The 124336-nt window shown below is 38.2% G+C and overlaps 4 protein-coding genes across 8 annotated transcripts; 3 read left to right on the top strand and 1 right to left on the bottom strand.

Annotated features, from left to right (window-relative positions):
• The first annotated feature begins 24484 nt into the window (after positions 1-24484).
• On the top strand, positions 24485-28695 carry sfrp2 (secreted frizzled-related protein 2). Its single transcript, XM_038306139.1, has 3 exons — positions 24485-25109; positions 25303-25383; positions 27509-28695. Exons 1-3 carry the CDS (start codon positions 24608-24610, stop codon positions 27811-27813), a joined length of 888 nt encoding a protein of 295 aa, XP_038162067.1. The 5' UTR covers positions 24485-24607; the 3' UTR covers positions 27814-28695.
• A 4580-nt stretch (positions 28696-33275) lies between these two features.
• tnip2 (TNFAIP3 interacting protein 2) lies at positions 33276-40033 on the top strand. Its single transcript, XM_038306128.1, has 6 exons — positions 33276-33971; positions 36422-36727; positions 36820-36909; positions 37014-37277; positions 37384-37500; positions 38987-40033. The coding sequence occupies exons 1-6, from the start codon at positions 33600-33602 to the stop codon at positions 39278-39280; spliced, it is 1443 nt and encodes a 480-aa protein (XP_038162056.1). The 5' UTR covers positions 33276-33599; the 3' UTR covers positions 39281-40033.
• Positions 40034-49835: 9802 nt separating this feature from the next.
• Positions 49836-77663, bottom strand: fam193a (family with sequence similarity 193 member A). 2 transcript variants are annotated; one of them, XM_038306133.1, is made up of 23 exons: positions 77248-77663; positions 75879-75953; positions 71284-71526; positions 67391-67566; positions 67132-67299; positions 66706-66955; positions 66490-66614; positions 66209-66356; positions 66050-66124; positions 65873-65947; positions 65670-65782; positions 62874-63116; positions 61988-62144; positions 61681-61836; positions 60993-61271; positions 60455-60680; positions 59998-60348; positions 57832-58114; positions 57549-57735; positions 56894-57133; positions 55239-56109; positions 53524-53605; positions 49836-50823 (listed from the first exon to the last, which is right to left on the bottom strand). In XM_038306133.1, exons 1-23 carry the CDS (start codon positions 77467-77469, stop codon positions 50730-50732), a joined length of 4839 nt encoding a protein of 1612 aa, XP_038162061.1. In that variant the 5' UTR covers positions 77470-77663; the 3' UTR covers positions 49836-50729. The 2 variants fall into 2 exon arrangements, with proteins under 2 accessions (XP_038162061.1, XP_038162062.1); XM_038306134.1 differs by having other exon boundaries at positions 60046-60348.
• A 1532-nt stretch (positions 77664-79195) lies between these two features.
• On the top strand, positions 79196-96378 carry arfip1 (ADP-ribosylation factor interacting protein 1 (arfaptin 1)). Of its 4 annotated transcripts, none has more exons than XM_038306138.1 (10): positions 79196-79448; positions 81551-81616; positions 87614-87712; positions 87921-88029; positions 88570-88671; positions 89983-90095; positions 90408-90629; positions 91713-91870; positions 91999-92173; positions 94625-96378. In XM_038306138.1, exons 3-10 carry the CDS (start codon positions 87623-87625, stop codon positions 94778-94780), a joined length of 1125 nt encoding a protein of 374 aa, XP_038162066.1. In that variant the 5' UTR covers positions 79196-79448; positions 81551-81616; positions 87614-87622; the 3' UTR covers positions 94781-96378. The 4 variants fall into 4 exon arrangements, with proteins under 4 accessions (XP_038162066.1, XP_038162063.1, XP_038162065.1 ...); XM_038306135.1 differs by having other exon boundaries at positions 81551-81885; XM_038306137.1 differs by lacking the exon at positions 81551-81616.
• Positions 96379-124336: the final 27958 nt, after the last annotated feature.

Genomic DNA, 124336 nt, shown 5'->3' with positions numbered 1-124336 from the left:
TGGAATACTGCATTTACACCCGTGGTTTTGGCTCATTTTCAATAAAGAAACTGCCTGCTTTGTAATTATTGTAGAAGTAAACCCAACTGTAGGCTAAACAGCTAAACTAGTTTGTTACATCTACCTATATTCATGTTCTTGGGCCAGTGAACCAGTGGGCTGGTCTGTATGTCAATTTTGGGCCGTGACAAAAGTACAGGCCAGAACCAAATAAGGCAGCATCCCCGAATTTGATGTCAATTCGGGGCTTTGTTTGGATTCCCCCGTTTTATCGTGGAAGTTTAGAATTGTGAGATTTGCAGAAAAAGGAGGTGTCGGTGGGGTTTAAACTTCTCTGTATGTCCATTACACCCACTGAACTATCGTTATTCATCTATGACAATGTAAACTCGGTTTTGCATTCTGACCTCTTTAAGTTGCATCAGCATCCACACTGCAAGAGAGGAAGTATTAAACAGATAAATAACTCTAAACTACCCAAAAGTGTATTTTAACCGGTTTTGAACAGGTTGCAGAATGGCATCTGAATTTATTTTTAAGGGGAAAATGTAGCACAGCTCAGTATTGCAGCACAACACTTCATTACACTTTGTCAATTATGCAGCATGCATTTTAAAAAGTGTCTATCTTTCTATCTATCTTTCTATTTAACTTTATGGAGTCTAAACTCAGAGCCTTCAATGTTGAAAAGTGTAGAGTATAATTCAATATAAGTAGAGCAGTTTGATGTTGTTTTTATTGCACTCTTTCCAAGTACAACTTGTAGATGTGTTTCAAGTTTATGGCAGGAGATTATAAATTCCATCTGTTGCTGCAGTGAGTGAATGTTCTGAAGCTGTCTTTTATGAAAGATGGTGAAGATTATAGGCTAAATTGAGATGGGGAAAAATAAAAACAATATGCAGAAAGAAACTGGGCACTTCAAAGGATATTTTCTCAATGTTTCACACACATTAATCTTTCTGAGGTAAAAAAAAACAATGTTTATTTTAATTTCACAGGCATGAGTTTGTCATTGTGCAACTGATTAAATTTCTATCCAAAAAATATTTCTATTTTGCTATGAAATGTCTTGACGGAAACGTCTAGAATATAAAAACTTGCATAACTTTGCTTTTTTTTGTTGTCATCTTTGAAATGCGAGTAGAAAATGTTTTTCCAAAATGAGCCTTGGAAAATATTTAGTCATAATGCAGTGTTACGAGGGCTGATATACTTCTCCAGCCCCCTAAGCGAAAATCTAATTTTATTCTTTTGCAATCTGTCAGTGTGCTGGTCTTTATTTACTGGAACACATTTTGAACCAATCAAACTGTCATTACAAAGACTGAGCAGAGATTTTTTTTATATTGATTCACCAGACTTTTTTCATACGACACAGATAAGAAATAACAGTTTGTCTTCAGTTACTTGCCTTAATTGCCAAAGTCATTAAGTTGTAACACATGCAGTTTGACATTTCACTGTGTCATTAATTCATACACTTTTTTTTAAACTTGTGTTTTTATTAAAGCATTTAAATAACTCACCAAAATACTATTGTTAGGGTGGGACTGGAAGAGAACTTTATTCCTTTATTTTATAGGACCAGGCTGTAAATCGTTACTCCACAGTGGCTTGGGATGATGCCAAAATTCAAAATATGTTGACTTAAGAGGTCAGTTGTCAGAGTTTCTTCGGAAAAGATACCTAAGCCCCTTTTACACAACCCCTTTTGAAACCGTGCCCAGATCGGTCTGAGCACAGTAACCGAGATAACTGTTGAGTGTAAATGGCATGCAAACTGAACGGGACTGCACCAGACATATTCGAACCGCGCTAACATGCTACTAGTTCATCAATAGGGCTCAGCGCAGTTCAGTTCAAGCCGGTTCTCAGATAACAAAGAGCGCATGAGCAGACCGCGTCTTATAGTCAGCCTCCATAATCATGACATTTTAGATATTCATATAAATACTAGATTCCCTTCCATGCCACATGATTTCCTGTGATGATTCTGCTTAGCAGTGTGATGAACCACAACATCTGTCATTTTTTTTCTATGTCTGTACAGTATGCCCTGACTAGACTATCGTTTGTCGTATCCACTTCCCAAAAGCCGACTCTGTCAAATAAATTCACCAAAGGCTGCCTTCTTTGCCTGACTCTCCGCAAATAAAGAAATATCATTATTATAACCAAACTGCCTGTATGTTACGGGCACCGCCATGTTGATTTGCTTGTTTTAGAGAGCAGTAGTACCATAGATCCTCACTAGGAGGCGAGGAACCGTGCTAGTTTGATATGTACCGGTAAATGGTCTTAAGGAACCAAGCTCGGCACGGTTAACTGGTCCAAACTCGGCACGGATCAGTTTCAGAGGGATATTGTAAATGGGGCATAATTTAATAACAGCTGAATTCTGAAATTTCAGTTTAAGAAAAAAAGTACACTGTGTGCCTTTTTAAGTAAAAAATCCTGATTAAAAGTTATTAGTCATTCTTCCCAAATATACAACTTTAACCTTAAATGAACAGAAGTCAATATGTTAACATGTGGTGATGTTAAGGTTTATAGTTTTATATTACTATTTTTAAAGACTCTGTGGTGTAGATATTTAGGTTTTTGACTTCAAAGCAAGGGACATAGGTTTGAACCCCAGGTACTTAATGAGAGTCATCTACCCTTAAAATCTTCATTAACCTACTATCCTTTTAATGCCACATACACAAGTTCACTAGCAGAAAACTTGAGCCTAGCACAGGTCATCTGTGTAAAAGGGTACAGGCATGGCTCTGTCCTGTATGGTGTTGAATTTTGGGACCCAGCAGTCTGCACAGTAGCAGAGATGGCAAAAGTACGGTACTCACTTTCCCTACTTGAGTAAAAGTACAGATACTTGTGTTAAAAAATACTCTGGTAAAAGTGGAAGTACTGATTAAACTTCTTTACTCAAGTAAAAGTAACAAAGTACAGGCTTGTAAATTTACTTAAAGTATAAAAGTAAAAGTAGAAACCACTTATTTCATGCCGCTGCCTACATTTTAAATGGATGTCTGCCAATAGGACTAGATCTCTGTTGTGTTCATTTTCAATCATCTCGTCGTCCATACTACTATGCTAACGCCACCGCCACCAAGCTGCAATGATTTGTCGCAAATGAATACCGCCGAATCTGTCGATTCATCTTGTAGTGGTGCGTCAAATGCAACGTAGATTCCCATCCAATTAGATTGAATTTGGTATTGATGACGTGAAAAATAATAACTGTAACTCCATTGAAATGATTCAAAACTAAAGTAACGAGACAACTTTTTTAAAATGTAAGGAGTAGAAAGTACAGATATTTGTGTAAAAATGTAAGGAGTAGAAATAAAAAGTCGCCATAAAAATAAGTAGTAAAGTAAAGTAAAAATATCAGAAAAATCTACTTGAGTACAGTAACGAAGTATTTGTACTTCGTTACTTCCCATCTCTGCACAGTAGTAAGGTGGTACCGCTGCAGGTACTTGACAGGAAAAAATGAAATATTTCTTTAATTCCTTCCACACATGCAAATGTCTATTTTTCAAACTAAGAGAAACAGCAGTGACAAAAATACCTTTAACAGTAACAATGTCCACATAGAAAATCAAGTTAGTTTTTGAAGCCACAAGTTACTTTGGTTGGCCCTCACAGCTAAGTGCCCTCGCAGCTTGACCTGCGAATCAGGACGTCCATTCCTCAGCCAGCAGGTCTAAAATCAATCCTTCAATAACGTTCTAGCTGCTGCCTGTTTTCTGGGGGTGGAGCTTTACTGATATCACCAAGTCACCCCTCTGACAGAATAACACTGGACATTTAACTCCTATGATGGCTTTCGATCATCTGGCAAAATTTGTCAGTCAAAGTGCTATAAAGCCAGGATTTCAGGTGGGGCGAATGAGGCATGATTAGGATACAAGCAGTGGAGAGGTAGATGGAAACAATTATTTAAGTAACTGCAGCACAGAGACAAAACGGGGCAGACAGAAGAGGTACAGAAAAACTGAATCATGACCTGCTTACTCGATAAAGAAACTACAGCAATAAGTCATTCATCACAGCCTTTTTTTCAATAAGCTCAAGTATGTTACAAGATAGAAAATATTTTAACACCTTTGTCAAAAATCTGCCTTTTTTTAATCAGCTGGTAAAGCAAATGGTCTCGCAGATGAGTATGTAGTGTAGCGGCATTGACCAGATAGAGGAGAGAGTAAACTATAAGAGAGGGAGATAGGAAACACTTCAAATGTCAGTGATAAGTGTAATTCACATTTTACTTGGATTTTATATTTATCTCTATGGCCCCAGGGACCCAAAAAGATGTCTTTGGTTATTAAATGGAATGATATTAATTTGTAAAACAGACATTGTACTTTTTTACAGATAGCTAAGACAATATACAGTCAATAGAAAAAAATGTTTTTAATATAAGCTTACAGTTAAACCTAAAGGTATAAGTTCTGTCATGTACAAGTTGCTATATTTTGTGGCATGGTTTTAATGTCGTGCTGAGTTTTTATTTCTTGACACTAAAGTAAATTTATATGTCTGAAGAGTCATTATATTGTAAGAGTAGTTTATTGTTTTTGAGAGTTACATCCAACTGGTTTCATTTATTGTCCTATTGGGGCCTGTTCATGTGTTTACTTCAGTCGGTCTGGTTTACTGGTTTTCTACCGGACCTGGTTCTGAGTCATCACACCTGTAATGTCTGTTTAGCAGTCTTTTTATTTAAAGCAGCTTGTTTTCAGCTGCTCCTTATCAGATAATTGCTTCTTTAATGTTTTTCTCATGAATTTTGCTCGTCTTGGATTCTCTTGGATTCTCTGGTTTTATGTTTTAGGGATTCTGTTTACTTTGTTAGCTCTTTCTGCTGTGATGTCCGGCAGTTGGGGCGTCTTCTAGCAAACATCCCTTTTCACAACACAGGGAATGATGATTGGTTTCATGTTTCTTTTTCACAGCCCAAAGGTGAAACAGACACAGCTAGACTTAGATTCCCATTCAGTTCTCCTGAAAAGTAAAAATCATGAACAAATACATTAAATGAATAGATTAGGTTTGATAAATAATCATTAAAACAATGCCTTTAAGAGTTTTAATAAAAATCCCCGCACTAGGAATTACTTCAAGGGTTAAAATTGATTGATATGTAAAATGAAGTCACAACTTGTAGTGAAATTTAATGTCAAACAACATTGATGTGCCTAAATAAAACCTTCATAATTTATCAAAAATCAGTCGGAAGAACCCTAAGAGAAAAAATGTTTAGGGAGCATAAATAATCTAATGTTAGCATTCCAAGGTTTGGAGGACACAAAAAATGTTGGGATATTGTGAGAGAATCAAGTTAGACATCTATATTTAATCCCACTCTTTAGATTAAGAAAAATGGCTGAGGTTATTTGAAAGTACAATATTGTTAAATTTCTAATAACTTTTACTGAGTTCCACACAAGGTAAAAATAAGTGTCTAACACAAATAGCAGTTGACTCATTGACTCTCTGAAATCCATGTAGAGATAGTGGAGAGAAAAAACCCCGTTTAAACAAGAAGAAACCTCCAACAGAACCAGGCTCAGTGCGAACGACTATCTGCCAAGGTTGACTGGGGTTCAAGGAGACATAAACAAAGACATAAACAAAAGAGGTTCTTTGGCGCTCTGGCCCTGGCAGAAGACTTTGATGCTGTAATGTAACAAACTTGGATGGGTAACCACGGGTAACCGTGGCCTGAACACTGGTGGTGAAATAAACCAGAGGATGAGTGAGACTGAGAATGAGGGAGTGGAGGTGGAGGTGTGTGAAAGTTTGCTTGTGTGCAGGAGAGAGAACCTGAGCCAGGCGCCAAATGAAGGTGATCTTGTGAGATGAGTTGTCTTGGAGGAGGTGCAGCCCCCGAGCTGATTTCTTGGAGCTGAATGAGGGACATCACAGGGGGTTCAGGTGAAGCTGATGAAAGTCTTCCAGACTGAATTTACACTTAAGCTTCATTACCTGACATTCAGATGAAACATTTTTAAATTGACTTTGAAGATGGCATAGATGGATTTTTTAACTAGCTCTCAAATATACCTGATTCTGTAAGACAATTTGAAGAGACTCCTAGACAACAGGTCACTCCTGATATTATTTTGCATGCTTCATTTTTCTTATCCTATTTCACAATATTTTAGCTCATAATACCTGTATTGTAAGTTATTCCCACTAATTATTAAAGCTAATCAACAGTGTAGTTTTCTTATAGCTGGTCTAGTACACTTGCATCTGCTTCACAACAAAGGGGATGAATAAAAAAACTGAAGTGGGTAATTTCCCCTTAGCCTCTCTCTCTCATGTTGTTTGTATTTAACAAAAAAGATTTTGTCAAACATAAAGATTCATCATCCATCTTTTTGCCTTTCAACTTTATACTGTGAACATATGGGCAGTGTTTATATTCCTATCCACAAATCTGTAGGTTCATCTAAACTGTGATACTGAAAGCTTATACAAATACTGCCACACTGAGAGCAGGATTTATACGCTTAATTTTACAATCTGGAAACAATCATCTTTCTTTTTTTTCCTCTAGTAACAAAAATAAAAGAAACACATCTTACAACTGTACAGAGAATAGTTAAAAATCATTATTTATTGTTAATTCTAATCTGTTTTAGCTGTAACTTATAATCTAACCATTTCCTGTGGACACTTTTGTTCTCAACAAAAAGACAAGGAGGCAATTTCTACAATCACTAACAGAAGTGGAAAACACAGCTATCTCACTACTGAGAACTTACCTCGGCTTCTATCAGAACCATGTGGAAAATGGTTTCTATACAGCTCACATGTTTGACAGTGTGTGGACGATATATCCCAGATATATGCCTGTGTTTGATGGAGATTAATACACGCATGATGTGGTTAAGCTCCAAAGCCAGGGACACCACTTTGAAGAGTGGACGCATGAAATGTATCGAGCCATTTTTTTTTTTTTTGCTTTGTTTTGCAGACTTTTAACTCTCATTTTCTTATAACACTACTTTTAAGATTTATTGAAACCAATGCTATCGCTTACTTTCAAGAACAAAGTCAGAAGTTAAACATTTTAGATGTTGAGCTTTTTGAAAAAAATAAGCTTTCGCCCAAATACAACCCAGCAGAATCTCCTTAAATCAAGTTTTTGGTACTGATGTTACAAGTTAAAATATTGTAAATGTTTTCACTTACATTTTTACTTCGGTTTAAAAAAAAAATGTACTCAAGATTTAACAGAAAAAGCTTTATACATGAAAAATATTACAGAAAATAAATAACAGTCTGATATAATAGAGTAACTATATAAATAATCAACAAAAGCATAAGAAATTACTTTAAATTCACAAATAATACAGGGTTTACATATGGTGTGTATCACTGGAACAATGTTCCTTAGTATTTTGAAGAATTTATGTTTTGCTTAAATGTGAGACATTTCATTTGGTTCACTCTTGGCTGCTAAAGTAAAAGTAAAACCCATGGAAGGAGATCCCTGCAACCTGCCAAAAGACTGAAGCGGCCTATATTTTTGGTAACAGGTTTATAGAGATAGTAAAATATTTTTGAAATCAGCTGTTCTCATGTTTTAAGAATTCTGGAGGAAATTCAATATAACTACAAACATTCCTGGGCCTGGCATTCGAGGAAAGGTCACCCTAAAACAGAGTGTAACTTCCAAAAAAGGTCAGACAATCTTTTCCTTGTCCTGATGTGAAAATGTATGGCTTTACAGGCAGATCTCCAACTGCAGTCTATCAAAAGAACCCAATTTTCTGAAATAGTTATGTACTCAGTTTTCCATAAAAAACAAAAAACAAATTCATACTAATGCTGAAGTAAAAAGGGAGGATGTCTCATTGTTTTGGAACATCTCGCAGTTGAATCCAACATTAATTCTTCCATCCATCAGAGGATTAGTTAGGGAACTGTAAGACCAACAAAATGGAAAAAAAAAAAAAAACAGAATCAGATCAAGACCCTGCAACACAACAATGAACCAACATAAACCAGTGAATCCACTAACTGAAAACTTTGAAATGGAAACTTCTTGGGGGAGGCAAAGCCAAGATCTTTATTCTTTAGAGCTGTGTTGCGTTAACTTAAAACAGGCTGTGCATGCAAGAAACCTCTCAGCTAGAGTGAAGGGTCAAACATACTTTCCTCAGTCTGATGTAGCAGACTGCTATATGATATGGATGCAGGAACCATATTGGGGAAGTGATTTCAAACCAAGGGACGAGACTGGTTATAGTTGGGGAGGGTGTACAGTACCAGATTTTTCCTTACCAAGAAAGTTTTTTGGTTGATACAATTTATTTTTGCTGAGAAATAAACTCATTTTCTGTGCCCCAGTACAACTAATTTTATTTCCAGAGATTAAAAAAATAAAATAAAAAATAGGAACAGGCATAAAAAAAAAATTAAAAAATCGCTAAAAGAGCTGAATTTTTATTGGAGTGTCACTATTACTCATATGACCATATTCACATGGTTGTTACTTGTTCAAAGCTGCATATGAGATTTCTGTTTCGTTTTTTTTTTGTGCCACATATAGAATTAGCCCTTTTAGCTACACATTACATAATGAGGAAAAAGCATTAATTTGTATAGCATTTACAGTTCACAAAACAATTCAAATTCATGTAGATTATCAAAGTTGGTCGTTTTCAGTCTGTTGGTGCTGCTTGAATAGTTACTAAATAAATTTTTTAATGGTAATGCTATGTTAAAAAAACATAGCATTTCCTGTTACACTTTACAGGTTCAAGCGGAGAAAATGTGCGTCTTGTTCAAGCTAAAAAAAAAAAGATTGTATAGGTTTTACAATTTCCAGATATTTTCATACACACAACTAACCCCATAGCTAGCCACAGAGATCTGGACCCCATTCAGCAAGACCAGTGGGGGAGAGAGAGGAAAGGAGCTTGGTGTGTAGGGATCAGTAGAAAGAGGGTCAAACAGCCTTTGCCTGTATAAAGGAGCCTTAAGCGTTACATTTGGGGCCAATCAATTCAGAGATCTTTTTTTTTTTACCACAATATGTAAAACAGATGGACCAAAAATGAGGGGTTTACCACACTCAGGGAGGAAAGATTGTTTCTTTAGCTGGTTAAGCCTCTGACTTGTACTTTGCAACTTTTCCTTTCACTATTTAGAAATTCTGTTATTTTTCATATTTTCCATGCTGCTCATTAGACTCAGCCGCTGATTATGTTTATATTGTTACTCGTAATGAGGCTTGTGTGGCTTTTTGTTAACATCAATAATACCTCGACCTCTGACCTGCCTGTAATTTGACCTCTATTAACCACAGCGTAGTGTGTAAATGTCACATCTAGATACCATCTGTTGACATGCAAAGTTGTCTAACACTCTGACTGATCTCTAACCTCTCAGAAATGCAGTTGGAGGTGAAGGGAGGATGTCAGACAGGGGGGAGGAGGAGGCTTAAGGTGAAAACATGAGGGCAGGTGCTCCCCACTGCAGCCCCTGCTCCCCATGTAATGGGCCTAGTTCCCCCTGTGATGTATGGGCCTGAGATGCCAGGCACTTTTTTTCACTAAAATGGGGAAATTCAGCTGCAAAGGCAGCAAAGTGAAAGGCTTTAACAATGTTCCCACGGACTTGGAAAGAGAAACAGGAGCACACCATCACAGATAATTTATAAGTATCAGATTATCTGTTTCCCCTTCAGCTTCAATCACATGTGGAGGTCCTCAAGAATCCAATCGTGGACCTGTCTTGTTTTCCATCCAGTTGTTCCCTCTAGGTTCCATTTTTGGAAAATGTTAATGTCTAATTTCACTCATATGCAGATGGTACTCTGATTTGTCCCCAGTTGAAGCACAATCATCCTTTCTCACTTCATCTACTGTTTGACTGCCTTGTTGGAGTAAAATTTTGGAAGTTGTGAAATTGTCTAAACTTCAATGAAAATAAAACTGATGTTGTATTTTCTTTTTTTCCAAGTAGAAATCGTAGAGCATCATCACCATCTGATATCGGTAGTCTCAAGCAGTTTGTAAAATCTCATGTGAAAAATCATTGACTTGATTTTGCCCTTAATCTTGAGAAACAGATTAGTTCTGTTTTAAAAGGACCCTTTTTTATATTTAGACTTTTATCTAAAGTGAAACCATCTTTATCTTTCCATCATTTACAACATGTTATTAATGCTTTTATTACCTGCCAACTTAACTTAAATTTTTTGTATGTCGGTTTAAGGCAGGCCAGCCTCTCGCGTTTGCAGCTTGCAGCTGATTCAGAACGTTGCAGCTTGTCTCTTAACACGCAATCAACTGTGTGTGTTTTAAAAGCTCTTCTTAAACACATTGCTACTTTCTGCCAATTAATACAGTAAAAGTTTGGGTTTTTTCTTCTATTTTGTATAGTTTATGTTTGAATTATCATGTATTGTTTCTTTTTGTGTGCAGCACTTTGGCCAGTGATAGATGTTCTTATATGTGCCAGACAAAAAAAATTTATTAGATTTTGATTTTTGTAAAAAATGGTTATGAGGACTGTTTTAAAGTCTGTGGACCTCTTACACGTGGAGGTACGCCAGACCAAGGCAAATTAAAAAGCCTGGTCTACTAAGGTGAAAGTCAAGTTATGTCTTATGTTATGTCTTACCCAGTGACAGCTGGGTAAGACATAACATGTTTGAATCTATAGCTGAAGTATTCTGGCCTCCTTGTTTTCACAGCCTTAGAAGAACCCAGTCCAGGTAGGCCGGGTCCTTCGGGGACCTAAAGGGCCCTAGCCGCTGGATCTGAACATACCCTACATCTTCATTTAATTACTAAAGTAAATGCAAATGAATAAGCTCACCATTCTGGGTCACCCAGGCAGTTCAGTCCATAGTTTTAACATTTTCTTCCTTACTCCCTCTCTGTCTTAAGCTATGCCATGCTGTATTATGGCCCCCCTCCCTTTCTTACTTTATAACACTAATTTATCCCACATCCAGGTCATATGTTTGATAGCTTTAAAAGACAAAATAAATGAACTGATCTTTTGATGAAGTCTAAGTGAAAAAACACTACACTAGAAAATAGGTGCAAGGTGGTGAGAAAAGGCTCTTAATTTACTGGTTTGAAAAAAAGCAAAGATAATTTAATTTATGAAGTCGACTGAAACAAATGGAGTAAATCGCATCTAGAGAGCAATGCGGCTTTCTGACTTACATTTTCTTTCAGCACTTGCAAATCTGGTTTCTGGTTATTGGTCAAAACAAAGAAAGTTTTTCTATAATTTACATGAACAAAACTGCTTCATTGTAGAGAGGCAGATTTATTACAAAAGCCTTGTAGGTGAAGTTGTTTTAGAAGTCTTAAAATTAATGCATTATGCTTGGAATAAAAATAACCCTTAAATAAATTATGCTTTTGTTATACAGAATATGTCATTTGAGAGGGCATGTGTAATTCCTGTCAGTATGAAGCCTATTCAAAGCAATATTTGTACTCTCCAAAACGGATTTTTTGCCAATACATAAGAATATCAAGAAAAACTTGTCAATATCTAATTATGCAGGAAAGCAAAATATAAGCATAACAAGAAGTCATTGTGTTGCTATAGAAAACCACCTTGTTTAGCTGCAGTAATGATCTCAAACAGTTAGAAGCACATTAGAGGTTTTTTCGCTGCAGGTTTGTAATGCCCTCAGTGGTAAAATGGAGCCTTGGTTTAGTTAATGTGAGGCTGATCTTAAAGTATGCGTACAGTGATGTCTACCCCAAAGAAATTAAGATAAATACAAGAGTTTCCTTCTCCTCTCAGCACGACTGCAGGTTTATTATGCACTCCCTGAGGCTTGTTCCATCTCCTTGCAAAAACCATCACACAGAAACAAAAACACACAGAAACTCTGGGTTGTGATGACAATCAGTCAGCTTTGATATGCTGTGTTCACAGAGGATGACAGAATGATTGGCTTGAAAGTATTCTTTTTTGCTTCCTTATTACAGAGAAAGTTATCATTTAGCACTTTCATATGACATAAAAATAAGATTCTTAGAGTCTATTCTAATAAAGGTCTGACCGTATAAAATTGTATTTTTCTTTAATATACAGTAACTGCAGAATATTAGGGCTGAACCAGTTCAAGAAAATATGACCCATAATAGTTTTACTGTGACATTATGCCAGGTGGAGCTAATATTTTGAAACAATTTAACCAAAACAAATCCATTCAAATAAAATTATAATTTCTTTTGACATGATTCCTGTGACAGAAGCTACGGTTATGACATTAATAATATTAACTGTGTTCAAAGGAGTTAGTAAAGCAAACTGTTTCATAAATCACAGAGGCTATAAAAGTGACTAGTACTTTAATCACTTTTGTAATGCACAGAAAATGCAATACCTTTCATAATTTAATATTAATAGGTCGCTGCAAAGTTATGACTCCCGTTTCCAATGATACCAGCCATAAGGGGGAGAGCAACAACATATCTTTGTCCTGCAGCAGATTTTTTTTTTCTTTTCAGTATTTTGAGTGTTCAAAGTCCTGAAAAACTAAATACATTTTTTGAAAAATAAAATTAAAGGCTTCTCGCTTTAGAAGTATTAATTCAATTCACTTCAGTTTATTTATATAGCGCCATTTCACAACACATGTCATCTCAATGCATGTTACAATTCAACCAGATCATAGAGTCAGATTGATTCTAAGTTTTCTATCTAAGGAAAACCAGATGATTGCATCAACATTCCTTTACGCCAAACATGCTTGTAGTGACAGTGGAGAGAAAAACTCCCTTTTAACAGGAAGAAACCTCCAGCAGAACCAGGTTCAGTGTGAGCGGCCATCTGCCGAGGCCGTCTGGGGTTCAAGGAGAGAGAACAGGCTTAAAAAAAGAAAAAGAGGTTGCACTGCTGCTTTGCAGCAAGGAGGTTCGATTCCTGGCCTGGGGTCTTTCTGCATCGAGTTTGCATGTTCTCCTTTAGCATGCGTGGGTTTTCTCCGGGTACACTGGCTTCTTCCGATTGTCCAAAAACATGACTGTTAGGTTAATTGGCTTCTCTAAATTCTCCTTAGGTGTGAGTGTGTGTGTGAATGGTTGTTTGTGCTGTTTGTGTTGCCCTGCGATGGACTGGTGAACTGTCCAGGGTGTCCCCCTTTCTCGCCCATTGACAGTTGGAGATAGGCACCAGCACCCTTTGCGACCCCAGCAGGGATAAGCATGACAGAAAATGAATGGATATATACAACAGGGAACTTTCAACCAGCTCCACAGTCTGCCCCATTCAGGAAACACGGAGCCAGACAGAAGAGCTCTGAGCCAACTCCCATGTAGGGGATGAAGGAGAGCAAATACAGTTAGTCACAGTCAGAGAAATAGGAATACACTGAAAAACAGGCCAAGGTGCAACATCTGATAAACAGAGGCATTGATGGCAGCAGCACAGCTTATATTTCTCTCCAGAATGGAGTCACAGCCAAACAGGTACAGACCAGATGAAGCTACTATGATGAGAAAAAGCAGAGAGAGCATAATGTTAGAGATTGAACTTACAAATTCTGCAGAATGGGAGAATAGAGATAGAATGAAGAATAATGATGAAAAAGCCTAATTTTTCAAGGCAGGAAAAATAAGGACCATATTTGACCAACTTTATGAGAAGGTTAAAAAGTGGGCATCGCCCTCCTAGCCTGTTACAGGCAGCATAGAGCTTAAGCACCTGCAATGAGATTTATTAAAACTGAATTTTGCACTTTTGAAAGTCACAAAAAGTCAAAAAAATATTGCTCTCCTTGTGGCCAGAAGGAGGCATAGGTGCAATGACAGAGGACAGAGAGAGTCTCTGCGCATGTCAACATATATGGACATTTTGATATAGACATTTTAGAGACATATCTTTAAAATACTCTGTTTCAGAACTGCGGATTTACCTAATAATTCCAACAAAACATCACTATGGAGTGCAGAACATGTCTGGATGAAAAGTTGGAGCAGATTTTGGTTGTTCCACAAAGATTATTACAGGTTTACAACATGTGGGAGGAAAATATGTGCGCAAAACAGATTAATGCAATGGGACTGCAGACAATCTTGATGCAATTAAATCAAAATGAAAAAGACCTTGACAGAGCTAAATATTGTGGCATGTTTATTAACAAACAAAACTGAACATTAACAGCCACAAGAGAACCAGACACCACGACATAGCCTGTAAATAAACATTAAAAGGGAGAAAAGAAATAAATAAAAATGCTTTGTGTGTGTCTACAAGTATCTGTGCACACAAGAATGTTTTTTTTTTTCTTTTTCCTCAATGTACCCTTACTAGCTCTGCATGAAGCACGTTTATTTAGTATAGAATTATGTGCAGAAAATGCAGCACTTTAGGTACAACCTTTATTTAAAGAACAACATGAATACAAAAATTCTTCCAATTACACGCCTTTATAACATTGATATAATATATAACATTTTGTTTTTTTATGACTCTTGAAAAACTAATAGGAGGCAAAACCTGGTAAACAAAACCAAGGCATTCCAAGGATGTAAAACTACTTTTTCAGTTGTGCTAAATCATAGTTTGTACAAATTCTCTTTCAGCTTTTTTATGATTGATTACAGACAGAGTATGGAGGACCGTGGAGAGTCAGTGAAAAATTCAAATCGACCATGCAAATTTAACATTGAAATCATACAATTAGAAAATGCTTTTCAAATTGAATTATATTTGTATGATTTAAATGCTCTGTTTGAAATAGCTGTTTTTCATTTTCAGTGACTTTCCTGGTCCTCCATAACAGAGAGTCATAGCATAGAAAGAGTGAGCCAAACTGGTACCTATCAGCCTTTGATTCCGTTGTTTTTTACCATACACCAAAGCTAAATTATGTAACCAAAAGTTATTAAGTAAAAGAAGGTCTAGCTATGTTTTTATTATTAACTCAGTACTGAAAATTACAGACCTACAACCTTTTACAAACCTGCATCCTGGAATAATTTTAGCATTTAAAGGACAAAACCTTAGCTGGAACCTTGATAGATTTTTGTAAGCATGTATAAACTCTTAAAAACTTGCAAGAAAAATTTGGGTTTTCATGACATTTCATACATAAAACATCATGTTAAATATGTCACCTGTGAGTGATGGAGCCTAGGTGGAAGTTCAACTGAATAAACTGATTACTCGCCTTCATCCGTCTACGACACAGCCAATCAGCTTTGAACCATGAAAGCCAATCAGCATCCAAAGTTCATCTTAAAAGGCATCCAATCCAGCCTCGTCTGCCTCCTAGTGCACAAGCGGTGGTTGCGCTGTGTCTGACTTCATTCAGATGACACCGTTTCAACCCACCTCCAGTCCCTCATCCACCATCGTATCTAAAACTTCATCAGAGTTTCAAACCTCCCGGATTCTTACTGCATTCCGCTTCTCATTAAAACTGGTCCGGCAGAAGACCGCCATGGTTCTGCCAGAGGTTTCTTCCCAATGTTGAGTTTTTCCTCTCCACTGTTGCTTCATGCTTGCTCATCATGTACAGGTTCTCTTAACCTGTGTTATCCAAGATGGACTTCCATCTTCCAGGTCCCTGAGGGAAACTCTAGTATCAGCTCATGCAGTCCATTAGATCTCTCCAATACAGCTCAAGCACACCGTCTAGCTAATCAGCAGTCTATAGAATGACCGTCTTCATCTATCTCCTTTCCACCAGTTTCAGGCCTGGGTGGAAACAGCCCTGTGCTTTACTCCTGTTCATCAAAATTCTGTGTTATGTTTCCTGCCGGGGTCTGAGCGCCAAATACTCAAGTAATTGTATCAATAAATTTCTTCTGATTTTTTTTTCTTTTCTCTCCGTGTGAGTTTTTTTTAGATTTAAATCAGTGTTATTAGGAGTGATTAGTGTATCTCAAACAGTTGTACAAAAGAAATGATACAATCCCTTAATGGAAAAATTATGACACTATATAAAAGGACTAATGCATTCATCTCTTTTTTTTTTTTTTTTTTTTTGTAGAAAAAAATTTTCAGTAAGATCCCATTTGAACAGGTCAACTTGAGCTTAAAGGTACACTATGCAACCGGTGTTGATTTTCCAGTGAGGCTCCCTCCAGAGGGCGAAAGTAAAAGTGCACTGTCGTAAATATGCTCAGCTGTTCTCCTGGTTTCTCCGTCAAGCCAGGCGCGGTTGTTTTGAGCTTAGCAGCGAGTGACTAATGCTGCGTTTACACTGGACGTAGCTGGCGCGACAGAAGCAGCGAGTTTACATGCAAAGTCAATGGTTGACGCGCGTCAAGGCGCAACAAAAGGTCCCGCGGCGCGTTTTGAGCACCAGGCGCAGCACGTCTGAGCAGCTGAAGCAGCGCATCGGGCGCGTTTAACGCAGGGAGAGAGACACAGCGCTGATGATCACTCCTCTTAAACAGTTTATTGACGCCTAAATTAACTTAAAATGCAGAAATCTGCCGGCAGAATATGCAGTTTGGATTATTTAGATGAAAAACACCTACCAGCTGCCGCGGTGAACCGCTGCTGATGAAGGGATCCATACTGTCGGCGCCCCGCTGGTATGTGGGGGTCTGAGTGGCTCCGACAGAAAAAATATGGAAGGCAGGATATTAATCTGAATGAACTGACTGCACTGATTACGTTTTCAGGTGTATTTTCTCACTTAAACACATATTAAAACTACTTTATTCCCACTGATCACAGCAAATATAGCTGCAAGGCAGAGAAAGGATAGTGAAGCTCTGCCCAACGCGCGTCAGAGCCACTTTTGCACCGGGCAGCCAGAGCAGCAAAGCTGCTTCAGCCACGCGTCAGAACTAAACTGGTACAAGCAGTAAAAATGAAGCAGCAGACGCGATTTTGCTGCTTTTGCTGCGTGAACGTAGCATAACTGCACAAAGATTGCCACTGTGCTAGCAACGAGAATGCTTTTAACTGGGGGGTGTAGCAGTTCTCGCCGTAAAGCAAGACTGACCCTCACGAGACTTCTGAGCCTGTGGGTGCGGGTCGGTGCTCCTGCAGTTGCAAGTGCAGTATTTCCCCCACAGACCACCAGGGCGGCCAAGAATACCTTTGTTCAACCTGAAATGACTCATTTAGTCATCCAAAACGTTATGGAACACATTAATTAACTGAAAAATTTTGCATAGTGTCCCTTTAAATTTGATTTTCACAGCTGAAATGAGGTTTGTCTTTATTAAGGTGACCCCCGGCCCTGAGCTACAGCTGCAAACAAAGTGTGTCCTTGTCGGGGTGTCACAACTGTGATTGAATACCAAACTTTTATTTACTCTGGGCTCTGTGTCTGGTATTCTGGGGGTCAGAGTGGGTCACTTGTTAAACAACTGCTACCTTTGCTATAATTAAAAGGAATGTTTGTTTCATTTTGGGGGTTTTTTTTGCCTTAAAATCCTGCAGTGGGGGAAATACAACACAATCCTTCCACCAGCAAATGATGCATAGCTTTTAGGTAGATTTGCTGATTTTTGCTTGGATGATTTATGCTTCAGTAAGATAATTTACAGAGCTGGCCCAAATGAACATTTGTCAGTCAAAGGGACATTCTTTGGTGTGCAATGAGAATTGATGAGATAATTTAAGCTTTACAAATTGATATGCTGATTGTTGCAAACATTTCTATTTAGAAACCAGAAACACTCATGCAGAGATGTTGTAGAGGGCCCAAGACTGTGGTCTGGAAGTGTTAGATAAGATTCTGCTTCGTAGCATCCTGAATACATGAGTGGCTCGTTGACAGATAACTGCACAAACGACAAGGAGATCATTTAACTAGTTTTATAGGGAGAAACTGACCCAAAAAAAAAAAAATCTAAAACATGAGACTTTAGACCAACACACCTAGAAAGGAGGAGGTTACAATGTAATTGTTCAGTATCAGCACTGTCATCAAGACTGTATGTTAAAAATCCAATCAATCAAGTACAGTGCTCAGCATTGTACCTGATTTTTGCAGATTTGCTGTTAAGCCCAAGATTACAAATACTCTTGGCAGGTTAAATTTTATGAATATATTTTCATTCTTGATAGAGTAGGAATTATTTAACATTTGGTAATAAAAATATTTATTACCAAATATTTTTGGTGGTGAGCTGCAAGTTTTAGGGTTTGAAGGGCATTCTGTCATCACACTAATGTTTAGTTACCTGTAATGAATTTATAGTAAATTTGTGGCACGACAGGTCTTAAACAGTAACATTAATTCCAGTCACAAGTAATATGTCAGGAGAAGTAAAATATTTATTCTATCCTAAATCTGCTACCTAAGTTGATTTTTGGCTTCCAGAAATGTTGTATCAAAAACATATAAATTAAGTTAGTGGGATATATCGGTTTATATAAACTCAACACTGCACACTATGACATATTTAAATTATTAGATTCAGTCTGTGTCATGTTTTCTTAAGTTAACTGAAACTAATATTATCTTAGAGAGTAAAATAAACATACTGGTACTACAATAGGACAAAATGCAAGCAAAGAAACCTGATCTTTTAAATTATACTTAAGTAAATTTGTCTAGATTTTGATTAAATAAAGGTTTTCACTGATACGCAAAGAGGTGAAGTTAACCTCTTTGTAAGGACAAAAAGGTTCTAAGGTCAAAGCTTTAAGTTATCCCCATTTGGCCTTCCACAGCATAAATCTTTAAGAATGAAAAATGGTCAAAGGGTCAATGAGCAAAGCCTAAAAGAAGAATTAGCTTGTCATACTATCCACAGACACACTGTGAGGATAAACCTGCATGTTGTGTTGCTCTGTGAATCCGGTTTGAAGCTCCAGAAATCTACCTGTATGAAATAAGTTTCAGTTTCATACCTAGTTACATGTCATCTAAATAGTTAAACCATTTTGGGACTTTTTTATCATGAGGTGTAGATGTCAAAGTGATTTTTTGTGTAAGGTCACAGGGTTCTAGATCCATTTAACCCATTTGGTTAACAATTGATGGAGTAATGGTACCAATCGCACCAACAAAAATATACTTCAAAGGTCATTTTAGGATGTTTAACGATGACTAGCAATAGGCTTCGTGACAAAGAGGAGGAAGGCACTAATTTGTCTGTGCAATCCTGAGGTTGTGAGTTTGATCTCCCACTCCCACAGACTGCATCTCTGGCTTCCTGAGCAAGACCCTTAACCCCACACTGCTCCCTGGGAGCTTCACAATGGCAGCCCACTGCTCCCCAAGGGGATTGGTTAAATGCAGAGAATTCATTTTGCTCTGGGATTATTAAACTATGTTAAAAAAAATTTAAAAATAAATAAAATTGCTCTTTACTTTGACTGTAGAAAGTATTATGTTAGCCATGGGTTTTGGCAAAAAACTTCTTTTTGTTTGGAATTTAGGTTTAATTCAGTTTAATTAATTTAATACAGCTTTACTACTCTAAATCTACATTAGATAATTTTCGGAGTTACACAAAGTTCACAATTTGTATGGCCGTTTCATGTGCTGCGTTAAAATATCTATAGGTGACTTATATCCTTTAATATTTAAATATTGTGTTGAATTGTTTTTTTGCTGTTGTTGTTTTTTTGAGTCATAACTAGATGTTTAACCTGATGTTTTACATATACAAGACTTCTAAAATTGTCTTTAAAATCATGTTAGATTATTTTTTTTGTACAAATTCTTGTACAAATTTCTATGCATGTTCATGTGGATAGAGTGATACCAAAACTAACCACTTACCATGGTTTGCCAACCATTGTCTTCTGGTCTCTTACACAATAGGTAAAAGGTTACACAAGAGGCGACAGTTACCATCTACCTATTGGTTTAATTTAATAATAAAACACGAAATAGGGGCTGTTCAAAGAAACCATTAAAGCACCATTTTTATTTTTAAAGCATATTTTCATCCTGAATGATTTATACACTATATTGCCAAAAGTATTTGCTCACCTGCCTTGACTCACATATGAGCTTAAGTGACATCCCGTTCCTAATCCATAGGGTTCAATATGACGTCGGTCCACCCTTTGCAGCTAGAACAGCTTCAACTCTTCTGGGAAGGCTGTCCACAAGGTTTAGGAGTGTGTTTATGGGAATTTTTGACCATTCTTCCAGAAGCGCATTTGTGAGGTCGCACACTGATGTTGGACGAGAAGGCCTGGCTCTCAGTCTCCGCTCTAATTCATCCCAAAGGTGTTCTATCGGGTTGAGGTCAGGACTCTGTGCAGGCCAGTCAAGTTCATCCACACCAGACTCTGTCATCCATGTCTTTATGGACCTTGCTTTGTGCACTGGTGCACAGTCATGTTGGAAGAGGAAGGGGCCAGCTCCAAACTGTTCCCACAAAGTTGGGAGCATGGAATTGTCCAAAATGTCTTGGTATGCTGAAGCATTCAGAGTTCCTTTCACTGGAACTAAGGGGCCAAGCCCAGCTCCTGAAAAACAACCCCACACCATAATCCCCCCTCCACCAAACTTTACACTTGGCACAATGCAGTCAGACAAGTACCGTTCTCCTGGCAACCGCCAAACCCAGACCCGTCCATCAGATTGCCAGATGGAGAAGCGCGATTCGTCACTCCAGAGAACGCGTCTCCACTGCTCTAGAGTCCAGTGGCGGCGTGCTTTACACCACCGCACCCGACGCTTTGCATTGCACTTGGTGATGTATGGCTTGGATGCAGCTGCTCGACCATGGAAACCCATTCCATGAAGCTCTCTGCGCACTGTTCTTGAGCTAATCTGAAGGCCACATGAAGTTTGGAGGTCTGTAGTGATTGACTCTGCAGAAAGTTGGCGACCTCTTCGCACTATAAGCGTCAGCATCCGCTGACCCCGCTCCGTCAGTTTACGTGGCCTACCACTTCGTGGCTGAGTTGCTGTCGTTCCCAAACACTTCCATTTTCTTATAATACAGCTGACAGTTGACTGTGGAATATTTAGGAGCGAGGAAATTTCACGACTGGATTTGTTGCACAGGTGGCATCCTATCACAGTTCCACGCTGGAATTCACTGAGCTCCTGAGAGCGACCCATTCTTTCACAAATGTTTGTAAAAACAGTCTGCATGCCTAGGTGCTTGAATTTATACACCTGTGGCCATGGAAGTGATTGGAACACCTGATTCCAATAATTTGGATGGGTGAGCAAATACTTTTGGCAATATAGTGTATATACATGCTGAGCTCATTACACATAAAAGCATGAACCAGTAAAACAATTTATGGCATCTGTATCATACAGACTATAAGCAGAACTGCTTTCTGGTGGAGTTTCTATTGTTTTCCAGGGCTGGCCTTTGGAATGGATCACTTATTTTCACCATACTTCACCAGGAGCCAGACATGGAGAGTAACTTACAGTTACTTGATAAACCTTGTGAAAGAAATCTACTTATAGGAATACACTGGAAAAACCATCTAAAAATACGTAAAAATGTCTTAAATTAAGTGTATTTACCGTTAATTTCAGAAGTTAAATGAGATGAGTTTCCCAATGGAATGAGTATTTTTACTCTTAAAAAAAAGAAATTAGATAATATGCGCTTAAAATGAGACTATGCATTTGTGTTTTCTTATTTTAAGTCTAAATTTTCTTGTTCCATTGGCAAAATGTCTTGTTTACCTCTTCAATCCACGAACAAATGCACTTATTCTAAGAAAAAATGACTGATCTAGATTTTGTGTAGTTTTTGTGTTCCTTAGCTTTACTTTTACTTTAGTAATATCTGAGCTGAATATTGCTATTCTTGGATAAAATGTATGGCTACTCCATCTATTCTACTTTACTGCCAGTCGAACAAACAACCTTATTTTAAAAAAGTGCTCCAGTCAAAGAGACACAGTTATTATTTCTGTCAAAATTTGTGTACTTTGAGTATACAAGCGTATATCAAGTAAGGAGTAAATGTCACTGCAGGTACTGGTTTCATAAGTTCTATGTCAAAAAGTCAGTGTATGAAAAAAGTATTTTTTCTGCCTCAAATTAATATTTGTTTCTTTTTAATTATTTTATTATATTATCATTGAATTTTTTTAATACTAGAATTTGCAGATAAGTTAAAATCTTGTTTTACCTTTATTAGATAATTTTAAATATCAGATGTTATAATGTGTTAGCACTTGAGTAGCCTTTTTGCTAAATACTTTTTTACTTTTATTTGAGTGAAAATATAATGAAATATTTTTACTCTTAATTTAGTCCACTTTTTGGGTATTCTACCCATTATTGGTAGTAATAACTACTGACTAAAACAAAGTAATCTACTTTAACTATAACTATATTTAACCATCACCACATGCAAGTTTTGCTATTATGAGATCAGTTAGAAATACAGTAAACAATCTTACAACATTAACAATGTACTATATAACAGCAGGAAGTAAACTGTGATTTTATTTAACAGATGCCTAGCTGTAAAATCTGAGAGGAAATTGGTGGAGCATCGATCATATGGCTGAAAGGGTTACTCAGCCACAGATGGAGCAGTGGGTATGATCAACTGGGTCTCATTTTCCCACTGAGTTATAATGAGAACCTGCTGTGGTGATGTTAAGCACAGGCCTAGGATCAGTTTACTTCTTCTCTAACCTCTGACCTTCACTGTCTGTGAAATTGTAGAGGCTACACAGAGAGCATGTTAGGAGGCCCTCACCTTGTTTTATTTATGCTCATTTGTGTGCACGTCATGCCTACAAATAATTTATTAGTATTACATTGGACAACAAGTTTAACAGAGAAAGAACTGCTCATAATATAAGATAGTTTGATTATTTTTTTCTTTAGGACTTTAAAGGAAGTAAACTTGCACAAATGCTTAAAACTACAGAATATCTATGTATCTATCTGTATATCTGTCAAGCTATTTGTATGTCTGCCTGTCTGTAAAGCTTCATTTTGCTTTATGATTACCAATAAATAAACATGAGCTTTTAAAGTCATCAGATGTAGAAATTGTGATTTTGCACCAGGACAGTTATAGCTAAAGTGAGTTCTCTCTCGCAGCAACATGTTTTGTGTTGACATGATCAACTTGACGTGGTGTAGGCCTCAATATATTTGCTTAAGTTTTATCTTAAGAAGTTAAAATCCTTAAACATGTTATGTGTTCTATGAATATTCAGGAATTGAAAGAAAACTGCAAGGATCACATCTAGGTCATGCACAAAAAACAGAAACCCAAACTGAAGGCAGCTTCATTTAATTTGGTATTAATTAATCAATGTGAATTATGGTAAAGCATTAGCTGATAATTTATGTGGGTGGAAAATAGTGGGTATTTATTTGAGTAATGAGTACTAAAAACGATAGCAAGTAGTACTGACATATTTTTATATGCAGTGTACAATCTGCACTTCTATTCTATGTATTGTTGATGCATTCAAGCCGTACTACAGGCTGTACACTGACAAGAAGAATTCTACACATGACCCAAGACAAAGTTTAGTGTCACACCCTTAAGAAAATGTCAGTTGTTCAGAATAAATCACAAAACAATACCTCTACTCTCTTATTCAGCAGTGGCATTCCATTTGACTAAGTTGTTCTCATCACCGAGATGACACTACTGCAATCCCCTTAGTTTTAATAAATAAAGAAAGAAACTCCCAGACTTATAAACTTTTATGGCTTGGGTTATTTAGAGCACATAAAACACCTGTGTTTTCAGCTTATATAGATTTTATGTTGATGACATTTTAAAAATCCCAGTTAGAAGTTTGCACTAATTTTTGAGGTAAATGATTCTAATCAGTTCAATTTCTAGAAAATAATTTCCCTAGATGTAATTTGAACAATTTCAGAGAAGGCAGTAGGCACCTTAACACCATTATTAAAGAAACAGACTGCAGTGCAACAATTCACAAGAGATAAATGGGAGGATTTGGGTGAACCGTCCATTTGAAAAAGAAACTCCACATGTTTAATGTTGAAGCATCTAAAACCTGAGAGGAACCCCCTTGTAATATGCAGTTCACGGGGGTCTGAGGGGGGATAGGTGCCAGAGCTGCAGTACCAGAGGTGAGAGGCAGATTCAGTTTCCCCTCTGGGTGTGCTGATTTGAGGTCTGCTTCTCACACCAGGGCAAGCCATATTTCACCGTGAACCTGCAGACCTGCCCAAAGGACTTCACTACCACTAATGATGGAAAATTAACGCTCCGCTGAATAGAGTTAAATGCCCCCACTGACATTTTCAAATTATTTACAGCCAAAACCAGCAAGCCAACGGGTTACCCTGGGTGTATTGCTGATTGGGGCGTAATGAGGAAAACCAGTCAGACAGATTTTGTTATTATTCCATGAGAGGCAGGAGGTTGGAAATAAAGGGGAAACTGTCAAGAAAACTGCTGGTGATAAAATACTAAGCCACAATTAGACGTCATTATGTCTCTCAGAGCCAAAGGAGCTCTGCAACTCTGGGTTTTTCTTTGCTCAAGAAGACAAATCTGTCTACAGTGTTTGCTTGACATCAGGAAACCAATTTTTGTTACATAGAAAAAGTCCATTGAGCTCAGACTCCTCCCAGACGTGTCTGGGAGGAAAGCTCCAGTGAGCAGCAGGATCTGCTCACTGACAGATGCTTCATCCACAACCTGCAGACGGAGCCTGAAGAATTTCACATTCAAGTCAGAAAATGAGAGCCTTTATTTCACTAGTGACCGTTTTGTGGGGGGTAACAATACCCTGCGTGGACGCAATTCACGGATTATACACCTTCGGTCAGCATGATTTATTCCACAAAAAGAACAGCTGCAAGAAGATTCCTGAAAATCTCCTCCTGTGCAATGACATAGAATACAGTGAGATGCGCCTCCCGAACCTGCTCGGACACGAAACCATGAATGAGGTCCTGCAGCAAGCATCGTCCTGGACACCCCTGGTTCAGAAGCAGTGTCATCCCGACACAAAGAGGTTCCTGTGCTCTCTCTTCGCCCCCGTCTGTCTGGACGACCAGGACGAGCCCATCCAGCCATGCAGGTCTCTGTGCGAAAGCGTCCGGCATGGATGCGGACCCGTTATGCTCGCGTTTGGGTACCCGTGGCCAGATATGTTGGACTGCAACCGCTTCCCACCAGACAACGACTTGTGCATACCGCCAGCAAGCGTTGAAAACGTTGTCCCTGTCACAAGAGAGGGTAAAGATCCGTAAAAAGTTTGAAACGTTGGTTTACAATCCAGATCCTGTGCGTAAACACGGTTTTACGCACAGGATCTGCTGTCTATTGATGTCTGATTTCTACTCCATCATCATACATATCTAGTTCCTGCATATGTCGTGTTCATATATGCAAAATGTCTCACTGTTAATGGTTTTAAACTCTCTTTTAGTCCCCAGGGTGTGTGATGCTTGCAAAGAAACTGAAGAAAATGGCAACGAAATTGTTGACAGTCTGTGCAAGAATGATTTTGGTAAGTGCTCCAGCTTTACTAGTTCTAATAGAGGCCCCAAGAGGTCATCATAGGTGACTTAAAAAATTCAAGTCAGCATTAGAGTAACCTTATCCGCTGAATGTGGGGAACCTCTTTAAAAGCGAAGCCTACATTTGACCCAGATGTCTAGAGCCTGTTTTATGGGGTTAAGTTTCTCAGATGGTTTTACATCTTTGCATTCTAAAAAAAAAAAAAAAAAAAAAAATCTCCTCACACAAACACGGTTATAATGTATTATTTCTTAATAAGAAAATCAATATTTTAAAGACATCTTTTTTTCTTTCTTTTTTTGACAAGCTCTCTCTTTGCCCAACAAAATCCTGGTTTTGGACTCTTGGGTTGGAGTTTAGCCATTCACTTTCTTGAGGACTGCTTATGCCTTATGTTTATTTAGGAATATTGCTTTGTAGAGAAACACAAACTTAAGCCCCTTTCCTGACAATTACTAATTTATAACTTTATTTATGACCTACCATCCCTGGTCAGATTGACTCCACTTGTTTATGTTTTCTAAGGTCTAGATCATATAAATGATTGTAAAAATGTCTACAAACGATTCTGGTATAGAGTTTAGTTTTAAATCCAGCATACAATGATGACAGTTCCTTATGTTTATGCATTCAATAGGTAGAGGAAACATCTTTTTCACTATACAGTAACAGATTATAGAATGACTTTCTGATTTACAGCTCATGCTTTTAGTCTGGGTTATCGCCTTGGAAACATCTAAATTCTCCTTTTCTTTCCATCCAGAATTTTAATGATTTTTTTATTGCTACTTTTTAGTACAGTAAAATGTATTTTATATCTCACAAATTCCTTCTGGTTTTGTTTTTATGTCACATTTGAATGTTTTATCAACAAATAGGCTTTAATATCTGAAAATAATTACCTAGTTAATGTTCTAAAAAGTGGGGTTGACTTCATTTTTAAGGGGAGAAAAAAAAATATCCACACCAATCTGGCCTTATATAAAAAGGTTTTTGCCTCTGTAACTTTTACCGTGGTCATAGCAACTGGCATGAAACATTTGAGATCCTGACAGAGCAACTTAAATGCTGCTCTGATACCTTGAATTTGCATTTTAGCCTTTCAGAGGTGGACTTCCTGGTCTTCTTCAGCTCATTGTCCTTCTTCATAACCAGAATGACCTTCAGCTCAAATTCAAAAAATTGTGGTCTGGTATTTTTTTTATCCCTTCAGGATAAAAAACAAAACAAAAACCCATTCAAGATTCCTGAGTTGCAAGAAAGCCGTAGACTCTCAGTTTACCATGACTACAGTATGTTTGACTCAAGGAGTTGTTTCCAGATAAAACACTACAACTTTGTCTAATTGGTACACTGAATGTATTCCCCCAAATTTACGGAGTCATCAAGTTGTTGCTGTTGGAAAAAAGTTGTATTTGTTTGTTTAGTCTGAAGATGTGTTTTTCATCTTGGATCTCTTTCCATTAATACTTATTTTCCCAGTTTGTTTTTCTTATTGTTAAATTGTGAACCTTGACTTGAACTGTTAAAGGTAAGCCTGCAGTGTTCTGGATGTTGTCTTTTGTGAACCCTTGGATATGCTATCAGTGCGCATTCAGAAAATCCTAGTAGGCTGACCTCTGCTGGAAAGGTTAACCAGTATTCCCAGCTTTATTTTTATTTTTTTCTGTTTGGGAAGAATACTGTGATTTGCTGGAGTCCAAAAGCCGGTGAAATTACTTCTTGTACCTTTCCAGAAACATAGATAAAAACAATACTTGGTTTCCAGCTTGTTTTTCAATTTCTGCCACATGTGTTGCTGCTTTCGGATCCATTAGCCTATTTCAGGCTGTCAGGTAGGTTCTGTTTACAGGATTTTTAAATTCTACACATCAGACAGTAATCAGACATGGGTGCAGCTTCTCTAATTGAACCAGAATATGGGGCTAATCATATTTAATCCACGATTCAGCAAGATGAGCAGTAAAAGTTTGGCTAGATTTGATCCACCAATAAATTTAATCACCATTTGAAAAATGTTTTGCATTTAATTTGTACACCAAATACATTACATTTTGTGAAAATGTTGTAACGGTTCCCTTTCTCTCTGTTTTTTTCTTCACATCCATGTCTAGCTCTGAAAATCAAATTCAAAGAGATCTCCTACATTAATGGTGACACCAAAATAGTGCCAGAGACCAAGAGCAAGACCATTTACATGATGAATGGGGTGACAGAGCGTGAACTGAGGAAGACGGAGCTGTGGCTGAAGGATGGACTTCGGTGCGTCTGTGACGAGATGAATGACATCAATGGCTCCTACCTGGTCATGGGCCAGAAGATGGATGGCCATCTGGTCATCACCTCCCTGAAGCGCTGGCAGAGAGGACAGCGGGAGTTTAAGAGGATTTCACGCAGCATTCGTAAAAAGCAGTGCTAGAGCTGAAAACTAAGTTTAGTTAAGGTTTTTCTACTAAGCGAACATGTTTCCAGATTTCATTTGACACCTTTCTTAAAGGCCTTAACAAACTACCATTTTTAATGGCCTTTAAAAAGTATTGGGTATTAGAAATGGGATGTTGACCATTTTTGTATTATTGTCAACTTCCTATTAAGATTAAACAAGTGCTTCCTAGTGTAGAGTAGGAAAAGGTCTGTCTTTCAGAGCTCTTCCTTCACCTCCTAATCGATATAAACACGCAGACTGCATTAATAACAAGCAGAATTGCATTACATGAGACTGGAATCTGTGGCAGCATAATCTATAGAAACAACCAGTTATCAAACTGGCATTTTTATTCTGTCACTGATGTTCTAGATCTGCAAATGAACTTTTTATTATTAAATATGATCTAGATTTAACTTTTAAGTGATCAAACTACCGAAACGTGTTACTTAAACATTTCTATTTTAACCTTAGTACCAGACAGATAACCAATTAATTTTGCATGATGCACTGAACAAAAGTTTGATTCTGGTGTTCGCTCAAATTGGGATGTTTAAACAATTTTCTACTTTTATATATAACCTAAATTTCTCAAGTAAATACAAGAAATAGCTGGCTATATTCTCTTTTCTCTTTATTCATTGTAACATTAACAGACTCTTTTATATGAGCACCTCTCCCTTTTTTATCGACCTCCGATAAAAAAATTATTTTTCTACTCTAGCGCTTCTTTTACCGTGTAATTTTTGTTTGACTGTTCTTTTGTTCCATCCACCAGATCGAACTCATAGGTCAAAATATGCATTATGGTAGGAGGTTGTTGTATGTTTACATTTGAAGGTATTGCAGTGTAAATAAAATGTTTTTTTCACAAAATTGTGCCATGTGTTTAAGATCTAATTTGACTAACTATTTGTCATAAACAGTTAATGTGTTGCTTGTGTTGATAGGCGCTCAGATAAATCCGTTTATTTTGTTATATTGTTTTATGTTGAAGCCAATGTTTTGGTTGTGTGTTGAAAAGGATTTAAATTAGCTGAACTATTGGTTGAGCAACGCCCTCTGGTGGAATAAGGCGGGACAGTTTTGAATGTGGCAGTGACTTAAGGTCCTTGAACATTGCAAACACATTGAATTATTCATGTCTCTAATTGTAGTTTTTATTTATCTTTCATCTTAATGATTTCCTTTGTGCAAATTATACTGTTTTATAATCATCCTAAAAGTTATATCATTATTTTAGAGGTAGTAGCAGTGTTATTATTTTTTTTACTTACAGAGATTTTTTTTTTGCTTAATGAATTTACTTGTATTTAACCAGTTAATTCTTAATGTGTCAGGATAAAATGCTTGCCATGTTGCCTTCTTGCCTTATACTTCATGTTATGGAGTTTTTCCTACTGTTAAAGGAAGAATTGAATAGAAAATCCCTTTATTGTCCCACACTGGGGAATTTGTGGTGTTTAAAGCAGGAAAAGGTTACAGTAGAAGTGGTCACACAATATGCACCTTAGAAAAAAATTAATACAAATAAATGTATAAATGAAACCTCTAAGAGCTAACCCTCTAAATGTCTGAAGTCATGAGATATAGAACAAAATGTTAAGAGCATATATAGTACAGCCTACCCGATTTGAAAGTCATATGTGGAAGTGATACCATTTCAATGCAGGTTCTTGAATCTAGAATGGTTTGGTGAAGCAGCGGTTTGAAGTTGGACACTGCTTCCTTTTTTCTTTTTCTTTTTTATCCAAATTTTACACCTTGATTCATGCTTTCACATGACTGTCATTTGATTTTTATGACTCACCTCAAAAGACATCTCTGTCATGGTCTGTGTGGCCTAGAAATACCTGGGACTCCCCACTGGCCGATGGTTCTTATTAACCTCTGGGCTGAATGTCAGAGAAGCATCCATCACTCCTACAGTCTAGACTGTAGTTTTACTTTGATCAGATACATTCATGTAGTCCAACAACCCCGAGGGAAACGGAGGTTTCCCAAAGACCTTCCCCTGGACACAAATTAGCAAACATACCTTCAGTGAAATTACTTACAATGTCACCATGTGTATTGATATTTTCCGCTTGAGTAAACAAAATGTCCCCCTTCTACGCATCGACTGTCATATAAATAAGTATTTTACATCAGGTTAAACAAAAGGCTCAAAATCTGGAAGATAGTGACAGTATAAATATGCTGATAATACCATAGACTAACCATAAACTAACTCATGTATTTCAAAAATGTCAAAGTTGACCACATTTTTGGGTACCTAAGGGCAACCCACAGCGAGTGAAAGTGAAGAGGGGAAAAGTAACAGTTTTAGAAAGTGCTGAATCACATGGAGGTCAGTCCACAATAATGAGCTTACTAATAGTGATGCCACCCCCCCAACACACACACACACACACAATACCATTATTTCTGTTTAGAAAGTTCTAAGTGGTTAGCCTTTGGACTCTTTTAGATAAAGTAAAAACTTTTATTGTTGGAATATTTCAAGGATGATCAATGATTGTTTATAAATGGAAATTTACAGTTTTGTCATAAAATCTTTCCAGTCTGTGGGGGGGGAAAAAACCCCATCAAACTAGAGATGTTTCCCCTTTTTACAGTGTTTTGTGAAAATATTTGCACCCTTTAGTTTTCCACATGTGGTTCAAATTAGAAACCTCAAACCTCATTGTGGTATTATTAGGATTTTAAGTCAGAGACAAATAAACAAGTGACCTGTAAACACATGATGATCAACTTAAATACAAAGATCTAAAAATATGTTATATGAATTTAGGTTCAAACACTCTGATCAATGCACACCTTAAGATTAAAATGCTCTATTTTTTACTTATTTTTTTGCAATTGCAAAATTACAGATGGGCTGAAATAGGAATATCTGCAAGTAAACATTCTGGACTGGATTTTGACTTGACCTTTGACAGGGTCACTAACACGGGTGTTTTTTGATCTAATAATGTACATCATCATCTGCATCATTCTCTGGATGAGCTGCCCTATTCTAGAGTCAAGGGGTCTCCAACAGGTTCTGACCAGCTTCCATGTCTCACAGACAGGATGGGGTGTTATTTTTCTGTAAAGATGTTCTGCTTGTCCAGGAATGAAATATATGTTGACTTTGTATACGTGAGTTTAGACTTGTTTCAATGTTAACAGGATGAACAATTGTGTCATGGGGTCACATTCAGAGGAATTTAGATAGGACTCATGTAACCTAAAGCAATTATCCACTGAATCATACCAAACTACTAAAACTCATTCATGTTCATTGAGTCACTGAACCGCAGGCAAGGCCATAACTGCGCAATTCAATAAATAATTTAATTACATAATAACAGAGAAAAACGTTTGTTGCGTTTAATGCTGTAGGAAATTCGAATGCTGAGCAAAAAGTTTGAATAAAGAAAGGAAGTCATAATAAAATGTATTCCCTGGTGTGAGTTTACTACGTAAGATTAGAAACCCTGCATGTCACCACATTAAATTGGGGGCTATTCAAGGAATATGGTTTTAAGTAGTAGGTCTGTTGGAAGCTCCACATGCCACAACATGAAAGCCTATGAAGAAAGACTAACAAAGTTATATGGAATTTATTGGACAGCAGGATTATTCCTCTTTATAGTTAAATAAATCTAACCAGGCTGTACTTTTATTTTCCTGGTGTATACGAGTCTGTTTGGTGCATTGAAATGTTGAACAGTTTGTTTATTTTAGTCGCTTTGTTCAACAAGTAAACTTGTTCGTTACAAACCAAGAGGGCTATACAAAGTTTATTTGTATAGCAAACAAAGTTGGAATACAGCTTGAAAAAGAAAAACTCTGAGAAAGGTAAAGAAAACCTGGACAACGAACTTCAAGTAATTATGTTTCAGTTAACTGTTTAAAAAGAACACCCAAGAGCAACTTAACCTTGATTAAACTTTGATTTAACTTTAAGATAGATTTTAAAATGTATATTTCTGTTCATTGTGAGGATTATAGTTCAAAGCTAATGTGGCGGCTCCTGAAGCAAAGATGCCAGATGCAGTCCACGCTTTACAAGTCTCCCAAAAATTCCAGGATGAGTGTGGAGGCCACCTTTTATAACCACACTTTTTCCTTCCAACTAACTTTCAGTTTTCGTATGCTTGTTTACAGCTTCTATCCTATCAGAGGCTGTCAAAACCTCAGCTTCTCCATACATTACATACATAACATTCTTTGATAGACTGTTATCGATGGCGTAACGACACAACAATAGGCCCATAAGCAACGTTATCTAGGTGGGCCCCATATGAAGTACAAGACCCCATTCCCCCCATCACAGTAGCAGCATCGTCCACCATTCCCTCTTCGGTTCCCTCTTCACCTCTTTGCTTTTTCTTTTCTGGAATCCGCTTAAGTAACTCTTTTTGGTATCCATCGTTGCTAACACATTGTACTTAAAGGTTATGGTTTTAATCTACACTCTGGATTACCCGCAATTCCAAGTCGTAGTGTAAAAATACATCGTTCTTTTAATATTTTTATTGCAGTTTAAAACATATTATATGAGTGTATTTTTGACCAACCGTCTAATGAACTATACATAGTTATTAACATACGGTAGTAATTAAGAGTACCACTGTCTGTTTTGCTATTGGTGTCGTTTTTTAAACGGCTCACAATCATGTTAAAATCTGGCATGTGTTGGGGTATAAATACCGCCCAGTCAGTCAGAGCAGGCTCAGGTGGGTATAAACAAAATTTTTCGCACCATTATATCTGCAAAGAGACGTCCTGATCCACAATTGCATAGGGGGCCTACCAGGAATCAGTTAGGGGGCCCCTGACCTCTTAGGGGCCCCGTCACTGACTCCTGATAGCAACTGCTGCTGCTGCTTTACCAATATTTACGCCATTGATTGTTATAGTTTTGTGCTGGCTGCAATAAATGCTCGGAAAACATGACTTTGTGTGTTAGTTTCATCATTATATAAAAAATAAATAAAAACCTGAAATGTTAGAACTGTAAATTTACAGTTCTGTTTATATTACTGTTTATATATGATATATAAACAGCATATATTTTTGTAGCATTTATTGAAAGCTACAAGTCAATTGGTATTTTTTCATTATTTTTGAAAAAGTTCCAAAAGTGTAGTGTTTTCAGTGCTCAAATAGTAACAAGACAAGTTCAGTTTCCTCTATGTATATATCAGGATATGGCTTTAAATGAATTTATCAGGCATTTTAGCTGAGAAGCAGTGTGGATTTATTCTAGTAAAGCCTAAACAAAATGACAAATAAATCTAAGTCTAGTTTAACTTATTGAAATCAAATACTAATGTAAATAAACTGTTTCATATTTAAAAACTAATCAAGAAGCGCCTGAAGTAAACGAGGAAGAAGGTTGGAAACTCTCGAACTGTGCAAGAGCTCCAATTTTCCGATGCCATTGAAAGCACCACGTCGCGTTTCCTTTTCGGGCGCTGTCGAAGAAACCCGAACGCAGTTCGAACAGAAAAAAAAAAAGTTTGATGTGTGTTTTATGTTTTAGTCGTTTAACAATGATTGCCGCCAGTGTAAAAGCCTTGATGTTTGCTGTTTGAAAGGTGGCAGCAGGCTGCAGGCAGGGCTCCGGTTTGACGACGCTAAAAAAAAAAAAAAAAAGTCCGCGGGGAAGTTCCCCAGGAAATCCCCAGTTCGGGGATACTATTCTCGACACTGATGCGCCAAATCTCCGGCAGAATTTACCTCCTTCTGAAAGACACGGGGTGAGAAGCAGAGGCGTCAAATGCTGGATGGTTATTGTTAAAAGAGTCGCTCGGTGTATTGAGTGTAAAAAGTCCGCCATGGATAGCGCCAGTTTCAGCTCTGAGGGAGACGCGCTGCTGAGGGAGAAAACGCGCAGCTTCGGCGTCATGAACACACTTTACCACGAAACCAAGGAGGAGATGGAGCTGCTCAACAAGCAGATCTGCCTAAAGGACAATATTATCGCAGACTTAAAGTCCAGGCTGGCCAGACATGAGAGGATCTACATGACGGTGGGAGATGATGAGCCTGTGCTCGTCGGACCGTCCAACTCACTGGTGGAAAGCCTGCTGAAAGAGATGTGCAAGATGAAACAGAAGAGGAACGACATGGAGCTCAAAACAGCCCGACAATCAGAGGTAGAAATAAGTCTGCAAACAAGGACAACATTTACTAACATATTTGTCACTGTTTTAGAAATGTGTCAACACCCTTTTATCTCTTTATTTGATATGATTAAATACTTTTTTTTCAACAGAATACTCAGAAACACAAAGAAAAATTGTTACTTTAATGAGAATAAATGGATAAATGCACAATTTCTGTAATAAATAATAATAAATAGATAAAAAAAATACATAACTGGCCTTTACTAGAATAAATCCACACTGGGGTCCAAACTGAAAAAGTTTTAATTTCATTATAGATAGATAGATAGATAGATAGATAGATAGATAGATAGATAGATAGATAGATAGATAGATAGATAGATAGATAGATAGATAGATAGATAGATAGATTTCATCTGGACAATTTCATCTTTTTTTAAAGTGCAGCCTTGAAAACTAGTAAAAAAAAAAAAAAAAAAAAAATATATATATATATATATATATATATATATATATATATATATATATATAGGGAAGTATGCTTTGTCTTTTAGACACCTTTTGTCATCATTGCAATGCTTATCAGCTACAATGCCTGATAAATTCATTTAAATCCATACCCTGATCTATACATAGATGAAAATGAACTTGTTGCTATTTGAGCACTGAAAACACTACACTTTTGGAACATTTTTCAAAAATAATTAAAAAATACCACTTGACCGATTAGCTGTAAGTAAATGTATGCCGTCATTTAGGAAAAAATGTCAGAAGTAAAAAAAAAAAAGTATGTTGAGTCAGATGCAGATTTAATCAGAAATCATTTTGAAGTGCTCTGTTACAAACATCTGTTTGATAATCTTTTAAATACAATTAGTTTCTCTTGTATTCTGTAACTTTTGCTATCAGTGTGTTCTAAACATATATTTCTAAATGACACTTTAAACTAATGTAAAATAATTTTAGGTCTCCAAGACTGACTTTATGCCTCATTCAGTACAACTACGTTTTTTTTTGTTAAACAATACAACTATAGATCTTAATATCAGACATTTTGGCTTAAGTTTTTTATATGCACATAGTTTTTAATGTTCTTATTTCTGGGGGGATGAACAACTTTGTTCATAATATAGTTTTTTTCTTAAAGGTACACTATGCAACCGGTGTTGATTTTCCAGTGAGGCTCCCTCCAGAGGGCGAAAGTAAAAGTGCACTGTCGTAAATATGCACAGCTGTTCTCCTGGTTTCTCCGTCAAGCCAGGCGCGGTTGTTTTGAGCTTAGCAGCGAATGACTAACGCTGCGTTCACACTAGACGTAGCTGGCGCGACAGAAGCAGCGAGTTTACATGCAGTCAATGGTTGACGCGCGTCAAGGCGCAGCAAAAGGTCCAGCTGCGCGTTTTGAGCACCAGGCGCAGCACGTCTGAGCAGCTGAAGCAGCGCGTCGGGTGCGTTTAACGTAGGGAGAGAGACACAGCGCTGATGATCACTCCTATTAAACAGTTTATTGACGCCTAAATTAACTTAAAATGCAGAAATCTGCCGGCAGAATATGCAGTTTGGATTATTTAGATGAAAAACACCTACCAGCTGCCGCGGTAAACCGCTGCTGATGAAGGGATCCATACTGTTGGCGCCCCGCTGGTATGTGGGGGTCTGAGTGGCTCCGACAGAAAAAATATTGAAGGCAGGATAATAATCTGAATGAACTGACTGCACTGATTACGTTTTCAGGTGTATTTTCTCACTTAAACACATATTAAAACTACTTTATTCCCACTGATCACAGCAAATATAGCTGCAAGGCAGAGAAAGGATAGTGAAGCTCCGCCCAACGCGCGTCAGAGCCACTTTTGCACCCCGCAGCCAGAGCAGCAAAGCTGCTTCAGCCTCGCGTCAGAACTAACTGGTACAAGCAGCAAAAAGGAAGCAGCAGACGCGATTTTGCTGCTTTTGCTGCGTGAACGTAGCATAACTGCACAAAGATCGCCACTGTGCTAGCAACGAGAATGCTTTTAATGGGGGCGTGTAGCAGTTCTCGTCGTAAAGCAAGACTGACCCTCACGAGACTTCTGAGCCTGTGGGTGCGGGTCGGTGCTCCTGCAGTTGCAAGTGCAGTATTTCCCCCACAGACCACCAGGGCGGCCGAGAATACCTTTGTTCAACCTGAAATGACTCATTTAGTCATCCAAAACGTTATGGAACACATTAATTAACTGAAAAATGTTGCATAGTGTCCCTTTAATGCAATGGAATAGTAATACAGAGTAGATGGGTATATCCTTAAACACATCAGTAAAAATGATTTGTCACAAGTTGTTGTGATATTAATTAGTCACTCTGTAAATAATATTAGGTTATTATTGGGTCCAAAGAGAGACTAAAGAAGAATAAACTATGATATGTTGAGCATCTCTAAAATGGATAAATAAATGAAACGACGACCGTTTTTTTTTTTTTACTTATGTTCTTCTCTATAGGAGATCCAGAGGCTTAATGCACAAGTTAGGGAGAAGGAGCTGGAGCTGGAGCAGATCCGGTGTCAGCCAGACCATGAGAAGGACCGGGAGATCCAGAGACTGCGGGCAGCCCTGGAGGAGAGGGAGCGTGCCGAGGCCACCAGGACTGTCCTCTGCTCGTCGCTGGCCGAGGAGGCCGACCAGCTGCGCGGTCAGCTCGGAGCCACCGTCAAGGTGTGCCAGGAGCTGCTGACCAGGCTGGACAAGGAGAAGAAAGGGATGGGTGAAGAAGTGGAGGAGCTGTCCCAGCAGCAGAGTACCAAAGATGTATGTGTTCCAGACCTCCATCTGTAGTTGTTTCAATAAAGGCTTCTCTCCTTTTGCACCATTTACATTTTTTTCCCTAACCCCTTTCACAGACACCTGACCTCCTTGACTTGAGTGCAGCTAAATCCCAAATTCGACAGCTTCAGGAAGAAAATCAACAACTGAAGCAGCGCGTGGTTTATGTAAGTCCGGATTCTGACAGGAAACCCAGGATTAGCCCAAATCATTACACACAGAACCCTGCCTCAGATCACAGTGTATAACACTGATGCCTTTCTGTCTACAGGTGCAGGATCTAAACTCCCAGTGGCAGAAATACGACTCCAGCAGGGAGGAGTACATCAGGGCTTTGTGTCAGAGGCTGAAGGAGAGCTCCGGCCAGGGCCTGATGCCGGGGATGAGCTCCATCAGAACAGGGATCCTCCATCAGGAGATTTCCAGGCTCAACTCCTTACTGGAGGAGAAAATCAGGGAGTGTGCAAGGCTGGATAGAGAAGTGGAGGACACGAGGAGGCAAGGACATGAGCGTATCCAGACACTGGAGCAGCAGGTGGGTTTCTGCAAATGACATCATATTAGACTGTTCAATGAATGCAGCTTTTCTTCAATTAGATACCTGAAAATAGTTGAGTAATGGTCAAGCTTTCCTTTTCTAGGTCCTAATCTACACAGAAGACTTTAAGTCGGAGCGTGCTGATAGAGAACGAGCTCAGGGTCAGATCGCTGACCTGAAGGAGCAGATTTCTCAGTTAAAGCAGCAGCTGCATAAACAGGTATGTTAGCAACCCTTACTAGAGTTTTTATGAGTTAGTTGATGAAACTTATAGAAGTAGACAACTGTTTTACAGTACAGTACTTTTCTGCATGGTAGGAAGGACAGTTTACCAATTGGGAGCAGTTAGATGTAAAGATGCAGTGGAGCTGATCATTTATACTCCTGCTAAATTTAGATTTCTAGTTATATAATTTCATCCAGTAAAAATGTTTGTTTCTGTCTGGAAATGTGGCAGCAAAGTCTAAATGATAATAGTATTCAGGAAGTAAAATATAGTTTTTTTTTATTTTTATCTTTATAAATAGCATGATTGGTGTGATATATAACAGTCTACATGATAAATGGAAAAATCTTTTTTGTCCTTTATGACAATCAGACTCCTTTTCAATTACTTTTTAATTTAAGTTTTTAAACAAAATAATATCTATGATTTATATTATCGTTGCCATCACCCAAATTTTTAGCTCGGTCCACAGATTTCCCCTCAGATTTAAATCTAGACCCTGGCTTCTATTACTTTCAGCCTAAAGAAACATGTTAGTAAACATAAAAGTTTCATTTAAGTCTGAATCTACCAGGGCTATCAATATTTGATGGATGAATTAAAAAGAAAATGGTATTGGCTGAGCTGTGGTCATTTTGTAGCAGTAGGGGCCCAAATCAAATCCCCTTTAATAGTGAATTCACACCAAACATGCTGTATGCATGTTTTTTGTGAGGGATTGCTGTAGAGTCAACTACAGAGTGCAAGCGAACGTCTGCTGTGACCACAAGCTCATCCAGGAGGAGTGAATCCTGGAAAGTTACTGACTCGATGCAATCAGCTGACTGGACGATCTGATTGAGCTGACTGTGTAAAGTGCGTTGAGATGACACGTGTTGTGAATTGGCTTTATATAAATTACTGTAAATGAACTGAATTCAATCTGTTATCTCGGTTTGGGGACCAATCACCCAAACCACAGAGGCAAGGTGAGGAGGAGCTTGGAAACTCAGACAGGAACAGCATGGCAACAGGCCAAGCAGAGAGCGCAACTGGTAGCCGTCGGTTCCCCGCTCCGGAGCTATAGGAGGAGGACAAACAATGAAGGATTCCTTCTAGGGGATAAACTAAAACGGCTTTTTGAAAAGCTACCTACAAACCTCTAAATATTTTTTCTATCTTCTATTTGGACTGAAAAACACTTCATCTCCTTTGCGTTCCTTTGTTTACGTCACAACAACATCCAGTCCCTAATTGGTTGATGGAACGCACATTAACAGAAAAGTTTAGATTTTCTTAACTCCTGTAGAATTCTTTCCTCTTCTCTTAATCATGCTGTTCGCTTCGCTCCTGCACGCTCCTCTACATAGGGACATCATGTAAATCAGCTCCCATCATCCGTGTTCAGATAAGGCCCCAAGTAGCCTCAGACTAGCTGTGGGTAGATCTATAGCAGCCTCTACTACTCTATTGGTCTGACAGTGTTTTTGCTGTTCTACAGGGAGCCAGCAGAGAGAGCAGAGACGTGGTCCCCCTGTGCCGTGTCCACATAGGACACAGGATCTCCCCAAGGAGAAACAAGGACTCCTCGGAGCCCCTGCTGAGGGCGGCCCCTGAAAGGCAGCAGCCACCCGCTCCGCCACAGCCAGCTGCAACATCTGCAGCCGCAGCAGCAACAAACTGGAGCGACTGCCCAGGACCGTCAGAGCTACAGTGTCCGCAGTGCCACGCCAGGTTCAATGACACTGAGGCCGCAGAGTGCATAAAGCATTTTGACGAGTGCGCCCGGCTATAAGAGGCACGCTATTGTTACCTAACACTGTTTACCAGCACTACAAGGCAGAAAAATCAGCGGGTTGGACGTTCAAGCTCCTGACTACAAACGAAACAACTGACTGAAGATGCTTCTCAAACAATGACGCAAAACCCCAAAGTTTCCCTGTTGCAAGCTTTCTGAGTCTGCATGAACCCCCTTATGAGTTCTCCTTTGGTAGGAGGGGAGGCCAAAATGCAATATCATATACTCAGATGTATATATATATATATATTTAAGTATGTATTTGTATGTATATGAATATTATATATAATTTCAAATACCTCATGGTTAAATTACAAACTTGCTGCACTTTCTTCACATTTAACCAAACCTATTGTAGGATTGTACGATTGAGAGATGATTGATAAGCTTCTTCCTTTGGATTTAGACACATGGTGCTAATATTATGTTTTCATTGGATTTTTTTTAATATATATATATTTTAAATGGCAGATGTAAAATAGAAGTGTACTGCTATATTGATATTTATTCTCCTTGTATGTCTAACTGGAAGACACATACATTTTTTTCTAAAGACCTGTTTTTATGTTTTAAATGTAACATATATAGATATTTTGTTAACTTTTGGGAACAAATAAGTATAAAATATATTACAGCAAGCCAAACGTATTTGATCAAACCTTTTTAAAGGGTTTATATGTAAAGATTGCAACCAAACTGACAACATGGATGTTGTTTTCGTCTATTATTTTTTGTAATAAAACCCTGCTGAAGGCATTCTTTTTGTAAGCGTATTTATACCGTTGAAATCTTCGTCATTCTACTGTTTTGCTTCATTCTTGACAGAACTTAAGCCTCAAGCTTTAACTTCAGATCATGACCTGACCACAAAACGATGGCACAACTTAATCTAAATCTGTGAGCGCATCTTTTTTAGCGTGTCACGTGTGCTTGTGTTTGTGCACGGTGGAAAACCCCTTCCCAGTGCTGCCTGAATGGGCACGCTGTGTTGCCACGGCCAGATTCCCAGCTGTTGTGCGTCGAGCCGGAGCGAACTCCACAAGCACATGTGGGAAACTGCCTGCAGAGGAGTTGAACGAATCCGACCCTGCAAAGTATCACAAACACAGTGGCGGCAGCCCTTTGGTGAATCAGTTGTCATGGGTTTAGTGCACAAAGCACAGGAAGCTGGACATCCCCTGTTTTATAAAAAAGGAAGTACGCAGTTGCAGAGCGAAGAAAAGATAAAGCCAAACAACCTCAGAGTTTTTAGTGTAGCTGTTGTTTGCTCAAACAATGGAATATTTAAAACTAGAACCAAACCAAACTAAACACAAGAATAGGAACTATGGGTTTTTTTGTCAGTATATACTTTTATGTAATAAGAGAACCAAGCACTTGTGATAAAAGGAAATCATTTCGGTGCAGCTGTTTTTTGGTGAACTTTACACTGACTTGAAACATGAAAAGTATTTCCTTTTAACTTTACTAGATTTTACAACTTAAAAAAAAAACCCAAAGATCGTAAGCGGAAGACCAAAACAAGCAAATTTAAATTCATCACAAAGAAAAAATAATAAACTGATCATTAAGGTTGTGTGTTGTACTTTTGTCATTGACCCCTTTCACTCTGATACGCCTAAATAAAAGTCAAAGCAACCAGAAGTCTGGTGAGTAAATTGATTCTACATTTTTTCACTTCAGGTCCAGTCCATCTGTTCTAGAAAAATGGATTGAGACACTGATGAACAAACAACATAAAGAAGACCAAGATCCACAGGAGCAGGTTTGCCACATCCGCTTGATTGTTTCCTGTTAAAAACACAATGTAAAACCCACCCACCACAGTAAAAACCAGCCCAAATCTAAACCCCCTTCTTAAAAACAATGAGCTCTGGATCTCCCTGTAGGACAGGAACAACTCGCCATTATAGCCCGGAGCACTCTACTGATTTATTTTGGTATCTTTCTCCTTTTAACCCGATGCTGTCTCTTAGCATAAGGTCAAATATTAGAATTAAATGCCTTCAGGCCATCACATCTCAGTGCAGCTTAGCTAAACCTTTTGCCCCATTGATACTGACCAAAATCATTTCACAGTGGAAGTTAATTGACTGTTGATCATCACTGCAAGATCATGTCACATTTTATCAATTCTCTACATTTTAAAATAAACCAGTTAAGGCCCAAAGTGCAAGGACATTTTGTTGAAAAGCTTTGTTTCTATCACACAATGGGAACTGTTTTGAATTAAAAAAAAAATTCCTTTATAAAAACATTTCAACATCAAACTATTCTTTATAAAGCAGCTCGAACTTTAGCAATTAGTCCAAAGCTATTTTTTTTTATAGCTAAACATGTTCAAAAGCAGCCAAGTTTGGCAGAAAAAGGCACCAATGTGGCAGCGATTACAAAATAATATACCAACTTTGAGAATGTTTTGAAAAAACAAACTATTCTAAAACATTTTTTATCTAAATGAACAGAGAGGATGAGAAAAGACAGCAAAATAAGCCAATTAGAGGTCCATGTTAACTCAGCTGTTGTTGGTCCACCTTACATAAAAAAAAAAAGGTAGAATGAAGGCCATTGCTTAAAAAAGCAATTCCTTCTACAATTTGTCACAAGTCATGTAGGCATGGACGTAATTTTGGAAGTGGACAGGGGGGACACGCCCCCTGCACTTTTTGAAACCTCCGTTTTGGTCCCCTGCACTTTTCACTGTCCAAAATGCTACGCTACAATACCCAGACATTAATCGAGCACTAGGACCAAGCGGAAAACCGCAGCTCAAGCTGAAGCCTGCTCCCCTGAATTTAGACCGCCCACAATCACCTGGTTGGTCCACCGTCTTTTCTTGTGTGATTGGCTGTCACGGCCCTATAAACATCTGATGCGCCACTGATCTGTGATTGGATGTTTAAACGCCCTGAAGTCAGTTATATTAAAAAATACTTGCGTCCACCCCGCTTCTGAAATCAAAATTTCATCCATGCATGTAGGTAACACAGCAGCCATGTAAAAAATACAGGTCTTCTGCTCACATATGGTGGTGGTCACACGTTATGGAGGTCGTGAAATGATGCAAAGACCAACAGAGAACCTGTTAGAGGCTGAAAAAGACGTGAAACTAGCAGATGTTTACATACTAAAATTAAAAAATATATATATACTAAGCTACATTAAAACTAGTTAATGCCCCTGTCCAAGACTTTAGTTACATTTATAGCAATGACAACCCAAGGCCAGTCAGCCTTAGAGAGTTCAGATCTGACAGTTCCTTATTGACAAAATGATGCCAGAGTTAATTGGGCTACTTCTTGGACCCTAATTACAAACACAAATAAGCACACCATTAAACTATTGCAAAGTATGTTATTCTAAGTCAAATCTAAGACTTCAGATAGAAAAAAAAAATTATATCTTTATAGCTGGGGTCAGGTTCTGAGCTGAAAATGTTTGTCCCATAAAGGACTTAAAACCAGATCATTTACTGATTACATGAGAACATGGGAACTCCAACGGCTACTGTATTCGGTAAATGTACTTTAATACTACATGGATTTTTAACATGTATTTTACTGTTAGTGGGAAACATAAGTGCATTACATGATTCAATAGAAAGAGAAGTGACTTCCACATAGGATGTTTCTCAATTCTGCTTCAGATTACCTAAGCTCCACTCATCTTACATTGCTTTAGTACATAAAAGGTAGACAGTTAGAGGTCAGGTGAATATACAGTAAACATTAGATTGTGTCATAGGATGTACTTTAAACCTTTACTGGCATACTGTGTATACATTACTTACTGCAAGTACTGTTTTTTCAAAAAATCTGGATTCGGAAATATTTCCACAGCCTTAGTTTGTTTGTTTTTTTAAACCCCTAGTTATGTTGTTTTATTTCCAATCATCTTTTTATTTCAATCTTTAAAATACCCCAAATTTCACATGTCTTTTTATTTCTTTCCATCCCTCTAGAATTGAGTAGCTTTTTTTTTTTTTAGATGGTGAGATTGAAAGTCTTATTGTCCAGTTGATGGTTAAACTCAGTCCTGCAAGGTTCCCAGGTAATACAAAATGTAAACCAAGCCCACATCATCAGCCAATTCACAACAACTCAATTCAATTCAAAAATACTTTAATACCAAAGGGAAATTTCTCTGTTATGAACTTCCACATTTACCATAACTCTGTGGAGACAACAATGTAGCCGTTGTTTTTTTCCTTTTCATTTCCCATGCCTTTTAGTATTGCACAGAACTGCTTGGACTCATTCACTTGTGAGAAAACATTTTCAGCATAGAATATCTAATCTGAGTGGTTTGGAAATGGTTTGTACAGCAAAGGTTGAACATTGATAAGCAGCAGTTTATCTATGATCATTGCTGATAGGTCTCTGCTCTGTCAATGTATTTATACAGATGTACATTGCTGTGAACATGTAATCGGCCACCTACATACTTTGTTTTTTCAGGCTAAAATTTTTCAGATTAAACTAATTTGAATACCCCTAAATATAGCAAAGTAAATATAAATTATGTTTGCAAATGAGTATTTAATTTAGGTGTAAACAAAAATAAAAAAGCTATGCAAACCTACCTGACCCATACCTCTAATAAACTTAGCTGCAGCAACTGCCAGCAAGTGTTTGCAACAAAGGTATCTGTATTTCAAATAACCGAAGTAAATATGGTCTTGTCTTCGTGTATTTCTATATTTAGCTACACTGCAGCGTTGTTGTTTTTTTTTGTTTTTCTTTCTTTCTTTGAATAGAATAGAATTCAACTTTGTCATTAAACTGCCACAAATACCAATCAATGAAATGTCCTCATATTTGGTGTTAGGAGGCGTTCAGGCACGTGATAGCTGTGGAGAAGAAGCTGTTCCAGAGGGCAGAGTGAGTAGAGTCTTTGGTGATATCCCAGCCCTTTTCAGACACTGCTTCCTGTAGATGTCCTTGATGGCAGGGAGCGGTGCCCCGGGGATGTGCTGGACAGTTTTCACCCCCCTTAGCAAGGCAGAGCAGCCCCCATACCAAACTGTGATACAGTTGTTGAGGATGCTCTCGATTGTGCAGTGGTAGAAGCTCGTGAGGTTCTCTGATGACAGATGGTTCTTCTTCAGGGTCCTCATGAACTGGGAACATCATCTGTCTTACTTGATAAGATGTTCTCTTTTATGGTTTTCTTAGTTAACAGCAAATTTTATAGTTGAGGGTGGTTTGTGCGGTTCCTCAAATAGCAAAGAAACACCCAAATTCAGCCAGCATGTGTGATTGTTTCAGGAATTTTCTCCCAAAATTCACTTTTGTTTTGTTAAATCCTTGTGGATGATCAAGAGTTGTTTTTTTGTTTTGTTTTTTGCAAATGCAAGTTCCTGAAGGGGTTTGGGCCTTGAACCTTTCCTATGGGATGTGTTAGATGACTTATTTCCATTTATTTCCACGTGTTGTTGCATGTTCTTGGGAAATTATCATATTGCTTATTCTGAGCCTTTGGCCTACTTTGTGTTGTCAGTCAAGTTCAACATAAGTCGTCCTTTTGTTATACAGTTATCAGTCCAATGTAAATCAAACTCGAAAATAATTTGTAAAAGACTTAATACTTTTTTTCAAGTTGGACACAACCCAGAAAGAACCAGCAATGTATAGCCTACCAACTTTTTCCATTTACTTTAAAGTTCTGGGAACTTCCCCCATGATTATATAAGTTGATAATTGTATTTCATTTTCTAATTTCAATAATTTTGTTAAAAGAAAAACATCAAAATGTTTTTTTTGTTTGTTTTTTTTTAAAGCTAGGCTGCCATAAATAAGGTTTAAAAGAAGATATATAAGTCAAGTAACTAATATCGAGGGTTTTTTTTGTTGTTTGAAAAACTTAAAGCATTGAAATTAAGATTTTTTTTTTAGGTTTAGAAATATGAAGAATAGCAGCTGTATTTGATTTTCAGATTACCTCATATTATCCAAGTCTCACAATGAAACTTGGCAGCATCGCACGTAAAGTCAATAATTAACTATGAAGGGGAAATACTTGAGGTGAAAAGATTTCCACCACACTGATTTTATTAATAAAGCTTTATCTGATGTACCCACAGAAATATGGTTGCCATATTTGGCTTTTAAAGTTTTAGGATGTCATTTTAAAGCAAAGCTGAAAAAAAAAAAAAAAAAAAAAACAGGCCACGAGGCGTCTGACAGGGATTCTCCCCCCGCCAGCTCACTCCTACGCGTTACAACAGGGTCTAAAAGTGACTGAACTTCCACACAAGCGCTCAACCCACCCATCTCCTCTCAGAGTGGAAATAAATAGGTCACAAGTCCCCACCTGAGTCTCTGGGAACTTTTCTAAGAAACAAAGAATTAATAAGAAAGGTTACGACAGAGGGTCAGTTCCTGTCGGAAACCTGTTTTCAAAGCATCAGGGTGTACAGAAGTACCCTCTTGTGCTGACGCAGACAGGGAAACTTCAGCCTTCCACTTATCCAGGTAAATACAGAATGGATGGATACAGCCATTAATCTTATGTGAATCCTAAAAGAATGGGAATTTCCCTCCATTGCATGGAAATTCCCCCCCAAAAAAACATACAGGTTCGTTTCAAATGGATTGCTGTGGCCGTGAGATCGTTTAATTCAATGTTTATTGATAGACTCAGTAGGCATTAATGCAAACTGCTTGTTTTCAGTCTTGTCGGTTGGAAGTCGACAGTTTGGTTTGTCCCATCACTGAGTTGGATTTTAGCCTGGAAGGAGGAAGGGGATTCCCTCTTTGGGATTATATATGGTTCTGAGATGCTCCAGGCACTTCTGTAATTAAAAGAACAGTGTTCTTATCACAAGCTGAAAAGCAGCTCTCAACCCTACAAAGACAATTACCCCCAAATGTAAAGACAGCTATTGCTGTATAAAACATTACAGAGAGCCCCTCTACCTAATCTGCTCCATTTTCACATTTCATTTAGATCACGTCCTACGTTTGTGGGTCTCAATCTTCGGGGTGTTTTTTTGACTCTACATTTGCGTAGATTTGCCTAAATGTGGTAGATCCAATATTACATCAGCGCTGACTGAGAGCAAGTTCACACTACGAGCAGCCAGACTGTCATTCATACCTGAAATGATTTATGAGTCATCACGGGGAGCTCTAGCAAGCAAAAAAGAAGAAAAATGACATGGCCTGTATGAAGAACCTTTACCACAGAACACACTCATTAGTTTGGAACTCATGAATCTCCCGTTTTGAGACTCAGCAACACTAAGGACAAGAGGAAGCAGCAAAGAACACAACCATACCTCATTTCCTCTTCCTTATTAATCATTTAGGCCTTCAAAAAATGAATTGTTGAATGTACCAATCAAAAAGCATTTTGGGATTTTTTATTTTGTCAAATTTAGTGCACTAAAACGTATCTCATTATCCAGTTTTAGAAAGAAAATTAAACCTACAACTGTCATAATTGTTTGAAACCAATAAGCTGACATTGCTATATTGCAACAAGGAAAGTGGAGCATAAATCCCGTTAACAAAATCATTTTTTAATTGAACAATTACATTTTAAGTTTAACACCTTAAAGCCAAGTGTATCATATTTGACGCGAGTTTTTGAGACTTATAATGATCAATGTGATGTTTTTCTGCTTGAAAAACTGATTTTAACATTCAAACAGATATAAAAATGCCTAATGTCTCACATTTGATGCAAATAAACGATTTAATTAAACTCAATTTAACAAAAATTTTCAGAAGGTTCAAGACATTCTAATTTTGAAAAACTTAAATGTTCTATCAAGTATTTCATGGTTTAGGCTTTATAGGGTTAACTATTACACTTCTTCTGTGGTATTGTGTTGAATCCTTGATTCACTAACTGCCTCGAAGGGATTTTAAATCAGTGGATAAGAAAGATTTGTGTGCAAAAACCTTAAAGGAATAGTACACCCAAAACATGATTAGCCTTCATTTTCTACTCACCTCCATGCTGAACAACACTCTGGAGTACTTTTTTGATATCTCAAATGCATCTGGAGATCTGGGAGACTTCTTGCTGTCTGCTGACATTCAAATAATGGAGGTCTATGGCGCCCGAGACAGAAAGGTCCACAAAAGTCCACAAAAACTTGTCAATATTCCTCCATACTGCTCGTCCAATGTAATCCAAGTGTCCTGAGTGGGTAGCATCCAGAATTTACTCGAAACGAAGTCATTTAGAACGTTTTAGAGCCTAAACAGTAGTGTATAGGATTTCCTAATAGCGCCCCCATGCGCGCTCACGATTCTACGGAAGCCGGCAGACCAAACCAGCGCATTCAGCTCGGCAAAGAACTCATGCTCTTCCTCAACACTGAAGTCCTCAGACATTTTTCTTTCGTTGTTTCTTTCTTTGCACAGGTAAACAGCACATTTCTTCTTCTACGCTTGCATTATCGGCAGACCAGACGCTGAATGCGCACTTCCTTCCGGTTTGGTCTGCCGGCTTCCGTAGAATCGTGAGCGCGCATGGGGGCGCTATTAGGAAATCCTATACACTACTGTTTATGCTCTAAAAACATTCTAAATTACTTCGTTTCGAGTAAATTCTGGATGCTACCCACTCAGGACACTTGGATTACATTGGACGAGCAGTATGGAGGAATATTGACACGTTTTTGTGGACTTTTATGGACCTTTCTGTCTCGGGCGCCATGGACCTCCATTATTTGAATGTCAGCAGACAGCAAGAAGCCTCCCAGATCTCCAGATGCATTTGAGATATCAAAAAAGTACTCCAGAGTGTTGTTCAGCATGGAGGTGAGTAGAAAATGAAGGCTAATCATGTTTTGGGTGTACTATTCCTTTAAGCAGTTGAAAACTGCTTAAGGTTTATCTGACATACTCTGCAACTGAAACTTGAATCTTGGGATCTACTTGACTCAGTTGCAAAGCCCCTCTTGATTGATTATGACTGTTGATTGGAGGATTTCCCATAAGGAACTGGTACATAAATGTGAGTCACTCTGCAACTCTGCATGCAGCCGCAGAGGTGCAAAAGTGGGTAAAGATTCCTGCCATAGAGCAGGAAGTCATGACAGTTCTGTCTCCCTAAAAACAAAAACACTATGGTTTAAACCTTAGATCAATAAAATTATATTTTGCATGAAAAAAATTCATTCTTGTACAAGTGTGTTTAGAGTAACCTAATTAGGATACATCTAATACAACTGTTATATACGTGATTTAAAACTGAATCTATGATTGGATCGTTGCATTAAGCTCATCATTTAGTATAAAATGTCTGCGTTTATGGCCTAATGTAACATTTAAATTTTAGAAGTCATTTTTTCTTTATCTGTAAAGTGAAACAATCATAATCAACGAGGCTTGAATCATCAGTCTGTGTGTAAATGACTTTTTTTCTGTGATATTCAAATTTAATGAAACGGTCTAAATTAATTGTAGTTTAGTGGAAAAAACACTATATATTTGTTTTAAACTTTCATGTAATTTCATTTAAAGAGAAATGATTATGCCAAGTCGTTAAGTTTTAGTGATTCTGATTAAAACCAATAGAAGTTCTAAATATAAGTCTTGAACACTGCTTCATGACAGAAGGACAAAACATGAGATTTAATATTTGGGATAAAACATCAGGACACAAACCTGGGTTCATTCTTTCTGGGTTTTTCCTCCATTCAGCATGAATGTGGATCAAATTCAGTCTCATACCAGTAGGGAGCTTATGCAAGGCGCTGGCCGTTAGGTAAGCCAGCAAACATTTCCCAATTAACACAACTTGCTTACCTTAACCTATAACTACTTGGTAGAAAAGCGTTCCTTTTTTTTGCGTGTAGTAAGATTTTGCAACAAAATGCACTTTAGCTTTAAAAAGTATCAGGTGTTACAACAGGAAGGATTAGGTTGCAACTCCTTGTGGTGGCTATATACAAGTAGAAATAGCATTGTTTTTTTAGATGTTACCTTATATTGAGGGAAAAAACCCTTAGTTTGAATAAATCTCCACTTTTTTTTGTTTAAGACAAGCGAGTAATCACTGCAGAACAGCTAGCAGAACTAGGAAGCAAGGAAAATAAACATGGAAGGTTTAGGATTAGAATATGCTGAATAAAAGGTTAACCTGTGGTGATATTTGTAATTTAGAGCACACAGAAACATGAAATCTTTGGGGGCAACTGTGGTTGCCATACCAATTTGTAATATTTTGACGTCAGTTGCTACCAGTTGACACTGAGGTGTAGCTGAGAGAATAAATTACTAAAATGCATCTTGTTTTTGGCTTTTTCTTGCAAACTACATTCTATAGAACTGTAACAGGACAAAGAAAATAATAAGATGAAACATCTTCACTTGTTTCCTTTTAAGATAAACTAATGCTAATGGCTCAGCAGGATTTTACAGAAACAAATCCCATTTCCTTTATTTAGAGGAAAGTAGCAACCATTTGTTCAGTAATTCTCTGTATAGGCGTTGCTAAGGAAGTTGCTTAGATTTTAGCTGATCAAAGCACCAGTCAGGTTAATGTAGCTATGGGTGATATACTATTGGTATGGTTACAGGAATCTATGGATCCATTTACCCTTTTATATTGTTTTAATTTACCGTATACAGAAAATAAAATTTGACACAAGACACGTAAGCCTGCCATTCTACTGTATTCCATCTTTCAAAAAAGAAAGACAAGATTTAATATTACTTAACAATATGTTAAAAGTAGCCGGACTGGCTTCAGTGTTAATACAATATACACTCTATAACATGTTGATAGTGTGAGTATTGTTCTTTTTCGATTTCATTCTGTAAGTATTGACACAAGCTGGCTACAGGTCAAAGAAAAGAAAGAAAAATAACGGATATTTCCTAATAATTTTAAACAGAACTTAGAACCAAAAAAAGAACATTGTCAAGTATTACAGCTTCCTCCATTCTATGAAATTGGATGGAGGCGGTGGGGGCGGAGGGAAGGGGAAACCAGCAGACAAAGCCTATTCCTTGTGAATCAAGTAGAATAGACACCGTGGAACGATAGGATAGTAAGCCACAAAATGTCAAATACAGCTTTAATTCAGACATTTTTTTCTAGTTTCCATAGTCTCTTTTTTTCATAAGGAAACCATCCAGAAATAATAAGCATCTTTTGACTACAGGTTTGCCGGTGGCCATTATAGTCAAAAGAAACCCTAAAAGCACACAAGCACGCAAGGAAGATTAATCAGATGTAGAATAGCTTTCTGTGATTCTTTTTGTATCATTTCCATTGAATCTTTGCAGGTAAATTAGTCCAGATGGATCTGTGGTGGTACCACATAGGAACAAGAACAAAGCAAGGCAGCGTGGGTGTGGTCTGGGCACAGCAGGAGAGAAGGTCTGGGGGGGACAAGTGGGTGAAGGTGATGGGTCACGGGTGAAGGGTGGCTTGATATAGCAATCAGGGTAATGATTTGTGTTCCGATAAGTTAACAACACCCTCAATGTGCAGCAAAGGTAGCTTTCTTCAAGCTAAAGTTTGACCAGTTTATGGAGAGCCGCTGACGAGTCTGTCTGGCAGAGTCCAAGCAAAATCTGAAAAAGAGAGAGATAGAATGAAAGTCTGAATCTACTTTATTGCCCAAATTTGTTCACATAGATGAACGAGGAATTTAATTTTTGGTTTTGACTGCTTATGTCATAAAACAATTAGGAAAAAAAACAACAAAAAAAACAAAACAAACATCTACCAAAGCAAATTCAATTTTTATAGTTATAAACAAACACAGATTCAATCATTGACTAAAATTCACTACAATATTTACCTCTAGGGCCAGATAATAACCATCACTACACAGACATATCTACTACTAAGAATCAAGCATGGAAATCTTATAGAAAAATTCAACCTTAAGTGTGGGATTATTTATTCAGTGGAACCATGTCAACATCTGAAGAGAGTTACCAACTCTCATATCCTAGGGCTGTGCAACATGGCTAAAACATATAACATGGTATAAAGCTTTAGTATCAGTCAATGTAAATAGTTGAAGGGCTGCAACAACGAATCGATAAAAATCGACTTTTAAAAGCGTTGGCAACGAATTTCATCATCGATTAGTTGTGTCGCGCGATTAATGCGTCATCCGCCACCGCCGTCATCACATCCACTTGACTGAAACGGGGGAAGAAAAAAAATACGGCAGAGCAAGTCAGCGCTGGAGGTGCAGTGTTGCCAATTCAGCGACTTTTCAGACCCCTCCAGTGACTATTTTTCAAAAAAGCGACTGGCGACAAATCTGGCGACTGAGGAAGCCGCCATGTTCTTTAGACTGAACTGTCGCGCTTCTTGATGCATCACACCTCAACCCGCCTCAAAGCCAACGCTGATTGGACGTTCGTTTGGTGAACGGCTCCAAATTTTCTTCAACGGAGAGTCTCCAGACTAATTAGTGAGTGAAATCTTGAAAGCTCGCGAGATCAGGATGGTCTCACAAGGCTACTATTTAACAAGAGGTCCGCCCTACTACCAACCTTGCTTAGAAATGTGCCTGAAAGGTAAATACTAGGGGTGTAAATAATAATCGTTTTGTATCGATGCATCGACACGTCCGCAAGAGAATCGATTAATGTAGTTTTTTTCCCTCCGGTCTATTTTTATCCATTTGCTCCTGGGCGTAATTCTCCCTCCCGTGCTGCGGTGCCGCTAAACCTATTTTGCCCTCCTACCGCGCTTTCTGGTTATACTCTTACAGCAGTTTGTTGCAGCAAGCTTCACACAGACATTTTTAAATTATGCTCAGTATTGAAGCGTGGTCTGGGCTACACGCTGTGGGTCTAGATACGGCCGAGGCGGAGAGGAAGTGGGGACGAGTTTAGTCCGACGACGGAGGGACAATGGGGCAAAAAGAGCGAAGATCCAGCTGGAAAAAGGCTCCCAGCGTTCTCGCGCACCTCGCTCTTCTAGCGGGTCAAACTTCACGAGTTGTTTTCCGCAATTTCAGTCATAAAAACAAAACAAGCCGGCCTCCTGTCTGCAGCACTGTTTGCGGTCAGCTACAATCTGGGAGAGGAGCAGCGGAGCGTCTCTCAAGGGGGCGGTGACGCAACACTCTGGAGCCTTCTTCTTCTTCTTTTTTTTTAATGGCGGTTGGCAAACAACTTATAGGTGCATTACCGCCACCTTCCAGAATGGAGTATGGACCAGACAAACTATTATATTCTCCCTAAAATACCCGTTCTTCTTAGAAAATTAAAAATACTACCAAAAACTACATCCCCAGATGACCTTTGAAACAATTCCCTTATATCTAGTTTATTTTTATTCCTGTCTAACTCTCTACACAACATCTCTCTTTCCTGAATATATTTATTACATTCTAAAAAAATATGTTGGACAGTTTCTCTGGAGCCGAGGTATTGCATTGAACTGATTACACTGATATTGTGCAGTATTTTTGCAGTATTTTTTGATGCAACTTTTCTACTTCTGTTATTTGCTGTTGTTTCTAAAGAAAATGCATAATGATATTACAGCTTTCATTGATTTATTTCAAACTTGAAACTTTGTTTAGCCTGTAAGGTGTAAAAAAAAAAAAATAATAATAAAAAAAAAATTAACCGATTAATCGAATCGAATCGTGGTGTATTCTTAAGTATCGAAAATAATCGAATCGTTGGGTCAGGAAATCGATACTGAATCGAATCGCCATGATGGATGTGATTTACACCCCTAGTAAATACATACTTTTTCCTCTCCCTACACCCCCCATATAGTGTATGCATGTCTATTGCTATACATGGAAAATAATTGATGTCTCTTACATTAACTACGTTTTTCTCACAAGATAAAAATGGGCATAAATAGTTACTCCAAGCAAGTGCCTTTAAAAATAAAATAAATTAAGTATTCTATTACCCCTACTTTATTTTCAAAGAAATTTCTAAGTACTAACCCATTTCTAGTATTTCTGGATCAGAAAGAAAAAGATGGAGGTCACAGAAAAGAAAAAAAAAAAACATAAAATTTCTTACATTGATATCTTAGTCAGCAAACTTGCATTGGCGTTTACTTTTTTATGAAGTGCTAAATATGGAATCCAGCAACTATGCTAATTGGACTCGATAGGTGCAAACAGCATGGTGGTTTTTATGGACACTAAAGGATGTAGTTCCATAATCAGCTTATCCAAAAGCTAGGAACCAGAGTAGATAAATATGATGGCCCTACAAGTGGTATCTTTTTAAAAATGTAATAAGAATATAGTCAAGGTTATATTAGGTTAACACACATACCTTTTGAAATACTCCACCTCCCTCTCAGTTTCATCCATTTCTGTGCTATCAAGGTCGATGTCTTTGGGCAAGAATACGTCATCTGAAAAACAAACGAAAAAAATAGATTTTGACTTTATCTGTAAAACTTACTTCAGTGACTTCAGACTAGCAGTATGAGCAGCCCACACAATCACAAACCACAGAGTGGCTTTAGCACAAAAACCAGGAGGCCAACCAATGAAGAACTGATATAGTGCTGTCCACCTAATGCAGTGTTCATTGAGTCATTTTCTAGTTGCAGCAGGTAGCATTTCAGCACTTTCTCAGAAATAAGAGTATTAGAAGATCCTACGAAATAAAACGCCACATTTCTTGTTAAGAAGATTTTGTCTCTTGTACTTTTCATGTCTTGTAGCTTTCAAGGTAAAAGCTTTTAGCTACAGTCCCTGTGTACATCTGAGACATTTATTCCATCTTTGACTCCAAACTAAAAATCCTTGAGTTGTTATAAACACATTTACAAACAAGAAGTCTTTTGCAAAAATAACAAGGAAGAATGTATAAATGCTGAGAACCTGCTTCGACTAAATGCTTAAGTTGCTCTCTAATGTAATAAAAGACAGTTTAATTATATATATATTTCAAAATCTAAATTGCTTAAGACGAGTGAGATTTATACAGAATGTGTGAAAATGTGGAAGATTATTCAACTGATTAGATTCATTATCAGTTCATTTTTATAGTTATCTCACTACTTTGCTGTTGTTCCTTACCCGGTACCACTTGAATGTACAACGCCAAATCCATGTCTATAAGTCACCTTAAATCTCTGTCCTATTTCTTTTTTTCTCTCTCAATTCAATTTAAATATGTGTATTTATGTGGATGCACTTTATATACCCCATGCACCTTTTCCTCCGTTTGGCACCTTCTTTTGAAGTGAATTTCTCCATTGTGAGATCAATAAAGTTTATCTTATCTTAATTACATTTTTTTTTTTTTTACATTTATTAACATTTAATTAACTTAACCTTCTTTTAGACAATACATCATTGAGGTTCATCACAAACCGTAGAGCCATGACACGTCACTGTGACCTGTACTCTCAGGAGGGATGGCCTTCCCTCTCTACGATAATGCAGTGTCATTGGCACACTTTTATTTCCAAGGCCCTTCTTGGATTGCTGCCCTCTTACATTTGTACCTTACTTAAACAGAAAAACATGGCTTCTCATGCCCTGAGATCCAACAATCAGCTGTTACTCACTGTTCCTTTTGCCCACACAGAACTAGGGAAGAAAGCCTTTAGCTACGCAGCTCCTTGTACGTGGAATTTTTTTTAAAAAAAGAAACTGGAAGTTGACTGAGTTTTTATCTTTAAATGCTTTGAAGTTGAAAGTGAAAGAATTTAAAGCAGCCTCAATGATCTGTAATTGTTTTACTTGATATGTTTTCTTTATGTACCTGTCATTTAATTTCATGTATCTCTGTTATGTAACTTTGCTGCCTCTTGGCCAGGACTCCTTTGAAAAAGAGGTTTTTAATCTCAATGGGATTTTTTTCCCTCGTTAAATAAAGGTTAAATAAATAAGTCAGCAATTCTATTGTTAGTCAATTATTTGTTTACATCTTTTGTCTTTCCGTGGACCTGTGGTGGTTATCCCCTTACTGGATACCTTTTTTTATTGACTTTATAATACTAACTGCCTTTAAAGCGAATGTTGGACACCTACCTATAGAGGTATTCATCTTGTCCCCCTTCTTCTTCTTGCTTTTCTTGCTCTTGCCTTTGGGTTGGGGGGACTCTGCAGTGGGAGGTTTGCCATTTTGTTGGGGCTCAGAGTGGGAGGCTGGAGGGAGAGATGGGGAAGGGTTTGACACAGGGGGGCTTGTCCTGCTTTCCTTGATTTGGGTAAGGGGCTGTTGTGGTTGCTGCCTTTTTCCACTGACACATCTGCTATTACTCCTTTCCTCCTTGCGTGGTTCTGTTGTGGGTGTAGAAGTCAGGGTCTCAGCGGGCCTGATTCGTGTTGCTTTGGTATCTTCTGTAATAATGGGGGTGGTATTGTTAGTCTTTGTGACCTCATCTGAGCTCTTGGGCAGTTCTGGCACTCTCTTTGCAATGGAGTCACAACATGAGACTTTCCCTGATGGCTTGGCTTTACTTTTACAGCCAACAGTGGAAGGTGCGCCATTGAGGAGATTAGCTGTAGAGTTGGTCTCATTAGAAAGCCTCGTTTCAGGGGCACACTTTGAGGTGTGCTGAGAGATGGGCTGGGGTACAGGTTCTAATTTGTGTTCTTTCTGGTCAGAGAAGTGGATAAGGTTTTTAAGCAGCTGCGAATTTCCGTTCTGAAGGTTATCTAGGACATTCTGAGCTGTCTGTTTGAGGGGTTGTGGGTTGTTATGAGGGGGTGCGGTGTTCTCCTTTGCTTTCTCTTTCTTTTTCTTCTTGGCAGCGCGATGGTGCTGCAGCTCCTGCAGCCGTAGCAGTTCTTTTTGAAGTGCCGCCTCTTCCTCTTCCTGCCGCCGTCGCTGCTCCTCCAGCAACTGCTGCTCCTCCTTTTCACGGGCCTCTGCCTCCAAGCGAGCTTTCTCCTCCATCTGAAAGATGAAGACACACAGAGAGCTGATCATCTGCAATTCAACACTTGGGTCTTTGCAAAGAGAACACAAAATAGTGCACAGCTGTAAAGTGAAAGGAAAATTACAGCAATGTTAAATCTTCTACAACCAGAAAAAAACAACAACAAAAAACTGTGTAATTGCAATTGTATTATAACCAGTGCAAATGACGTTTGCATAATTAATCCGAGTCTAGTTGTATGTAATTGATTGTGATAAGACCAATTCATTTTTAAAGAAAATAAAGCAGGGTTAGGTAATATAAAAATATATAAACCTTTAAGAATCAATGAGGCAGCCAAAAGTTCTCCTAAAACTTAAAGGAGGCTGAATAGAGCCTCAGCTCAGGTGGAACAATCGCTGCTAACAAAAGATAGCTGTTAGATGTGCACTTTAAATCTGGTCTTTATGGAAAAGTGTCAAAAAGAAAGTTGGTTATTTAAGGAAAGACATTTAAAGTGTGCTAGATGCCCTATAGAAAATAACAACCATGTGGAAAAAGATGCTCTGGCAGAAGAGAGAATTAAACATAATCCTCTAGATGGAGTGTAAAAATAATGTATACCAAGCGTACATGTATAACAAGGCTTGGGCAGCCAGTCAGATCTAAAGGGAATAGATAAAGACCCAGAGATGTAGCTTGAAACAGATCTGAGTAGAATTAGGTTTTAATACACCCTAGTCGAAGTCAAGACCAAAACCCATGACCTTTAAAAAAATATAAATTATAATAAATAAAGTTTCAAAATTTAGGACAAGTCACCTTTTTTTGTTTATGTCTGGCTCGTTTGGCAGCCTTAGTGCTGGATGCAGGTTTATTGTCTGCGCTGTTAATAAACTGCAAAAGGTCCTCCACCCGCCTGTGGTCCTCCACCCCTCCATCTCTTTCTATCACTGGCTGCTGCTCCTCACGCTTTGGTTGCTCCTCCTTACGCTTTGTGAGACGCAAGCGCAGCTTCTCCCGCATCTCTGCATAATTTCGGCTGGTTGGAGCAGCTGGTGGCTAATTAAAAAACAGTACAGAACAAGGATAAATGTAAGATTTTTCAAAGATATTCATATTACACATTACATTTAATAAGAGTGATGCACTAAATTTTTCACTCCAGCCCTATAGGTGGCGAAAACACGCTTAAAGTGGGTTTTCTGCCAAAAAGAAAGGTAGAGAGAGTTGCAATTAGCATGCAGATCCATCTATCCCTGTAGAAGTAAGCACTTTTTCACACAAAGGTTACAGTTAAGTCCTGCTGCAATAGACTCTTGACAAACGAGCCTTCAAGGTCATGTAAACAACAAAAACCTTTGAGCGAAACATCTACGTGCTTATGGTTAGTGTTCAGCCCTTACTGTAGCTACAGTAAACATTGTTCAATAAAAATCTTATGACTAAGTCAGAGCATAAATCCTTTCACTCTTACCCCGCCATGCCCAAAGAACTCGCAGTAGCAGCAGTCACAGTACTTTCCCTCCTTCTGGTTGGTTGAAGTGGAGGTGGAGGAGCTGTGCTCGGAGCAGCTATCCTCATCTGGACTCTCCTCGCCATCGTAGGGCGGATGTTCATATGATCCACTTCCTTCACAGCGATGGCCTTCACAGTCAGGGTCACTGACAAAATTAAGTAAAAAAAAAGTTTCTTAAGCCTCAGCTTTAAATTTAGTGTTTCCTTAAACATCTCCTTTGCTCTAAACCTGTTAGATATACCTGCAGACACTAGTGGGGGCGCTAACTGGACCATCCACTGAAGGTGCTGGAGGTTCAGCAGGCGGAAGGCAGAGGGCATGATGGGACTCCACAAAGTCTGGGGGTGGAGTAGCCATCTTTGGAAAGGTCTGTGAGCCCACTGAGGAGAGTTGAGATGTTGGGGCTGGGGGTAGAGTGGGGCCAGAGAGTGGAGGAAGAGAGGCAAGTCCCATGGAGTTGCTTCTAGGAGCTGCAGACATGGGCTGCCTGTGATCATCTTTACCTAGGCTGTGAAAAACATCATCTGGAAAAACCAAACAAAACAGTCTCAGAAATGTATAGATATTTTTTAGTACAAAAACATATTTAACATTGAATAAACACAGCAGCCATGTCTTTAAGCTCAAAGCCTACTCTGTATTGTTTACTGTGGAGTTTGGAGTTACTGTGCACTTTGTGTTTAACTAAATTTAACCTCATCGTAATCCACAACTACATTTAAAATAGGAACCCCACAATTTGAAACCCAGGATGGTAAAGGTGTTCTTTGGTCTGGGGAGGCTGCATTTTTTTTTTTTTTTTTACATCATATTGACATTTTGAAAGGAGGCTGAGGGTGCACAATTTATAACACAGGCCCTGATGAAGCACTGCCTGCAGAGATAACCTCACTCTTCCTCGGATTTAAGCTGCAGCATGATGAACCGATACAAGACTGATGGCTGTTGAAGAGAAACAGGAGCTCATCTACAACTTTTAACTATTTGAAAACTATAAAAACAACCTAGAAAATGTGTTTTTATCCCTTTGGTAATTTATACCTTTGCAGTTTAATAAATTTATATCATGGTCTAATGATACCATTTACCACAGAAAATGTTAACCCAATATGAAAATTTCACATCAGCTTTGAAAATAGGTGGACTGAACTGATTTTTAACAGTCTACTCATAGACTCATAGACAGTCTACTCATAGACTCATAGAAGAGGAACATTTGTTTTTTGTTTTATTTTAATGATAAAGAAAAATAAAAAAAAAGGTCAGCGGGAGACCACAGAGGGTTACTTCTGGCTTTCTTGAGGTTCACATTACCCAAACCAGGACTAGAACAAAACTAAAAACAATTGTTCTAAAAAAGTTTTCAGGTAAAAATATACATTCCTTAGTGCCTAAGAATAAGGTAAATGGACCTCTGTTTATGTATGGATGCCCAATCTGCCCTATAGAGTAATGCATTTGCTCTCTAGGGCAGACTGTTAAGTAAGAATTAAATGACAGGAATCGAGTATTTGTGAGCTTTTAAATTCACATTTCATTTAAATGCCTGACTATAATAAAAACTGATTATATGTTAAGCAAATGGGAATGAAATATTTTTTACCTGTATTAAAGAACAAAAAGCCAAAGCTCAAGTGTAAACTATGGGCATATGAGGAGGCATAATGATGAAAAGCCTAAAATAATAAACTACAAATTTGCAGATTTTTCTTTTTTTTTTTTTCTTTTCAGGTTTTATGTCTTTTTCTGTCATTAGTCTTTTCATAATGATGCCAAATACAGCCACCAGACTGCTAAACCACCAACTGTTCATAAACTGTGTTAGGCAGCTGGTTTATAAGATCCTCGTTAAATCTAGTCCTTTTTCCAATAACTAAGATAAAATCAAGTAAATAGAACAATGGTAGAATCCTCTGCTACCACTCATTCAGAAATTAATTTCCCTGCATGCTTTTCTTAAGTAAAACCTCTCCCAGGTTGCATCCATCATTTTTACTGATGCTTATTGTCTGTAATGTTCTTTAGGGCAAAGATTCATGTTGCTGTCAGACTGGATTAAACAGCAACAGGTCAAAAACAGCCTTTCTGATCAAACATTTAGAATTTGCTGACTTAATTGGGAAAAAGGTAGCCATCTAATAAAGCAGTAACAGTTTGAAGTAAAGGTTTGAATTATTTAATGGGTTTTTCAAAAGGCAGTTAAATTATCTTAGACCCTAAACTGATTTCTATAACGTATCCATTCTAAGTTTATATCTTAAAGTTTTAACTGATTTAAAGGCTTTAAAATAGATTAAGACAGCTGAACAACAGCCTTTGTTTTCATAGGTGCATAGTTCACCAATTATCAGAAAAGAAGCTTCATGATCAGTACAAACCTAAGTTCTACTTTTAATTCCTATATTACCTATAGTGTTGGGTCTTTTAGATGCTAGATGGATGGGTGGGTTATTACTTGACTGGACAGTAGTGGCAGTGCAGGACACAGAGGATGTGGCAGCAGATGTGGCCATCACTACACGGTTGGTCTCCATGAAGGCATCCTGGAAATTGTAGAGACACTTCTTCTTGGCGCCAGTCTTTTTTGGCTCTTTGGCTTCTGAGGAGGAGCACGACGATGACGACGATGATAAAGACGACGACAGTGATGAGGAGGAGGACGTGGGTAGGGGTGTGGGCAGTGGGGGGTGCTCCCCTTGGAGGCCGATGGATGTTGGCGGAAGGGGCACATCAGGGAGCGGGGGTCCCAGCATTTCACCTGTGGATCAACACAAAGAGAAAAGCGTTGTTGACGAGGGACGGTTTGCTGCGATTTGTGATTTATGACACATGTTGCCTCTTTCTGCTGCAGTTCAATGGCTCACCTGGCAGACATTCAGGCAACAGCACCGATGGATTCCAGCTCTTCATCACAGCAGCATCCCAAAGATTTTCAAACTTAAGAGAGAGGCACTGTAGTGAGGTATTCCAATCGCCTGCTCCGCCTGTCCCACCAAAGCAGTTCTGGTATACATGGTCTGGTAATGATGTGCTGAAGGCCGGCTGCTTGGGGGATGAGTGGTGGTTTGATGCTGGATTTGGGGGCAAAGGCTGAAGGAAGGAAACTGTTATTAGAAGGGATTATAATGCCATCAGATTAGGATCAATTAAGTCCTCAAATGCTTTGGGCTTTCCTAGATCAGAATCAGACTGTCCCCTTGTGGTACACAAGGAAACTACACTGACAAAAAGCAAAACTGAAACCCATCTATGCTTAATGCTGTTCCTGGAACCTTAAAGAAATCCCCAGAGAAAACACACAAAAAAAGACAACAATAAATTCCCCTTAAAATTACTTTCATAGCTGAAAAGTGACACAAAAAATTATAGTAAAGGGAAAAAAAAAAAAAAAACCCTTCTCACCTTGTTGTGTGTGAGAGGTGGACAGGGAGGGAATAGTGTAGGGTGGAGGAGGGGCCGGGAGAAGTTCTGCAAGGGCAGGTGTCCATGGATGTGTGGGTATAAGTGGAGGGCAGGGTGTGCGGGGGATGCCTTGCTGTCTGTGAAGAACTGGTGTTCGACAGTGGAGGGAGGCACAGAGTGGAGCCGACTGGGGGGCAGGCAGGGAGCAGGGCCTGGAGCAGAGGAGTTAGGGTCCTGGTTGCACAAGTGGCACTCGCAGGCATGCTGGACCTGATCTACCTAAAGGTGGCATCAAATATTCCAAAATAAAAAGTACACCAACTGAAGCTTCAATCACAAAACATATACGTTTTCCCAGATTTTATTCGAGAAACCGACACCAAGTCAAGCATTACTGAGGTGGCCAAAAAAGTAACACGGTTTTACAGGTAAAACCTTACTTTTAAGGGTTTTGAATATTTGAATTGAAAAAAAAAAATAAAAAAGAGCAACACGGGGAAATCTAAAGTCAAAACCCAATTGTGATATATCCTGTTCATTGTTACATTTACATAAACTCATACAAGATTATATTCATACATAAATGATAGATGGCAGTTTAGGGTAAAGGTAAATAGATTAAGGCCTCAGAGGAGTGGCCTAATAGCCTTGAGTACATTAGAAAGGCTTGCATAAAGTGTTGTAATACCTGTTGGTGGTTGTAAGAGGGTGGAGGACTGTTAGTTTTTCCCAGGGAAAGTACTTCCTGCTTCCCTGGGGGCTCCCCACTGTTCTGACCATTAATTTCCTCCTCATCACCCTCCGATGAGCTGCTGCTGCTGGTAATCTGAGGGGACTGAGACAACTGTAAAAAGAAAGGAATTAAGAAAGCAGACAATTTCCACAAATGACCAGTAATCCATTATTAAATCATCACAGTCAGTTTCATCATCCAGAAACACAGCAGGGAAATTCACACCCGATCTTGGGTAATTTTGTTTGAACAGATAACTCACCCCTGGCTTGAGTGTTGCGTTTCCACCCTCCCCGTTGATGCTGTGATGAAGTCCGTTCACAGCAGCTGAAACCGCACTGCTGTCCTCATAGCTGTTCATAGGGTAGATGTTCCTAAATTTACTGGACAAAGGAGGCACTTCGTCATCGTCGCTAATGCTACAGTCAGAGAGGGAAGAAAAAAAGTCAGAGGTTTAATCATTGTTTGACAGTAAATGCAGGACTAACACCCAACAGTCACTAATGGTGCAACACCTCATGAGTGCACAAAGTATTGAATGTGTTATTACAAGGCTCCACATTTTTTTTATTTATAAAAAATAAATCACTTTTAAAATGTGTTTTTTAATATGTATGTGTATATATATATATTATTTTTTTGTTAAAAAGTAATTTCACAGCTTTTTTTTTATATCCGGGCTGACTACATTAGCTTTAAAGTCAATAAAACCAATTGTGAAAATGAGAATGGCCTGAACAGAACGTATCTAACTCACAGCCCGGTGATCCTCCTTCCTTTTTCCTAATCTTTACTAGTTGTTTGGGATCCAGAGGCAAACTTTATGCAGTTTAAATCCACTGACCATGTTTAAAATTCTCATTTACATTCTCTACACCACAAAAACAAAGAGTTCAATCCCCATCTGGATCATTTTAATTAATGTGCTTCTTTTTCCTTGTTCCACATCAAAACCCCATATATCAAAATAGGGATGCCAAAATTTTAAACCTAATCTCTGATGGTGTAACTTGTTTCCTAGACCTATTAAACAATATGTGAAACTAAATTTCATACTTTCCTAAAAGCTCTGGTGTGGTAATTACGAGTCCAAATCTGACCTTACAATCCCTGCTGGCTAATATTAGAAGACTGGCAAATTTGCTTACAAAGTGCTGACATCCCCTTCGGGAAGGATGAGCCTTGGATGCTGCTGAATTGTAATGGGAGAACTGGAGTTGGAGCCAGAAGCTGAACTGCCTGAGGAGAGGCTAGGAGGGTGCACCTCTGAAAGGTAGTCCCTGTGTGGCTCCCCTTGTAAAGGCAGCTTGATGTGAAGGTCCTCAGTGATGGGCGAGTCCATGATTCCACATGTTAGGATGTGGGAGAGACTGCAGTCATCACATGTGCACCTATAAGGAGAGAGATCATTCCCAAAAAACACGAAGGACATCAGAAATCAGTCAATTCAACAACAGTAGCTGTAACTTCTTAGTAAACTAGTACAAAAGCAACAACAACAAAAAAAGTAAAAATCACACTTTAAACAAATATAATTTGTTTGTGGGGTTGTAAAAAGAAAAAAGTTAAAATGCAAAATTATTGCACGGGTCCCTAAAACAAGCTTATTTGAAGATAAACCGATCTCCCAAGCTTTATTTTGACAAATTACTGGACATTTATTGAAATCCTGCTTTTGCTCCTAAAACAGCCCGTTTGGCACCTTCCAAAGTAACAAAGGGTTTACTGCATCTGATCGAGGCATTGGCTCAGCCATGGTAACTTACTTCACTAGCTGTGGTTTGCATAGGGACTGATAATAAATTCAATGATTTTGTCATAAGAGGAAATTAAAATGCTGTTTGCCTCTATTTAAAGGTTGATAAAAAAAAATGTGTAAATATATTACAATTGGATAAAAGCAACTCTGTGTCATCTTTTAGCCTAGTATAATAATTTGACATTAGTCTTGTTTCAGTCACCCACATGATATAAAAGATATTGGAGAAACAAGAGAAATGAAGAAAACCCTAGACATTTTAAAGAAAGTTATACAAGAGTATAAAATGCTCCAAAATGAGAAAAAAACATATGTTATTTTAATTTAAAGTCTAAAATATTTATTTAGCATTCAGGATGCCTTCTAGGATTTTTTTTTTATGATGGTGGTGGACTAATGGGGAAGGGGGCCATGTGAATGGGTGAATTGTGTTAACATGTATTTTAACTCAAGAATTTGCGGCTGTTGTTTTAATCTGGCAATGCTCCATGATCAATCCCACGTAATGGTTACCTGGAATTCATCTCGTGTCATTGGGTCACAAGATATGAATGTACTTTTTTTTTTGTTTATCCAGATTGTCTGGTTCAAATATTTATTGACGGTTACTATCAATATGTGGGAGGAGGGCGCTGCCACACATTATTTCTGAGCCAATCGCTCAAACCAGTACAGGTCAGGGCTATTGGACTACAGAGCATACCCTCCTATTTTGCCCCCACATTTTCTCGCTCTCTGATGAAAATGATGGTAAGAGATCCAACCGCTCTGTCAAAAAAAATCATCATGACTGGGGTTGCTCTGCTCGCCATTGTGTCCTGTGTACTGCTGAGAGCTGAAACTGTGTCCAAACCCCCTAAAAAATCCACGGTCCTCTAGGTACAAATTTTGTGAGATGATTTTCATTTTTTTTTTTTTTCACTTTTATGCGGGCAGAATAGTTTCTTTGGAGCAACCCAAGTTGTACTTTAACCCCAGCTGATGCAATGAGTAGCTTCTCATTTCTAGACAGTCCTGTTGAAACACACGTCCCAGGGTCATAGATGAGAATTTTAAGAAGGGCCGATTCAATGGCTTGCTTCAAGCAGACAAAATGTCTAAAGAGATTGCAGAAACTATCTTGGGTAAGAGGATAATGGGAGACCATACTTCTTGAGGAGGAAATGTGTATAGGAAGAAATCCTGATTGATGGTGAGCACTTAAAACATTCAGCAGAAATTAGGTATGTTTAATACTGTGGAGCATTTCCACACATGCAAAAAGGAAAGGAACTAATCAGGACTGAGCCGCTGTGTAGCCACGAGAAAAACACTCAGTATGGCTAGTTAAAAGAAAAGGCTACAGTTTACAGGTGAGAATAAAGTTCTACCCTGTTCCAGAGTGTTTAGTACATCAGGATGACAAGAAAAGCAGATTAACTGATCATGCCTGATGCTTATTTTGCAAGTCTGAGATGGGAGTGCTATGATCTGGGGTTTCTGCAGCTGGCCAGGTCTAGGTTCAGGAAAGTTTCCTCAAAAACTGAGTTAGCCGATGGCCTGAATATACTGGTTAATCCCTTGTGGATTGTTTTTCCCCTAAGGGCACGGCCATATTCCAAACTGACACTACCAAGATTCATTAGGTTCAAATTGCTCAAGAGTTGGTTCAGAAAACATTTTGAAACAGCGATTGGCCACCAGAGAGGTCCAAGCCTTAACCCCATTGGGAATCTTTTGAACAAGCAAAACAAGGCTTTGCCCAGTGGTCAGACTGTCCCATAATCAATACAACATATTGGTGTTAAACATTTTATGGGAACAATCCGGTGAAAATGAAGAAACTTGCAATGCCTCAGCAAATTAATGCTAGAATCAAAGCTAAAGGTGTTCCAATTATTAATGGGTACACTTTTTGGCCAGGCAGAAAATATGATCTATGCAAGAATCATCTGCAATAATAATATTGATAATTCCCCAAAAAATATTTTGATGAAACATTCCGCTTTAACAGGTTCCACAAAAAGCCACCGAATCTTCTGTAGGAAATGCAAACCAAATCTATAATAGAGTCATAACAGATCACTTTGGGAGCAGGGAAGGATTCAGTTTTGTTTTTTTCATAAGAAAAAAAATAAAAATAAAAACCTAAAAACATATGCCACTGAAAAAAATAACAGACAAGCCTATAATGACACAAACGTACCTTCTTCTATAATTACAGTTTGGACAATCGGGAATACTAAGACGGGAAGAGAGCATCCTCATAGTGTCTGTGAAATTGTTGTCTCCAGCGGAGGGTTTTTTACTGTTGGGTAACTAAAAAGATAAAATGACAAAAAAAATATATATAATAATTAGATTTATTTTAAACCTCCAACATGTCTGCCTCAAACACAAATCACCTACCTGTTCTTCAATGAACCTTCTCTGCTTGAAGAACTCCCAGTCCTCCTTTAGCATTCGCTGCTTTGTCTTTAAAGTCTTGACAGGAACAGATGATAAAAGTAACATAAAAATTGTATACATATATGTTTTATACGAATAGAGATAAAAGAGGACTAATAATCTTTAATTTAAACTTACATTTTTGCTGATCAAGGACTTGTGGGGCTCTGTTTTTTGGTTGGTCAGACTCTGACCTTCCACCTTAAAAAGTAACTAAAGAAAGGCACAAAAGAGTGAGAATAACCCTCAAATAAAACCACTTAGGCTGGACTTCGGTTTTATTTCTGAGGCAAATACCTGCTCATCTACATAATCATCAATCCTCTTTTCACATTCCTGCCACACACTGGCCACAGAACCCATCTCCTGCTGCAGCAGCTGGTATTTTTCCAACAAAGTCCGATACATGTCTTCATTATACGAGTCATGAGAGGATGTACCATGTCTGAAAAGAAGAAAAATTGAATTTTGGGGACCTGGCTAAGATGAAAATAGCACTCATCATGACTTCAATTTAGTAGAAAAACAAATACATTCCATATTTCCAATGTCATTACCAGATGGAAACAATATCTTACTTCAGCTGTGCAATAAGAGCCGGTAAACTGTTGTGTAGGATTGGTTCAGAAAAGACCAGATTCTCAAAAAGGTGCTTGTTGTGCAACTCCCAAGTCACCTGGAACTTCTGAAGGTGCTCATTCTCCTGAAACAAAAGAAAAGAGAGAAATACAGCAGTTAGAAAATTCCCATAAGGGGACCAAACATTCTTAATGAGCAGGAGAAGGGGAACTAACCAGGGTGAGAAGGAAGGTGCTGATGGTGCGTGCAGCCTGGCACAAAGCGTTGTACTCCTCCAGGAGAAGAGAAATAAACTCGTGGGCCTGAGGTGGACCCTGTGCTGCAGCCACAGTCCCTCCTGGAGGTCCTGCAGGCTTTGAGCCTCCGGAAAGGTTCTTCAGAAGCCGCACCTTCATTTCTAAGACATACTCCCGAGCCTGCTGCTCCAATCGCTGGTAGAGCTGATATGGATCTTTTACACATAGTCTGCATGAGAAAGCCACATAATGTAATGTTATGAGTTATTATTATGTTCAAAGAAGTAGCTATATATTTCTGTTCCATTTAAGGGACACGTTAGAAACCCTGCTCCGTTTAAGAAGAGCTTTAACAAGTCAAGAGAGACCTCTACTGGACAAATATAGACACTGATCATGCTGTACCTGTCCACCAGCTCCTTCATGCCTTCCTTATCCCTCTCTGAAGGCTGATCTTGGTCGTCTGCGAGCGGTGTTCCCGTCTGCCGGTAGATGCAACGCACTAGGTAACGAACCTCAGACCAGTGGTTCTGCAGCTGCTGCGACTCCCTCTCCGATTCAGCAGATATCTCTCTGTAATTTGAACAAAATGGTATAAAAACCCCAGTACTACTCTCCCTTTATTTGAAACGAGTTTCCCTCTGTCCGTTTAGTTTGAACTTGCCGTCTCTCGTTGCAGGTTTCACAGCTGCACACCGTGTCAGCAGGCATTGGAGCGGTAAGGTCTGGAGCAGGAAGCATGGGTAGTGTAGGCGCAGCAGTAGTGAGCCTGTCAGCTGGCGCTGCAGTCTGAGCCAGGCTTCCATTAGTCACAGGCATGTGCAGCAGGAAGTCCTGACTCTATTGCAAATACAGCAAATTAAAAAAGATAATTGTTTTACAATAATTACAAACGATATTTGTTTTAAATTCTAAAATATTGAATTTGCAATAACTTCCTCTAAAGAATAAAAACTAATTTTTTTCTTTTTTTTTAGAAGAAGAAACTAATACACACAAGGTTTTTAAGTTGGGAGACAAAACCTCTGATCTGAAAGTGGCTGTTGACAAAATGCTTTTTTTTAAACAGCAACAGCTGCATTTCAAGAAAGCTGTCTTATTTTCTCAATTACTAACATTGAATTATCTATTCAAACAGCACCAGCTATACAAGTCAAACTGCACAGTCAAATCTTTTTTTTTTTTTTCAGTTAAAACATATACGTATCACAACTAAATACTAATACACATCAATCTCTACACCTTTTGTTGAAAATATAACAGCTCAGATAATGTGTGAATCCTCTAATGCAGCTTATTATACATTCAGTACAGACATAGAAACATTTGGCAAGCCTGTGATATTATTTACTGTTATAATTGTTAATTTGCAAGATTCAAAAATTTCTTTAAATTTTTTTGCAATTCATTTTCATTGATTTTGATGTTGACGGGGTTAAATAAGCCATTGCTTTATTATGGGGAAGAGGCGATAAAACCAATTTCCCACTCTATAAAAGTACCGTATTTTCACGACTATAAGGCGCACTTAAACGTCCTTTTTTTCCCTCAAAATGTGCGGTGCGCCCTTTGGTGCGGTGCGCCCTATGTGTGTTGTAACTGCGACTTTTGAGACCACCTCATTGAGGAGATGATGAAAGAGTGGCTGAATGTAAGGAGACCAGGTGTTTTTTTTCCACTCATCACCATCGCTGTTAATATGTGACTCCATGCGTGCCCATCTCACAGCTGATGTGAAAAACATGGGGAAACAAATTAACCCTGTGCTCGCTGTTCAACCGCTCGACATCGGTGTGAACCGGACCCAGCAGGTGCAGCAGAAGCAGCGAGTTTAAATGCAAAGTTAATGGTTGACGCGCGTATAGGTGCAGCAAAAGGTCCCGCAGCGCGTTTTGAGCAGCAGGCGCTGCGACAGCGAGACAGACACAGCGCTCTGATGACATATGACATTAACGCAAATGAAAAGGGCTGGATGGATGAGGAGATGATGAAAGCGTGGCTGAGGAAGGTGTATGTGAGGAGAACAGGTGTTTTTTTTCACGCATCACCATCGCAGTTAATCTGTGACTCCATGCGTGCCCGTCTCACAGCTGATGAGAAAAACATGGTGAATCAAATGAACGCTGTGCTCGCCGTTATCCCGGGGGTCTGACAAAGGAACTTCAACCGCTCGACATCGGTGTGAAGCGGCCGTTCAAAGTAAGGCTGCGAGCGGCGTGGGAGCGATGGATGACCGACAGAGACCACAGTTTCAGGATAAGTGGAAGGCAGCGCCGGGCAAGTTACGCCACTGTTTGCGGATGGATTGTAGATGCTTGGACTAACGTGTCTGCTGGCTCTGTTGTTCAAGCTTTCGCAAAAGCAGGCATTATTTCTGAGGAGCTGCGCTGCACGGAAAGTGACTGACAGCGAAGAAGGGGAAACTGGCATGTCTGATTTAGCGCAGCTGTTTAATTCAGAAACAGAGGATGATGACTTTGATGGGTTTGATTAATACTTTGTAATAAATACATGAATAAAGCACAGTCATACTCAGTTTTGCTCCCGCTCTATTTTTCTACCTGAAAACTTAATTCAACAGCAGCCTCTGGGCGGGTCTCCTCCTCTTCACCGCGGCGGCTGGCAGGTGTTTTTTCATCTAAATAATCTAAATCTTGCAGCTGTGATGATATTTGCTGTGATCAGTGGGAATAAAGTAGTTTTAATATGTTTTAAGTGAGAAAGACCACCTGAAAACTTAATAATTGCAGTCAGTTCATCCAGATTATCTATTTCTGTCGGAGGCGCTCAGACGCCCACATACCAGCGGTGCGCCGACAGGAGAAATCCCTTCAACAGCAGCCTCTAGGCTGGGTAGCCTCCGGGTTCACCGCGGCTGCTGGCAGGTGTTTTTCATCTAAATAATTTTAGCTGCAGGCACCAGGATACCGGTAATAAAAGCGAACAAATTCCGTCGGCAGGTTTCAGGATTTGAAGTTAATTTAGGAGTGATCACAGCGCTGTGTCATCTGCGATGTGTCTGTCTCACGGCCAGCACCCAGGTTTGATTAATAGTTTGTAATAAATATATGAATAAAGCACAATCATACTCAGTTTTGCCCCCGCTGTATTTTTAAATACGCAGTAGAGGTATTTAAAGGTAGTAGAGGACATGTACCGTTATATAAAAAACGCGCCCTATAGTCCAGTGCGCCTTATGTGTGTGTTAAATACAGAAATGGCACGCATAACTGAGAGTGCGCCTTTTAGTACGGTGCGCCTTATGGTCGTGAAAATACGGTAATGAACTAATAACTGGCTGGGCCACACCTATCTATGTATTTTCTATATGTGGTATAAAGTAATTTATGCTGCAGTGCTTCACTTCTCTTTATGGAGCAATTTAGCCACATAGGAGAGATCTTTAGACAATGATAATGTCTCGGTTTTAAATTCCAGGCTTTGACTAGACCACTATAAAACAGTTTATTTCTTGAGCCTGATGAGATGGACTTACAGACCGGACATTCTCTGTAATGATTTCTGATATAAGGCAAGATTTATAATTCCTCCTACTGTGGAAATCTGCCAAGTAAAAAAGTAACAAAGAACACAACAATCATCAAGATCTTTTTTGGCACATGTGATACTTGTATTGTTTTAGCTCAGCATTAGTTTGGCCAACTCTGTCATGGATGTCATTGCTGCCTGGGCTCTTGGTAATTACGGCCTTTAGAGGTCTAGATGTTCTTCTGTGTCATTATCTTATTCATCATAATTTTGGTAGGCCCGCCACTCTTACCATGGTTACGTCTTTTCTCCATTTGTAAATGATTACTCTCACTGTGGTTCACTGTACAGTTTTAATGTCATTTACCCATTTATTACAGGCTGCAGTGTTTGTCCCCCAGGCTGCTATTCTTGTGACAAACTTGATATTCCGTGGAGCATATTTTTAAACCAAATTTTTTATTTTTTTTTAACGTACTCATGTTACCTCTCTATATAACAAGTTCCTTGACGATTTATAGTAGAGTAGACCACGACTGTTTAATCAGCGGCTTATGTATAGGGTTAATTTTAGTTTTTGGCTCATTAATCGACATCATCCAAAATGTGGACGATGTAAAAACAAAAAACAAAACAATTTTTGCTGCTGGATGCAGCATCTGCACTGTTCAGGTTAGTCGGGGCTCAAACAGCAGTAAGGCAAAAAAAATAAAAAAATACCCAAATTTAAGGCAATATCTTAATCAGCTCTACAAAAAATGATGATTTAGTCCTATGTTGAAACTGCTAAAATTAATGAAGCTTAATTAAATTGTATAGTTCTATGTTTCGTTTCTTTGTCTCGAATCATATTTATGATTATTAAGAAAATTTCAGTTGGACTATAGTTGAACAATGCATATCCCGTGTATTTCCATGTTCAGTTTTTTTAAATATTAATATATAAATAAAATATATATCGGCTTTTAAGACCCATATATGGAGGCAGTGATGAGAGAAATACAGATATAACTGTTCACACTGCATGTTAAGTCATAATTTGGTCGTCCTTAAATAAAGCTCACTCACCCCTAACGACTGCTCTAGAGTTGTCCGTCTGTCTTCTTTCTCCACTGTATGTCTACAGTCAGAGCATACCCACAGAGGCAGCTGCAGGGCACTGGGTGTGCTGGGGGGCTGTGCTGTGCCGTTCTGACCGCTGATACCAGCTTCTGAAGGCACATTGCTATCTTTGCGCTCGCATCGGCACAAAAGGCAGCGATCTCCAGCTGTGTAGGGCGCCCGCTGATTAAGGCCAAACGTGAACGGCGTCTAAGGAGAGATCGTGGGTGAAAGAGATCAAATTAACATGTGGAGTACACATGCCTATTTTTAAATAAACATTTCAATGACTTGTTACTAACCACTATTAGCCAGATAAACCTTTATAAACCAAATACAAAAAGAAAAGTTACCCTATATTTAGCATACAATCTTTCTGGTCTTTATAGTTAATATCACCTACTTTTTTGGCACATTGGAATTTTTACCATGACAGCAGTATCACCTAAATGGACCATTATTCTTTGAATATTTTTGTAAAATGGCAATAAAATCGCTTCAAATACACGGATGCAACTGCAACGCTTGCAATTCCATCCCAATGTTATGCCTTAATAAATACTACCGAACTAAAACCCATCATATCTCTGGTTTTAAGAAATTAATTCACAACAAAATAAAAAAAAAATTTTTTGACAGAAGTTGACTGCAGTGCTTCACATAAGCTAATGTTTTTATAATGCGCTCCAGTTACATTAAAGGATCCAATGCTGGCAGTAAAATCAAAGATTTCTAAGGGGTTAAAGAGGAAATAAAAACAAAGAATGGATATTAGCTTAGGAAGAAAGGGAAAACAACTGTTTGGCTTTCTATAACACAGTAGTGGTAGCTCAGCAAAAACATTATATCAGTTCAGCCTTCACCATTTTTTCTTAGTCTCACCTAAGAACAGGCAGGTCTCCGCTATCAAGATATTCTAAGATTTCAAATGGACTATATGGCGGTGCTATTAACATTGTAGCCTTGTAGCGATCAAATCCTGGTTTCAATCTGGGTATGGGTTTTTCTGTATTAGACTCAAATGTTGTCCTGATGCATGCTGGTTTTAAATTACCCTTAGGACTAAGTGTTTACTTGCAGGCTGTTGAAGCACTACCTTTCACTATTTGTAAGAAAAAGCTGTTCTAATGCTTAAACAGGCATGGTCTTTTCAGCAGCCACATGCAGGCTGGCTTCCCAGATAGTAGACTAATTATCAACTAATATTGATGCGACATAATTTACCATCTACCTACTTAGAAACAATTCATGTTACACATTCCCATTTTAATCTGTGTGATATCAACATTTGCTTCAATGTTATAAAACCATAAGAATTTCCTAGTAAGTTTTAAACCTACATCTCTGGGAGGTATGGTTTGTTTATTTTTAATGGCCAATAACAACTGTTATGGTTACTTTGAAATGGTCCATTTTTCCTTGTTAAGTAATTTTGATTTAACTTTCTGACATTGTTTCTAAGATTTGACCAGTTTGTACTTTCAGTTCTTCTAATTCCTGTGTATATTACTACATAGCAGATACAGAGGAGACAAACAGAACTGCATTAGGCGCCTTTTTATTTGATTTTTATAGTGATCAATACAGAGAAGCACTTTTTTCATTATAGTTTTCCAAGCTTCAATAACATTCTATAAGACTTCATACTAGGGCTGAAACGATCAGATAAATCATGACTAATCAATTATTGAAATAATCGTCAACTAATTTAGAAATTGATTAATCGTTAACTGTAGTGGAGAGACTGTAAAACATGCCTTTAGCTGACAGAGCAACCAAATAAGAGCAGTAATTGCATTTAAATTGAAGTATTCAACAATGATAAAACAGCTACACTGAAAATATGGTTAGGATATGTTCTATCTCAGATTTTTATCTTCAGAGTAGCAGTAAATTAAATCAGTGTATACTTCAGCATTTCTATTCTATTTGAATTATTTACTTTGTAATCTAAATATATTTCACACTTGTTCAAGAAAAAGAATAAATCCCAGATCATCACATTTTTACTGTTTCATGCTAAAACAGATTTAAGCAGAGAGACATTGCTGAAAATAAAAATTGCGATTGTTTTTTTTATTTAAATATTCCTCTGCAATAACCAAAAGCATGTGGTTAATGCAGAGGTAATTTCTTTTCATGACCTTAAAACTTTGCTCATCCAGAGTTACTGTCACCAAACGCTTACTTCTATTAGCATGCATGCTAGAAGTAAAAAAAAAAAAAACTCTCTGAATGCTTTTAACCACCAATAGGTCTGGAGTGAGAAAGTGATTGTTGGGGATGTGCAAAAAAAAAAAAAAATCAATTTCTGATATTAATCTTAAGGACCAATACATATAACCAAAGATAGTTATTTTAAACAAATTTTCCACTGTCCTTAAAGCCACCAATAAATACCATTACTTTATCAATTTGCTGCTGAATGTTAATAAAATACTGGTATCAATATGCTGCATCTATGCCGTAATTCAAGTGACAGCTCAAACTAACGTTTTTAATACCAACAATCCAATTTGCAATCAGATCTAATTCTACCCGATTCAAAAACCAACTGATTCTAAATCTTGAGAATCAGAATTGTATCTCTTCTTGAGTCTGAATGAATACCAACCCTATTCATTGTTTTAGGCTTATTTAATGCAACCCGACAAAAATTGAGAGCATCTGGGATAACAAAATTGGGTTTTATATAATCGCAATTACACTACAAATGCACTAAATTGCCCATCCCTACTTACAACAACAGCTAGTTTTTACTATTCTAATAGTCTGGAACATCTCAAGTGGAAACTTGGCTAGTCTTTGAGAGGATTTCACTTTAGCAAGGAGTAAAACACTCAAATTTTGTATATACATTTTTAAACATAAAATAGCTTCCATTAGGTGAATCTTTATATGAAACACAGAGCCCTTTAAAAATGCCTAAACGTGCCAGGATCAATAACAGAAACAACCATGTGTGGTAGAGAAAACTGTGCAGTAGAAATTCAGTTATTAACCAAGTTGAGATTTCAAAGTTAATTTACTGATACAGAGATGAATGCAAATGACTGACTTTAAAGTCAGGTCATATTCAGAATTCAAACTACTTTTAATATGAAACTATTACATACTGATCAATAAATGATAGGTGTTTTTAATTAAGAGTATTTTTTTTATGTGCTTTACTGGAGACATCCATGTTTGTCACCGAACACTACTGCCACCTGCTGGTTTGTGACGTCACGGTGTGGTATCGGCTGTTGATCAAGTCCCAGTGCTCTATCTGGTGTTTTTCACAACGCGCTATTATCCAAGTCATCTTAAAAACATTTTTCTTCTAAATGTTGGCTACATATGTGTTTTTTTCTCTGGCAGAAACTTCAATGTTAAATTCTCCCTCTTCAAGTTGGCAATCCAACTACGAACCCGTGGTGGATTATGAATTGGAAAGGTGATATAACTAATTTTTCTTTCACTTTTACCCAATGTATTACAACATCCAACTACCTGAACAGGGGCATTGTCAGTTTAACTATAGCTCTCACGAATGTATGGTGAAGTCCTCTCGAAATCTAAAATAATTGTTGTTGATTGCAGATGTGTCTAGTAGTTCCCATTGACTTTGCTTGTAAAGCGGGGAGAATGGCACTGGGCTTACCGCACTGTGACGTCACTGCTGGAAGATGTCAGGAGTGAGGTGTCACTATATTTGGGCAAAAATGGCCACTCTCAGACTCCGTGATCGAGACAAAACTGATTATTTTTATTTTTTTACTGATTAATGCTAAATTCATTCAATAACTACTAACGTATTAATTTTAGGTATAGATAATTGTCCATTGATCATTCCTTGCCAACCAGACTTTTCATTTAAACACTAAAAACCTGGACTGAAAACGAGATATACCTTAATAGCAATATGTGGGTAAGATAGATTTCTTTTTTAACCACAGAGGCTAGAAAGCTGTCAAAAAACACTAAGATATACATAAAAAAAAAAACACATAGCTATTGACGCCGGAGCAAATTTCATCTAGCCTCATTAAAAAGGCCAGATTTTATAGAAACAAATGCCACCTGTGTAGAAATATCCTTTTGGAGCTTTAGGAACTTAATTAAGAGCAAAATATAGAAAGACCCCCCTACAGTATTCAGGCTCGCCCTAAAGATGGCGCTTCACTAAGCATCCTGCGACATTACAGAATAGTAATGGCAATTCCCTCACCACTAACCTTTTCTCCCCCGAAAGAAAACCATAAAGTATGCTCAATTTTGCAGCCCTAAGCCACCACATGCAGCAACGTTACCTGCAAAAACTTCTCCAAAACATAACTTAGAATAAACCAACCTTGTTGTACAATGAAAATTATTTTTACAAAAACGTTGGTCCAGCATAGGTTTTCCCTGAACCTTATTTAAAGGATTATAACTACAGTGCAAAGCACGTCTAGAGAAGGAAAGCCACACATGAACAAATGCATAAACAGAGTTAATCACAGTATTCGCTGTATTTTGCTTCACAATATTTAATCTGTGACTGAGTTATGTTGACTTAATAATAAGCGATTTAAATTTACCTGAAGAACACCGGAGAACTCAGCGTTCACTGGTCCCTCTGCAAACTGAGGAGTAATGCTGCTGTTCCCTTTGACCTTAAGTAAAACAGAAATATATTATTCAAGTTTAGAAAAACATCTACAGTTTTTACAAATTAGCAGAATTAATTACATTTGTTTAACGTTTCGCAGCAATCCACAACATATTAAGTTCTGCATGTTAATGAGTAGTTTATATTTTAAGATTATGTGATTAATATTATTACTGCTAGTAACAACAATGACAATAAAACATAATAATATAAAACATGCACAGTGCAATAAGACTTTTATGGTACTGGATACACTTTTAAGGTAAGAATTAAAGCATAGCAAACCATGATAATGCTGATAATCTTTATGAATTTATATAGATAAAATATAATACTTTAATTCTATATCGTTGTATGTTCGATTTTGCACCTTTCTTGTGGTGTAAAGAAGTGTTTATATTAAAGTTGGATCATTTTAGGCTCATTAAACTCTTTTAAACCTTCAGAGCTCAGCTAACATTGTAAAAGGTTGAGCTTGTATCTACAGTATGTTGATTCTGACTTGTTTTATTGTATTTAACAGAGACATAAACCTCAAGTAACCAGTTTCTGAAATAAAGCTTCATAAAATACATTTCAAAATAGTGACATTTCTGACTTATATTAATACTAAGGCTAAGTAAGAGAGTAACTTTTGAATTAGCATTCATATAATTGGCTGTAAAACTGTATGTGCCTTATTGTTTACCTATGTTAAAGTTGTTTTTTTTTTTTTTATTTAGAAAGTATTAGCGGTTAGCTGCATATTATGTTGCCTCTGTGACCAAGCCGAATTGAAAAGAAGACCTTTATACATAACATAAACCTGTAAAACAAATCGAAAGCCGACGGGTACCTGGGTTGTTAATAGTATTAGCATTAGCTAGCATTGGTGGTTAGCTGTAAACCACCTGCGCTGAACCCTAATAATCTTGTATTGACCAAGCTAATCTCCACCTACACGGACTGCATTGGCTCATATTAATATGTCCTGCCGACAAAGTGTATGACGATGCAGACAGAATCTCTCAACTTTAGCTAACGTAAGAAAGTCAGTGTTCGCTCAACAAAGTTAGCCTAACGTTAACGACGAAATATAACAGTAGGTTTAAACATGTATATATGCTGGGTTCCAGGTTAAGTGACCGATACGATATTTCCAAACACGACGAGTATGTTAAGATGTAGTAAAGTACATTAATTACCAGCTATTCTACATGTATGAATTAGCCTGTATTCTTATGATCAGCTCTGGGCCCTAATCAGATTTATCGTTGGTAACACAACAGTAGTGACATTTTTCTGAGATGCATTCTTACCTCTCCATTTATGGCCGCGCTGGATCCGATATTTCCACTGCCGGGACTCCCAGATGTGAGGAAGCTGACGACCGAGGCAGGTGTTGGTGTTCCTGTACAGCCTAAGGCCGGTGCAGCCCCGGCCTTGCCACTGCTGCTATTGCAGACAGCACTGCAGCTACTGCCACCGCCCCGCTTGTTCTTCCTGCGTTTAGCCCCTCGTTTAGCATCGGTTGGACTCATTTCTTCAACGGGAGAGGGGAGACAACTCGCCGTACGGACTTTGCAGAGTCTCGGGCAGAATGTCCGTAGAAATCCCGCGGGTTTAAAGCCAAGAGAGCAATTAGAAGAGTGTCAAAACGATAGAAACCGAGTCCCATCAAAGTATAAGCCGACTGCATAGATTCCAATATGGCCTCTGGACAGACTGCTTCAGCTAAACTCTGCTTGCGTCATGACGCAACGTGCATGCCCCACCCAGGTGGTTGTGGGAAATCGAGTTTATTTTTGGAAGGTTGTGCGTTAGAAAAAAAAAAATAATAATAATAATACAAAAGAAAAGCACTCTGCGGTAGAGCATTAGGGCCACTGAAAAAGTTAATGATTTTTAGATTTTATTTCTGTATAATATAATAAAAAAGCCAGACTTCTGACTTTAATCTCAGAATTCTGACTTTTTTTCCTCAGAATTCTGACTTTAATCTCAGAAGTCTGAGTTTAATCTCAGAATTCTGACTTTTTTTCTCAGAATTCTGACAGCTAACAAACATGTTAGCAACAAGCCGTAGCCATGTCTTTTTTAGTTACTAAACTAGATATCTTGTTTTAATCAACTTCTGCTCTTCCCTTAATGATATAGCATCACCGGTGACCCCTTGGGCATGTAAAAAGTCGCCTAATTCCGTCATTTTCCACCAATGTGTGACTGGCCCTCTCAAACAACTCATCTTTGTCAGTGAAGCTGAGTGTTCCCACATCTCTTCCTTCTCCCAGAATTCTTAAAATAGTCAGAATTCTGAGAAAAAAGTCAGAATTCTGAGAAAAAAAATCTGAATTCTGAGATCAAACTTAGAAATCCGATTTTTCCCCATATTAAACTGAAATAATACTTAAAAATCAGTTAACTTTTTTTTTTCAGTGGCCCTAATCCTCTTCCATAGCGCTTAAAATGTGTATATAATTATAAAGAAAAAAAAGTCACCCTTCAACGTGACCCAATCTAAAAACACAATTGTTCTGTAAGGACCTCAGAGGTAAGTTAGGGAACTTTAGACAGCAACAGCATCATGAAGTTTTTAAAGCTTGATTTGAAACAGGAGCAGAGGTTCACATTGCAGCAGAATAACCCATTTTAGGCACACAGCTATTGGTTCAATAGAATGGATTAGATGAAAACGTATGCACTAGAATGGCCAACCCATAGTTCATAAAAATCTGAAATCTCTAACAAGACTAAGAATCTCTGTTAAAGATACTTTGACATGTTCAAAAGAATACTCATCAGCCATTGATTTTACACAATTCCATGATAGTCTTCAGGAAAATAATTGCTCCATTAAAAAGTATTGATGTATACGTTCAAATCAAGGCATACTTTTCTTTCCACTTCACAACCAGATATATTTTAGCACATACAGCTCTAAGTAACATATATTCATATTTGTGGTTGCAAAATGACACCATGCAAAACGGGTATGAAAACTCCTACTGTTCAGTAGTGCATTGTTACTATGTAATGCAGCATATTTCAGCAACTTTTCGGAACAACTTCACAGAATTAGATTTAAAATATAATTTCTGGTTTGATTACTCTAATCTTCATAAACTTTAATTGTATTTTTTTGTTGTTGTTGTTCGTTAGCAGAAATTGTCCATAAAGTTCGCTCCGATTAAAACCTGCTAAACTGCTATTACCATCTCCCACCAGAAGGGGGCTGTCGTGTACCACGAAGGTCTTTCTCTGACGATAATTAGCCGAAAGCCCACAGCTGCATTGGACTCTTTCCGGGGTCTAGACATTACGTCTGGCGTAGCTGTTGAGCGTTAAGGACCACTAATGTCACACTGTTAGCATATCTGCAAACTTTGCACCAACAGTCTCCGTAACAGCTTTGAAGAGAAACTCTCCTGGTTTTTTGACGGGGAGGCAGGACTTAAGGTTACAGTTAACGGCTGTGACGGCTAGCAGTTCGCGGCTAATATTTAGCAGCATCCGCAGACAGGTAATGTCTCCCAAGTTTACAGCATATGTCATCCCCCGGTGACGCTTGATTTGCTTCCCACTCAACGTTTTTTTGTTGTCAATTTCAACTTTCTAAAACTACTATATTAGAAGTTTTCCATGCGTCTGCTGTCGGTGTTGTCTTCTGTTTAGCTGCATTACCACAGGCTAAAAAACGTCTGCTAGTGAGACGTTCACGTCGTTTCAGTTGTGTGGAATTGTGTGTTTTACTCTGATGCATCTCACGGATTTAATGTTACTTTCAAAATACACTTTAAGGACTCATTCCAGCCACTAAAATAAAAAATAGTGACGATGATTGCTGACCTATACTTATTACTTTTGACGTCTCAGTTGGTCACGTGACACTCCTGCAACAGGTGATCCACCCAACCTTGCCCCTTGTATTTCTCCCTTCCGGGGTCTCTTGGTGGTTTTACAGCTGTAATAAAAAGTTTCAGCAAATGAGATAAAATCTATATTTTCAAATATACAGGCAAGTCGACTGTGAACATGCATTTATGTCCAAAGGTATAAACTAAAACTTCTAAAGAGAGTTGTTAGGGATGTGTTTTAGTTGGCTGTGACTGTGGGAGAGACTCTGACGGTGCAGGTAATGGTAGGGTTTGGCACTTCCCTAATTGTACTGGTAACATCAGTATGTGTAGCTTTGAGCTTTATTTTTGAAATCCTGCTTATGCATAGGAAACCTGCTTCCAACAGGTTATTGAAACCTAAAACCTACCCATGTTTAATTGCAAGCTCCTTTTAGTAAGATGTGTTGTGAGTTTCAGCACAGAATCTGTTGGATTCAGGACTGGGCAAAGACTGGAGTATTGTAACACATAAACATGCTTTGATCAGACCTGCTTTCAGACCTGCGTCCTGGAAACGCTTAATCTTCCATGGAGATATGGTGGATTTTCATTGATGTTTGGAGTTGGTCATTTGCACATAAACCATATCATTTACATTCAGGCTAAATTCTCCACAGTTCCAGTTAGATATGAGGTCATCTCTTGGTAGACTTAGTTTATATCGAGTTGTTGTTTTTTGTTTTTTGTTTTTACTTCCTGATTATGCATTGATTTGGGTTCTGTGGAGCGTATAGTTTGGTGTTCATGATGCTGTTTATTCTCAGAAAAATCCTCAGACTAAATTATACCTCAATGGAATCTGTTAACTCATTGTGTGACTGAGGAAGATAATTTGTTTAATATTGCTGAACATTCTAGGTGCCCGAAAATTCGGAGAGGAGACAAAAATCAATAAAAAACTGAAGATGGAATGATGGGAAGACAAAGTAAAAGAAACATCTATGACAAAGTGTAGGAAAGCAGATTGAAATGGGTTGCTAAATGACCCAGTAGAGAATGTAATGAACTGCTCTGACAGTGTATCTGACTGTCTGACACATCATTTCCCTGCAGGTATTTTTCTCTGCTCTGTGTTAGTATTTACTCCTGTAAATAAATTTTGAAATTATGATATTTATATTTTTTTCAGTTTTATCTTTTTAAATATATCTTCTGCTTCCCCTGCACCACTTTTAACATGTTTAAAGAAACCCCAGCTTTTATTGCTCTGTTCACTGTCATATAAAAGGAGCTTCACACAGATCCTTATCATACCCGGATGCATATTAAACATTTTATGTAGTCTGTGTACAAGGGTCATTTACATTTAAAAAGTTTTAAATCTAGTTCAATTACACTTTAGCACACTGTAGTCAGCTTTAATCATAGCAAACATAAATTCCCAACAACAAAATTGTAGCTAGTATCTGTGGAAAGCCACTAGCTATGTTAGCTGGCCAGCAAAAAAGTTCATGACAAGCTCTTTTTAGGGGTATTAGAATAAAGGGTCTAAATGCTAATTCTGTTCAGATTTTTCTTCATAAAATATTTGACTGCAAACTTTCATTTTTATTTGACTTTACTTTGGTTGTAGCACAAATGTGAAAACATTAAAGGGTTAGCAATACCTTTTTAGTTCATCTTTGTTTTGTATGAAGCTCTATTGCTAACTGCTCCAATATCTAAAGTATATAATCTTCCGACACTGTAGGACTTTTTCATCCTGTCCTGTATGTCTTGTTTTCAGGTATGTCTGAAGTTAGTCTTGAGGCTGAGTCGGGGAAGACCTCAGCTGAGGACCCTCAGATGGAATGTGAGGAAACTGATAAAGCAGAGGAGAGTTTGAGTGACGATGCAACCCCAGAAATTGTTGACAGTAGCAGGAAAGGAGAGGAAAAAGCTGATGTACTCTATGAGATCAATATTAACAGTGATGAAGAAAATACAGAATCCTGTGATAAGGAGATGGATAAGGGTACCCGGGCGGGAAATGTGTCCAGCAGTGTAGGCAGCAAGGCTAAACACCAGGGTGAATCGGCTGAAACATCAAAGGGAAGTGGAGATTCTCTTTCTGAAACAAAGGTGATATTTACCCTCATTTTATAAAAAAATAAAACCCCTTCCTGGCACTTCCTCTCTGCGCTCTTGCTTCGCATTTTAATTCCTGATATGCAGTGATGGTGGCGGTTTCTTCCTATAAAATACTTTTATTTTCCCTTTAACCGTTTTTTTTATTTATGTTCTCCTTTGAAATGGGTAAACAGGTTTTTCATTTTCCGTCTTTGCATTAATTTGATGTTGTGTGTTATATTTAAAATGCTCTGCTGGAGCTTCAGGAGAATCTGCAGAATTTGGTGGTGGACTTGGTAAAATTTCTGCTAATTGGCTATTGCTCTCTGGTGTGGCTTGTGTACAGGTGCTGGTCATAAAATTAGAATATCATGAAAAAGTAGATTGATTTCAGTAATTCCATTTAAAAAATGAAACTTGTATATTATATTCATACATTACATACAAACTCATATATTTCAGATGTTTATTTTGTTTAATTTTGATGATTACAAATGACAACAAATGAAAATCTCAAATTCATCATATCAGAAAATTAGAATATTGTGAAAAGGTTCAAAATTGATGGCCCCTGGTGCCACACTCTAATCAGCTAATTAACTCAAACCACCTGCAAAAGCCTTTAAATGGTTTTTCAGTCTAGTTCTATAGGCTACACAATCATGGGGAAGACTGCTGACTTGACAGTTGTCCAAAAGACGACCATCGACACCTTGCACAAGGAGGGCAAGACACAAAAGGTCATCGCTAAAGAGGCTGGCTGTTCACAGAGCTCAGTGTCCAAGCACATTAATAGAGAGGCGAAGGGAAGGAAAAGATGTGGTCGAAAAAAGTGTACAAGCAAGAGAGATAACCGCACCCTGGAGAGGATTGTGAAACAAAACCCATTCAAAAATGTGGGGGAGATTCACAAAGAGTCGACTGCAGTTGGAGTGAGTGCTTCAAGAACCACCACACACAGACGTATGAAAGACATGGGTTTCTGCTGTCGCATTCCTTGTGTCAAGCCACTCTTGAACCACAGACAGCGTCAGAAGCGTCTAAAGAGAAACAGGACTGGACTGCTGGTGAGTGGTCCAAAGTCATGTTCTCTGATGAAAGTAAATTTTGCATTTCCTTTGGAAATCAAGGTCCCAGAGTCTGGAGGAAAAGAAGAGAGGCACTTCATCCACGTTGCTTGAAGTCTAGTGTAAAGTTTCCACAGTCAGTGATGGTTTGGGGTGCCATGTCATCTGCTGGTGTTGGTCCATTGTGTTTTCTGAGGTCAACGCAGCCACATACCAGGAAGTTTTAGAGCACTTCATGCTTCCTGCAGCTGACCAACTTTTTGGAGATGCAGATTTCATTTTCCAACAGGACTTGGCACCTGCACACAGTGCCAAAGCTACCAGTACCTGGTTGAAGGACCATGGTATCCCTGTTCTTAATTGGCCAGCAAACTCTCCTGACCTTAACCCCATAGAAAATCTATGGGGTATTGTGAAGAAGAAGATGCAATACACCAGACCTAACAATTCAGAAGAGCTAAAAGCCACTATTAGAGCAACCTGGGCTATCATAACACCTGAGCAGTGCCACAGACTGATCGACTCCATGCCACGCCGCATTGCTGCAGTAATACAGGCCAAAGGAGGCCCAACTAAATACTGAGTGCTGTACATGCTCATACTTTTCATGTTCATACTTTTCAGTTGGCCAACATTTCTATAAATCCTTTGTTTTTATTGGTCTTCAGTAATATTCTAATTTTCTGATATGATGAATTTGAGATTTTCATTTGTTGTCATTTGTAATCATCAAAATTAAACAAAATAAACATCTGAAATATATGAGTTTGTATGTAATATATGAATATAATATACAAGTTTCACTTTTTAAATGGAATTACTGAAATCAATCTACTTTTTCATGATATTCTAATTTTATGACCAGCACCTGTATTTCTGCATAGAATATGCATTTTCTATCTCTGGCTTATTGCAAACTTATTGCTGACATTTGAATTATCTTGTTTACCATGAAATGACCTGTATATGTATTTCATTTTGTTGAAAAGTGTTATACCTTAACTGGCAGTGAGTAATGACTTCTCTACAGATTGTACTGTAAGCTGATTGGGGGGGGGGCTCAGGGACTATTGATTATTGCGCAACAATGTACAGTTTTTATTTTATTTTGTGTTCTTTTATTTTTATTATTACAATCCAACATTCTGGAGCACATTCTGTATTTAAGAGGCGAACTGAACAATGAGATTGTTTTCTCCTGTTACTCCCAAACCATTCTCGCTTATCTCCAGAACAGTCAACAGTGGGATTTACAAACTATACCTTGTTCCTTTGCATGGCCAATTTGCTTGAAGCCACCGAAACATTGTGTGTTAGCAGCAGTGGGTTAAGCTGTTGAGTTGCTGTCTTTACAAACAGTGGAAGACTGAAATGTCTTCTTTGGTTGATGTTATGTCCCACCTCAGGTTTGCAAATAAAAGGACTAACAGTTTTGCTGAACATCTTATTAAAAAAAAAAGGTTAATTAATTATTGCACAAAGCTGTTATTTCTATTTTCTTCCTTGTTAGCACTAACGTACCGAATCAGATGTAAGCGTGGACTATTTGATTTGCTCCAGTCTTATCTTCAGCATGCAGTTTGACAGGTTGAGCCAGGTGTACCTGTGCTTCCTACCTGCATGATGTATCCAATGACCTTTAAGTATTTATGGATCTGACGCATTGATACAGCCGGCAAAGTACATATGCGAAACTGAACTAATTCTATTTGCTTTCGCTTTTTGGATGTAGTTTTTAAAGCTGAATTTACCTATTATTATTTACTTTTTAATTTGTTGCAATAAATTCACAAATCTTCCTAATTTTCCACTTCAGTGTTACTATATTAACCAAATCCTTCATTAACCTTGATTCTAAAATCATAGCGAAAATAATTTTAAAATAGTTTTGCATTATATTACTACTAAAGCTGCATCCATTTGATATTAATATCTGAATTGCTCCTGAGGTTAAAGGAAGTCTGTTAATGAGTTCTAGATAGAGCATATTGACTGATGAAAAAGTTTTTTAGTTTTTTTTTAATATATAAATATAGATATAGATGGATATAGATATATATCTAGATATAGATATTTTTTATTATTTTTTTTTACAATTCTGATGTAATTACTGCTCTAAGCGGGTTGCGTTGTCGGCTAAACGTATATTTTAGAGTCTCTATTAGTCTCTACTACATTAATTAACAATTATTTTAATGATTAATCTGATTAATTGTTTTAGCCCTTGTTCACACTGCAGCCTAAAGTCCAATTTCTGTTTTGCCAGTATGCAGCCTGTATCTGTCAACCATGGCAGACGATAGTGCGGAGGGAACTCTTTTTCGACCTTGAAAGATTGTGTTGTTAATGCACTGGCTGAGGTTGGGAAAGATTGCCAGATGTGCTTCAGCACTACCATCCATGTTTACTTCTGTAAACACAGAGCACACTCGCATGTGACGTCAGTACATCCTCTACTTGGCAGGCGGGACACATGTTGCGTGAATGCAGTTCACACAGGAGATCACATACAATTTCCATATATTTGGAAATGTGAACAACTATGCAAAACAATGGGATTTCACCAAAAAAATGTCATAGTTTAGCATTAAGACCTGCAGTGGGAAACCAGCCAATGTCTGCCTTTCCTGACCTTATACCAATCTTAAATTTACTTTTGTTATATGTACATTTGTACACATTAGGATGACCAGATTTCCTCGAATAGAGACGAGCACTGACATTTTGGAACTTGATGATACCAAGCACAGATACGAGGGTTAAAAAAAAAAGGCTTTGTCAAATTGATAATCTAAAATACCGATCAAAGTCAGACTTTTACCTTGGATCCAGTGCACCTTATTTCTAGTAGAGGGGGCTTTTTTACAACAAGGAAAGGACCCCTGTCAAGATAAACCGAATTGTTTTGATACTGTGATCTTTGTCAGATGTAGAAGTTGTATTGGTTCAGAGGATCGCGTTGGTTTTTCTATTACAAGTACTTGATACTAGTATCGGGCACGATATCAGTACTGGTGCATTCCTAATACACATTATACGTGCTTTTAGAAAGGAGATTATGACGGTCTCTAAATAAACTCAACAGTAATGATTCTAACAATAAAGCAAACAGAACTCTGAGAAGTATCAAGATCAGAATGAGAGCTGAGTTTTTTTTTTTGGATTTAATATAATAAAATTTACCCCTTTGAAAAAAATAAAAAACAGGCTTTAAAAGACCAGGATCCAGTTAGATGCTGATATGGTCGTTATCTGCATTATTCACATTCTGCTTGGTAGGTAACGGATCTTGTTTAGAGTTGCAAATGAAGATTTACAAACAGAAAGCTACAGCTTCTTATAGTGAGACCTTGCAAAGTAGCTTAGAGCATCATGCTGATTAGGTCAGTGTCCTAGTTTCCAGGTCCACAGTGATTTGGGTTGTAAAATGAAATGGAGACTAAGACAACTCTGCCTTCTGCTTCTGACTAGTGTATGTAAAGCATGTTGCAACACTGGGCCTTTCCTGTGATTTAGCTCACAGATGTTCAACTAAACTGTTGACCGTGTCAGCATTTCTCAAATTGCTGCACATTCAGGATATTGCTGCAGAAGCTGGATTTTTCTCCCAGGTTAACAACTGCAAATGTTACAATCTTTGATAATTCCTTTCTGAGCTGTTGGGTTTTTTTTTGTATATATCCCTGGACAGAGTTCCTCTGGTTTTGGGTCAGCACCTCACAGACTGTGCTCCATTGTTTTTTTTAGGTACATTTGTTTTTTTTCCTTTTCAGTAATGAAATTGTACCACGCATTAGAGTGGTGGGTAATATAATACAGTAGACTTGGATGAGTGATGTCACTGTAAACATAAGACCCAAACAAACACACGTGGAAGCATTTTGCTCTTAGTATTGTTAGTCATTCTCTTTGAATCTCGCTGTTTTGTAATCAACCAGAAACCATGTTGTAAAACATGGGACTGATGTTGCAAGAGAGCTGCATATGTTGGTCAACAACTTATCAAAACCAACCACTTTAAAACCCTCTATCAATCTGGTTCTATTGTTTAAAGAAAATCTAAGCATAAAGTAATTCAGTCTGACTTTTTGTTATATGTACACAATTCAGTTGCATCTGCAAGTCTTTTAGAGAATATTTCTATACTCATTCATTCAAGCTGCAGCAGATCAAATGAGTCTAAAGGCAGTCACGTTGCTGACTATCTATGAAGGTTTGATGTTGAATATCCAGAACTCCTCAAATTGCATAGTTTTAGTTTCATTTGATTTAATTTCCATATAAATTCACCGTTAATGCACATTTTGCTATCACATTATGAATCAATTCATCAAAAAAAAAAAAAAAATGACAGATTAATCTGAGCAAATTTTTAATTGCAGCCTTATTCATTTATAGACTTATTTTGAAGTTTGTGGCAGCTACTGCACAAAATGTGATCATCCAAAAGGTGTGAATACTTTGCTGTGTGTTTGGCTGATTTCAGAGCGTTGTGTAGTCCTGTTTTAAAATCGGATCAATTGCTCAGTTATGCATCTGTTTATAGATTGTTCTGGTAAATGTTTTAGTTTTGGTGGCCACAAGGTGGCGGCTCACATGTTGTTTCCCTGCAGAGGATTGTGAAATCTGCTCTTTCCTGATCTGATAACGCCTTCATTTCATCCTTGTTCTAGGAGAGCACAATGGCTGATTCTCATAGAGGCTCAGCCGCTGAGATCCCAGTCACCAGCAATGGAGACCTGGATCAGAGCCCCGAGAGAGTTTTTCAGAGGGTAAGGCCCTGATCCCAGTTTGTTTTTTAATTGGGTGTATCTGCATCTTAATTTCCCCAGAAATATCATTTGCATCACGAGTGTTGTCTAATTCGTTTTTGTAAACATATACACATGGTACATTTAAAAAGAGGGCAGTGTGCAGATCTCTATACAGACAGTTTATTAGGTTCCACTTCCACTGTAAATCTAACTTTAATTTCCACAGGATTCCCACTCCACTAATCCAGGAGCCATGAAGGCTTCCGATTCCTCACTCACCTCCAGCAACTTTGAGTCAACAGCAGAGGGCATCATTGAATCGGGACCATACAAAGGTAAACAAGCGTCCCTCCCTGCTTTTTTACTTTGCTGTTTTCTGTTTGCAGTCCTAATTTTTAAAGCACGAGTTCAACAATCGGTCAGACTTTTCCCCCCTTTTATTTGAATACTGATTTTGTCCAAACGCAGTTGGGTTTACAGACTGCATGTGTCGCAGTGGTCCGCTTTTTTTTTTTTTTTTTACATTGCTTGAAATGAAAGGCTAGAATTTGGATGAGTGAAGCTGATTTAAATGTAATGAGTTGGCTCTGATCTCCTGGTTGTAACCCACATGTCCTTTTCATCATCATGTGCTTGTTAGAAATGCTAATAAAAGCCTCCCTATAGAGCAGGGAGCTGTTGCGGCCTGTTCACTCAGTGTTGCCATGGCTATTTTCCATGTTATTCTCACCAGCTGAGGATACCTTTTGTTCACTGCGCACTCTGCAGCTGTAAAGAGAAGAGAGAAACTGCAAACATTTATGGGAATATCCCATTTAGAATTTCATGGTTAGAACTAAATATGCTGATGATTCCCAACTTTGAATATCTCTCAGGGTCAGCAAGCCTACCCTCTTCTCTTGTGACACCTGTAGCTCCAAGCTCGGCTGTCGCTAGCCGCCTGGCACGCTCCTCCAGCGATAGCCAGGCGGAGAAAGGTACCAGAAGCAATGATGTTTGAATCAGCTGGCACTAAATCACAACCTAAATGCACTTTAATTACTTGCTTACCTGCTGCTTTTTTCTGCAGGCTTGCTTCACCTATTATAACAAAACTATCTTTCCCTTTCCACTTACTGGCCCTCCAAACACGTCCTCTGCTTCAGTGTGCGCTACAGCTGAATTAGTTTTAAGAATTTTTCTCATTAATTTAGATGTAAGCTCTTAAAATGTATTTTTTTTTCTGGGGGGAAAAAAATCCTTGCATTTTCTTGCTTGCATACCTTTATTTTCCTTGCAGAAGGGGGCACAGAGTTTCCTTATGTTTATAAGACAACACATTTTCATGAAACTGAATTTAATTCTGGGGATTGATGGCAAATGTTTAAATTGCTTAGGTCAGGATTTTCATAATCTGGTTCACATTTTATATTTTCATATTTTAGGTGTGACCTGACTCAAATGGCTAAATTATGTCCTCAGAATGTAGCCAAATTCTTTATAGTAGAGCCGAAGAAATTGTGAGTTGAATTAGGTCTACTGAAGCAGAGAAACATCTAAATGTTTTAGTGCAGTAGTCCTCGAGGACTGGAGTTTAACACTTGTTACTTTGATGTTTAAAGTTCTGAAAACATACTAGTAGCTTCCAAAGGCTAACTTTAAAATAGCTTTACAATATATAAAATCTTATTCATTATTGGAATATCAGTTTCTACATTATATTGATCGCAAAGGATTGCTAAGATGCATTTTTGGTAGATGGTCTTATTTTAGGCAGCATGCATTTAAACTCTAGCATCTTATAGTATATTTGGCCGTTTGAATTGACCTCCTTTACCACAGCAGATATAAATCTTAGTGAGTTAATTGCAATCAGTACTATCATCAGTGCAAAAATTAGCAGTACCCGCATAGCTTGAACAGGTAAAAATACAGTGAGTCTGATTACAGATGCAGTAATATAAGGGATTAATATTTTACTTTTAAATATAAACTGCAACTGGACCAAAATATCCCTAATTTTTCAGTGTTTCTCTTTTTCATACCTTCATCATGTCTGTAAAAGAAAATCTTATCTAACTTCATCATTAAAGTTATATGGTTTTCACTTGAGTTATTGACATTCTCTGTTTATTCCAACAAAAGATTAAGAATGCGAACACCTAAATGTGTTTTTAGGGCTTCTGTCTGTGTCGATGGTCTAAACAAACTGTTGTTAAAAAGCATAGTTGTTAGCTTGTATCTTGATTTTTTTTTTTTTTTGCTTTCTATTAATAATTTAATAATGTGAATGACTTTTGACTGTCCAGACACAATGAAAGCTCAGCCCACCAGCGGGGCCGTGGTCCTTTCAGACGACTTGAAGAACCCAGCCATGGAAAAACTGGACCTTGTGAGAAAATGGAGCATCAACACATATAAAGTAAATCTCTTTTTGCCTGCTTTATTTATTTTTTACTATCCTCTCTGTTTTTGCAAAGTATTTCTCTTTATTTTTTAGTATTTAATTTCTCTTGAAACAGGTTTAACAGAGTTCCCACTAACAACACGATTGATAGGTTATCCCTTTCTTGCTCTAGACGTTTTTGCTCAACTATGCTCCTGTAGGTCATTTCCGCACCCTCTCAGTAGTCTTCTCTCTGTATATGATACAAAAAACACCCCCCAGCCTTTGTTTTGCCCTAACTCCTCCCAGTATTAATGCTTGTTTTAACAAGGCCGCTCTCCTCTGCAGTGCACCCGACAGATCTTGTCAGAGAAGCTGGGCCGAGGATCAAAGACTGTGGACCTGGAGCTGGAGGCGCAAATTGAGCTTCTCCGCGAAAATAAGAGGAAGTACCAAATTGTGATCAAGCTGGCTCAGGCGCTGGCCAATCAGCTGTCCCAAATTATGCAAACTCAGAGGCAGCTGGGTGATGCATTCGCTGACCTTAGCCTCAAGTCACCTGAGCTCCATGTGAGTCGGACCTTTTAGCTTTAGTCATGTCTGTTAAAACGCTGTCTACAAAACGAAATGAATGCAACCTTTCAGTAATCGTAGCCCTGCTATAGACACTTTCTTTCCTGGTTAAAACAGTCAACAGTCTTTTTTTTTATTGAATTTGAAAAATTGTCCCTCCAAACCTTAAAAGCAGTTGTATGTTTATGTTCTTACTATTGCTATATCCTATTTATTCTGTGGGGGAAAATGTAATCAAAAGCACATATTAACATTAAACATACATTTTAGGCTTTTTTTTTTAAAGCTCTTCATATTGTTTTTCTTGAATTTGACAGCTTAACATGTTTATTTCAATATGAACATAATTTTTTCCATTAATGTTGCTTAGAAAGGATGGTTTGTTCTGCTTCAAGGTGTGCCTGCACACAGATGTGGACAATGGTTCTTAAAATCATTAATCTGACCCATAGCTGTTTTCCCAATTCAGATCTTTTGACATAAAAAAGAACATCAAAGGTGTATAAGAAAATAATCCAAGAGGGATAAGACTGGAATAGCGCTGGGAATACAGGGAATACAGGTTTTTAAAAAAAAACAAACAAAAAAACATGCGATTATAAAAACAATTTCGTCAGATATAGTATATGCCAAAGTATTTGCGTGGAACTGCTTCTTGTTGCTACTTGTTGATGGCATTAAAATAATTTCTAAGAGCATTAAATTAGAGTTACTTATTCCTGTATAAACCCTAAGTTTAAACGTGGTTTTAACTGAAGCAGGGGCTAAAGCTGTGGAGGCATTATTAGCACTGATGGCTGTGCTTGCAGTTTTCTATTACAGCTGCTAAAATTCAGAGATTCAAGATAAGATTAAAATCAAGGCTCATCAACAACACACTTAGTGAGAAGATTTTAATTTGTTTAAATTGTGTTAATTCCAATAAAAAAAGGTTTTAATCCATTCTTTCTTTCCTCCTCTGCTAAACTGATTCAATGTTGTTGAATGTTGTCCCCTTGTCAGAAATCTGAAAATGTCTGCAGGTTTGCTTGAACAACTTAGACAAAATAAATTTTTTGTCATTATTAATTTTTCCATCAGGAGGAGTTTGGCTACAACGCAGACACACAGAAACTTCTGTCAAAAAATGGAGAGACGCTGCTGGCTGCAATCAACTTCTTCATCTCCAGTGTTGACACCCTTGTCGACAAAACAATTGAAGACACCATGATCAATATCAAACAATATGAAGCTGCCAGGTAATTCCTGTGGGACAGGCCTTAGCAGCAGGTCCAAGTTTTTTCTGGTCATTTTCTGCTTGTAATGCATAAGTTTATTACCTTTATTTTTATTTATCTGATTTACATTCTTAAATAAAACCTCTCAGGATTGAGTATGACGCATATCGTACGGATTTTGAGGAGCTTAACCTTGGACCGCGTGACGGCAACACCATGCCGAAAATTGAGCAATCCCAGCAGCAGTTCCAGATCCATCGTGAGAAGTTTGAAAGAATGCGAAACGATGTATCTGTGAAGCTGAAGTTTCTGGAAGAGAATAAGGTTGGCTTCTTGTCATTCCTACTATAGTAATGTACAGATGTAGACACACTCGTTGAGTTCTGTCTTTAAATGAATTCAGATTTTGTTGCTGTAGCATGATCTCACAGAACAATCTGAAAAAGTATATGCCACATTCAAAAAACTTACAAAACTCCATCGCCTTTTTTAGCTAAATTTTTTGTCAATACCTTTTAAAATTCAGTTATTCACTGACAACATTTAACAAATTAGAACTTGAAGGTGCCTTTGACTGGGTTATCTGTAAAACTGGTGCTGTTTTATGCACTTCTTCCTTATTGCACCTCAAAGGGTTTCTGTAGGATTTAGGTTTGGGAAATATTGCTGTTTTAGTTTTGTTTAAACATTTCTGTGTTAATGCTTCTTGTCCTTTACATTGTGATCCTGCAGAAAGTGAAAATGAGAGCCCATACTCTGTTTACTTGTACAATGTCTAGATTTGAATATAAAATCTGTTATTTCAGAGTGATGTGGTGCAATGCTCTCAGGGTCTTATGCTACTTTCACACCGCACACTTTGTGCAGCAAAAAAGCACCTGCTGCTTCATTTTTTAGGCTTGTACACATTAAGCTCAGACGCGCATCAAGAGAATTTTTTATCCTCCTGAAGCGCGTCCAGTAAAGTGTCCAGATGCATCTGAGGCTTCTGCTACTCCTGTGTTCAATTGCAGAGAGCGACTTTGCTATATTTGCTGTGATAAGCTGGTGAAAAGTAGTCTTACGGGAGAAAGTCCACCTGAAAACATTGCCTGTTCAGTCAGGCAACTGGCGCGACAGAAGCAGCGAGTTTACATGCAAAGTCAATGGTTGACGCGCGTCAAGGCGCAGCAAAAGGTCCCGCAGCGATAATAATCTGAATGAACTGACGGCACTGATTACGTTTTCAGGTGTATTTTCCTCATTTAAACACATATTAAAACTACTTTATTCCAAATGATCACAGCAAATATAGCTGCAAGGCAGAGAAAGGATAGTGAAGCTCCGCCCAACACGCGTCAGACACACTTTTGCACCGCGCAGCCAGAGCAGCAAAGCTGCTTCCGCCACGGTTCAGAACTAACTGGTACAAGCAGCAAAAATGAAGCAGCAGACGCGATTTTTCTGCTTTTGCTGCGTGAACGTAGCATAACTGCACAAAGATCGCCACTGTGCTTGCAACGAGAATGCTTTTAACTGGGGGCGTGTAGCAGTTCTCGCCGTAAAGCAAGACTGACTCTCGCAAGACTTCTGAGCCTGTGGGTGCGGGTCGGTGCTCCTGCAATTGCAAGTGCAGTATTTCCCCCACAGACCACCAGGGCGGCCGAGAATACCTTTGTTCAACCTGAAATGACTCAATCATCCAAAACGTTATGGAACACATTAATTAACTGAAAAATGTTGCATAGTGTGCCTTTAAAATATGATTTTGCTGTCGGAGGCGCTCAGATATCCACTTACCGGCAGTGGGCTATCATTGGGAATTCACTGCAGCTGGGGGGTTTCCAAGACTTCCAGTTCATATGTTGCGTCGAGCAGCAAAAGTTTTCCAACTCCAGCAGCCTCTGCTTGTGAAGCGCGTCACACGAGTCAGCCTGTACACCTAAATTCGGCAAATCATATATCAATGGTCATGTGTCAATCTAAATTTTTCATTCATAGCATCTTGATTCATATGTTGCAGCTAATATATGCAATGGTTGAAATAAGAAATTTGAATAATTTACTTTACCATTAAGTTACTAGCACTAAGTTGCTAACTGGTTAACAAAATGCTTCGGAGACACCGGGCACAACCGAACTTACTTGAGAACCTTCCGCCACAACAATCCCGCCCCCTTGATAATCACATTCATTTTATTCACTTGTGTAAAGTCGTGCACCACTCGGGAGAATTTGGAAATGCAACGGTTGGAACAGCAGCTTCCTTACGACTTTAAGTACATGCTGTACTTTTTACATGCAAACCAGCTGCTTCTGCTGCTTCAACCGCATGCTTCCTGAACGTAGCATAAGGAGAACAACCAGTCCACATCCTTCCTGATCCCCCCCCTAAAGTGGGCATCAGGTGCCTTTCTATCATTTCACTTCTGATTTAGACTTTAATCAAACCCACCTGCTCACCTCAAACTTAAACTTTTACATAATAAAAAAAAAAAAAAAAAAAACTTTTACAGTTTCAAGTAAATTCCAAGTTGCATTTACGTTTGTGATGGTAGGTAAAGATGTTTTTTTTTTTGTATTTTGATCTTTATTTCACTCTCAATCAGTGAGCAATTCTCAGGCTCTGTTTTGGTGGCATTAATGTGACTTTTACAGATTTTCCCCTCTTTTCTTCATCCCAACAGGCATTAAACAAATCTTTTAAAGCTTGTATCCTACCAGGAAGGCCAATAAATCTGTTCAGATTATTTGGTTAGTAACCTTTTCTTACTATTGTTTTTTTTCCCCCATCAGGTGAAGGTATTGCATAACCAGCTCGTCCTGTTCCACAATGCTATAGCTGCCTATTACGCTGGAAACCAGCAGCAGCTGGAGCAGACTCTCAAGCAGTTCCACATCAAGTTGAAGGTGCCTGGTGGTGAAAGTCCTTCATGGCTGGAAGAGCATTAAACAGTTCCTTGTGGTGGTGGTTTAGCTCAGTTTGACCAAACCCGCTACAGAAACGACAGAGTCCTACCTTCCCCTTGTTGCTGCTTTTCAAACTTCTGAAACTACATCTTCTAACAAAAGGAACCAACTCCTACACTCCTATTGTCTGATCTTCCTAAGTCATTTTTGTTGTTCTTTCAAATCATAAGAGAAGCACTTTTCTACTGTTTGACAGATGTGTTGAACAGGAGTTGCAGCAGTAAACACTTTCTGAAACTCTAAATGGCCTTTTGTACTTCAGCATATGAATGTTTGTATATCAGCAGAGCACAGTTGGCGTTATTCTGGCAGCTATGGGAGGATGCTGCCATTAAATGTCACAACAATCTGGACTTTTACCACATGACATCCAGTACTAATTCTGAATGAACCAGATGTGATAATCAGAGCTAAGTTGTACTCAAACTTTTTAATTGTGTAAATTGGTTTTATTTTCATTGTTCAGTTGTCTGAAGTGGCAATTTGACCATTTGGGAGTGTTTGTTTGTTTTATGGTTAAGATTTAGAAGTGAATATGTGTTATTTTTCTCTGTTGGCCTCAAACAAGGTCTGCCTATCAAACGCACCTGCATTGACTGATTCAAAAACCAAAGTTTACAAAATCAAGTTATTTTTTCCCCCAGGTTTTATGTGCGATGGGCAGACCTAGAGCAGCTTATTCTGACTGATTGCTGACTTGATGTTGAGCTGTTTTTAAACTACCAGCTCCTGACTGCAACTTCATGTTGGAATAATGATTTCATATCCGATGCACATCTTTTCTGCTGAACCTTGCAAAACCAAAGTGTTTCCAAAAAGCTCTAATCATTTAGTCAAACATGCACTCCTCTTTTAGCTTGTCTGTATTTAGGATAGAAAAATGGAGATGGAAGTGATTCTTGTAGATTCCAGAACATGAAGGACCAGCCTTTTGTCATTTTAACGTGCCTTGAATCTGTTCTTTTCTTGCTCTCAGTACACTCCTGCTTCTGGGTTTTTTAAAACTGTCAGCATGGGGCAAAGGACCAAACAGAACACGGACATTGGAACATTCAGCACAATAATTTCACTGACTTCCTAAATCAATCTTGAAAACATGTCCCTTATATGCACATTTATTAATATAGGTCTAAACAACTATGTTAAAGGCCTAATGTCAGGTGTGAACCAAAATTGAATTAACTGCAGTTTTCACCTGTAAAGACCAGCATCTTTGGCTGCTATCCGTTTACGTCATCTGGGCTATAAAGTGTATTTTTCAAGAAGAAAGGCTCATTATTTTTCCTAGGGCTTGCTACAACGGTTTAAAGGAGTAAAGCTTGTACAAGATGTCATTTCCTGGAAAAAATATATATATTTGAAATCTATTTTAATGTTGGATTGACCAATGCAGCCACTTGGCTTATTTTTTCTAGTACCTCTGTGTTCTAGTGGATATCAACCTTTTGTAAAATGTAAAATGAACATGTTAAAATGGGAATATTCTGAATGTTGTGTAACCTGTATGGGGAGAATAAAATTTCTCTTTCTGTACCCTTGTTTGGAACTTTAAGATATAAAAAAAGAAATGAAAATATAAACGGCAGTCAAGGTGATTGGTTCATTAAAATAGTGTGCTGTAGTACTTACTGATAAGTAATCTTTTCAGTTTGACATGTTTTCTGGACATTTCATGCATATTTATAAAGTATTTGTAAAGTTTTCAAAATGGTCTAGTTATTTGGTATCATTTGAGATCAGACTTTATTTGCATTTTTAACTACATGTTTTAATGAATCTTATGCTTCATACACATGATCTTCCCATCAACTCTGACAGGCTTTATTCTCCCTGCAGGAGAGGAGAATCCCTAAAGCATAATGATACCAAAACCATTTTTTACTTTGGAAATGGTTCATCATTTATGTGAAAAAGAAACTTTTTTTTTTTCGATATCTGCTAAAAGGTTCAGTTTTGATCCAATATGACCAGATCACTTTCCCGAGGTTTTTTGATCACTGGCGGTATGTAGCAAACTGCAAACATGACTTCTCCTGGCTTATTTTAAACAATTACTTTTTTTTTTCCACTTTCACGTATAGACCAAATTTACACAAATTTACAAAGTGCATGACTTGTATATGCAGATCCACATATCTGAATGTGTAGGCCACCTCTCATATATGACCTGCCTACCCTGTTGGCGTACGTAAAAGACCATTATACCCTGATAGGTTTGTATCATTGCCACACTTTCCGTTTTCTGAGTTCTCCACAGCTTTAATTGCTTTGCATGGTACTGTAATGTTAGAAAAGAAACTATCCCTGACAGCTAAAGATGTGCTCTATGAGAATTTACAATAGCCTTTTTGTTTTTTTAAGCAACCTGTCCCATCCTGTATTTTCTCAGTGTGGAGCCGTTTTACTGAAAGTCCCCCCCCCCCCCCCCCCCCCAAAAAAAAAAGCTTTAGGTTTCCACAAGCCGACCACACCCACAGCTAAACTTTTTACAGGATCTGGATAATCCCCAGGAAAGCTTTAACAATGTTGACCGTAGCATCAGTGACATGTTTTATCTGGAATTGAATTGTCATTTTAAACACGGCCTGTTGGAACACCACGCCGTCTGGAGCAAACGGTTTCTCAGAGAACAAAAGGAGATGAATGACTGGCATTCGAAATGAACTCATAATCTTTCAAGCAGTTAGAGGTAAACTGTCTTTGTGTACTCTACCTTTGATCTTAATGGTGTTTTATTAATCCTGGGTCATTCACTAAACCATTAAATTTATTTATATTTCAAAAGCATAACCTCACTTTGGAAAAATTTAGAAACTCCTACCTTCAATTTGGGTTTGTTTATGAACTGAGTGGAAAAATACATAAAGAAATCGTCTTAAAGTCCAAACCCCTACTCTATACATTATGAGCCTGCTCTGTAAGATAATTAGAGTGAATAGCAATTTAAAGTCTAAAATATTCTTAAGGACATTTCCTGAATTTTGGAAATGGCTGAAGTTCAAAGGGCTCAGGCACAAAGCAGATAAAGTTCTCTCTATAAGTGTGAACATATCTGCTTGGGCTACAATATAAAAAGCTTGGTTAAGGCAAACTTAAAGATAAGTTAGAAACAAACCAACCCCCCTAATTAACACGGTGTTCTGATTTACAGGGCCGGAGCTGGATGGGGTGGCAGTGGCCACCCTTACCCAATCATTGGCCACCCCTACCATTTTTTCCCTATAATACAGACGGTGACAGCAGTAATACTCTCAAGTGGAATGTTCTAACTTATTTAACATTTAAAGTTTATATATGTAAACAATTACCTGACAACAAAACCATGTGGTTAATTATGCACATGAATATACTAAAATTAAATACAGAATCCATGCTCTTTTCAGAACTAGATTTAGTCTTATATGGTGTAAAGAGGAAATTATGGCCTCTGTAATTCATCTAGGAGTCTTCACTGAAATCAGAGATAAATAACTACTTTAATAATAAGCAATCCATTTAATGTAGATATTAGTACATTAATAAAAGTAGGTTAGTAATGATAATGAATAAGATGTTCACGCCAGAACTAAAAACTGAAAGAATTTTGTCAACTACACCTTTAATTTCGACAGCATGGATGTATAAATATATGCATCTTTTGTTTGCAAAGGCTGTAGGAAAGTATAGTTTGTCTTTATTTAGAAAATGGAGATGTTGTGATTGTTCATTTTCCTGTTGGAACAGTGTAGATTGACCCTGAGGTTCTGGTGCCTATCCGCTTTCGGCCACCCCTCAGTGAACATTGGTTATTGCCTGGCCACCCTTATAAAAATGCTCTGGCTACGCCTCTGCTGATTTAAAATGAGTTCATCAACACTCCTGATCAGAGTTGCACCTGCTTATATCAACCCAGCCGCCAGAGTTGTTATTACACCGGTAGGCGCGCACGGGAGCGCAGGGGTGGAGGGGCACGTGAACGCGCCCGTTCCACCTGGCCCAATCACGTTACGAGGAGGTTGTGAACACCGCCACAGTCTGCTGCCCAGTCTGTCTGCGCTGCGCCCCGACCAGGACGCGCTCTGCTTACCTGAGCTCCGCATCCATCTGAAGCTAAACTCCTTTCTCCACTGAAAGCCGCCTCCTCCATATCCATAAAGGTGTCTGAGCGGAGTAGCAGTTCTGACCCAGCTCTCTCTCTCCTCTGTCCGGTAAGTGAATCAGGACATAACGCCGCATCATGCTGCGCTGCGTTAAACTCTGGGCTGGAAAGTCGCCGTATCGTGACAACTCATTGAACCTCTTCAGCATTTGATTTATGCGCACCTATTTATTTGTTTAAAGCAGACATTATGTGTCCTGCAATGCAGCCCATGTCCAAAATGACATCATTACAGCAGTAGCTACCCTTGATTCTGGGTCTTTATGCCCATCCACAAAATTAAACATATAGGAAAAAAAATTCCCTAAGGTAATTTACATTTGATTTAGAACATTTTATTCTGTCAAAGTTCAGTTGTCAGTATGCTGCAGCAGGAGGGATTATAGACTGCAATAAACCGGCTGAAATAAAGTACTGTGTTACAATGCAACAATTGTAGGGTATTTAGTTATAAGTCAGATCACATCTTTCACACATCAGGTTTCCTGTTTATAACACTATAAAGCTTCCTATACTAATGTATATGACCTATTCAGTGTTTTTTCAAAGGAAAAAAAATAATTAAGCTTGACTATTTCTACTTTAGAACTCCACACAAACAGTAAATTACCAGCTTATGTAGCACAAGTTGAGTTAAACTATAGTTAAAGTTCAGTTCCAGCTACTGGGTTTCACAGTTTTTTAAGTTTTTTTATATAGATCCTTCCACGTCACAACAGCATTTAATTTAACTTTATGTGATAGACCAAGATCTGTTAGTACTTAATTGTGATTTTGAAGACCAAATATATTTAATGGCATTGATTTTTTTATTACAATTAAAAATCAGAAGAATCTTGGATACATTTCATGTACTTTACTCCAATACCCCAATAGTGCACCCAACTTCCTCCATAGGACACCTCATTAGTAACTAAGAGTCCACATTTGTCTGATTTCTCTGGTAACTACTCATTAAGTGCAATAACCATTCGGGTCCTCTGAGACATTACTTTTTAGATCCATCTTGTGCTGCCATTACAGCTCTTTTAGGAGTATTTCTCTACCAGTTATTCATCTTTGCAGAATTCCTGAAGCCATGAACATAATTGGGGGGGACATGTCCCCTGCACTTGTCACCTTTTTTTTCCCTTTTCTTTTTTTACACAGGGTATTGTTGTAAGCCCTTGAATGTGCTTCATCATAAACAGAGATGGGAAGTAACGAAATAGAAATACTTGGTTACTGTACTCAAGTAGATTTTTCTGATATTTTTACTTTACTTTACTACTTATTTTTATGGCGACTTTTTACTTCTACTCCTTACATTTTTACACAAATATCTGTATTTTCTACTCCTTACATTTAACAAAATTGGCTCGTTACTTTAGTTTTGAATCATTTCAATGGAGTTATCGTTATTATTTTTCACGTCATCAATACCAAATTCAATCTAATTGGATGGGAATCTACGTTGCATTTGACGCACCACTACAAGATGAATCGACAGATTCGGCGGTATTCATTCACGGCAAATCATTGCAGCTTGGTGGCGTTAGCATAGTAGTACGGACGACGAGATGATTGAAAATGAACACAACGGAGATCTAGTCCTATTGGCAGACATCCATTTAAAATGTAGGCAACGGCATGAAAAAAGTGGTTTCTACTTTTACTTTTATACTTTAAGTAAATTTACAGACCAGTGCACGTCCCCTGCACTTTTTTAAACGTCCGGTTTGGTCCTCTGCAGGTTTTACTGTCCAAAATGTTACACTACAGTACGCAGACGTTCTTCGAGTTCTAGGACCAAGTGGAAAACTGCAGGTCAAACTGAAGCCCCTGAGTTTAGATTGGCTGTCACCGCTGTCACTCCTAGGAAGCTCACTTTACAGACATCTCATAAAAAAAAAATGAAAAATAGCAAACATCTGATGCACCATTCAATCTGGTCTGTGATTGGATGGGCAAACATACTGAAAACATGTGGACTTTGACTGAGCTGCTGCTAACATCTCAATCAGTTCGGATCTAAGCCATTAAATTTTAGCTCTGGTTGTATTATTTTCCCGCTTAACGGTCAACCTTCTTTTTAGTCCTGGAGATGGACAATCCAATTTTCCTTCATTCTGTTCACTTAACCAAATCATTAGTCTCTCTCTAGAGAAAGGTCAAGAGAAAAAAATATTTGTTAATGTCTTAAAGTTGATTCGTTACATTCTATGTTGTTTTACTTGTTCAGGTGCCAATAGAAACTTCCTTTCATTTCAGCATGTTTGGCCTTTTTAACATGCCCCCCCTTTACACTTTCATCCATGTCAAAATGATCTATGATGCAGCACATTCAAGGGCTTAGAACAATACCCTGTGTAAAAACAGAAAAGGGAAAAAAGGTGAATTGATCTTTTCTCTGGGCTGAGTGAGTGAGGAGCATGGTGACTCCCTCTCTGGTTGCTGTGGAGGCTGAGAGGAACAGAGAAAACTCACTGCTCTGACGTCACAGCAAGGAGGAAGACACTAAGGGGGCTTGATTTATGTGTGTGGGAGCAGTGAGCTATTGGAGATACGGGTGACTGGGTAATTCTTTGTTGTTTGGAAATGTAACCTTTCTTTCTAAGTAAAATTTTATCTCCTGATGATGTAACAAAATAGGCAAAAATAGAAAAAAGGTGAGATATAAAGATATGTTGTTTTATTTGATTTATTGCTCCAAAGTGTTAAAAGAAAAAAACAGAACAGACAAAAACAAACAAACAATGAAAGAACACATACTCTAAACTGAATTGACTTTTAAACAAATCTTTTTATGGTTGAGATAAAACTATCTTTGCCAAGTTTTTAACCACCTTTAATTTATATATTGATGCATCCCGAGTAGTTATGTATTTACGAGCTGGGGATGGAAAAATATCATAACCACATGAAAGGGTGAGGAATGTGGTCATAACACAAATATTGTATTTTTCCTGTATAGTTGACTAACAAAACACAGCCACTATTAATGACTTCCTGCATATCAACAGAAAACTTGCATTACCCAGTTTTCAACCATGTAAATTATTTTGTGCCACAACAGATGCATTGACTTCACCTCAACTGCTTATTGAGATGATGAAACATGACTTACTTTTAAAGTCTTTAATTTTTGCTGCTATTGTTTTGATCCATAGCAAATAATATTGTTTTATTTTGCTGCTTTCATTTTCACAATAATATTGTTGAGAATTAAAGAACATTTAATTTCATCCGTGTACCTGAGGGCACAACTTTTTAGCTGTTCCACTTTTAGTAAATCTGTTTGTAGAAGCAAAAAATTGGAGACTGTTCTTTACAAAGAGACCAAAACTTACTTTACACTCCAAATGGCTCCAAAAGAGGATTGGTTTCTATTTGGTGAGGTCTTTATTAGAGACAAGGACTCAGAACTTTCAAAATGTTCACATATTCCATAGATTTGAATATATTTGTGTTTAATTTACCGAAAATTTCAATCATTTACAAAATCTGCTGACACCAGATCGGAATTCTTTTTGGGCCGATTGACTCTTGTAAAATATAGGAGATGATGACCCTCATATCCGACTAAGAAACCTGTTTGTTAGCTTCTGCTGAGATAAAGATGCAATGAGAACCCCAAAACTCTGGGTAGGAAGGGACAAGGACTGCACAATTTATGATACTGATGTGTGCATCATAGACGTTAAGAGTTTAGAAGCTTAAACCTGGGATTTACTTGTAGTCTGCCAACATTTCTAAATCTAGCACACTGAAAGCTTAAAGGCTAACAGAACAACGTAGCTGGTGCCTGTTTAGCCTCCTGTTATGGATGGATGGATAAACCTTTATTCCGGACTCATGGTCCAATAAATACATACAATAAATAAGATAAAAATAGTTGATAATAAAAAGCACAATACAAGTACCATTATCGACTACACTCACCGGCCACATTATTAGGTACCCCGTGCTAGTAACGGGTTGGACCCCCTTTTGCCTTCAGAACTGCCTCAATTCTTCGTGGCATAGATTCAACAAGGTGCTGGAAGCATTCCTCAGGGAGTTTGGTCCATATTGACATGATGGCATCACACAGTTGCCACAGATTTGTCGGCTGCACATCCATGATGCGAATCTCCCGTTCCACCACATCCCAAAGATGCTCTATTGGATTGAGATCTGGTGACTGTGGAGGCCATTTGAGTACAGTGAACTCATTGTCATGTTCAAGAAACCAGTCTGAGATGATTCCAGCTTTATGACATGGCGCATTGTCCTGCTGAAAGTAGCCATCAGAAGTTGGGTACATTGTGGTCATAAAGGGATGGACATGGTCAGCAACAATACTCAGGTAGGCTGTGGCGTTGCAACGATGCTCAATCGGTACCAAGGGGCCCAAAGAGTGCCAAGAAAATATTCCCCACACCATGACATCACCACCACCAGCCTGGACCGTTGATACAAGGCAGGATGGATCCATGCTTTCATGTTGTAGACGTCAAATTCTGACCCTACCATCCTAATGTCGCAGCAGAAATCGAGACTCATCAGACCAGGCAACGTTTTTCCAATCTTCTATTGTCCAATTTCGATGAGCTTGTGCAAATTGTAGCCTCAGTTTCCTGTTCTTCGCTGAAAGGAGTGGCACCCGGTGTGGTCTTCTGCTGCTGTAGCCCATCTGCCTCAAAGTTCGACGTACTGTGCGTTCAGAGATGCTCTTCTGCCCACCTTGGTTGTAACGGGTGGTTATTTGAGTCACTGTTGCACTTCTATCAGCTCGAACCAGTCTGGCCATTCTCCTCTGACCTCTGGCATCAACAAGGCATTTCCGCCCACAGAACTGCCGCTCACTGGATGTTTTTTCTTTTTCGGACCATTCTCTGTAAACCCTAGAGATGGTTGTGCGTGAAAATCCCAGTAGATCAGCAGTTTCTGAAATACTCAGACCAGCCCTTCTGGCACCAACAATCATGCCATGTTCGAAGTCACTCAAATCACCTTTCTTCCCCATACTGATGCTCGGTTTGAACTGCAGGAGATTGTCTTGACCATGTCTACATGCCTAAATGCACTGAGTTGCCGCCATGTGATTGGCTGCTTAGAAATTAAGTCTTAACGAGCACCTAATAAAGTGGCCGGTGAGTGTATATAGGAACTTTAAGAAGACAGGAATACCAGTGTCTCCACAGCTTGTTATCTTTTGAAACTGTCATTCTTTGGAACAGTAGCTTGAATGAAGTGTAGACATGACTTATGCTGTTGAAAAGCAGCTTGAAGGCTTGTACCATTGAGTGTCTCCCACAGCAACATCATCCATGCAGAAAAAGTTTTGTTAGTGTGGCTTATAGTTCTCAGATATGGTGATGCTGATCAATTTTATAACCACCTGATTCAACTAAACTGCTGATTCATCAGTAAATCCCTAGAAAGAACTTGTGCCTGTACAAAGTGCTTAAAGGTCACTGTTATAACTCTGTCTTTATAGTTTTTTTTTTTCTATTAACGTCTTGCTGCAGATGCGAAGAAACTGGACTAAAGCGGCCAAAGTCTTCAAACACCTACAGAAAGCCAGCAGAATGATGGAATCTTATCATTTTGAAAGTTTACAAAACTACATCTCATCAGTAGCTCAAAAATTCCAAAGAATCATATATATATATATATATATATATATATATATATATATATATATATATATATATATATATATATATATATATATATATATATATATATATATATATATATATATATATATATATATATATATATATATATATAAAAAAAGTAATACAATGGCCTTTTCCTATTTTATTACTTTCTGCATTGTAGCTATATAGTTATGGCATAAACAATAAGTGGCTAACTTATTGAGAATTTTAAATCTATTTTACTTCACCCTTTTTTTCTTTATTTTAAATTTTTTGCTTCTTTGCACACAATTGGCATTCTGTGACTGATTTTCATGCTTACCTAAAATGGTTCTCAGTGTGTTTATGTAGTTCCTAGAGGTAGTAATAGGAATCAAGAGCCAACTGAATGAGAAGGTGTTTCCCAAGATTTTACTGGTTGTGTATAAGCAGGGTCTGTGTTTCCAGGGTGTTAAAGCACTTCTAGATAAACACTATTCCCCAGTGTCAAATAAACATGTTTGCTTTAACTCCTTGTTACCTTGCACTTGTCTCTATAGTGACCTGAACAGCTGCTTTATCCATCACTGTCTAGATTTGATCATCCTAACTTCTGGTTTTTAGTTCTCATGTCGTGGTCTAGCTGAGTGATTAATCAGTGAACTATTGTGGCAGACCTGGCTCTGCTGCAGCACACGGCTGTGAAACAAGAGGCAGATTTGCCTAAAGCAGATCTTGGCAGCAGGCTCGGATTGCTGAAACAAGAATTGGAAGCCAGAGGAGGGACGGGTGCACCGGTCTGCTGCAGGCCAGACACTGATCACATCTTAACAAAAGACCAAAAACTGGAGAAATTCAAAGCTTAGCCTGTGATCTGTGGATCCACAGTCTGTATAGCTTTCCCATCATTATCTGTGTGCAGTAGGTTTTGTTTCACATGGTTTACTTTTTCTTGTTGTATATTTTATCAGGTGACTCAGGGCTTTTTCTGTGTGCTTCTGGAAAATGCCCTGCCAGGGATATCTGTGATGCTGTCTCTGAGCTTAGATGTGATTTTCCAGAAATCACATCAAAAGTTTGATTTAATGCCTTGGGCCAGGTTAAACATTTTGATTTGAAAACATTGACCTCATTATAATGTAAAGATCTTAGTTCAATTAAAAAAAAAGACAAATGTGTTAACTCACTAAGGACAAGATATTTTTGCACAGATAGTGACTGAGTACAATCAGCTAGGCCTCCTTTATAAATAACACTGTCATTAAATTAAATCAAACTGTCCCACTTTAAATTGAATTAGGATATGTACTTGACTTTGTTAATATAATATAATGCTTTAAATGTATTTAAATTAAAGTTAAATCCAATAAACTAAATATGACTTTAAACAATTGATTCCCATTAAGACCACTGAGAAAACATTTGGTGTAAATTTGTGCTATGAAAATAAACTTACTGTACATGAAATAAATTGAAATAAATAACATTATATTTAAATCTGTGCAGCTTTTACAGTTACAAATAGAGTAAATTTGAATTGCCAACACAATTTAGAATATTCAGAATATTCAAATCTATTATATATCTATAGTTTCTTAAACTTAAGATGCATTCTAAGATTTATCATGAGTGCATGATTAAATCATTGGCAGCTGTTCACTCCCAGGGTTGTCAGATCTGCCTTTTTTCAGCCCCAAAACAATGTGAACACAAATTATCTCCGAACCTTCCGTTAAAATCACAAGTCTATATAACACCTAATACGGAACACAGAGCCACGTTACTATGAAGTTGGCCTCTGATTGCGGTACTACCACTGCATGAAAAGTGAGATTTTCGTCCCCGTAAACTCCAGCAGATCTGCCTGATTTTCGTCAGTTTCCGACAATTTGCAACCCGTGCTTGTCCGCGTTTGTCGTGCCACAAATTGTCGGAAACGTACCGTGACGTATGTGGAGAGCGATCAGCTGTACTAATGGCCCTAATTAGCATATGAATGCAGCAAACCCGCGCGGCTGGCCAGGTCTGGCTTGAATAACCTTCTCAGTATTGGCTGAAACCACTATTCTCAAACAAGTAAAATCGCTCGTGATTGGCAGCAAAACCACACGTGGCCACGCCAGGCTTTAATTTTCTTACTGAGTATTGGACGGAACCGCTTCTTTTTAAACAAGTAAAGTCGCTCGTGATTGGTTGGCATATATATATATTTACATATATATATTTATTCATATATATATATATATATATATTTATTCATTCATATATTTATTCATTCATATATTTATTCATTCATATGGTGTCTATTTATGTTATCCTACACTACTACACAATTATTATGCTACCATCAAGGACATGAATGAATTTATACAGGAAATGAACATTTGCCAGGAAGCTGTTTATGCAAAGAAAGAGCTTTATTGAAACACACACAACTATATACAACGCGTATCCAAACACATGCGTTTCTAAAAATTAAAAGTCCGTGAACGGTCCGTTTGCTTCCTCTGGGTTGGAGGTAACGGGCAGCATTCCCTCCGAGGCAGGTCCGATGTGCAGACGTCTAGTGTGCGTGGCCCTGTACTTCGGCATCGCTTCTAACCGGGACTGCAGCTTAACACAGAGTTCAGAGGGATCCGGCCTACGAAATGGTGGCGACCGTACAATCCATCCAGAGACACCGCCGAGGAAGGCGGACTTCCAGAGTTCCACTTCCTCATCTGCTAGCACACTCTGCCTCGCTTTCAGCAGCTGAAAAAAAAAAACAATGAATCAGCGCACTGCGTATGGACACAACACATCTATTAATGCACCTGAAAAATAGTCACCAAATAAAGTCTTACCCTCTTTCTTCTGGCCCGACTCCGAGCAGATAGCCTCCGCACGCAGCGTGTTGGCTGGCAGCGTATATCTGAAGCTCCTGCGTACCGTCTGAAAATACGTCTTACAGGCAGCTGGAAAACAATTAAATGAGAGCGGTATAAATAAAAAATCAAACGCAAGTCACAGTAACAAGGAAGGAGAAAACATTAAAACAAGTCACTTACACACAATGTCGTCTTTATCATCATCGTGCAAATCTGGACTTGCTGATTATGGCTCCGAGCAAAAAGGAGGTCTGTGAAAACAAAATGTAAAGCTATGATCGGTATCCATTACCTTTTACCGCAGAATGAAAGCATATTCTTTAAATCTTACCCTTGCTCCGGTTCATAGCGCCTGCAATTAGTCTCCGAGTTGTTAAGACGGCGTACTGCTTCCTGTAAATCACAAAAAATGCACTTTAATAAAGCTTGTTCTCGCAAGGCTAGGCTAGATAGGCTAATAGCTAGGCTGCTATTAGCCATAGCTCAGGCTAGGCCGCTTTTAGCTTAGCAGGCAGTAATCGAACATATATTTACCGCTAGCATCTCTTCTTTGAGTTCGTCTTGTTCGATGCAGAGTCGCCATCGCGTCCAAGAAGAGTTTTACCCCGAAATCCCACATACTCCGTCTGCGCTCCGCTCCGCTCCGCCCCGCTGCGCTCCAGACCGCCTGCACAAAGCAAAGCCTACAGCCGCCGCTGTGGCTCCGTTCCCTCCTCTCTGAGTTCCTTGGAGATCGTAGAGGGCATGCGCCAGATGAACCAGGGTTTCCGCGGATCATTAAAAATAATTACAATTCATAATTCTTTTTTTAATCAAGGCCTTAATTGGCACTAAAATTAATTAAATATTTTTATCGTTGCATTTATGATTCTTTAATAAAAATGCTTCTAAAAACAATTTCGTCAGATATTATATCGCTATTAATTTGCGTGGAACTGTTTATAAAGCCGTATGTTCGGAAAGGAAGCTCGAGGCGGAGAAAAAGCTAGAGAATATATATACGTATATATGTGTGTGTGTGTGTGTGTGTGTGTTTACATACATACAGGAGTCATGGAACTCTGCTTGCAGCTCCTTCATATTTCATGTACACTAATAACTTGTGTACATGGTTCTTGTTGATGGCATTAAAATCATTTCTAATAGCATTAAAATAGCATTAAATTAGAGTCACTCATTCCTGTATGAACCCTGTGAGCGCTTAATTTAATATGACATATTAAAAAAATCCCACCATCATCCAGCATATGTTCAGTTTCTGCCCAAATATATATATATATATTTTTGTAGATTTTTGTAACAGAGATAAGGATAATTCAAAACTGCTTTTTTTTTTTATGAACTTGTTCTCTACAACTTAGCATCTCTTTTCATGCCTGTAATAAGAAGTTTCTTTTAACTGGATTTGATTAAACTTTAAGTCCCTCGGTATAAAATAAATATTTTAATGGAGATGAGAAATCTGCTTCCTGGTTGGTGAATAACCAATAGTTTGGATCCAATCATTTAAATAAACGGTGTTAGTTTTTTTTTTTCTTTTTTTAGATATTTATAAGAATTGTGCTATAATTTCTAGTCACCAATCTGTTGCTGCTATATTTTAATTTGACGAACCGGAATTTGTCGATGTTCTTTTTCCTGTTTGGTGCAATTGCAATTGCGGATCTTGACCTGGCCAGACCTTATGACCACAGTGTACCAATCTTCTGATGGCTACTTCCAACAGGATAATGCGCCATGTTATAAAGTGAATCATCTCAGACTCATTTCTTGAAACTTTTCCACTTAAGTAATTGTGAATTGAGCATATTGACAGACAATATTTTATTTTTTATCTTAAATGCAAATTTTTTTTTAAATAATTACTGCTCTAAATGTATTGCTCTGTCAGCTAAAGATCTGTTTTGGTCTCTATACTTTAATTAAATAAATCAATTCAAGCTAAAATGTGAGAGGCTATACTAAGCCTGATCTCTTTGTATCAGAGATTTTCTTCCTCAGAAAGATGTCACTTGGGGTAAAACCCCCCCTGCAACCCTGGTTTGCATTTGTATAGCTCACAGCATGTTCATTTACATGTTAAAGCCTCCCCTAGAATTCCATGGGGGGGAGGCATGGGGGGAACACTGCCTAAGAAATTCCACGTCAATTTCTGACAATTTACGGGAGTTTTCGACGAAGCCTGCAAATTGCCGTAAACTGCCGCTAACCTGAAGTTCCACGACAATCTACAGTGCCGCATATTGACGAAAATCCCACTTTTCATGCAGTGTACAGAAGGTTATAACAGCGTTGGAGCATTATCATCTGTAACAGCAGATATATAGCATTTAAGCTGCACATCAGCCTTCAGTTCTTTTCTCAATATTTGTGATGTGGAGCTGGAAGCTCTGGGAGTGACATCTGCAGGTTCTTAACAACAATCCGCCCATGTCTGGTTCATAGGCCAACTAATGTTTTCTTTCTCACTTGAGCGGGGCGTCGTAGATACAGCTGCTGGCAGCAGCAAATGTAAAATTTTTACTGAATAACAACTCTTACAGTGAGGGAACAAAATAAAAAACACGTCTTTCTGAAAATGTTCCAAGCACGGTAGAGACGTTGGGGAGTTCTGCAACTTCTCCTGATCTTGTATGGCCTGCTTTACCCCCTTTGAAAGGAGCTGAGGATGCTTAGGAAAGTTAGATGACTTTTTCCGTAAAAATTCAAAAAATATCCACTGGACTTGGTTTCCAAGGTTTTCAAATCTTGAAAACCAAGTCCAGTGGATATTTTTTTTTATTTTTACGGAATGACAATGACCTGGATGACTGACAACCTTCATCAGCAAAGTTAGATAACCCAACGCCATCTTTATGGGGTTTTAAGCAGAAAGCAACACAAAATGAAGGCATAGTTGTATCTTAATGCATGAAAAATTCAGCTGGGGTCCATAACAAAACCACTGTTCCAACTCTCTGATTTCCCTGTATACGTCGCTTCCCCCGTCACTAAGCGGTGCTGGAGAAATCTCAATGGTAGCATTTTTTTATTAAAACTATTTTGAAATTATTTCATTAATTATAATACAAAAATACTAGAAAATGTCAATATAGAGTCATCATCACTTTTAGCGCACCGTTTATATTTAAACCTAAACATGCATAAGAAACTCAAGCATCCAATCCCTATGATTCCCTTTAAATCGCATTCCTCCAGAAGGCTTTTGCTGCTACCTGGTAGCCCCAAGGAATCGTGCATTCACTGATTAGAGAAATAGATTCCATTTTTAAGGTTTTTCACATAACGCTATTTCCAAGCAAAAATTAATACAGTGAAATTGCAAATCAATGATACACCAACCTTTCTTTAAATACAGTCTTAAATAATAAATCCATAGCTGGTACTTTGACTTGTTTAAAAATGAGATTTTAACAACAAACTATTAGTTTTATGTTTTAGCAATCTATTAAATGAATCAAGCAAAGGGAGGGGTCATTTTGTTGTGTCATGTTAACCTTTCTAGATTGTACATCACTGCAAATGAATAAGTAAGGGTCTGAGAAAGCAAAAATTGCAGCGTTTTTTTTTAATTGAGGATTTCTATTACTGCAAATTTTGTTGATCTGTCTGAATGTGCAAAAGTAAGCTAAAGCTGACAAATTAACTTACTGGAAACGAGGAACTGGAAAGGGACTCATTACATTTTGGGATGCACAGCTTTCCTTAAAAGGATGAGAGATCACAGCAGAAGTTTACACTTCCTGAGTGCTGGTTCAGTTGTTGAATAGAGCATAGCACCAAACTACCTTCTGCTAACTTGCATTATTTTAATAAGAGAGGTTTTTCTTCATTTGACAGGGTCAGTTATTAAGGGGATTACCATGGATTCCTTGTTTGCAGTAGATTTATTCCGCTTTTAGGGTTTGTTATGAGACGAAGGGGCGAAATGCCATGTTAAGTTGCAGGTCAGCTGACAGGCTGCAGGTGTGGTGGTTAGTCATAAAAGTCTTAGGTGAACCTAAAGCCTGCTCAAACAGTAATTGACGGTGCTGGTTCGCGTGTGTTGTGAACTGGCAACTTTAATCTTGGAAATGTGAAAACCTCATTGCAGACGTAGAATGTTATTAGAAGATTTGTGCTAAGCTTGTGGGGGATGCCGTATGGCAGGCTGAAGACTGCTCCACTGTAACTGCTGCTGTAGTCTATATCATATAAATATGCTCTTAATATGTGGGTGTTTAGGATTCACTGGGAGGAAGATTAAAGTTAGGACAGTTTCAATGCTTAGAGCTCATAATAATAAAAAATATTCCAGTCACAGCACTTTACAGTCGATCTAAGTTATAGTAACATTCATAACAATGGACCCATGTGATTAAGCTGCTGCTTTAGGGTTCTACAACTGAGCATTACTTACAAAAATGGTATTAAGTGCTAAAAAAAGTAAATATAGGTCAACACAGAACATAGAGCTGAATAGAGCAGAAATAAAATATAAAGATTTGGAGCATCAATGCATTCTAGTATTTTAACAGCAGCAGCTATGGTGGTAAATGTGTGAGCTATAACATAATCCCTTCATATAACTGAACCAAAACAGTGTGTTACTAAGCTGCTGAGCTGTGTAATCATGGCATTTTCTCAGTTTTTTCCCCCCTTTGAATTATTTTTAAAGAAGAAATGTTAGAGTTAACAAAAATGATAGAGACCAACGGAGCAGCTTTAGGATTATATAATCGCACTGTTCTTTAATTAAGATAAAAAAATGTATGTCGCCAGATTTAATAACATCTGCATTTCTAATCATGAAAGCATGAGAAAGTTTAACCTTAACTGACAGACATCTTGATCTCTAATATTCCTTTTACCAACCGGAAGATGCTTTTAGTTAAATTTAACCAATTAAGACTAGATGGTGTCTGAGGGTTAGTTTGTAAATGTGTTGATGGTTTAATCCAAACTGTCAAAATTGAATTTCTGTATTTAGCTCCTACTTTTTGTCAGTAACAGGTATACTCTAACAAAAAAATAAAAGTTGGCTATGTTCAAAAATCAGATCCTAATTTATGTATTCTTTATTTGGATACAGTGTAGATAGTAGTGATCATAAGCTTTTTGATTTATTCAAGCCTTCCTTTCTCAGTGAATAGTTCTTAACATGTATCTCGTTGCTGATAGCAATTAGTGATTTGTAGAAGAGCAGAACACAAGGAACATAATACTTAGAAATACTAATCATAGCTGTAAACATTTTGAATAGTCCACTAAGTGCTCCATCCTCTTTTGATGGTGCTTTTATCCTGTTATAAATGTAGCTTCTTACAAGTTATTCTTTAACAGTTTATTCATGTTTGGATGTTCATCAGAACAGAGAACGTGGTACTTATTGATCAGCATCATTTAGCCAGGTGAAAATAAAGGACATCTGTTTCAGAGGGCAATCTGGAAAGGGTAAATATTATTCTAGCAATACTTTTCATGTGATCTGATGAAGCAGGTTTTTCAAAACTTTGTCAAGCAAATTGTCAAGCAATCATTTAAGGCAAGGATATTTTTTGTTTTTGTTCTTTTTTTAAAAAGCACGATTCAGACACATTCAAAGTGCCTTACAGGACATCAAAGGAAAGGGAAAAGGAAAATGACAAAGCATAAACACAAAACAGTTGCATAAAAGAAAAAGATGTAGAATGTATGTAGGAGTTAGCCCTGCAATTGAAGAGTTGACGGTTCGAGCCCTGGCTCTGGCTTTCAGTGTCGTTGTGTCCTTGGGCAAGACACCTGCATTGCCGACTGATGGTGGTCAGAGGGACAGGTGGCACGTGTAAGGCAGCCTCGCTTGTGTCAGTGAGCCACAGGGCAACTGTGGATACAGTGTAGCTTGCCACGATCAGTGTGTGAGTGTTTGCGTGAATGATATGTAGTGTAAAGAGCTTTGGCCAAGTCCTCTGACTTGAAAAAGCGCTATGTAAGTACAGGCCATTTTATGAACAAATAACATGTTTTTAAAACTGTTGTTTGAAGTTGCAGTTAGCCGGTGCTATGGTTTAAGCACTGCTGTGTTTTATTCTGTTTTCTTGATGTTGTCCACATCATCAGGATTTGTCTGGCAAAAGAGTTTTTGGTTGAGTTTCTGCTGCCTAATTTATTATTATTTTTTTAAAACAGTATAAATATTGCTGTGGTCATTTTAAAATAAAGGCATGATCCTAGTTTTTTTTTCAGAATCCTGGTTTGACATAAAATCATTCACTTTGGCAATGCTTTAAATATGATAAAGCTGGTTTTGAAACACTATGTAACCGTATACTTTTATATCAGAGGCCTAAAATGCCTAGCATGCTCTGTGTTCTCTTGGCCCACTCATTGCAGCTCATTTTTCATTGTTGTTTTCTCATATGTGATGTTTGGATTTAACCCTATTGCAATGTAGAGTGGGATGAAATGTATTTAACTCTCTGTTATATACTTTTCAGCTAAATATCTCTGTTGAATTACACTAAATATACTGTATATTTGCAGCAGAAATTTTGTTGGTTTTTATATCATTGTTAGGGTTAAGATGAATATGCTCTGTAATGTCTGCTTTGCTGTTTTATTAGAAAGTTTGAATATTTCTAAAGAGTAATTAGATTTTTCCTACAGGAATAAAGTGGAGTAGGGTGTGAAATGGGTTGTAGTACTTTATCTCCTTAGTTTTGTGCTCTAATCTCAAACAGACAAACTCATGTTTTAGCAGTAGCCTACTGTAGTCTGAGCTGCACATGGTTTGAGGTGCCATGCTGTACCCTGGCCTAATTAGGCATTCATTTCTTATTTTCTAGACAAATAGGGACCTTTTAATAATCTACTTAAAGGAGGTATTTAAGATTTGAGACTGGGAGAGAATGCTTTGTGTGGGCCACATTAATCCTTCCTGGGTAAACTACTAAATTACTCAAACACTATTATATATTTCTGTACAAGCAGCGTGATTTGTGCCCTGATTTCTAGATATTTTCAAAAAAGTTTATTATTCACAAGTCTTTTTTATAGATGTAAATAAAAGTGTAAAAACTTTTTCATTTTAAATGCAATGTTCCCTCTGCCTTTTCTCATCATACTAGCTTCATCTACTGTGGACCTATTTGGCTGTGTAACCATCATGGAGAGTGGTGTCAGCTGTGCTGCTGCCATTAACGCTTTTGTTCATAGATGTTCGAGCTCTGCCTGTTTCTCAGTGTTGTCCTGTTTCTCTGACTGTGTCTGGCTGGATGTGCTCTCTTCATCCTGACATGGGAGTTGGCTCGGAGCTCATCTGCTTGGCTGTGGAGCTGGTTTACAATTGCCTTTTGTATCTCTGCTTCTCTCTCCTTGAACCCCAGTTGGCCTCAGCAGATGGCCGCTCACACTGAGACCTGTTCTGCTGGAGGTTTCATCCTGTTTAAAGGGAGTTTTTTTCTCCACTGTCACTACAAGCATGCTTAGTATGAGGGATTGCCTTCAAGTCAATGAGTCGATGCAATTAATTGATTTTCCTGAGATAGAAAACTTTGAACCAATTTGACTGATTGATCTGGTTGAACTGTCTCTGTAAAGCGCTTTGAGATGAATTGCCACTATAAAAATAAACTTAATTGAATTGAATATTACCCAGAATGCAATATCCTCTCAGAGAAATATGTTGGTGTCAGGTGGTCAGAGTTGAAAGGAAGTGGAATAAAACTAAACACCAGATTATCATAAAAGATAAGCTGAAAAAGAAAACCATAGTAGTATTTCTTTGTTCTTTTTTGTCGCCAAGAAAACATACAACTAAACCTGCAGCCAGAGCTATAATAGAGCGAATTCAGGTTAGCACATATTCATACTTCAGACGTGGCATGACTGTGACTTTGGTTTTATTAATATTATCCAATTAGTCTCATTGAGTGTGTGGTGTTTAATGGGAGAGAATGGGCAGACATTTTAATATCAAGCATTATTTACATTCTACTCCACAATTATTTACCATTTTGTCTATCACATCTTATCAGGACAAAATATATTTATTCACTGAAGCATTCAGTTGCAACATGGCAAAAAAGGGGTATTGTTGCTCTTCTAGGATACTGTAGATTTTGCCTAACAAAATCTAAATTTCCATGGCTGACTGTTAAGCAGATAGTTGAGTATGATCTCTGTTTATCACTTCAGTGTTTAATGTAAATGTTTCAGCTGACCACACCTCTGCCGTTTAATTTACCATTGGCTTGTTGAATAACTCTGCTAAGATCAGTGATGGCATAATTCATTGATAGGGTTCTGCCAGAGTTTACTCAGAAAGTGCAGACGACGTATAAGTGGAACAGCTCCATCTTTGGAAGCATTAGAGAAATCCAGGATTTCCGGAGCAAAAGGTTCCCTTGTGCACTGTATTTTTTCACTGAGACGGCTTATTGGTAATTATTTTGTAGAAAAACTGCTAAACAATTGTGGAACAACAGCTTGCAGATTAGAAGATATATAATGTTTTCTTTTTTTGTCCACTATGCATTAATGATGATAAAATGTTTGATGTCAAGGAGGAAAAACAAAGTTCTTGATGACAGTGTATAACAAATAAAGCTCATTTATAATGTATTAAAGATCATGATGCAGAGTAACCTTCACAATGTAACCTTCTGTGCTCCCTCTGCTCTGCTCATCGCCGCTGTTTGTGTTGCCTGGTTGTGTTTTGTGCCAACTCCTTTGTCTTCGGTATCTGGGCAATAGTAACCTGGATAGTGTGTGTTTAGTCAGGCTTAGTCATTATTCTATTGTGCCTTCTCTGTGGTGAACAACACATGGAAATCAGAGAGATAAGCCAAATGTTTGCAAAATCAACGTGATTTTCTTTATTTATTTTCATTAATTGATTTTTTCTTTTATTCATCACACTTTTAGATTGGCTATTTGATCTACACTACCAATATTATTTAGTATTATCATCATACATTTTTTTTATAACTATCATTATTACCTCCAGCCTCATGTGTTACAACTTCATCTTTCTTTTACAGCCATTCTCAGGCTGTCTTTAGAACAGGCAATCTGATCATTTTAATGTGGTAGATCAAAACATTTTAGCAGCAATTTTTGGAGATCACCTACAACACAGCCTCTTATTGCACCCACAAAAAAAAGTATTGCATGTGCAATTTATTGGCCTAGGGTACATAGCTATCTATGGCAAAACATTTTTGCAGCATATTACACTAATAACTGGGCTCAAAGATTAAACTCCTTTTTTATATTTTACAGTGTTTAGATCATGTTACTCAGTTGCAAAGTCATTTATTTAATTTATTAATGCTATTCTAGTAACTCCAGAGTGTTATATTCCATTAAAAATGTACGTCTACTGTGCAATCTTTTGTTCCATTTTTTATGTATTTTGACCTGTTTTTACCCATACGGTTAAATTTTCCTGACATTTTTCTGCCAGCAACACTAACCCCCCCCACCCCCCCACCCCCCGTGGGTCAAGAAAGGATATTCTATTGTATTCTTTTCTACTGTAGAAGTAGAAAATATGACGAGTCTGTTTGCACCATTCGTTAACTCTAAAACATCAAAATCTATCACTGTGGTCTTATAGCTGTGGAGCTTCTAGGGATTTTGAGAGTCATTATTTTCAGGTGCAGGGACAGTATATCAAGGGATTCATGCAAAACGCTAAAATTATGTCAAGTGAAACCAAAGTTTGTCTTTTGGTCCAGAAGAGCCATGAAGTTCCAGCAAATACTGCTGTTTATATCCTTGCATACCATCTTGGAACAGCTGGCTGACATTTCAGCATGTTTGACATAGTTTGGTTCAAGATCATCAGATATAAACTGCTGCAGCACCAATTTGCAGCTGATTTTTATGTAATCTGGTTTCTGCTAATAAGGGATCCCATGGTTGTGATGATGAAGTGGTAGTCTCAAAATCCCCTGTGAACATACTTCTTTGCCCCCTTGGTGTGAGTGAAGACCTAAGGCCTGCAGAGACCTGCTGACCCCTAACGAAATTAAAGTTTAAGTTAACAACACAGAATTACCATGACTGGTGGGGATCTGGCCATCACTATTTGAACATCTGGTAATTTGAGTGGAAGTATGTTTGGTTTTGACCTGGCGATCCGGTTAAGGTCATTTTTTCTAAGGAGGAAATTATTTTAACAAAATACAAAGGGAATTGGCAGATGGAGAGTGGGACAGAAAATCTACTAAAGAGAAGCTGTTCTCAAAGATTTCTGTTGAAAGGATCATATTCAGGTTAAACTACTTTGGTATAAGGACTATTATGAATCTCGTTGACTTTTTTAGCCTCCAGTTGGTCATTGTAAATGGCCTTTATTACAGAACGTCTTTTTGTGTCAGGGGATTTGAAAATATGCTATAAAAATGGAGAAAGTGCTTTACACTACATTCAGTCATTTACCTATTCACACACAAATGGTGGTAAGCTACAGCTCACCATCATCAGCAGGCAGTACAGGTGAAGTGTTTTGCCCAAGAATATAATTACTGTGACAGATGGAACTGGGGTTAGAAGAGATGACCTTTCAGTTGCAGGTGACCTCCTGCATCCTACACCCAGATGGCCATTCAAAGTAAGCATCTGGTTCTGCTTGAGGTTTCTTCTTTTTAAATGGGACAGTACCAACGTAATAGAAGTAAAAAAAAAAAATACAAAAAAAAGTACAATAGACATTCAATTCAATTCAATTCAGTTTATTTATATAGCGCCAAATTCACAACACATGTCATCTCAAGGCACTTTACAGTTCAACCAGATCATACAGTCAAATTGATACAAAGTTTTCTATCTAAGGAAAACCAGTTGATTGCATTGACTCATTGACTCAAATACAATCCCCCACACTAAGCATGCTTGTAGCGACAGTGGAGAGGAAAAACTCCCTTTTAACAGGAAGAAACCTCCAGCAGAACCAGGCTCAGTGTGAGCGGCCATCTGCTGAGGCCGACTGGGGTTCAAGGAGACAGAAGCAGAGATACAAAAAGCAGCTGTAAAAGGCGGCCCCGTCCAGGAAACACACAGCCAGGCAGACGAGCTCCAAGGCAGCTCCCATGCCAGAGGACGAAGAGAGCACATCCACTCAGTCACGGTCAGAGAAACAGGACCACACTGGAAAACAGGCCGATCTCCAACATCTATTAACAAGGGTGTTGATAGAAGCAGCACAGCTGATGTTTTTTTTCCAGGATGACGTCACAGCCAAACAGGAACAGACGAGGCAAAGCTACTCTGAGGAAAAGCAGAGAGAGCAGAAGGTTAGAGATTGAACTAACAGATTCTGCAGAATAGGAGAACAGAGAGAGAATGAAGCAGAATGATGAAATGGGGGTCCCTATGTCCTCCAAAAGTCTAAGCCTATAGCAGCATAACTATAGAGATAGCTCAGGATAACCTGAGCCACCCTAACTATAAGCTTTATCAAAAATGAAAGTTTTAAGCCTAGCCTTAAAAGTAGACAGGGTGTCTGCCTCACGGACTAAAACTGGTAGTTGGTTCCACAGGAGAGGAGCCTGATAACTAAAAGATCTGCCTCCCATTCTACTTTTAGAAATTCTAGGAACCACTAGTAAACCTGCAGATTGAGAGCGAAGTGCTCTGTTAGGAACATAAGGAACAATCAGATCTCTGATATAAGATGGAGCTTGGCCATTTAAGGCTTTATATGTGAGAAGGAGGATTTTAAATTCTATTCTTGATTTAACAGGAAGCCAATGAAGAGAAGCCAGGATAGGAGAGATATGATCTCTCTTTTTTATTTTCATTAGAACTCTGGCTGCAGCATTTTGGATCAGCTGAAGGCTTTTAACTACAGTTTGTGGACTTCCTGATAGTAAAGAATTACAATAGTCCAGCCTTGAAGTAACAAATGCATGGACTAGTTTCTCAGCATCACCCCTGGACAGGATATTTCTAATTTTTGCAATGTTCCTCAGATGAAAGAAGGAAATTCTAGAAACGTCTTTGATATGGGATTTAAATGACAGGTCCTGATCAAAAATAACACCAAGATTTTTTACTTTATTATCTGAAATCAGTTTAATCCCATCCAAATGAAGTGACTGGCTAATCAGTTTCTTTTTCAGAGACTCTGGTCCAAAGACTATAACTTCTGTTTTGTCTGCATTCAGGAGCAGAAAGTTAAGAGTCATCCAGGTTTTTATGTCTTCAAGACATGCCTGTAATCTATGTAATGGGTTAGCTTCATCTGGATTTATAGACAGATATAGCTGGGTATCATCAGCATAACAGTGGAAATTAATCCCATGCTGTCTAATAATTCTACCAATTGGGAGCATGTATAAAGTAAAGAGAATTGGTCCTAGCACTGATCCCTGTGGTACTCCACAGGTAACCTTTGAGCGTGTTGAAGATCTATCATTAACATGAACAAACTGAATTCGATCAGATAGATAAGATTTAAACCAGTCTAGTGCTGTTCCTTTAATTCCAACAAAATATTCAAGTCTTTCTAAAAGAATATTATGGTCAACTGTATCAAATGCAGCACTAAGATCCAACAGGACGAGCACAGATACAAGTCCAATTCAATTCAGTTTATTTATATTGTGCCAATTCACAACACAAGTCATCTCAAGGCACTTTACAGTTCACCAGATCATACAGTCAGATTGATTCAAAGTTTTCAGTCTAAGGAAAACCTGTTGATTGCATCGACTCATTGACTCGAATGCAATCTCTCACACTAGGCATGCTTGTAGCGACAGTGGAGACAAAAAACTCAGTTTTAACAGGAAGAAACCTCCAGCAGAACCAGGCTCAGTGTGAGTGGCCATCTGCCGAGGCCGACTGGGGTTCAAGCAGACAGAAGCAGAGATACAAAAGGCAACTGTAAAAGGCGGCCCGGTCCAGGAAACACAAATGTTTTCATTGGAAATAAAGGTCTTTGGCTAAACTTTTTAAAATCAATTGTCTACATTGCTCTAATAATGATTATGAGCAGATTCTGGGTAGAATTCAAAATGCAAATAAATACAGGCTTTCCTCAAAATCTTTCATGTTTTAAATACAGTACAGTTGGGGAATAGTCAGCCATTTCTTTTTGTCAACAGGAAAAGCTGCATAGTCAAATTACCTGGCAGCAAGCCAATGTACATTATATAACATGTGTCTCCTCATGGACCAACATGGGTTTTATTTCTTTCTCAGGTTTAATAGGTTGCTGCTATTTCATTTCTGCAGCAACATAATGCAAAAGAGACATAGTTCTTAAAATGTATTATGTGTGAGGGTCTAACTGCAGCACCAGCATTGGGGTCTATGTGTAAAATATCCCAATAAATGTATAAGGTTGCGCCTTGTCTTCATTGTTTAGTTAGATCTATAAGTTGAGGTGTTTCTGCCTGTTGTTCTTTTTGTGCTCACAGTGGTCTGTGACCTCGCTTTTGTTCCTGGTCAGAGTATAATGGAATAGGGAGTGGTTGTTGTCTGTCCTTAATGAAGACCGATGGAGTGGGAGTGGCTCAGGGTTGACAACAGGTGTATAGGAAGCTGTGTGTTCATCTATAGCAGCTGGTGGACGTGTGCAACTTCCTGCTCTCTTCACCTCAGGGCTTTTCTGCTTTCTGTTAATGACAGATGAGCTTTTCTCATATCTGAATCTTGTCAAGTGAATAATATTGGTAATCTGCCTGAGGTTAGGTCTTTATGCACTGTGACATAAACATAAGTAACTGATTTAGATAAATGACACAGCTCTTTGTCAGAGATGTTGTTGCACCTATAATTGAAGCACATTACGTTCAAGCAGAAAGGGTCTTATACATTTGAAAAAGGATTTAAAGTTAAGAAAACATTTCTTTAATTATTTACAGCACTAGTTACTTGTTTTTCATTATTGGGCTGACAGGGAAGGGGTTACAAGAGAGGGACAGAGACTCCCTGCACAGGACCACAGGTCAGATTTGAACCCAGGTAAACCACGTCAAGGACTTGGGTCGTGAGCAACATCCACTGCGCCACTGAAGCATGAATGAGTTTGGAAAACGTTTCTAAGAGTCTAAATGATGCCTTTGTCTTTTTTGTAGGCTGTGTACTTTGGCATATAGGCAGAAAATGCATAAATAGCTGTGACAACCAGCTGCACTGCATTACCAAAAATATTTGGTCACTTACTGTACCTTTACATATAAACCTTGAGACATCCCTCTAATTTTATGATGTTGATCCACAATTTGCATCTACGACAGCAATAATTGGAAGCCTTTATACAAGGTTTTGGAAGTTTTGTAGGACTCTTCTAGAAGCAAAATATTTTGAAATCCATGAGTCATTTTTGCTCCAGTTTTCAATTTTCTATGTAAAATAGATCATTGCATTTTATTATGTGACGACAAGCGGAGGAGATGCAACTACATTTGCACGGCAGGGCATTTTTCAGTTATCTATTTTTATTAAGAAAAGCAATGGGACAGGTAAGTATAGATTGTCTTTAGAGTTTTTCTATTAACTAAGGTCATCTCATCTGATGCTGCATGTTTTATACACACTAAGGCTGCCTTACACAGCTCTGGACTAAAGGAGATAGTTGTTGAACTTTTTAGCTACTAATACAAAACAGGACTTGGGGAGATTTTTTCCTATAGCAACTCCTGTTAACTCTATTAAGTAATGATGTAAGCTAATTAGAACCACACAATCAAACAACTGTTGATTCCCTAAAGATGGTTAAAGATTCTCTACAGATTCCCTCTTGGAGTTTCGTCATCCTCAAACCAGCTTTCAAACCACATCTTTTAATTTACCTGAACAGATTATAAAAACTGTAGGAAGAGCTGGAGGAGACTGTCAGAGGCTGTGGCAGTCTTTGCTCTGTAACAGCTTCATTATCAGCCATGCAAGGAGGCAACTCTGCATGAGGTCGGATGTTCTCACAGTCTCATAAATGAGACATGAGTTACGCTGTGGTCCGGCTCTTTCAGACGCAGACTCATGCAGGCAACACGAGCACGGTTTGACGTCTGTTAATTAATTAGTAACAAGCTCTGGGTATCAGGTGGACAGGGCTAAAAACCGGTGGGAAAATTACCAGTAAGCATTGGAGGCAGATAAATTCCCAGAATATTGTCTTCTCGGTACAGATGTTTAATCCTACACAATATGATCTGTAGTAGTTTCAATTCTTTTTTATTTCTTGATGCTGAAAGCAGTCTGTGGGTTTTTAGAATAATTATCAATAGATGTTTAATATGAATAATGAGTTTTTTTGTAAGGAACCTGCTCGTTTATATTATATTAAGGAGAAAACTGAAGTGGATTTATACAGCAGTTTGTATAAAGGGACATGCAGTAGAAATCCAGTGGACCTGAATATAGTTCATCCCAGTTTATTTTTAGCTTGATAGACAGATATCCATGTTTTTTGACTACTGTAAATCTGTGTGTGATAAAATGGTGTGACATGCATTTGGATTTTTACTCCTTTATTCTATTAGACTTAAATAAAGGACAGTCTACAAAATGATGCATGTTGATGGTAGGATCATACACTTATTGTTTTAGTTGAGCAACAGACAAAAACTTTGTGAGAGTGGACTAAAACAAACAAAACATGGGACTAAATACGGAAGAAAGCCAGCTAGGTGACATTTACAGCAGGCAAATGCGACACAAGTCTGATCTTTTTGCCCAAATGTGACTAATGGCCAACTTCTCAGAGGCAATGAATATCTAACTTCACCAACTTCCATGTTTGGTTCTATAGAGGATATATAGCAGATAATTTTCAAAGCGTCTGTTGGCTTAATGGTTGCGTTGATGTCCTGAACCGTTTACACAGTAATCTGATTGCAGTCACATTTAATGAGTGTAAAAAACAGTGACAAAAAGACCTGAATATAGAAAAAAATCACTTTATTTTACTGTTTTTTTTACTTATGAGAAGCTCAGCTGCCAAAGTCCACTCTATATAACATGTCACTTAAGATCGATTGAGAGCGAATCAGGAGGGGGAACGAGAGAGGGGGAGAGCTGAACGTAGAGGAACAGAAAGAAAAATATAAGCTTGCGGTGTGCTCTTGGCGTATTTGAAAAGAGTGCAGAAACCAGGGGAGTGTGGCGTTACTGGGGGGGTGGGACTTCACAACTAGGACATTATAGAGAATATAGAAAACTCTCCAAGTGAATAGAAGTGGCATGTTCATCCTTTTTAGCCACCAGAGTTGAGCTTGTGACTACAGTGTTAAGTTCAACAGAAACATGAGGTATCCAAGTTTCCAAATACCCTGAACATGCTGCTAAGGCTACAATTGTAAGCTTGTGTGTTAATGTGTGACAAGGGCCTTTTCAAATTCGATACATTTTCCAGGTGAAAATATCTCACAAGGTTAAAAAAACAATGATCACAGCCGAGTCTGTCTGGCTTCCTCCTCTTCCAGCATCTAGCCCAACACCAGATGGATTAGATCCATCCCTGTCTTCACCCATTTGTCCATGGCATGCGGCCGAAGGTGAGAAGATACAACTACAAAGTCGATCGACCTCCGGCTTAGGGTGTCCTGGTTCCAGGATCACCAATGGACATCCTTATGTTTGAACATGTTGTTCATTATGTACAATATGTGTCTTGCACAGAAATCCAATAATGAAACACCCCTTAGGTTCTGAGCTGGGGATCTGTTTCTCCCAATCAAAGTCGAGCATCTCTAAAGGAGCTAGGTTCCAGAGACCACGCCTTGTATGGAGAAGATCTCGACTATTTCTAGCAGGCATCACTTCAACTCCCACACAATCTCAGGCTCTTTCCCCCCAGCAAGGAAATACACCATGTCCCCAGAGCCTGTTTAAGCATCTGCGGATTGGGTCGCCTCTGCCTCCGACTGTCACCCAACTTGTCTTTGCAACGGTTCCTGCAGGTGGTGAGCCCATTCGGGGATGGCCTCGTGTTACTCCTTAGAGCTGAAAGAAC

This window comes from Cyprinodon tularosa, unplaced genomic scaffold, assembly GCF_016077235.1.
Source record: "Cyprinodon tularosa strain WSP-4 unplaced genomic scaffold, ASM1607723v1 ctg573, whole genome shotgun sequence".
Taxonomy (NCBI): domain Eukaryota; kingdom Metazoa; phylum Chordata; class Actinopteri; order Cyprinodontiformes; family Cyprinodontidae; genus Cyprinodon; species Cyprinodon tularosa.
The sequence above is the reverse complement of the archived record's forward strand: the minus strand, read 5'-3'. Positions and strand labels throughout refer to the sequence as shown.

Coding starts and splice junctions, on each gene's coding strand:
- sfrp2 (XM_038306139.1), top strand. CDS start 24,608: ATGAGAGCCTTTATTTCACTAGTGACCGTTTTGTGGGGGGTAACAATA. Junction 25,110..25,302: donor TGTCCCTGTCACAAGAGAGG/GTAAAGATCCGT, acceptor ACTCTCTTTTAG/TCCCCAGGGTGTGTGATGCT. Junction 25,384..27,508: donor TCTGTGCAAGAATGATTTTG/GTAAGTGCTCCA, acceptor ATCCATGTCTAG/CTCTGAAAATCAAATTCAAA.
- tnip2 (XM_038306128.1), top strand. CDS start 33,600: ATGGTTATTGTTAAAAGAGTCGCTCGGTGTATTGAGTGTAAAAAGTCC. Junction 36,728..36,819: donor AGCAGCAGAGTACCAAAGAT/GTATGTGTTCCA, acceptor CCCCTTTCACAG/ACACCTGACCTCCTTGACTT. Junction 36,910..37,013: donor TGAAGCAGCGCGTGGTTTAT/GTAAGTCCGGAT, acceptor TTCTGTCTACAG/GTGCAGGATCTAAACTCCCA.
- fam193a (XM_038306133.1), bottom strand. CDS start 77,469: ATGAGTCCAACCGATGCTAAACGAGGGGCTAAACGCAGGAAGAACAAG. Junction 61,837..61,987: donor ACGCAACACTCAAGCCAGGG/GTGAGTTATCTG, acceptor TTCTTTTTACAG/TTGTCTCAGTCCCCTCAGAT. Junction 60,681..60,992: donor CACCTCTCACACACAACAAG/GTGAGAAGGGTT, acceptor TCCTTCCTTCAG/CCTTTGCCCCCAAATCCAGC.
- arfip1 (XM_038306135.1), top strand. CDS start 81,553: ATGTCTGAAGTTAGTCTTGAGGCTGAGTCGGGGAAGACCTCAGCTGAG. Junction 90,630..91,712: donor TCAAGTCACCTGAGCTCCAT/GTGAGTCGGACC, acceptor TTTTTCCATCAG/GAGGAGTTTGGCTACAACGC. Junction 91,871..91,998: donor AAACAATATGAAGCTGCCAG/GTAATTCCTGTG, acceptor AAAACCTCTCAG/GATTGAGTATGACGCATATC.